Genomic DNA, 144,179 nt, shown 5'->3' with positions numbered 1-144,179 from the left:
CAAGACTATAGTGAATACAAAATATTGGGTAAATGTGTCTTGTTAAGCAATTGTTTAATGTTTTTTTTTTCCATTGGCTATACATTATTGATTGGCTTGTAAAAATGAAAAAGTTTGCCAAATTAAATCCATTAACCTTTGGTTTTCCTCACATTACTGGCAATTATACTGTCAAATCAATGATTCAGCATGCAGAAGGTTATGTTTTCATAAGCCGCACATTCTTACAAGTGGACACCCAATATGTCTAAAAGAAATGGGCTGCAAGGTGAAGGTTTTGTTCTTACAGTTTGAGCACCTGGAGATAGTATATGTACGCTATTGGCATTGCATTATGCTTTGAGACAAAATGGATCAGTTATATAAGGTTGTGAGAATCAGATATATTTTTTTAATTTGCTTCTTTAACCCATTCATGACCAGAGGTATTTTTGTTTCTGCATTTTTGTTTTTTGCTCCCCTTCTTCCCAGAGCCATTAGTTTTTATTTTTTGGTCAATATGGCCATGTGAGGGCTTGCTTTTTGTGGGACGAGTTGTAATTTTGAATGACTCCATTGATTTTACCATATAGTGTACTGGAAGACACTAAAAAAATTCAAAAATCGCCAACTTTCTGCAAAGTCGGGTTTCATGAAACCCGACCCGATAATAGTGTGGGACCGGCCATGAGGTCGACAATCTTTGCTCCAAAGTTGCGTTTCATATGACGCTTTCAGAGCCATTTTTCAGCCAATGAAGGAGGACGCAGAGTGTGGGCAGCGTGATGACATAGGTCTCGGTCCCCACCATCTTAGAGAAGGGCATGACAGTGATTGGCTTGCTTTCTGCGGCGTCACAGGGGATATAAAGGGGCGTGCACGCCGACCGCCATCTTACTTCTGCCGATCGTAGAATAGGGAGAGCTTGCTGCAGCTTCATCAGAAGAAGGGATGTAGTTAGGGAGGGAAGATTAAGCCCCGAAACCGCTTGTGTTGTAGCAATTTCCACTGTCCAACACCACCATTTGTTTGCAGGGACAGTGGAGGCTATATTTTTGTGCATCAGCTCTTTAGCTTATTAGGCTGCCTTATAAGGCTCCCTGATAGCTGCATTGCTGTTTGCATGCTGCTGTGCAAACCAACTGCTTTTTTAAAAGCAAAAATCCTGTTGCTCCTTTCTGCACAGTTATCTTGTTTATTTGTCCACACTTTTGTGTGCAGCAGTCCTTTTTATTGCTGCCATACTTTTCCTGAGATCATTGTAGGGAGATTGAAACTGTACTACAGTCCTTGTATTTTTTCATATATCTTCCAGCCTCTTTCTGCCACTGCATCGATTCAAATTAACAGGAGACAGCATTTGTCCAGTATAGTTACGAACTACTTTTCCTCCCTTATCGATGTTCTCCCTCACAGGTCATGACCCTTTGATTACTGGGCATCTAAAATAGACACCGGGCCTGAATTGGCAGAATATGCATTACAGGAGCTCGCTTGCCCTGCTTCTAGTGTGCTATCAGAAAGAGTCTTCAGTGCTGCTGGTTCAATACTGACCGAAAAAAGGACATGTCTAGCTTCCCAGAATGTTGATGATCTAACCTTCATTAAAATGAACCAATCATGGATTTCAAATTATTTTGCCCCACCTTCTCCTGCTGACACGTAGCTTGCCTGAAAAATGTCTTGCTTTTGGCCTCCTCTTACTGACTTCTCCAATTCCGCCATTTGCAGCTGCTGAATGTCCACCATATGCCATTTTTATACCTCCCTAAATGGGCTGACTCCCCCCAAGGGCCGTGGTCACCACCTGGCGCAAGCACCCGTGCAAGTGCCGTTTGCCTGGACAGGTGGGTGTGCTCACTCTTGGGCGACGGCACTGTCTCTGATGGTGGTGGTGCACAACCAACGTCAGACACATCGTCGTAATATGAGGGGCCCTGTGCCAGTACCGCCGCCCACGAGAGAGTGTTCCCCCCAGCTCGAACAGTGCTCTTCCACTTGCAATACTTACCTCTCCCTGCTTCACCACTGTGTAGTCTGTGCTGTTAAATCCTTCAGTGGCACTGCCAATACAAATTTGTTGAAATGATAGATGACAGTTAAAATATATAGGGGCTCTGGCCTCCATTTAGACCAGTTAATACTTTGCGCCTACTACCACTGCCTGCTACTCAGCAGAGGAGCCCACCCCAGTACCTAGCTATACCGCCTGTTTAGTCTTGTTTCCAATTTTGAACTGCTTTTAGCCTACTTTTGTACTTGGGCCTACTAACCGTGTCGGTGCCATTCATTACAGTTGTCCTCCACTGAACAAAGCTAGGCCGCCTGTTTAGTCCTGTTACAAATTTTGAACTGTATTTAGCCAACTTTTTTATTTTGGGCCTACTAACTGTGTCTGCGCCACTCATTACAGTTGTCCTCCACTGAACAAAGCTATGCCGCTTGTTTAGTCCTGTTACCAATTTTGCATTTAGCCTTCTTTCTTATTTGGGCCTATATCTGTGTTTCCTCCTCATCCTGCCCATTGCCCAGCCACTGCTAGATGAGTCTGCTGGTACATTGACCCAGAACACTACATTCCCCTTGCACTCTACACAGCCTGAATCTGACCCTGCTGCTGAAAGTCAGGTTCCCCTTCCCGCATACTATATCACCTTACACGGGGACAAAGAGGAAGGTGCAGATGAAAGTGCAGGTTCCTTCATCAGGTGGGGGGGCATACTCGTTGGCGACATCACTGGCACAGGGCCCCTCATAGTACGCAAAAGTGTCTCTGGCAGTGGGAGGCGCCACCTGCCGTCAAACACACCGCCGTACTATGAGGGGTCCTGTGCCAGAGCCAAGTGCCAACGAGTGGGCCCCCCCTGCTTGCTCAGGATCACAGCACTTGCAAAGTTGAAATACTTACCTCTCCCTGCTCCACCACATGACGTATTCTGCGTTTCCTGGGCCCACGAAAATCTTGAGCCAGCCCTACCCCCCACAACTTTAGCCAATTGATCCCCTGTTTTCAATGCCTAACTATTATTATAAAGTAAATTAAGATTGACAAGCTTAAGAAATAAGAATTGATGGTTTTGGCATTAAAATGGGCACTGTAGGTGTTTTCCTGTCCTCCACTCACTGCCGACTTTGATTCCCCATTGACTTGCATTGGGTTTCGTGTTTTGGTCGGCCCCCGACTTTTTGAAATAATCAGCCGATTTCACCCGACCCGACTTTTGACAAAGTCGGGTTTCGCGAAACCTGACTCGATCCTAAAAAAGTAAAAGTCGCTCAACTCTACTGTACGAGCACAGCTCTAGCTGGAGCCCTAAAATTCTTATTTTAGTTTGTATAATAATGTTTACAGTTTGTATTGGGAAATCTGCGGACAGATGCACTTTAACTTCCTTAGGCTGGTTTCACATTTGCATCTGTGCGCCCTTTCATCCGCATTGATCTGCATGCATCATGTTTACCGAGCTTTAACATGATGTATGCATGGACATGCATTTGCATGCGTTCACTTGCGGATGCGTACGCATGCTAGGTTTCGAGAGATGCAGTGGGGTTCGGTGAATGCAACATGCTGCATTTTTGGAGGCATCAAAAAAACTGTCAAATATGCGCAGGCATGCGCATGCGGATGAGTGTGTTAAAAAAATGCATTACTGTATATGGGAACTCATGCGTACGGATGTCTTTGCATACGTATGTGTTCAATGCGCTTGTGTACTTCGAATTGTGCATGTCCAGGAACTGATTGAGACATGCCCATTGAGACACGCTCTCCTGGAAATATCGAACGCATGTGCATAAAAAACGCAAACGCATGCACACGCAGCTTTTTTTGCCATCATGCGTAAGCTGATACATATAAAAAACGCTGCGTAAACATGCGTTTGCATGCTTTTTGGCATGCGTTTGCATATGCAGATGATACGCTGCGCACGTATAAGCAAATGTGAACTTAGCCTTAATGTATTCCATGCAGATCTGTGACCAGTGTACCTTTACAATCCTCAGTGGTTCAGCTTGTTACTTATGCTTAAAGAGGTTGTGTCTCGAGGTTACAGCGACAGTGTGCAGCCAGAAGACCACAGAGACTGATTGCTCGGTGCTGAGAAGAAGCACTTCTCCTTCATTTTAAATGTGTTTATTTCTTCTGGCGGCACAGGGGCAGAACAGGGGTTAATCAGCAATCTTGGAAATCCCTGTGTTCACAGCTGAGTTTAGTTAGCCACTCCCTTCCCCTTTTATAATAAGGGTACTTAGACCTCATCGCCGTTTTAAACCAGTGATTGGGAATACGACTGTAGCTTCAGAGTCAAAATATCTCCAGGGTTTTGGCTACCGGGGGTAGCTGAGACCCCAGAGAACATGATCAGTGCCTGATTTTTGGGTCCCCGAACACGTGCTCACCGTTTGTCACCCCATTAGAAATAAATTATAATATATATATATATACCGTATATACTCGAGTATAAGCCGACCCGAGTATAAGCCGACCCCCCTAATTTTGCCACAAAAAAATGGGAAAACTTATTGACTCGAGTATAAGCCTAGGGTGGAAATGCAGCATTTACCGGTGAATTTCAAAAATAAAAATAAATCATTATTTCCCCATAGCTGTGCCATATAGTGCTCTGTACCGTTCATATTTCCCCATAGCTGTGCCCCATATACAGTGCTCTGCACCGTTCATTGTGCCCCATATCTGTGCCCCATATAGTGCTCTGCACCGTTCATTGTGCCCCATAGCTGGGCCCCATATACAGTGCTCTGCACCGTTCATTGTGCCCCATAGCTGTGCCCCATATACAGTGCTCTGCACCGTTCATTGTGCCCCATAGCTGTGCCCCATATACAGTGCTCTGCACCGCTCATTGTGCCCCATAGCTGTGCCCCATATACAGTGCTCTGCACCGTTCATTTTGCCCCATAGCTGTGCCCCATATACAGTGCTCTGCACCATTCATTGTGCCCCATAGCTGTGCCCCATATACAGTGCTCTGCACTGTTCATTGTGCCCCATAGATGCTCCACATAAATTTGTGCCGCCGCTGCTGCTGCAATAAAAAAAAAACACATACTCACCTCTCTTGCTTGCAGCTCCCAGCGTCCGGTCCCGGCGCCTCCATCTTCCCGGCGTCTCTGCTCTGACTGATCAGGCAGAGGGCGCCGCGCACACTATATGCGTCATCGCGCCCTCTGACCTGAACAGTCAGAGCGCAGACGCCGGGACGATGGAGGCGACGGGAAGATGGAGCGACGCCCGGCGGCTGGCACCGCTGATTAGAGAAATGAATACACGGCTCCACCCCTATGGGAGGTGGAGCCGCCTATTCATTTTTCTAATGAGCGGTCCCACGTGACCGCTGAAGAGGGGAAGACGCTGCAGCACAGAAGACCGTGGGACGGCAGGGACAGCGCCAGGATCGCTGGGACTAGGTAAGTATACCTCAGCGCCCTCACCCCCTCACCCGCCGACCCCACCGCTACCGTGACTCGAGTATAAGCCGAGAGGGGCACTTTCAGCCCAAAAATTTGGGCTGAAAATCTCGGCTTATACTCGAGTATATACGGTATATATATATATCTTTTCCATTGTTGCAGTTGTGGTTATGGACTGCGTTAGGGTTGGGGTTATGTTTGGGGTTTTAGTTAGGGTTGAGTTAGGGCTGGGTTTAAGGTTGTGTTAGGGTTAGGATTGGGCTTAGGGCTGTGTTAGGGTTAAAGTAGGGGTTAGAATTGGGGTTAAAAAGAAAAGAAAAATTATGATATGACTGCTAGTGTTGAGAAGCAAGTTGTCGCTACTCGAATTTGCATCTGGTGCTCGGGTATGTACTGAGTGTTGTGGATCCCTGCTTTTTTTGGGATGTCTAACACCCGCAATCATGCAGCGCATGGAGTCGAGCATGTCACTCAAGCACCCGAGATATATGGTGCAAATCCGAGCACCCGATGCAAACTGGAGTAGCAAGCACTTGCACTCACCACTAATGACGACAAATTCTATATGACAACCTAATGTTATCAAATTCTGTGTTGTACCTGTGAGATCGAAGGCTCACTATACATCTGGATAAAATCCTTGAGGAGTGTGCTTTCCAAAATGGGGTCATGGCATCCGCCAATTATTTCAGCAAATGTTACAGACAAAAAGTCAAATGGTGCTCCTGCCGTGGACCCAAACAGTAGATTTTCCCCACAAATGGGATATCGGCATAATGTTGTGGTCCATTTTCTATTGTTACCGTTCTGAAAATAAAAAAGTTTGGGTCTAAAGTATTTTTTTATGAAAAAAATTAAATGTTCATTTTTTTCTTCCACATTGCTTCAGTTCCTGTGAAGCACCTGAAGGGTTAATAAACTTATTGAATGTGGTTTTGAGCACCTTGAGGGGTGCAGTTTTTAGAATCATGTCACTTTTGGGTACTTTATGTCATATAGGCCCCTCAAAGTCCCTTCAAATGTGATATGATCCCAAAAAATGGTTTTGTAAATTCTGTTGGAAAAATGATAAATCGATGGTCAACTTTTAACCCTTCTAACTTTCTAACAAAAAAAAGTATGCTTCAAAAATTGTGCTGATGCAAAGTAGACATGTTGGAAATGTTATTTATTAACTATTTTGGGTGACACATCTCTCTGATTTAAGGGCATAAGAATTTACATTTTGAAAGTTGCAGCATTTTCTAAATTTTTGCCAAATTTTTGTTTTTTCACAAATAAACACAAGTCATATTGAAGTACAATATGTCATGAGAAAACAATCTCAGAATCAGTGGGATACATTGAAGCATTCCAGTTATAACCTCATAAATTTAGAGTGGTCAGAATTGCTAAAATTGGCTTGGTCATTAAGGTCAAAATTGGCTCTGTCACTAAGGTGTTAAGCTAATCTGTGCTGTTTTGTGATATACAACACCTCTATACAATTTTTTGTTTCTGCTTTTTGTTACTCCTGAAATTTAACTCATTCCCTACACTCACTTTGTATACCTGTAGCTCTACCAAACTTGACAGCTCCCTGTGCTTTATTATCTACTTCATAGCCAGATCTGGCACAACCCAGCTTTAGGGTCCAGCACTGCCCTCTGCACACTCATTGGCTATCAGTAATTTGCCCCTGCACTGACCTCTGTCATCACTCCAGTATTGGAAATACAAGAGCAGGGACCTTGTGTTCTAATCTGTGGTAAGCAGCACAATCACTAAACTCCACATCACTTCCAGAGTGGTGACGGAGAGTCACATGTCCCCACGTCACCCCTGACATACAAGCACTTTGAGGTGAAGAGTCTATAGTGATGTGTGTGTATATCTACATGTATACCTCAGCTGCTGCAGAACCTCAGTCTGTAGTGATGTGTGTATGGATGTGTGAGTGGATGGATGGATGAATGAGGGAAGGATGGATGGATGATGAAGGGATGCATGGATGATGGAGTGATGGATGGATGAGCGAGGGATAGATGGATGAATGGATAGATGAGTGAAGGGATGGATGGATGAGGGAGGGATTGATGGATGGATTGATGGATGAATGGATGGGTGATTGATGAAGGATCGATGGATGGATGAGGGAGGGGTAGATGGATGAGGGATGGATGGAGGGATTAGGTAGGGATAGATGGATGAGGGATGATGAGGGATGAATGGAGGGATGAGGGAGTGATAGATTGATGGATGAAGGAGGGATGGATGGATGAGGGTTGGATGCATTGATGGATGGAGGGAAGGAAGGAGGGATGGTTGCACACAGCACATTATACTCACCTATGTAGAAGCCTTTTTCCTTCCTGATTTGTGCAATCAGCTGAGTCATTCCCATGCTGCCTCACACTGGGTGCTTCACAGGGTCTGGCAGAAAATGGGGGAGGTTATGACTAGTCTCTGCCAGACAGGAGAACTCTAGTTGGGGGGGCGGGGAAGCACCGCCTTCAGAAGACAGATTCTCACCAGACTGAGTGTCATATCTAGGACACCATGCAGAATGCTGACAGGGAATATATTACAAACTGTCAGCATCCTGCAGCCTAGATACACATAAAAATATAGATACAAATACAGATACACAGATTACAGAGGAACTTGGCGAGTATCATGAAAATATTGAAAATAGAGAAGTGCTGTGTAAAGCAGGCACCTCACTCTGAAGATGGCGCCAGTTGCAAGGTATCAGCATGGCGCTAACCTCCCAACAGTCTTTTTGCTTTACATAGAGAACTTTTCTCTTGCAATATTTTCACAATGCTCACTAAGTTCCTCTGGAATCCATCTATCTGATGAAGTTCAGAGTCTTGACCGAAATGTAATACCTTAATGTGGATTGTGTTTATTAATAAAAATTTGCATGTTAAAATGAATGCCAAGTTCTTACCATAATTCTGCATAAGCAGAAGGACCCTATTTGCACACCATACATTTAGGACTTGTCCTACTTAATGTTCCTCATGCTTCCCTTCATACTTTCTGAAAAGTAATTTTGAATGATGTGCATGTTATTTTATTTAAATCTAGTAATTAATTATTTATAAGCTTGCTATGAAAGCTCTTCATATAAATCTTCTTTATTTGGTCAGGCAGGTAGGTCTGTTTTTTGTCAAATTCAGTACTGTTGGGCTTCCGTATAGTGCAATCAAGTAAAAAGAGATCAGACAACACAATGAATATGTCGTTATGTGAAATAACCAGTATTACACTCAGCAATGCTTCATCACTTATAATCAACTTGCTTTACACTCAACAGTGCTTCATCAAGGGTAAGCAATGATTTTCACCTTCAATAGTGCTTCATCATGGATAATCAGCTGGTTTTATACTCATAAGTTATAATCAAATCATACCCAACAGTGCTTCGTTGAGGCTTTACTATTTGGCATCCAGCCATTTCCACAAAAACTGATAACATGATGGAGACTCATTGAAAGTTTTTAAAAGTGTTACTGATGAACACATATTGGTGGGCAAACCGCATATAGTGAACAAAAATTAATCATTTTTCCTTATGGGTGCTTTACTGGATGGTCAAGGGGGTAAACAGTAGTTGTGAAAGGACTGCAGAAGAACATATAGAGGCAATTACTTCCATACAATGTTAAGGTTTTTAATATTAGACAGCGTAGGACAATCCCAATCAGGGTCACCTTGTCAACGGTGGGATGTCGTTTATGCTATTTTTGATCAAAAACAGTATTAATAAGAACTCTGCGTTTTTTTATGCATTTTTGCTTTTTATTTATTTGGTTACAGCAGGGTTTTTGCTCATTTTGCTTCTTGTAGGTTTTGTGTGCTTTTTGGCCAATTTGAACATGCGTTTATATGCTGCATGTGTACCAACTTAAACCAAGCTCAATTTTTAAGTTTTTTCTTTGTATTTTTGTATTTTGTGCAAGCCGGGGTGTGGCCTCCCTCTCCTGAGCTGGAAATTACATTTAAAGGCTTCCCCAGACTGGTGTCCACAGGGACCCGGTCCTTTTGTCTGCCCTTATTCACAAACTTTGAGGGCAATTCTGACACATGGTAAGGTTTTTAATATTAGACAGCATAGAACCGTCCCGATCAGGGTCACCTTGTTGATGGTGGGATGGCTTTTATGTAAGTTTTAATCAAAAACAGTATTACTGAGAATTATGTGTTATCTAGATGCACTTTTGCTTTTTACTTATTTAGTTACAGCAGGGTTTTTGCTCATTTTGCTTCTTGTAGGTTTTGCATATTACACAATGCTGTACTTTTATTTTCTTACAAATTCTCACAGAATTAAAGCAGAAAACATATAAATTAGTACAAGGTATGGGAATGTAGAAATCCATAGATTTTCAATTTGAGATATAAGAGAAGGAAACAGTGATTTGCATGATATCTAAAAGTAGGGAAAAGTCAGTATTCTTACAATTTCCTCAAGCCATGTTTTCGGTTCTCATCAGTGACAACCTGTACTGTTCTTCCATCTTTTCTTGTGTATTATTTTGATTGCCTATGTGAGAGTTAACACAGATCCATTTCTTTAGACCACTATTTTAACCGGGAAGTTAATCATTGGAGGGCAACATTGATTAGCTGCATAGACAGTTTCAAGTTGAAGACTAAAGTTGCATTTTATAATTTTTTTATACTGCCAATTTTTTCATTATGGATTTGATGTAAAAAAAAATAGTTTTAGTAGCTAAGAAATGCATATTTAGTAATCCAGTTATTGTAAATGGAAAAGTGCTATCTCACAAATAATTTTATGCTAAAAGTCTAAAGCAATGTAATATGGAGTTGTTAGTTTATCTTTAATGAAGACTAGAGGTATATGGCATTCATAAACTATGGAAGAAAAAAACATACAAGCTCACCCATCAATGCATTAGCTGAGCTTCAGGAGCACGGACCCATTGTGTCCAAGCATGTATAATCCAAAGAAGAAGAATGTCCAGCTCCACCAAATCCGTGAGCATAAAGTTTCTTTATTCACAAAACTTGTAACATAGAGGATCCAAACTTCAGCACAAACCGAATAAGTGTGAATATCAACACGTTTCTGGAGACTAAACACCCTTAATCATATCATGATTAAGGGAGCTTAGTTTCCAGAAACGTGTTGATATTCACACTTATTCAATCATAAACTATACCACCCCACAATATATGGAGATGGGAGGCTAGAATAGAGCAATGGGGGCTGAAGTGAAGGTGTAGCTTTTTCAGTTATGAGTGTCGCTTTTCTCTTGTATACATTGATAGCCAAAGAATAGTCTGGAGATAATATGAGGAACATCATGAAAAGGTCATCACTAGAAAACACCAAACCACTGTTACTCCCAGGATTATGGTGTCGGGAGGCATAATAGATGGTAGCCAGACCCCGCTAGACTTCATTCCGGGTACACTAACAGCAGATTGCTAAATTGATTTGGTTAAAGAAAGAGTTATGCCACCATTTCTCCAAAGTGTCCCTGGAGCCATTTTTCAGCACAACAACAGCAGCCTAATTGTGTTACCATGGCATTTCTGAACTTGTCTCCCATTGAGCACATCTTGGACGTTATTGGTCTGCAATAGGCTGCCAGCTGGGAATCTTGAAGATTTGCGTGCCCAGTGTGGCAGAACATTACTAACCTCACTGATAGCATGCCAAAGTGTATAAGTGCATCCACTTCTGCATGTGGCACTCATATTCCAAACTGAATAAATCAAGATGTTTTGAAAACTTTATTTTAATTTTTTCATCTTGTGTAAATCATTATCTTCTCTATCCAGCCTGTGTTATCCACCATTGCACAACTTTTCCTTTATGGTGATGCAATTTTAGTGTTGAGGAGTGTATGTACTGTACTTGCATCAGGTCAAGAATTAACCTATTTTATTCCAAAAAATTATCTGAAGTACTTAAAAGTTTAAATCTTTATTAAAGTTTATCTTTAGGGTCTTTATTTTTACAATAATGCTTGTTTTTAAACATTTTAACAAGTAAATATAATAACAATTACATTTTTCAAGGTTTCAGTAAATTGGGCTAGTTGCTTGACTTTTATTCTTTTGTTCATTGTATTTTTTCTTTTTATTAATATGTATTTTTCTAATGGTTATAAATGAAAATGAATTTTGAAGCATTACAGTAATTACAGGTCTTTTCTGCATTGATCAAGGTAAAAAATACAAGGTAGTACCTTGTGTGGTCGGCTTCTTTCAGGATGTATTTGTCACATGGGGATTGCACGATAAATTGATAATAAATTAAAAAATATACTTTTAAATGATCCTGTAATGCCCTCAAATGCGATTAAACTGCAGATATGGGTTTAATCGGCTGGTTAACTGTGTACCAATGCTGTGCGGCTGCAGCACTGAGAGCACGTCTGCTGGGAGGAAATTAACTTTATTTCTCCTGTCAGCCGACAGCTTTCAGTCAAGGAAAATCTCCAGAGTAGATTCAGCCACGACTCCTTATATAAAGAGAGGTGGCTGTAAGCACGCCCTGGCACTTTAACTGACAGCCATCTCTGTAGGGTATTATAAGATTATCTCAGTACAGGAACATTTTTTAACACATCCAATTGTGGAGTCTATAATTATTTCAAGATCTATTAATTGAAATGCATGTTGTACGTGAGACAACTCTTTTAAATCCTAATGACTACGAAGCACCGAAAAGGTTAACAAACTTTGTAAACATGGTTTTCAACATATTTAGGGATGCAGATTTTAAAATGATGTCTTGATTGCTGGTTTTCTGACATATAGGTCCCTCAAAGTCATTTCAAAAGTTGTCCCTAAAAATATAGGTTTTGTAAATTACATTGCAAAATGTATAAAAATTGCTCCTAAACTTTTCACTAGAGATGACCGAATCTTTTGAAATTTACATTCGACGAATTTTCCAAATAAATTTGTGTGAATTTCAATACTGGAATAGGAAAAAGAGTAGAGAATGAGAGAAGAGAAAGGTAAGGGTATGTTCACACGTTCAGGATTTCCATCCTTTTTTTTTCAGGACAGTTTTTTTTAAAAAACTGCAGCTCTTGGCAGAAAACGCAGGTCCTTTTTTTGTCCGTTTTTGATGCGTTTTTGATGCGTTTTTTGATGCGTTTTTTGATGCTTTTTTTATCCTTTTTTTACTGTGTGTTTCCTAGGAAGCTTTTTAGGGCTAAAATGGCTGAAAATACCTAACCCTACCCCTAACCCTACCCCTAACCCTACCCCTAACCCTACCCCTACCCCTAACCCTACCCCTAACCCTAACCCTAACCCTACCCCTAACCCTAACCCTAACCCTAACCCTACCCCTAACCCTACCCCTAACCCTACCCCTAACCCTAACCCTAACCCTACCCCTAACCCTACCCCTAACCCTAACCCTACCCCTAACCCTACCTCTAACCCTACCCCTAACCCTACCCCTAACCCTACCCCTAACCCTAACCCTAACCCTACCCCTAACCCTACCCCTAACCCTACCCCTATTCTAACCTTAGTGAAAAAAAAAAAAAAATTCTTAATTTTTTTTATTGTCCCTACCAATGGGGGTGACAAAGTGGGGGGGGTGTCATTTACTATTTTTTTATTTTGATCACTGAGATAGGTTATATCTCAGTGATCAAAATGCACTTTGGAGCGAATCTGCCGGCCGGCAGATTCGGCGGGCGCACTGCGCATGCGCCCGCCATTTTGCAAGATGGCGGCGCCCAGGGAGAAGACGGCCGGACGGACACCGGGACGCCGGGTAAGTATAAGGGGGGGAGATTAGGGCACGGGGGGGGCATCGGAGCACTGGGGGGGGGCATCGGAGCACTGGGGGGTGGCATCGGAGCACGGGGGGCGGGATCGGAGCACGGGGGGGCAGCCACACTCCGCCCACGCACTTCCGCCCGCTCCCCCGCACTTCCTGCTGCAGCGGTTCTGCACATCAAATCGCAGTAAAACCCGCAGATATATTTTTGATCTGCGGGTTTTACTGCGATTTTGACCTCACAATGGAGGTCTATGGGTGCAGAACCGCTGCGGTTCAGGAAGAAGAATTGACATGCTCCTTCTTTTTTCCGGGAGCTATTCAGCGCGTCTTTTTTTTTACAATTTCCGGACCATGTGCACAGTGTGTCCTGTTTTCCATAGGGTACAGTGTACTGTACCCTGCATGGAAAACAGCTGCGGAACCGCAGCTGCAAAACCGCCGCGGTTCCGCGGTAAAAAACGCACTGTGTGAACATGGCCTAAGAGAGAAAGAGAGAATCCCGATAATATCAACTCTGCCATACTATGCTCTTCTAGGAACTACTAGGAACAAGCTGTGATTTGAGTCTCAAAATGTTTGATTTCATATGAAAGCATGAATTCCATGAAATTCTACTAAATTTCGGTCCTCCGCAGGTCATCTTGCTCATCTCTGTTTGCAATAAACAAACAAAAAAAGACTTTTCAAAAATGATGCTGATGTAAAGTAGACGTGTGGCAGGTGTAATTTATTAACTATTCATTGTAATATACTACCTGTTTTAAGGATATGAAAAGTCAAGGTTTTTATTCCCTGGGCAGCATGGTAGCTCAGTGGTTAGCATTGATGCAAATCCCCACCAGGACAACATCTGAAAGTAGTTTGTATTTTCTCCCTGTGTTTCTGTGGGTTTCCTTCCACACTCCAAAGACATACTGATAGAGAATCTAGATAGAGAGCCCCAATAGGGACAGCAATGATGATTTCTGTAAAGCACTGTGGAATTAATAACACTATATGGGCTTGGGCATGAGACCGATTATCTCTGATGAGTGTTATCAGTGGTTTTCATGGATAGCCCTTGTGCCTATGATATTCTGTGGGATTGTGCAGAGTCCAAAGAAAAAAATGGTGATTTATCCGATTTTGATCTGAGTGGTGGATCAAAATCAGCAATGCGAGTCTATGGATCTGTAAAATAAACATTTGACAGCACTCTGATTACATCAATTTTCATGGACTTACAAAATGGCAAAGGTGAATAAACTTTTTTTTCTCTTCACATCTGTTAAAAACTGATCCACTCTGATCAAAGTCTGATCAGAATAGTTGGACCAACTTTCTTGGCTAGAGAATAAATAATTGTGTGAACTTGCCCTATAATTAAGTAAAATAATAAAGTTAATCATTGCAAATTTTTCTAAGTTTTTGTAAATTTTTGTAAATTTTTAGATATTTTCCACCACCAGTACGGCCCAGTTTAAATGTCGCTGTCAGTAATTGTACATGGCATTTAAGAGGTTTTTCAACAGTAATTGCCATATAAATAATGACCCCAGAATAAAGGTATTAAGTAATAAGTTACTTTCTTAAAGGAAACAGGAACACATGGGCTACTTGCACAGTGAACAAGTCTGTATGATCATGTTCACACACCACCAAGAAACCTGAAGACACAAAAGAGAATAGTAAAACCAAAAACACTCAGTTTGAAAAAATGTTGCAGTAATCCGCAAGTGCTAGTAAAAGATGTAAAAAACAGGGTATTTGGTTAATACGTTTTTTGCAAAAAATGTATACTAAGCTGCTCTACCAATCTTCACGGTATACCCTTATCAGAGCAGTCCTAACTAATGTATGCAATCCCTATCTGATGTATTTAAAAACCTGATCATCTGTATATAACCTGTGTGAACAGGGTTCAGAGAGGAAAAATCCATGTGTGCATACAGGGTAGAACAGCTTTTGTGCAGATAGCCCAAGAGGAGTGGTGGAACTCCCCAGTCTTGTAGACACAAGAGAACAATTATGGAAACAGGAACACATGGGCTACTTGCACAGTGAACAAGTCTGTATGATCATGTTCACACACCACCAAGAAACCTGAAGACACAAAAGAGAATAGTAAAACCAAAAACACTCAGTTTGAAAAAATGTTGCAGTAATCCGCAAGTGCTAGTAAAAGATGTAAAAAACTGGGTATTTGGTTGATACGTTCACTGTGCAAGTAGCCCATACAGACTTGTTCACTGTGCAAGTAGCCCATGTGTTCCTGTTTCCATAATTGTTCTCTTGTGTCTACAAGACTGGGGAGTTCCACCACTCCTCTTGGGCTATCTGCACAAAAGCTGTTCTACCCTGTATGCACACATGGATTTTTCCTCTCTGAACCCTGTTCACACAGGTTATATACAGATGATCAGGTTTTTAAATACGTCAGATAGGGATTGCATACATTAGTTAGGACTGCTCTGATAAGGGTATACCGTGAAGATTGGTAGAGCAGCTTAGTATACATTTTTTGCAAAAAACGTATCAACCAAATACCCTGTTTTTTACATCTTTTACTAGCACTTGCGGATTACTGCAACATTTTTTCAAACTGAGTGTTTTTGGTTTTACTATTCTCTTTTGTGTCTTCAGGTTTCTTGGTGGTGTGTGAACATGATCATACAGACTTGTTCACTGTGCAAGTAGCCCATGTGTTCCTGTTTCCATAATTGTTCTCTTGTGTCTACAAGACTGGGGAGTTCCACCACTCCTCTTGGGCTATCTGCACAAAAGCTGTTCTACCCTGTATGCACACATGGATTTTTCCTCTCTGAACCCTGTTCACACAGGTTATATACAGATGATCAGGTTTTTAAATACATCAGATAGGGATTGCATACATTAGTTAGGACTGCTCTGATAAGGGTATACCGTGAAGATTGGTAGAGCAGCTTAGTATACATTTTTTGCAAAAAACGTATCAACCAAATACCCTGTTTTTTACATCTTTTACTAGCACTTGCGGATTACTGCAACATTTTTTCAAACTGAGTGTTTTTTGTTTTACTATTCTCTTTTGTGTCTTCAGGTTTCTTGGTGGTGTGTGAACATGATCATACAGACTTGTTCACTGTGCAAGTAGCCCATGTGTTCCTGTTTCCATAATTGTTCTCTTGTGTCTACAAGACTGGGGAGTTCCACCACTCCTCTTGGGCTATCTGCACAAAAGCTGTTCTACCCTGTATGCACACATGGATTTTTCCTCTCTGAACCCTGTTCACACAGGTTATATACAGATGATCAGGTTTTTAAATACATCAGATAGGGATTGCATACATTAGTTAGGACTGCTCTGATAAGGGTATACCGTGAAGATTGGTAGAGCAGCTTAGTATACATTTTTTTCAAAAAAAGTATCAACCAAATACCCTGTTTTTTACATCTTTTACTAGCACTTGCGGATTACTGCAACATTTTTTCAAACTGAGTGTTTTTGGTTTTACTATTCTCTTTTGTGTCTTCAGGTTTCTTGGTGGTGTGTGAACATGATCATACAGACTTGTTCACTGTGCAAGTAGCCCATGTGTTCCTGTTTCCATAATTGTTCTCTTGTGTCTACAAGACTGGGGAGTTCCACCACTCCTCTTGGGCTATCTGCACAAAAGCTGTTCTACCCTGTATGCACACATGGATTTTTCCTCTCTGAACCCTGTTCACACAGGTTATATACAGATGATCAGGTTTTTAAATACATCAGATAGGGATTGCATACATTAGTTAGGACTGCTCTGATAAGGGTATACCGTGAAGATTGGTAGAGCAGCTTAGTATACATTTTTTGCAAAAAACGTATCAACCAAATACCCAGTTTTTTACATCTTTTACTAGCACTTGCGGATTACTGCAACATTTTTTCAAACTGAGTGTTTTTGGTTTTACTATTCTCTTTTGTGTCTTCAGGTTTCTTGGTGGTGTGTGAACATGATCATACAGACTTGTTCACTGTGCAAGTAGCCCATGTGTTCCTGTTTCCATAATTGTTCTCTTGTGTCTACAAGACTGGGGAGTTCCACCACTCCTCTTGGGCTATCTGCACAAAAGCTGTTCTACCCTGTATGCACACATGGATTTTTCCTCTCTGAACCCTGTTCACACAGGTTATATACAGATGATCAGGTTTTTAAATACATCAGATAGGGATTGCATACATTAGTTAGGACTGCTCTGATAAGGGTATACCGTGAAGATTGGTAGAGCAGCTTAGTATACATTTTTTGCAAAAAACGTATCAACCAAATACCCTGTTTTTTACATCTTTTACTAGCACTTGCGGATTACTGCAACATTTTTTCAAACTGAGTGTTTTTGGTTTTACTATTCTCTTTTGTGTCTTCAGGTTTCTTGGTGGTGTGTGAACATGATCATAACGACTTGTTCACTGTGCAAGTAGCCCATGTGTTCCTGTTTCCATAATTGTTCTCTTGTGTCTACAAGACTGGGGAGTTCCACCACTCCTCTTGGGCTATCTGCACAAAAGCTGTTCTACCCTGTATGCACACATGGATTTTTCCTCTCTGAACCCTGTTCACACAGGTTATATACAGATGATCAGGTTTTTAAATACATCAGATAGGGATTGCATACATTAGTTAGGACTGCTCTGATAAGGGTATACCGTGAAGATTGGTAGAGCAGCTTAGTATACATTTTTTGCAAAAAACGTATCAACCAAATACCCAGTTTTTTACATCTTTTACTAGCACTTGCGGATTACTGCAACATTTTTTCAAACTGAGTGTTTTTGGTTTTACTATTCTCTTTTGTGTCTTCAGGTTTCTTGGTGGTGTGTGAACATGATCATACAGACTTGTTCACTGTGCAAGTAGCCCATGTGTTCCTGTTTCCATAATTGTTCTCTTGTGTCTACAAGACTGGGGAGTTCCACCACTCCTCTTGGGCTATCTGCACAAAAGCTGTTCTACCCTGTATGCACACATGGATTTTTCCTCTCTGAACCCTGTTCACACAGGTTATATACAGATGATCAGGTTTTTAAATACATCAGATAGGGATTGCATACATTAGTTAGGACTGCTCTGATAAGGGTATACCGTGAAGATTGGTAGAGCAGCTTAGTATACATTTTTTGCAAAAAACGTATCAACCAAATACCCTGTTTTTTACATCTTTTACTAGCACTTGCGGATTACTGCAACATTTTTTCAAACTGAGTGTTTTTGGTTTTACTATTCTCTTTTGTGTCTTCAGGTTTCTTGGTGGTGTGTGAACATGATCATACAGACTTGTTCACTGTGCAAGTAGCCCATGTGTTCCTGTTTCCATAATTGTTCTCTTGTGTCTACAAGACTGGGGAGTTCCACCACTCCTCTTGGGCTATCTGCACAAAAGCTGTTCTACCCTGTATGCACACATGGATTTTTCCTCTCTGAACCCTGTTCACACAGGTTATATACAGATGATCAGGTTTTTAAATACATCAGATAGGGATTGCATACATTAGTTAGGACTGCTCTGATAAGGGTATACCATGAAGATTGGTAGAGCAGCTTAGTATACATTTTTTGCAAAAAACGTATCAACCAAATACCCTGTTTTTTACATCTTTTACTAGCACTTGCGGATTACTGCAACATTTTTTCAAACTGAGTGTTTTTGGTTTTACTATTCTCTTTTGTGTCTTCAGGTTTCTTGGTGGTGTGTGAACATGATCATACAGACTTGTTCACTGTGCAAGTAGCCCATGTGTTCCTGTTTCCATAATTGTTCTCTTGTGTCTACAAGACTGGGGAGTTCCACCACTCCTCTTGGGCTATCTGCACAAAAGCTGTTCTACCCTGTATGCACACATGGATTTTTCCTCTCTGAACCCTGTTCACACAGGTTATATACAGATGATCAGGTTTTTAAATACATCAGATAGGGATTGCATACATTAGTTAGGACTGCTCTGATAAGGGTATACCGTGAAGATTGGTAGAGCAGCTTAGTATAAATTTTTTGCAAAAAACGTATCAACCAAATACCCTGTTTTTTACATCTTTTACTAGCACTTGCGGATTACTGCAACATTTTTTCAAACTGAGTGTTTTTGGTTTTACTATTCTCTTTTGTGTCTTCAGGTTTCTTGGTGGTGTGTGAACATGATCATACAGACTTGTTCACTGTGCAAGTAGCCCATGTGTTCCTGTTTCCATAATTGTTCTCTTGTGTCTACAAGACTGGGGAGTTCCACCACTCCTCTTGGGCTATCTGCACAAAAGCTGTTCTACCCTGTATGCACACATGGATTTTTCCGCTCTGAACCCTGTTCACACAGGTTATATACAGATGATCAGGTTTTTAAATACATCAGATAGGGATTGCATACATTAGTTAGGACTGCTCTGATAAGGGTATACCGTGAAGATTGGTAGAGCAGCTTAGTATACATTTTTTGCAAAAAACGTATCAACCAAATACCCTGTTTTTTACATCTTTTACTAGCACTTGCGAATTACTGCAACATTTTTTCAAACTGAGTGTTTTTGGTTTTACTATTCTCTTTTGTGTCTTCAGGTTTCTTGGTGGTGTGTGAACATGATCATACAGACTTGTTCACTGTGCAAGTAGCCCATGTGTTCCTGTTTCCATAATTGTTCTCTTGTGTCTACAAGACTGGGGAGTTCCACCACTCCTCTTGGGCTATCTGCACAAAAGCTGTTCTACCCTGTATGCACACATGGATTTTTCCTCTCTGAACCCTGTTCACACAGGTTATATACAGATGATCAGGTTTTTAAATACATCAGATAGGGATTGCATACATTAGTTAGGACTGCTCTGATAAGGGTATACCGTGAAGATTGGTAGAGCAGCTTAGTATACATTTTTTGCAAAAAACGTATCAACCAAATACCCTGTTTTTTACATCTTTTACTAGCACTTGCGGATTACTGCAACATTTTTTCAAACTGAGTGTTTTTGGTTTTACTATTCTCTTTTGTGTCTTCAGGTTTCTTGGTGGTGTGTGAACATGATCATACAGACTTGTTCACTGTGCAAGTAGCCCATGTGTTCCTGTTTCCATAATTGTTCTCTTGTGTCTACAAGAGTGGGGAGTTCCACCACTCCTCTTGGGCTATCTGCACAAAAGCTGTTCTACCCTGTATGCACACATGGATTTTTCCTCTCTGAACCCTGTTCACACAGGTTATATACAGATGATCAGGTTTTTAAATACATCAGATAGGGATTGCATACATTAGTTAGGACTGCTCTGATAAGGGTATACCGTGAAGATTGGTAGAGCAGCTTAGTATACATTTTTTGCAAAAAACGTATCAACCAAATACCCTGTTTTTTACATCTTTTACTTGCACTTGCGGATTACTGCAACATTTTTTCAAACTGAGTGTTTTTGGTTTTACTATTCTCTTTTGTGTCTTCAGGTTTCTTGGTGGTGTGTGAACATGATCATACAGACTTGTTCACTGTGCAAGTAGCCCATGTGTTCCTGTTTCCATAATTGTTCTCTTGTGTCTACAAGACTGGGGAGTTCCACCACTCCTCTTGGGCTATCTGCACAAAAGCTGTTCTACCCTGTATGCACACATGGATTTTTCCTCTCTGAACCCTGTTCACACAGGTTATATACAGATGATCAGGTTTTTAAATACATCAGATAGGGATTGCATACATTAGTTAGGACTGCTCTGATAAGGGTATACCGTGAAGATTGGTAGAGCAGCTTAGTATACATTTTTTGCAAAAAACGTATCAACCAAATACCCTGTTTTTTACATCTTTTACTAGCACTTGCGGATTACTGCAACATTTTTTCAAACTGAGTGTTTTTGGTTTTACCATTCTCTTTTGTGTCTTCAGGTTTCTTGGTGGTGTGTGAACATGATCATACAGACTTGTTCACTGTGCAAGTAGCCCATGTGTTCCTGTTTCCATAATTGTTCTCTTGTGTCTACAAGACTGGGGAGTTCCACCACTCCTCTTGGGCTATCTGCACAAAAGCTGTTCTACCCTGTATGCACACATGGATTTTTCCTCTCTGAACCCTGTTCACACAGGTTATATACAGATGATCAGGTTTTTAAATACATCAGATAGGGATTGCATACATTAGTTAGGACTGCTCTGATAAGGGTATACCGTGAAGGTTGGTAGAGCAGCTTAGTATACATTTTTTGCAAAAAACATATCAACCAAATACCCTGTTTTTTACATCTTTTACTAGCACTTGCGGATTACTGCAACATTTTTTCAAACTGAGTGTTTTTGGTTTTACTATTCTCTTTTGTGTCTTCAGGTTTCTTGGTGGTGTGTGAACATGATCATACAGACTTGTTCACTGTGCAAGTAGCCCATGTGTTCCTGTTTCCATAATTGTTCTCTTGTGTCTACAAGACTGGGGAGTTCCACCACTCCTCTTGGGCTATCTGCACAAAAGCTGTTCTACCCTGTATGCACACATGGATTTTTCCTCTCTGAACCCTGTTCACACAGGTTATATACAGATGATCAGGTTTTTAAATACATCAGATAGGGATTGCATACATTAGTTAGGACTGCTTTGATAAGGGTATACCGTGAAGATTGGTAGAGCAGCTTAGTATACATTTTTTGCAAAAAACGTATCAACCAAATACCCTGTTTTTTACATCTTTTACTAGCACTTGCGGATTACTGCAACATTTTTTCAAACTGAGTGTTTTTGGTTTTACTATTCTCTTTTGTGTCTTCAGGTTACTTGGTGGTGTGTGAACATGATCATACAGACTTGTTCACTGTGCAAGTAGCCCATGTGTTCCTGTTTCCATAATTGTTCTCTTGTGTCTACAAGACTGGGGAGTTCCACCACTCCTCTTGGGCTATCTGCACAAAAGCTGTTCTACCCTGTATGCACACATGGATTTTTCCTCTCTGAACCCTGTTCACACAGGTTATATACAGATGATCAGGTTTTTAAATACATCAGATAGGGATTGCATACATTAGTTAGGACTGCTTTGATAAGGGTATACCGTGAAGATTGGTAGAGCAGCTTAGTATACATTTTTTGCAAAAAACGTATCAACCAAATACCCTGTTTTTTACATCTTTTACTAGCACTTGCGGATTACTGCAACATTTTTTCAAACTGAGTGTTTTTGGTTTTACTATTCTCTTTTGTGTCTTCTACTTTCTTAAAGGATAGATACAGCTTTGAACAGAGTTGTTTCATAGTTTATTTACTAAATCCAAAGTAGAACAACTTTCTACTTTAAAAGTATTTTTCTGGCTGAATATTAATTTCTATTTTTTACAAAACACAAAAGTGTTTTTGTCTTCAAGTTAGAGGCCATGCGGAGCATTTGATTTGTTTAGACGGTAGCCATAGCTTGGCCATATAAAGGCAAATACCATATTTACAGACGCGGTGACTCATTAATTTATTACTGTATTTGATGTTCTGCCAGTCCTTATGTCATACTTACACAGTTTTAGAAAGTCAATCAAATTCTCACCCAAAGCAGCTTTGTGATCATCAATCCATTACAAAAGCTGACATGCACATTTGTCTTTGGTCCCTTTCTATTAAATGTTCAGTTATTTCAGTCTCTTAATATTTTACTAAATGAAAGAATACTAAACATTGCCACTTCAAGAGTGAGAGATAATGCCGAGACATTTCTAAAAATTTGCAGTTTGATCCTCCTGTAAACAGATATAATATTATGTAAATATTATTCACTTCTCTGTTTAAGTAGAACATTCTAACAGATTCTGAGCCCAAATACATGGATATAAAAGTTATTTATTCATAGAACTATCAAACTACTACTAATCAGTCACCTGGATCAGATGAAAGAAGATGCTTAAAGGTGTTGTCTGGACTAAAATGAAAAGCCTGCAGACACTCAGTGTGATGACGGTGATGTGGGCAATATGCATATTCCCGGGCAGAATCAATCTAGGGGGTGCAGCCCTGCTCCATACACTTGTATTGAGCGAGGCCGCACCCTGTCTAGAGACGCGGCCGTCTGGTGGGCGAGGCCTCACTTTATACAAATGTATAGAGCGTGGGCGTGCTCACTGGACAAGCTCTGGCCGGGAGTATGCATATCGCAAACGTTACCGCCGTTCCCGGCTCAGAAACCGGCGAATCCTTGCAGCACACAGTGCATGTTCTGGGCAATTCATAAGTCTCCAGTCACACAAAGTGACTTTAGACTTTTCATTTTAGACCTAACAACCCCTTTAACAAATATTACACTTCTTTGCATTTGATAAACAGCTACTATTTATATAAAAAGGAGATAAGCAATTTCCCTTCAGGGCTTGCTAGGGTCTGGTGTAATGCAAGCGAACAACTGATAAAACAGTGAGTTGTCAGAACGCTTTTCTGCCCCAGCTGTGGCAGCAGGATCACCAGATTTTCTTCATCACAAATGTTATCTTTCATGATATTTTATTAGTAGATATCAAAGGTGTTTCATTATCAAGAGGCTGTGTGAAGTGGTCAGAGAAGGATACACAATCTCTTTGTGGAAGGTGACACAATACATGAGAGCTTTATGTTTTTGAAGGATTGGTATTTTATTAATAAAATGACCTGTTGCTTAAATCTGATTTTTTACATTAAAATAATAATTTTTTCAACTTTGGCAATGCTGTTTTTCATATAACAATTGATATTAAAAAACAAAATACAATTTTTTGCAATTTTTACACTGGTCCATGGGGCTATTTCAGACTCCCATTCTATCAGGAAAGTTTTCAGAAATGTCATTATCATAATAGGCAGGATAAAAATAACAATTAAACCTCTATATACAGTTGGTAACACAGGATCCACAGTTCAAAATAGGCAGGAAAACCAGTAACAAGCTGTGTCCCAGAAACAGATGGAACTTTTTTACGGAAAGGGCTGGTCTCTGTTTTCCCTGCTCACCATATTCACTCCTTACAATGCACACTGACAGGGCGCTTTGTTGCCGGATGGTCACTTATTTATGTACTAGATGGTAGCCCGATTCTTATGCATCGGGTATTCTAGAATATGTATGTAGTTTATTTATGAAGATTTCAGAATAATGAAATGAATACACAGGATTTTCTAGGTAAAATATATTTATTATCATTACATTTTATTGCTCATAGAACTTAATAGAATTGAATGAAATTAAAATGAAATGAAATGGATGAAATGGATCATCAAAATACTTAACCCATTATATGAATATCTAACTGAATTTAAATAAATCATTGAACAAAAGAAGTGCATCGACACTAATATATTTGTTAACAATATCAACCCAAAATATTTTTGTACACCACATTTTTTGTGAATACCTTTTGACTACCTATAAGCAACTTTCCTTGTAACGGGGTAGGAAGAACTTGCACCTTGACGATGGATCTCATTTTAACTCTTGAAAATGCAATGTAGAGTTGTCCATGACCAAAAACAGGCTCCGATAGATATATGCCAACACGGTGTAGAGTTTGACCTTGTGACTTGTTTATTGTAATGGCAAAAGCTGGTTTAACTGGAAACTGTCGACGCCGAAGCCTAAATGGAAGACGGATGTCTGAAGGGCATAAATCAATGCGTGGAATGAACACTTCATCTCCTTTTCCTGATCCAGTGATCACTCTTGCTTGAATGACGTTAGAATGGAGACCAGTAACAATAAGGTGAGTTCTATTACATAGACCATTTGTTGTATTTAGATTCCGCAGCAACATTATGATTTTTCCAACTTTGAGTTGCAGTCTGTGGGATGGCATTCCTGATGGTGTAAGACTATTTAAAAATTCAACTGGATAATACTCTCGTTCATCTTCATTATCTACATCCACTGAATCATCACTTTTGTAGAACTTATACTCTCCAGGCATTCTATCCATCACACAGGAATTTAGCAGAGCCACGTCATCGTTCTTGGGACAGAGAATTGCATGAGAAGAGGCCCTCTCAACACTACTTTGGTCGTTCACAACAATTTCTATGCATTGTCCAAAAACATCACTTACGACGCAGTCAGTGCACAACATGTCTTCTGGTATTTCAATAATGTCGTCTTCAAGGTTGTATTCATTGCTAAGTTCACCGTTACCAAGTTTAAGTAGTCAGTTGCTATGCTCTGGGTCAAAAGATTGCATGTTGTTAATTAGTTGGAGTTTGTTAAACTGTTTCCAAAGGTCAGCCATTTTTAAGCTGGACTCGATAACATCTGCTCTTGTTCCTTTTGTATGACTGGAAGGCATTGCCTAAAATCTCCGCCAATGACAAAAACTTTACCCCCCAAACGGAATTTCATTTTTTTCAGCAACATTTGTAGTCATTACTTCACGCACAAGTCTGTCAATTAAGCTCAAAGCGTATTTGGGTGCCATGGTGCACTCGTCAAGTATGAAAGATTTGGGTTCTTTAACAGTCTCCCTGCAAATGTGTCTTGTTTTATTCTGGAAACAGAGATTTTGTTGACTGGAACTGGTATCCCAAAGAGTGAATGGATAGTGCGACCTCCTCGTAAAAGGTTTGCTGCAATACCTGTTGTAGCCGATGGCAGCACAACTTTTCCCAACGCTCTAATGTGATGCATTAAAACTTCATAGAGGTATGTTTTACCGCTCCCTCCTGGACCATCAATAAAGAAACATTTTGGCCTTGCATCTGCTTGGTTTTCTATAGCACTCACAATAGTTTCATATGCAATCCGTTGTTGTTCATTTAAGGAGTTTCTTTTCTCTGTTGCCAACAATAATTTGTAAGCTTCGTCATACTCTGGAACTTATGGAACTTGAATTGCAGGCTGTGGCAAATTAAAGTCTGAAAACGTTTTTCCATGCAGTAGTAAGACATTTTGGACATCTTGCATGGCATAAGATTTGCAATTTTGACAATTTCCACTTCTGTTGTGAATATGTAAGCAGTAATTCTTAGATCTTCTTTAAAATTTGCCCAAAGTTAAGCCGGATTTGTAGGTGGTCCAAATACACAGATGTAGGCAAACAACTCACAAAGTTGCTTAGGCATATGTAGGGTAACTGCATCTTCTAAAGTAAGTCTCCACACAGTACCATCCAAGAGAAGTCCTAAAGCCAAAGCTGCAGCTTTAAATGTATCCTGCAATATTCCATTAACTGTTTTCAAATCGTCATAACTTGTAGCTCCTTTGACATGCAGCAGTAACAGCCGAAGGCAATATCTTTCTTGATCCTTGACACTAACAGTATACATGCATCCAATTATTCTGCTAACTCCCTGTTGTCTTGGATTCCAAGTTTTATTCCAAACGCAATGCTCTGGAATCTCTTGGTACAAATACTGTCTTGCGTTTTCGTCACGCTGGTTCAGCAAAAACCATTCCATTAATGTTGACGTCGTGCTTAAGGTTTTTGAGACATCTTTGATTTCAGCATCTTCAAAGAAATAAAGCTGCTGTTGATTTGGTAAATTAATAGTTAAACGTATAATGGCATGGGACTGTGAATGCATTGGAAACGCAAATATCCTCCAAGCAGCTTCTGGAGCACTGACGTATCTTGAGTCAACAAAAGTTGATGATCCATCGTGATGGACTGTTTTCTGTTGTATTTCAGTGTTAGCTTTGTCATGCCCCTTGTAGATGTACTTGAAAAGATATTTTACACTTTTTATTGAAGCACAGATTTCTATGTTGATGTGACAGTTGTAGCGTTTTATTAAGTACGGGTTGTAGTGGACTATCCATGAGTTATTTATAATTTTTTTGTTGCAAACAATGTTATCAATATTTTGTCGCCGGTAGGATGGGTACACTTTCCGTTTTCCATACATGGACTTTTTGTATTTGCTACACCACATGGGCCATGAACCATATGAGAGACTACAATATTATACAGTTCAGGATACTTTTCTTGGTTAGGAATTTCAGCCCACACTATGTTGTCAATTTCTTCCTCCGTACAAAACTTGGAATCTGCGTCTAAGATAATTAAAATATGCGCATGTGGGAGACCTCGTTTCTGAAACTCTATGACGTGTACCATTGCTACGACTGTTCCAAAAAGCCCATTTTTGATGTCTTTCAAAAGGCTGCTGAGTTTCAGTCGAAATACACGTGCAACTAAGTCCGGTCTGTGTTCAACTTTTTGACAGGGTTCTAGATTTTTGGTAATTTCCGGCCATTTAGGATTGCAGGTCATTGTCACAAAAATGTCAGGTCTTCCATACTTTGTTACTATTGCCATTACATCTTCTGTTACATGTTGCGGGGGCTACCTTCAAACGACTAAGGGAGATTTACTGTTTTCCAATTGGAATTCCTTTTTCAATTGATTGTTTTAGCAAATGTTCTTGAAGAATGCAGTAGTCTTCAACTTTAAGTTGTTTTTGGTTCATTCTTATGAAATTTAGATGATTAGCTTCAATTTTTACATATGCGTCAACTAAGTACTTTTATGTCAGTTTCCCACCGTTTAAAATAGGATTGAAGTAATTTCGGACAGACAGAAGAAAACTGTAGTATTGCAGCTGTGTAATTCTTCTTGAAGTTCCTTGCTGGTTTAGGTTTTCATGCCACCCTTGATCACCTCTTGGAAAGAATAGCGGATACAGAAGAGCATCAAGGTTGCTGTGCAAAATGCTAATTCGTTGTGTCTTAGGAACCAAAGGACTGTTTTGGTCTGACTTAAGATGGACTAATATATCCCTTTGAAAAGGAGGCTCTCCATTGCGACCTCACTTACACATGGTTTGTTGTAAAGTCATGGATTCTGTTTACGTTCTTGTTTAATGGCCATGACAATAGAAGGCATTTCAGTACCATTTTGTATTGCCCTCTGTTCCTCCTCAGCTTCAACGTCTTTTAGCATGTGATATGTGGCAGCAAATAGGCTTATTTCTTGTAAATGTAGAGCAATTTGGTTCATCCTCTGTTCTATAGCCTCATTTGTATCAATGATGTATAATTGTGCAAATTTTGGTAGTTGTCCTATTTCTGGGTGAAGTGTTCCAGTGCGGTGGTAGATCTGGATGTGAATTTTAAACAATATGGTTCGAATCCAGGGGGCGGTGCAATGTTGGCACCAAATGAAGCAGATGCATGAGAACTGTTGATGCTTCTGATATTTTCCATAAAATTTCTACTGTGTTGATGCGTTCCTTTCATCACCTGCTCAAACAGATCTGAGTAGTGAGGTCTCGGTTACATAACTTTTCCTTTTTGGCAGCATTGAGTAAACTGATTGTCAGATGGTTTTCCGTCAATGAAATTCTGAGAGTCGCATTTAGAGCAAACTGCATTCATATTCCCACAGTAGTGTTCAATAATTGTACTTTCATTGTCTGTTATGTAATGTGCAAGATGTTGACCTGGGCTTGCCTTACTTGGTAGAGCATTCATCTTTTATGTTGTTCCTGTCGTACGACAGTTTGTTGTGGTGTCTCCTGTTGGCGACGTTGTCTGTGAGATTTCGCATCCTTGGCTTGTCTGGCAGCAGTTTGTTGTGATGTCTCCTGTTCCCGACGTTGTCTGTGAGATTCCTCATCCTGGGCTTGTCTGGTGGCAGTTTGTTGTGATGTCTCCTGTTCCCGATGTTGTCTGTGAGATTCCACATCCTGGGCTTGTCTGGCGGCAGTTTGTTGTGATGTCTCCTGTTCCTGATGTTGTCTGTGAGATTTCGCATCCTGGGCTTGTCTGGCAGCAGTTTGTTGTGATGTCTCCTGTTCCCGACGTTGTCTGTGAGATTCCTCATCCTGGGCTTGTCTGGTGGCAGTTTGTTGTGATGTCTCCTGTTCCCGATGTTGTCTGTGAGATTCCACATCCTGGGCTTGTCTGGCGGCAGTTTGTTGTGATGTCTCCTGTTCCTGATGTTGTCTGTGAGATTCCACATCCTGGGCTTGTCTGGCGGCAGTTTGTTGTGATGTCTCCTGTTCCTGACATTGTCTGTGAGATTCCGCATCTTGTCTAGTGGCAAATTGCTGAAGTGTCTGTTGCTCTCGACGTTGTCTTTGCCTTGCTGCTGCTGCTTTTCTGTCATCCTCATTGGCGTATTTTCGCTTATAACCCATTCTAAGACAGAAAGCGTAAATCGTGATAGTGTACAGTAAAGAAGTATCTGTTCAGCGCACTGTGACTGACAGAAAGTGTTCATTAAACGTGACTGAACTATGTGGCACTTTGACTGACAGAAAATCATAATTAAGCGTGACTGTACTACATGGCACTGTGCCTGACAAAAGATGTTCATGAAATGTGACTGAACTATGTCACATTGTGACTGACAGAAAGTGTTCATTAAATTTGACTGAAGTACATGGCACTGTGACTGATCTGACAGAACTTATTCAGTAAATGTGAGTGAACTACGTCTCGCTGTGAGTGGGGGTTAAATTGCGTGCCAATATCACTGATTTGTTGCGGCCGACAGGCTCGACCAATCAGTCAAGCGTGATTCAAATTCCGCGCCAATTCTCGGCTGGACTGGGCCTGTCCCACCTCTGGCGCGAATTGGTGCTTGATTTGAACCACGCTTCGCTGATTGGTCACCGCCGGCATGCAGCGATCAATCAGAGACAGGCGCAGTCCGGCCTGAAGCGTGGTTCAAATCCCGTGCCAATTCGCAGCCAGACTGTGCCTGTCGCTGAGTGGTCACGGCCAGTCGGGCACGACCAATCAGTGAAGTGGTGTTTAAATCCCGCGCCAATCAGCAACAGGCGCAGTCCGGCTGCGAATTGGCACAGAATTTAAACACCGCTTCACTGATTGGTCACATGCTGTGTGACTGAATTATGTGGCACTTTGAGTGACAGAAAATGTTCATTAAACGTGACTGAACTATTATTCACTGTGACTGACAGAAAGTGTTCATTAACTTTGAACTACGTGGCACTGTGACTGACCTGACAGAACTCATTCAGTAAGGTAACGTTCACACTAGCGTTGTGCGCCGCTGCGTCGGCGACACAACGCACAACGCACGCAAAAACGCAGCAAAATGCACGCAAAAACGCTGCGTTTTGCGACGCATGCGTCGTTTTTTGCTGAAATTTGGACGCAAGAAAAATGCAACTTGTTGCGTTTTCTTGGTCCGACGCTAGCGTCAAAAAAGACGCATGTGTCGCACAACGCAACAAAAAAAAAACGCATGCGTCCCCCATGTTAAATATAGGGGCGCATGATGCATGCATCGCCGCTGCTTCGCCCAACGCAAACTAGCATAACGCTAGTGTAAACGTAGCCTAAACGTGAGTGAACTTTGTCTCGCTGTGAGTTGGTGCGTGATTTGAACCACACTTCACTGATTAGTCACTGTTGCCATGCCACGACCAATCAGAGACTGGTGCAGTCCGGCTTGAAGCGTGGTTCAAATCTCGTGCCTATTCGTGGCCGGACTACGCCTGTCGCTGATTAGTCGCGGCTGGCCGCGACCAATCAGAGAAGCGATGTTTAAATCCCATGCCAATCAGTGACAGGCGCAGTCTGTCCACGAATTGTTGCCGGATTTGAATCACGATTCGCTGAATGATCGTGCCCGGCGTGCCGCGACCAATCAGGGACAGGCGCAGTCTGGCCTGAAGCGTGGTTCACATCCCGCGCCAATTCACAGCGGACTGTGCCTGTCGCTGATTGGTCGCAGCCAGCCGGGCACAACCAATCAGTGAAGCGGTGTTTAAATCCCACGCCAAACAGCAACAGGCACAGTCCAGCTGCGAATTGGCATGGAATTTAAACACCGCTTCACTGATTGGTCGCGCACTGTCGTTAAATCCCGCGCCAATGTTGGTGATCTACGTGGCATTGTTACTGACAGAAAATGTTCATTAAACGTGACAGAACTATGACTCACTGTGACTGACAGAAAGTGTTCATTAAACGTGACTGAACTACGTGGCACTATGACTGACAGAAAATATTCATTAAATGTGACTGAACTACGTGGCACTATTACTGAAACAAATTTGTTCATTAAACGTGACAAAACTATGTCACATTGTGACTGACATAAAGTGTTCATTAAACGTGACTGTGAGTGACAGAAAATGTTCATTAAACGTAACTGAACTATTTCTCAATGTGACTGACCGAAAGTGTTCATTAAATTTGACTGAACTATGTGGCACCGTGACTGACACGACAGAACTTATTAAGTAAACTTCAGTGAACTATGTTTCACTGTGAGTGGGGGTTAAATTGTGTGCCAATATCGCTGATTGGTCGTGGTCAGCGGGCGCGACCAATCAGAAAAGCTTGGTTCAAATCCCGCGCCAATTCACAGCAGGACTGGGCCTGTCCCACCCCAGGCCGAGAATTGGCACGTGATTTAAATCATGCTCTGCTGATTGGTTGCCACCGGCGTGCCAAGACCAATCAGAGACAGGCGCAGTCTGGCCTGAAGCATGGTTCAAATCCCGCACCTATTCGCGGCTGGACTACGCCTGTCACTAATCAGCGACAGGCGCAGTCCAGCCGCGAAATGGCACGGAATTTAAATCATATTTCGCTGATTGGTTGCGCCCAGCTGGCACGACCAATCAGCGAAGCGGGATTTAAATCCCACACGAATGTCGTTGATTGGTCACGCCGGCTGGGCACGAGCAATCAGCGAAGCAGGATTTAAATCCCGTGGCAGTGTCGCTGATTGGTCACGCTGGCTGGGAGCGACCAATCAGCAAAGCATGATTTAAATCCCATGGCAATGTCGCTGATTAATTGCGCCGGCTGGGCATGACCAATCAGCGAAGCGTGATTTAAATCCCGCACCATGCTGATTGGTCGCGCCAGCTAGGCGCGAGAAATCAGTGAAGCGTGATTTAAATCCCGCGGCAATGTCGCTGATTGGTCACACCGGATGAGCATGAGCAATCTGTGAAGCGTGATTTAAATCCCACGGCAATGTCGCTGATTGGTCGCACCGGCTGGGCGCGACCAATCAGCGAAGCATGATTTAAATCCCACGCCATGCTAATTGGTCACACCGGCTGGGAGTGAGCAATCAGCAAAGCGTGATTTAAATCTTGCGCCAATGTCACTGATTAGTCGCACTGGCTGGGCGCGACCAATCAGCGAAGCATGATATAAATCCCGCACCAATGTCGTTGATTGGTCGCAACGGCTGTGCACGAGCAATCAGCGAAGCATGATTTAAATCCCATGGCAATGTTGCTGATTGGTTGCTCCCAGCCAGCGCGACCAATCAGCGACATTGCAGTGGGATTTAAATCATGCTTCGCTGATTGCTCATGCACAGCCGTTGCAGACAATCAACGACATTGGTGCAGGATTTAAATCACGCTTCGCTGATTGGTCGTGCCCAGTGGGTGTGACCAATCAGCGAAGCGTGATTTAAATCCCATGCCAATGTCGCTGATTGGTCGCGCCGGATGGGCACGAGCAATCAGCGAAGCGTGATTTAAATCCCGCGACAATGTCGCTGATTGGTCGTGCCGGCTGGGTGCGAGCAATCAGCGAAGCGGGATTTGAATCCCATGCCATGCTGATTGGTTGCTCTGGCTGGGCACGAGCAATCAGCGAAGCATTATTTAAATCCCGCGCCAATGTCGCTGATTGGTCGTGCCGGCTGGCCGCGGCCAATCAGCGAAGCGGTGGGACCAGAGCATCAATAGTAAAAAGTTGGTCACACAGGGTTAATAGCAGCGTTAACGGAGTGCATTACACTACAGCATAACGTGGTCCGTTAACGCTGCCATTAACCCTGTGTGAGCACTGACTGGAGGGCAGTATGGAGTGGGCATTGACTGCGTGGAGTAAGGAGAGGCCATTTTGCGGTTGGACTGTGCCCATCGCTGATTGGTCGTGTGTTATGACCTGGTGGTCAGGACAATAATGGACCTGGTGGTTAAGAGCACACGGAATAACCTGATAGTTACTAATAATATAGGACGAGCTCTGAGACATGGGAACTCTGCTGACCGCAATCCCTAATCCTATCACACACACTAGAAATAGCCGTGGATTGCTCCTAACGCTCCCTATGCAACTCGTCACAGCCTAAGGAAATAGCTAGCCCTAAAGATAGAAAAATAAGCCTACCTTGCCTCAGAGAAATTCCCCAAAGGAAAAGGCAGCCCCCCACATATAATGACTGTGAGCAAAGATGAAAATCACAAACACAGAGATGAAACAGATTTAGCAAAGTGAGGCCCGACTTACTGAACAGACAGAGGATAGGAAAGGTAGCTTTGCGGTCAGCACAAAAAACTACAAAAAGACCACGCAGAGGGCGCAAAAAGACCCTCCGCACCGACTCACGGTGCGGAGGCGCTCCCTCTGCGTCCCAGAGCTTCCAGCAAGCAAGACAAAAATCAAAATAGCAAGCTGGACAGAAAAATAGCAAACCAGAGAAAAACAAGCAGGAACTTAGCTTCTGCTGGGAAGACAGGTCACAAGAACGATCCAGGAGTGAACTAGACCAATACAGGAACATTGACAGGTGGCATGGAGCAATGATCTAAGTGGAGTTAAATAGAGCAGCCAGCTAACGAATTAACCTCGTCACCTGTGGAAGGAAACTTAGAAGCCGCAGCCCCACTCACAACCACCAGAGGAAGCCCATGGACAGAACCCGCCGAAGTACCATTCATGACCACAGGAGGGAGCTTGACAACAGAATTCACAACAGTCGTGGCTGTTTTGCCAATCAGCGACTTGGGATTTCCATTGCAGACAGACAGGAAGACAGGCAGACAGACAGAAAGATGGAATTGACCCTTAGACAACTATATAGTAGATTTATTCATTAGCCATTGCTTATATAGAGCCATCATTTTCTACAGCACTTTACACACATTATCATCACTGTCACCAATGGGGCAAACATTCTTAATTCGATATGAGTATGTTTTTGGAGTATGGGAGAAAACCGGAGAACCTGGAGGAAGTCCACGCAAACATGAGGAGAACATACAAACTCCCAGTAAATGTTGTCCTTGGTGGGATTTAAACACCAGCAATGCAAAGCAACAGTGCTAATCACTGAGCCTCCAAGCTGCTCTGTCGCTTCTCATTAGAGCCAGTGAGGGATCGCACAATCACTGTGGATTTAAAAACATATTCCACAGTGACAAGGGAGCTTGTTTAGAGCTTAGGTTGGAAATCACAACTGACATATGCTCAATAAAGTAGGGACTAGCCCAGCCCTTGAAATGGATGTCACTGTGTACACTTTGTTTCAGTGACCACAGCCTCTGAACCTGATGAAGTCTTGTTTGACCATCCCGGAAAGCACTGAGTATTCTCAAACAAAATATCACCAAACTGAAGTAAGTAAAAAAAAAATAAACCAGTTAGTGAGAATAGAGAAGAAACAATAAGGCCTTTTTAATTAGATTATTATATTAAAGAGATGGACCTTTAATATCTTTCATGCAGAGGCTCAAAGTAAAAGTGACTGTGTGAAAAAGTGATGAGTTGTAATAACTAAATTGTAAATAAAGGGAGAACGTTTTATATCCTTATGCAGGATTTTATATTTCTTTATCCATTCCATTAGCATTATAACGGAGTTTGAGAATTTTATCCAATTAGAGAAAGAGGTGGTGCTATGCTTGGCACCTTTATTTCTTCCCTGATGTTGAAGGAGTAAAGCTTCAGAATAAGTTTGGTAAGAATGGATCACTTCATGTCAAGTAGATGTAGAGGATCATTCTTATTGTCTAAAGGAAATACAGTGATTTTTTTATGGATGTTAAGTGTGGAGGAGACCTTAGATCCAAGCATGTTTCTCAGGATTACAATCTCCCATAACCCTTAGGGTTTTTGGCATGAAAGAGCTTGAATGTCGCTGATTCTCCTCACTGATGTGACTGTGACCAAAAATAGAGTCTTCGAAAAGAGAAATTTCAGTCACATCCAGAGGTTTAAAAGCATGACACATTTACTACTTAAGAATGATTGTAAGGTCCCAGTAAGACACACGAGGAATAAATGATCAGGTAGAAGGCAGGAAGGTATCCAGCAAATGCAATGGAAAGGACTATAAACACATTATTTATTAAAAACTATCATAAGGCATAAAATAAATATAAACTCACAAGGCTTATGCGATTCGACCTTTTTAATATTTTAAGACTTAATAATGTTTTATAGTCCTTTCCATTGAGGTTGCTGGATGTCTTTCTGCAAAGAAAACTAAAAGGGATAAATATATATAGAAAATATGGATGGTCACAGTGAAATGCAACCAAACTAAAAGAACCAAACTAAAAGAACCCTGCTAAAATTAAAATTTTTTGTTAATCATTAACTTTTAACCCCTTCATGACCTTGGGATTTTTTGTTTTTCCGTGTTCGTTTTTCACTCCCCTCCTTCCCAGAGCCATAACTTTTTTATTTTTCCGTCAATTTGGCCATGTGAGGGCTTATTTTTTGCGGGACGAGTTGTACTTTTGAACGACATCATTGGTTTTAGCATGTTGTGTACTAGAAAACGGGAAAAAAATTCCAAGTGCGGTGAAATTGCAAAAAAAGTGCAATCCCACACTTGTTTTTTGTTTGGCTTTTTTGCTAGGTTCACTAAATGCTAAAACTGACCTGCCATTATTATTCTCCAGGTAAGTACGAGTTCATAGACACCTAACATGAATAGGTTATTTTTTATCTAAGTGGTGAAAAAAAATTCCAAACTTTGCTAAAAAAAAAAAAAAAAAAATTGTGCCATTTTCCGATACCCGTAGCGTCTCCATTTTTCGTGATCTGGGGTCGGTTGAGGGCTTATTTTTTGCGTGCCGAGATGGCGTTTTCAATGATAGCATTTCGGTGCAGATACGTTCTTTTGATCGCCCGTTATTGCATCTTAATGCAATGTCGCGGCGACCAAAAAAACGTAATTCTGGCGTTTTGAATTTTTTTCCCGCTACGCTGTTTAGCGATCAGGTTAATGCTTTTTTTTACTTGATATGATAGATCGGGCGATTCTGAGCACGGCGATACCAAATATGCGTAGATTTCATATTTTTTTTATTGATTTATTTTGATTGGGGCGAAAGGGGGGTGATTTAAACTTTTATATTTTTTTTATTTGTTTAACATTTTTTTCAACTTTTTTTTTTTACTTTTGCCATGCTTCAATAGCCTCCATGGGAGGCTAGAAGCAGGCACAACGCGATCGCCTCTGCTACATAGCAGCGATCTGCTGATCGCTGCTATGTAGCAGAAATGGAGGTGTGCTGTGAGCGCCGACCACAGGGTGGCGCTCACAGCCACCGGCGATCAGTAACCATAGAGGTCTCAAGGACCTCTATGGTTACAATGGAGACGCATCGCCAACCCCCGATCATGTGACCGGGGTCGGCGATGATGTCATTTCCGGCCGCCCGGCCGGAAGCCGTAGTTAAATGCCGCTGTCTGCGTTTGACAGCGGCATTTAACTAGTTAATAGGTGCGGGCAGATCGCGATTCTGCCCGCGCCTATTACGGGCACATGTCAGCTGTTCAAAACAGCTGACATGTCCCGACTTTGATGCGGGCTCACCGCGGAGCCCTGCATCAAAGCAGGGGATCTGACCTCGGACGTACTATCCCGTCCTAGGTCAGATAGGGGTTAAAGAACTACACCTCGTGTATGTGTATAGTCATCCTCGCTGCAAGGCCACTAATATTTAAAAAGTTTGTCAAGACATAGAAGAAGGAATAAACCCGTATTAGGTCTATTTGTATTTTCATGGGAGAATCAGGGCTTGCAGCTACCCTTAATTTATTCCCTGCCTGTTTGTGGAGGTTGGCACCAAAAAAAAATGACAATGGTTCCCCCTCTCCTCAAAGACTATACCCTTAGCTGTCTCTAAATATCAGCCTAATTTAATAATCTATTATCAAGGTGGGACAATCCTCAAGAATTAATGATTGATAATTTAGAACATATAGAAAATACACTAATTACCCAAAGGTGTTAACAATTTCCAGTACAGGTACATTCTGTCTGAAGTGCTAGTACAAAGAGATGAGTCAATTTTGCACTAGATAAAGCATGTAGAATGTATATGCAAATGGAAGTATGCTGCATTTTATATAAAAGTTTGACCCATAACATCTGGATAACATTTTAGAAGGAGTCCTATATTGCACTCCAGGTATTGAACTGTTTGTAAGGGGAGTGGTGGTGGAACCACTGTGCCATGGTCCAAAGAGAGCCTTGAGGGGTGTAACTGGATGAACACTCTTCACTAGAGCGTCTGATGGTGGGGTTAGATTTGGCTCCAAATAGACACCAGGTGCTACTCCAGGATGGACTTCGGACACACTGCAGCTTACCCTCAAAGGAGTAGGGATCTGTAACGACCTAGAAAGATAAATCTCCGCTTGTACAGGCAGGCAGAGCAGGAATGCAGGAATGGCAGGCACTGGCAGCTGCAGGCGGGTGCAATTGGCATACAGGCAGGCACTGGCAGGTGCAGGCAGGTATGGCTGGTTTACTTGTGGGCACTGCAGGTGCAGGCAGGTAGGGCTGGTACACAGGCATGCACTAGCATGTTCAGGCTGGTATACAGGTGGGCATGGTAGGTGCAGGAAGGTACAGCTAATATACAGGTGGGCATGGCAGGTGCAGGCAGGTGCAGTTGGTATTCAGACAGTCACGGCACATGCAGGCAGGTATAGCACCTACAGCTGGTACACAAGTGGACACGTTGGGAACTGTTAAATAAACTAGAAGAGGAGACCTGAGAACTAAGAAGCGTGCAAATAAACAGAGTATACATGTTGTTCAAGGCACCTCCCAACAGGTAGAGGTGCCATGAATAATAAGTGTCTCCCAATCATTGGCTGGGGACACTTTAGTATGGCGCACTGTCCCTTTAAGATACTGGAAGCGCTCATGCCCTAAGCACAGAGCCTGTGGATCTGCGAGCTGTGAGCAGACCACTAGAAGCAGCAGGTGCAGGAGGAAGTGCCGGACAGGGGCAACGGCAGTGAGCAAGTCGGCATCCCTCCTGGTGGAGAGGAGGATGGGAGGCGTGCAGGTGCAACAGTGCTACCCTGTTCGGCTATGTTTAACCATGTACTCATGTTATGGATCACTCTTTTATATATGTTGCAACATACTGCCATTGAGATAGATCATTAACACATTACTGGGTCTGCCATTGTGCATTGACTTGTTGTGCTGCTCCCTATTACATGCATATAGCATGATTGACATTATGGCATTATGGACTGTGCGCCACTTTCTGTGTGTATACTACTCCCCAATTGCTGTTCCTTTATTAAAGTAATTAATTTTGATCATTAACTGATTGTTTTCTCCTCTTTCTTGTAATATGAGGCTGAGGAGTAAAAAAAATAATCCCTCTTTCTAGGAAACAAAACCAGACTTATGTTAGAAGTCAATTTTTAATACTCTACTGTAGACTTTACAGCTTTAAGGAGTTTAGATTAGCCCTCTTTATGGAAAAGATAAAAAATCTTTAGAAAAACAAGAGCTGAACCCATATATACAGTATGAGTTTTTCCTTCTGAGACAACTATATCTGAATCCTTTGATGACTTGCAAACAGAAGATTTTGACTTGCGTCTTTTTGCCAGAGAAGGTATAAAAACTGGAAAACATCAGAAAGCTGATTTTTGAGCCTACTTAGGAATTGCATAGATCAAACAGGTATCCTGATCATAATTGTAATAATGTTGCAGAGGCTGTTCACATAAGTGGCACACTTTATTGTGCCATTTTTGCTTCCTTTTCCCTGGTTCTTTAGGGCTTGCCATCTGTCTCCAAGAAAAAACACATATATAAGCATGGAATGATAAAGCTGCTTAAATATATATACACCTATAAAGTATTATGAATGCTTGCACAAACCCACATTGCAGTGGAATGATACAAAACATTAGTCAAGCAACTTCATAACTCAATGAAATACCTTTCAGCTGTTTCAGGGCAACAGACCAGCAGGCGAGACACAACGCAAACAACTTGCCTCAGATTTCAACCCTGAAAATTTTGTGATACCTTGGGATTCCTGCAGGGGCGCAGAAAGGAAGCTGGCTGAGTCACACGAGACGTCCGGAAGCTGTGTGCATGCGCAAATCTGCCAACATAGTGACTACACAAAGTAGCACTGCTGCCTCGCGATTGCAGTTGCAACAGCGAGATAAAGTGGCAGCAAATTATTGAATCCTTTTCGAAAGATATGTCCAGGCCATAGTAGTTCAACTTGCATCAGACTGTAACTCTCTAATAACTCAGCTCCATAGCATGAGAATAAACCACAGTAACATTTTTGAAAAGGGGTACAGGAAACAAAGATTACTCACTGCCCCAGTTTTTCTTTGCATAAACGCCACAATAAATCTGCATTTATTGCGAAGTGGAAGCAAACAAGAGAAAAAAATACAATGCTTGCCCTAGAGACATAAGAAAAAAGGCATGATTGGTTTACTAGGTGCATAAGCCTTATAGGGAGCACACGGCTGATGATCCTTATTAATCATCTCTAATTAACCAATTCTCTCTGCTCTATAGGGCTTAAGTAAACTCAAGTCATTGCTGTGCTACAGAAGTGTGATCATGAACAGCATACATTTAAAACAAAAACCTAATTTAAAGAATATGTCATTTTTTTATGACACAATCCCTTTAAATAAAGAGTTGCCCTACAGAGATTTCACATCCACCTTGCAAGTATACTGTACATATATCTGTGAATGCAATATACATAGCTGCTTGCCTTTTTGGCACTTTGATATCTATGCCCCATAATATACATCACTAAAAAAATGTGTGCATCCGACGGTTTATTTCAGTGATCATTTTATTAGTAGTGTTGAGCATTCCGATACCGCGAGTATCGGGTATCGGCCGATATTTGTTCGAGTTCCAATACTTTCAGCATATCGGATTTTGGAATCGGAAGTTCCCATAATTCAAAGAGCCCGAATTCAGCCAATGAGGAATGATTACAAGTGTGGGCACATCCTATTCTGCATGGTAGGCATGTAACTACTGGCATGGCTGTGATTGGCTGCTGAAATGATGTCATGATGCACTATAAAAGTCGCTGCCACCTTTTTGGGTTCACTCTGCTGTGAATTCAGTTAGGGACAGGATGCTGTGTTCTGACTGAGGGCCAGTTTAGAGTTAGTGATTTGCTTCATCGTGCTTTACCCAGGCTAATTTAGCAACCGCTTTGTGAGAACCTTGTGTTTGCCTTGCAGCACTGTTCACAGGTGTCTGCAAGGTGTCTGTGTGAGAGCAGCTCACTCTGTATTCTGGTCTGCAGCCACCATTGCTTGTAGTCAGCTGAGGGTGCATCACTGCCTCATACCTTTCCATTGTCTGCTTTTCAATTAGTGCAGCCAGCTGCACATTTGTTCAAATTTATCCTATCAGTGGCTTCCCATCCGTATACAGCTATATTGTGGGAAAACAATATAGGATTGCATAGAGCTTTTTTTGGCCTTGCAGCGCCATTCACGGCGGTCTGCACGGTCTCTGTGTGAGTGCAGGTTACTCTGTAGTCTGTTCTTCCGCCACAGCCAGTTGTAGTCAGCTCAGGGTGCGTCACCGCCTCAAACCATTCTATTGTCCGTTTCTCAATTAGTGCAGCCTGCTGCACATTTGTTCAAATTTATCCTATTAGTGGCTTTCCATCTGTATCCTGCTAGATTGTGGAAAAACACTATATAGGAGTACATAGAGGAGCTATTTTTGGCCTTGCTGCGCCTTTCACAGCTGTCTGCACGGTCTGTGTGTGAGTGCAGCTCACTCTGTAGTCTGTTCTGCAAAAAAAAAAATACAGTTCACCAAACACACCACTTTACAGTTGTGTGGGCCACATTAGCTCATATAAAAGTCTAGTCCACACTTTTGAAAATTAGTGTTTCTTATACCTGTTAGGAGCTGTTCACAAATAAGCACACTAAGCCCTTAGTATTTTTTCTGCCTATCTTTATCAGTTTACCAAGATGAAGAAGGCAGGGAGCAAGGCACATGGGCGTGGGCGTGGAGCAGGGAGAGGACGTGGGGATTCTGTGCCTGCTGCGGGCACCGGTGACTCATCATCACCTAGTTTCAACAGGGAACAGTCCTTCATGCGCAGCTTTGTAGGAGATCGCAGTACCCCGCTGCTGCAGGAAGAACAAATTGAAGCCGTTGTCGGATGGATGGCAGCTAATGCATCGACTTCAATTAGTGCCACATCCTCTCAGGCACAGAGCACTGGAGAGCACCCATCTGTCTCTTCACCACCTGCCAAATTGCCCATGCAGTCAGAGCGCCTAGGACAGGAGCCATCTCTACTTCTGTTCTCTGAATCTCTTGGCTTGGGAAGAGGGGGCCAACCAAGCAGCATTGGAGAAATGGAAGAAGAGGCAGTATGCAGTGATGCCCAACAGCTTTGTCTCTCTAATTCTGAAGAGGTGGGGCGGGCTAGTGCCTCCTGTCAGCACACCTCAGTATGCATCTGATGATGAGACTCAGTGCCACTTTCTGGTGCGTACTGTGCTGCCGAGACTACCCAAGAGAAGCAATTGGTGGAAGAGGGTAGTGTAGATGATGAGGTCCTTGACCCATCATGGCGTGAGGTACAGGAAGGTGGTGAGAGCAGCTCTGAGGAAGAGATTCCCTGAAAGGCCCAAAGAGGGAGAGGGATGGGTAAGACTGTGGTGCCTGTAGCCTCCACTTCGGCACCCATTAGGAGCATGGCTCTTCCAAAAGCCAAAAGGGGTGCTCCCAAGACTTGCAGTGCCTGGACCTTTTTTGACACAGTTGCAGATGACATTTGCTTTGTCAAATGCAAGCTGTGTCATCAGAAAGTCAAATGAGGGAAAAGTGTCAGCAACCTCAATACCACAAATATGTGGAAACATGTGCGGACCAAGCACGTGGTGGAGTTACAAAAACAAACTGAAGACCTAGGCCAACCTACAACGGCACCTACCATCTCTTCAGCTTGTGTTCTAGCCTCTTCCCCTAGCTCACGCACAGGTGGTTCGGCTTCCTCACAAGATTGCCATGGAAGAACCTCTGGCACTGTTGTCCAGAGACCCAGTGTAATTCCGCCCACAGCACCACGTTCCCAGTCATCCTCACCCTCCAAGCCCACTCTACAGCCATCGGTAGCACAGGCATGGGAGAAAAGGCGGCCATTCTCGGCAAACCACCCCCCGAGCACGGATTCTGAATGCTGGCATTGCAAAACTACTGTCCCTTGAAATGCTGTTATTCAGGCTGGTGGAGACTGACACCTTGCATAACTTGATGGCATTGGCAGTCCCAAAATACAATGTGCCCAGCCACTTTTATTTCAGCAGGCAAGCCGTCCCTGCCCTGCAAAATCATGTGGAGGGAAACATTAAACATGTGCTACTAAACGCCGTCAGTAGCCAGGTCCACCTCACCACCGATGCGTGGACCAGTCACCATGGACAGGGACGATACATTTCCCTCACTGCCCATTGGGTCAATGTTCTGGAGCCGGGTACAGATCTTGCGAGTGGCGCTCTACGTGTTCTGCCAACTCCAAGGATTGCAGGAATCCAGTCTGTACACATTGCCTTCTCCTCATACTCCAGTTCCTCAGAATCATCACTGCAGGAGCCGTCACGGCCTATCTTCACCTTGACCCGTGAACGCTTAACTGTTTTGGCTGATATGAGCACAGCCATGGCCAAACGTCAACAGGCTGTACTGAAATTAATTTCTTTAGGGAATCGAAGCCACACAGTGCAGGAGCTCTGGAATGCCATCAAGCAGGAGAGCGACGTGTGGTTTGTGCCAGCGAATCTCCAGCCAGGCATGGTAGTGTGTGACAATGGCCAAAATCTGGTGGCAGCTCTGGCCCTAGGCAACCTCACTCACATCCCATGTCTGGCACATGTGCTCAACTTGGTCATGCAGAGTTTTTGAGGGACTATCCGGATCTTGCTGCATTGCTGCACAAGGTCCATCTAGAGTGTGCTCACTTGGGTCGTTCCAGCATGGCAAGATCGCGCATTGCAGCTCTGCAGCGCTGAGTGCAGATGATGCACTAGTCAGCATGACTACCCCCTTATCTGCCTGCTTGAAAAAACACTGCAAGTGCTAAGGGATGATGTTTTGGAAGAGGTGGAGGATGAGGAGTCACAAATGACATCTGCTTCTGGACAGTCTGCGCGACGTGGTTCCTCAAAAAGGCCTAGGCAGGGGACACTTTGTGATGAGGATGAGGAGCAGTCTTTTGAGGAGGAAGACATCTCTCCAGAGAAGGGAGTTACACAATTCTCCAGTAGTCAGTGTGTAGAGCGAGGGTGGGGTGATGCTGAGCAGGCAGAGGTCACGCCTCAAGCAGGGGACAGCCTTTCTTGGCCAGTTGGCAGTCTGCAGCACATGGTTGATTTCATGCTGCAGTGCCTGAGAAACGACTGCTGCATCACCCACATTCTCAACATGGCTGATTATTGGGTGTACAACCTCCTAGATCCTCGCTACTGGGACAACTTTCAAAGCCTCATAACACCGTTGAACCGGGAGCGTAAAATGCGGGAGTACCAAGACACACTGGTGCAGTTCATTATCTTCTCCAGTCCAAGTGAGAGCAGTGCTGCTAGTGCTTTACAAAGCAGCTCCGTGCATCGAGGCAGTGGAGGAAGCTCTGCACAAAGAGGGAGCAGAAGCAGTGCCTCAGCACAAGGCAAGACCAGCATGGCCCAACAGTGGCAAAGTTTTGTGTGCTGCCACAAATGTCTACACCATCACTGATGGCTCCAGTCAGCTGGAGGCAGCGTTTCCGTCAGATGGTGACCGACTACATGGCTTGCCCTCTCAGTGTACTCCCAGATGGCTTTTCCTCCTTCAGGTTTTAGGTCTCTAAGCTTGATACATGGCCAGAGCTTAGCCAGTATGCATTGGAGGTGCTGGCTTGCCCTTCTGCTAGTGTATTATCGGAAAGCATCTTTAGTGCCGCAGGTGGTGTACTAACAGACCGTCGAATGCGACTATCCTCTGATAACGTTGATCGGCTTACTTTTCTAAAAATGAACAAGGCCTGGATCTCGCAGGAATTTGCCACTCCTCTTCCAGATTAAATAATTGGTTGGCAACAGTATCCAGGTCTCCTGTTGTGTTCATGTTTCTACCACCTGAACTGTAATCCCTGGGCTCCAACACCGCCAGTTGCTGCTCAGAAGTGCTGTCTGCACAGTCAACACATGACCCAGTGTTATTGGGCTTCAGTAACGTCAGCTGTTACCCTGCTGTGTGTGCGGCAATAACTAAAATCTGCTCCTCCTGCTTTCCCTGGGTTTCAATACTGCCAGTTGTTGCCCGGAAGTGCTGTCTGCACAGTCAACAGTTGCTCCTTTGTTATTGGGGTTCAGTAACGTCAGCTGTTCCCCTGCTGTGTGTGTGGCAATAACTATAGTCTGCTCCTCCTTCTTTCCCTGGGCTTCAACACCGCCAGTTGTTGCCCAGAAGTGCTGTCTGCACAGTCAACAGTCGCTCCTCTCTTATTGGGGTTCAGTAACATCAGCTGTTCCCCTGCTGTGTGTGTGTGTGTGTGCGGCAATAACTAAAGTCTGCTACACCTGATTTCCCTGGGCTTCAACACACCAGTTGTTGCCCGGAAGTGCTGTCTGCACAGTCAACAATCGCTCCTCTGTTATTGGGGTTCAGTAACGTCAGCTGTTTCCCTGCTGTATGTGCAGCAATAACTAAAGTCTGCTCCTCCTGCTTTCCCTGGGCTTCAACACCGCCAGTTGATGCCCGGAAGTGCTGTCTGCACAGTCAACAGTCGCTCCTCTGTTATTGGGGTTCATTAACGTCAGCTGTTCCCCTGTTGTGTGTGCGGCAATAACTAAAGTCTGCTCCTCCTGCTTTCCCTGGGCTTCAACACCACCAGTTGTTACCCGGAAGTGCTGTCTGCACAGTCAACAGTCGCTCCTCTCTTATTGGGGTTCAGTAACATCAGCTGTTCCCCTGCTGTGTGGGCAGCAATAACTAAAGTCTGCTTCTCCTGCTTTCCCTGGGCTTCAACACCGCCAGTTGTTGCCCGGAAGTGCTGTCTGCGCAGTCAACAGTCGCTCCTCTGTTATTGGGGTTCAGTAACAACAGCTGTTCCCCTGCTGTGTGTGCGGCAATAACTAAAGTCTGCTCCTCCTGCTTTCCCTGGGCTTCAATACCGCCAGTTGTTGCCCAGAAGTGCTGTTTGCACAGTCTACCGTCGCTCCTATGCTATTGGGGTTCAGTAACGTCATCTGCTCACCTCCTGTGTATCCGGCAAAGTGTCCTGCGTCTGCCATGCTGGCACAACAACAGACATTAAACTGCCTCCCGTGCAGGCCTCAGCCTACACTCTGCTCCTCCTGGATTCCCTGGGCTCCAATAGTTGGTGCTCGGAAGTGCTGTCTGCGAAAAACACTCGCTCATGTGTTAGTGGAGTTCAGTAACGTCAGCTGTTCCCCTGCTGTGAATCCGGCAATGTATCCTGCGACCGCCACGCTGACACTACAACAGATAATAAACTGGCTCCAATTTGGCCTGCCTCAGCCTACACCCTGATTGACCCTGGGCTCCAACACCGCTAGTTGATGCTCGGAAGTGCTGTCTGCACAGAGAAAAACACTCGCTCATATGTTAGTGAGGTTCAGTAACGTCAGCTGTTACCCTGCTGTGCATTCGGCAATGTGTCCTGCGACCGCCATGCTGACACTACAACAGATAATAAACTGGCTCCAATTTGGCCTCGGCCTACACCCTGATTTACCTGTGCTCCAATACCGCTAGTTGGTGCTCGGAAGTGCTGTCTGTACAGAGAAAATCACTCGCTCATGTGTTAGTGGGGTTCAGTAACGTCAGCTGTTCCCCTGCTTTGTATCCAGCAATGTGTCCTGCGACCGCCATGCTGACACTACAACAGATAATAAAATGGCTCCAATTTGGCCTGCCTCAGCCTACACCCTGATTGACCCTGGGCTCCAACACCGCTAGTTGGTGCCCAGAAGTGCTTGCTGCACAGAGAAAAACACTCGCTCATGTGTTAATGGGGTTCAGTAACGTCAGCTGTTCCCCTGCTGTGTATCCGGCAAAGTGTCCTGCGACAGGCTGGCACAACAACAGACATTAAACTGCCTCTCATGCAGGCCTCGGCCTACACTCCGCTCCTCCTGGATTCCGTGGGCTCCAATACCGCCAGTTGTTGCCCAGAAGTGCTGTCTGCACAGTCAACAGTCGCTCCTCTCTTATTGGGGTTCAGTAACATCAGCTGTTCCCCTGCTGTGTGTGTGTGTGTGTGCGGCAATAACTAAAGTCTGCTACACCTGATTTTCCTGGGCTTCAACACACCAGTTGTTGCCCGGAAGTGCTGTCTGCACAGTCAACAATCACTCCTCTGTTATTGGGGTTCAGTAACGTCAGCTGTTTCCCTGCTGTATGTGCAGCAATAACTAAAGTCTGCTCCTCCTGCTTTCCCTGGGCTTCAACACCGCCAGTTGTTGCCCGGAAGTGCTGTCTGCACAGTCAACAGTCGCTCCTCTGTTATTGGGGTTCATTAACGTCAGCTGTTCCCCTGTTGTGTGTGCGGCAATAACTAAAGTCTGCTCCTCCTGCTTTCCCTGGGCTTCAACACCACCAGTTGTTACCCGGAAGTGCTGTCTGCACAGTCAACAGTCGCTCCTCTCTTATTGGGGTTCAGTAACATCAGCTGTTCCCCTGCTGTGTGTGCAGCAATAACTAAAGTCTGCTTCTCCTGCTTTCCCTGGGCTTCAATACCGCCAGTTGTTGCCCAGAAGTGCTGTTTGCACAGTCTACCGTCGCTCCTATGCTATTGGGGTTCAGTAACGTCATCTGCTCACCTCCTGTGTATCCGGCAAAGTGTCCTGCGTCTGCCATGCTGGCACAACAACAGACATTAAACTGCCTCCCGTGCAGGCCTCAGCCTACACTCTGCTCCTCCTGGATTCCCTGGGCTCCAATAGTTGGTGCTCGGAAGTGCTGTCTGCGAAAAACACTCGCTCATGTGTTAGTGGAGTTCAGTAACGTCAGCTGTTCCCCTGCTGTGAATCCGGCAATGTATCCTGCGACCGCCACGCTGACACTACAACAGATAATAAACTGGCTCCAATTTGGCCTGCCTCAGCCTACACCCTGATTGACCCTGGGCTCCAACACCGCTAGTTGATGCTCGGAAGTGCTGTCTGCACAGAGAAAAACACTCGCTCATATGTTAGTGAGGTTCAGTAACATCAGCTGTTACCCTGCTGTGCATTCGGCAATGTGTCCTGCGACCGCCATGCTGACACTACAACAGATAATAAACTGGCTCCAATTTGGCCTCGGCCTACACCCTGATTTACCTGTGCTCCAATACCGCTAGTTGGTGCTCGGAAGTGCTGTCTGTACAGAGAAAAACACTCGCTCATGTGTTAGTGGGGTTCAGTAACGTCAGCTGTTCCCCTGCTTTGTATCCGGCAATGTGTCCTGCGACCGCCATGCTGACACTACAACAGATAATAAAATGGCTCCAATTTGGCCTGCCTCAGCCTACACCCTGATTGACCCTGGGCTCCAACACCGCTAGTTGGTGCCCAGAAGTGCTTGCTGCACAGAGAAAAACACTCGCTCATGTGTTAATGGGGTTCAGTAACGTCAGCTGTTCCCCTGCTGTGTATCCGGCAAAGTGTCCTGCGACAGGCTGGCACAACAACAGACATTAAACTGCCTCTCATGCAGGCCTCGGCCTACACTCCGCTCCTCCTGGATTCCGTGGGCTCCAATACCGCCAGTTGGTGCTCGGAATTGCTGGCTGCACAGAGAAAAACACTTGCTCATGTGTCAGTGAGGATAAGTAATGCCAGCTGCTCCCCTGCTGTGTATCCGGCAATGTGTCCTTCGACCGCCATGCTGACACAACAACAGATATTAAACTGCCTCCAGTGCAGGCTTTGGCCTACACTCTGCTCCTCCTGCTGTCCCTGGGCTCCAACACCGCCAGTTGCTGCCCGGAAGTGCCATCTGCACAGTCAACACTTGCTGCCGTGTTCTTGGGTTTCAGTAACGTCAGCTGAACCCCAGCTGTTTATCCGGCAATGAGTCCTGCGACCGCCATGCTGACACAACAACAGATATTAAACTGCTTCCAGTGCAGGCTTCGGCCTACACTCCACTTCTCCTGCTGTCCCTGGGCTCCAACGCCGCCAGTTGCTGCCCGTAAGTGCCGTCTGCACAGTCAACACTTGCTGCCGTGTTCTTGGGTTTCAGTAACGTCAGCTGATCCCCAGCTGTGTATCCGGCAATGTGTCCTGCGACCGCCACGCTGACACAACAACAGATATTAAACTGCCTCCAGTGCAGGCTGCGGCCTACACTCTGCTCCTCCTGCTGTCCCTGGGCTCCAACACCGCCAGTTGCTGCCCGTAAGTGCCGTCTACACAGTCAACACTTGCTGCCGTATTCTTGGGTTTCAGTAACGTCAGCTGATCCCCAGCTGTGTATCCGGCAATGTGTCCTGCGACCGCCACGCGGACACAACAACAGATATTAAACTGCCTCCAGTGCAGGCTTAGGCCTACACTCCGCTCCGCCTGCTGTCCCTGGGCTCCAACACCGCCAGTTGCTGCCCGGAAGTGCTGTCTGCACAGTCAACACTTGCTGCCGTGTTCTTGGGTTTCAGTAACGTCAGCTGATCCCCAACTGTGTATCCAGCAATGTGTCCTGCGACCGCCATGCTGACATCACCGCCAGTTGCTGCCCGTAAGTGCCGTCTACACAGTCAACACTTGCTGCCGTATTCTTGGGTTTCAGTAACGTCAGCTGATCCCCAGCTGTGTATCCGGCAATGTGTCCTGCGACCGCCACGCGGACACAACAACAGATATTAAACTGCCTCCAGTGCAGGCTTCGGCCTACACTCGGCTTCTCCTGCATTCCCTGGGCTCCAACACCGCCAGTTGCTGCTCAGAAGTGTCTTTGGAACGGGTACTCCCTCCTGCCCAGCCAGGTTCCAGCACGCCAGCTGTTTCCGGGTAGTGTCAAGGTCACTTTGCATCTAATACGTTGTCCTGTCGTGTTGCGGTCTGGTTAGCCGACTCTATGGTGCCTGCAGTTTAGGTGCTTCCTTTGTGGGCTGCGGGAACTGGCAATGAAGGCTGTTTCCGTTGTGCCAATAGGACAAGCTCCCCCTGTTGAACTGTGGGTTGTCGGTAACTACGGCGGCTCATGGCCGAGCAATTTTTTTTTCCTGTGGACCTTCTGCTGCCTAAGTGAGTTCCAGCACCATTAGCTTGTTCTTAGGAACACAAGCTTGAATAGGTCCCCCTGGTTCCAGTACCGTCAGCTGGTTCCGGGCAGAGCCTTTGGCTTAGGTGCCTCCTCTGGGGATCCGAGTTCCACTAATGTCAGGTGGTCCTTGGTAGTGTTTTCTGGCACGGGTACCTCCTGCTTAGTAACCGGGTTCCAGTAACGTCAGCTGGTCCTCGGTAGTTCCATTGGCTCTTGTACCTTCGACTAGCCATGCGGGACCCAGTACCGTCAGCTGGTTCTCGTCAGGGTCTTTTGCTATTGTACCTTCTGCTCCCCATCCTTGTTCCACTACCGTCAGCTGGTTCCGGGCAGAGCCTTTGGCTTAGGTGCCTCCTTCTGGGTATCCGAGTTCCACCAACGTCAGGTGGTCCTTGGTAGTGCTTTCTGGCACGGGTACCTCCTGCTTAGTAACCGGGTTCCAGTAACGTCAGCTGGTCCTCGGTAGTTCCATTGGCTCTTGGACCTTCGGGTAGCCATCCGAGTTCCAGTTCCATCAGCTGGTTCTCGGCATTTTCTCAGCCTTCTTGTACCTTCTGCTACATTTCCAAGTTCAAGACCCTAAAGACGACGACCCGGAAGACCACCCCTGAGATGACGACGACAACAGAGATGACAACCACTGAGATGACGACGACCCTGGAGACGATGACCCTGAAGACCACCCTGATGACGACGACGACCCCTTAGACGACGACCCTGGAGACGACGACATAGAAGACTGAGAAGCAGAAGAACAAGAGGCTGCAGAACAAAGAGCAGAAGAACATTAAGCATAACACTAAATATCAGAGCAAAAGATATTATCTAAATTATAAGCAGAAGAAGACTAAGCAGTGTATGGGGGTGAGTCCGTTCCTCCTCGTGGTGCCCCTGGATAAAGCCTGATGCTGCAGGCCAAACAGAACGCGGACAAATGTAACTCTTTTGTGACAGGCAGAGCGGAATGTGTAATCTTCAAACTTTTATAGATAACAACTACAGGAATGCCTGTCACAAATAATAATATGATGAAGAAGTAGAATATGAAGAATAATAGTTGAATAAAAAGAATATGAAGAATGTAACAAAAAAAAAAAATAGGTAGAAGATGAAGAAGAAGATAAATAAGGTGAAGACGAAGTTGATGTCAAAGATGCTGAAGATGATAAAGAAGAAAGTGTGAGAGAAGTAAAAAAAAAGGTGAAGGGCGTGGAAGTAGTGAAACATCAATATCTGACAAAATAAAAAAAAATCTTAACATAGTCAATATCTTTGTAATTCCGAACGTCTTAAAAAAAATTAAATTCCTGCTATTCTATTTGATTGGGCTAAACCTCTATGCCTTTAATGTCTCCGCCACCTCCCCCAATACATCCTACATTATTCTTAGTTGTTTTCCTTCATGTAGAATGAACTTACAAGGAAAGAAATGGTTTATTTTAATTCCGATATTTTCATCCCATTGACTTGCATTGGTATCGGGTATCGGTATCGGCGATATCCGATATTATTTGAATATCGGCCGATCCAATCCGATACCGATACTTTCCGATATCGGAAAGGTATCGCTCAACACTAGTCTTAGGCACTTTATTAAAAATTCTTGATGGTGAGCTAAAGCTACAAACCATATTATTGTATTTGAAATATCTTCCAATGTTCCCAAAAGTAAAGTTACGATAATTATATATGGCTGAAACAATGAAAAATACTGGAACAAATAAATTGCTTGCTTTGTTATATTGAAAAGGAAAAATATAGAGTCATGGGGACAGGTAACTATTGATTCAGAGAGCAGTGGTACATGAAACTGCTAAATAGAAAACCCTTTTCTTCTGTTCATTCTGTCTTCGACTATTAACATAGCTTCGGGCTATTTTTTTTAACAAAACGGAGAATGGAGAACAATTTTACTCTAATTAGTTTGACTGCAGTGCGTAAGCTTCATTTTTGTTGCAATAATTGGTTATCTTAAAAATTGAGGGCAGGCAGAACAAAGTACCATTTTGCTTTATTAAATTTATTTGTGTGTTGAATTCATGAGTCACCTACTGGATATAGTATAAAAGCCAACCACTGCCTCATCTTTCTAGATAAAGCCAGGTGCATTCATTTCATAGGAAGGCCTTTGTGTGAAAAACACCAGGAAATAGATCCATTTCCCTCATTTATAGAAGTTCACTTTGCTGTTCCATTACTGATTTCAGAATCATTTTATTGAAAAGAAAAAGAAGAACCTAGTGCTGCAGACCACATTTTCCAGTAGCTCTTTCCTAAGCTGATATATAAAATTGCTCCTAAATGACATGGTGGGTTAGGTATGATTGGCGGTATTCTCTCTGAAGAAAAAGGTTCCTTTAGAAAGGTTGCTAATTTCTTTTCTCTGCATGACTTTCAGTTTTAATGTTTTTGTATAGTAAGAATATGGGAATTTCAATATCATAGCTATACCAATCACATATTAAACACATTGGCAGCATATTGTGTATAGATTAAGATTACGTGGAGTTGCATGGGATCTCTATGCCAGTACAATATTGCCTCCATGTCCTGCTGTACCGGCTGTTGGTGCAGGATCTATGAAAGCCCATAGACTTATTACACTATACACCATTTATTCCACTCATCTAAGAAAATTGAGCAGAAATGAAGGGATACTGCATGAAGCTGAGTTTCTGCCACTTTATTTTATAAGTAAATGTCGGACCTTTAAATGAGCCATGCCACATGACAAGAGATAACTCCCAAGCGTGTTTTGGGGTGTTTGCCCCTCATCAGTACAGAGCAAAGGATGAATGTCAGCGTGTGACTGTCACGATCCCACCAGGGGGTCGGTCAGCAGACGGCACAACACACACAATGGGATGGAGATGGGGAGAGAAAGGCCCTACTGATAGGGAAATGAGGGATGGACACCTTCTGCTCAAACCTGCACTCTAACGCCCTAAGTGGGTCCTTCCCCACACCGCCATCAGGAACCTCGTCCCTTGCTGTCACCTAGCACTGCCCTGGTTAATGCACTGGCCGGCAAGGGCGCTAGCCTCATCACTGCAGATGGAATAACACAGTGGACAGTGACAAACACGAGACAGACGAGGAAGAAACACCTTAGCTTAATAGCTTTCTCTGCTGCAAAGCACTGCACAGCAGAAAAAAGGCACCCAGACCGCAAACTCCACAAACCCAGCTGATTAACCATTGCAGCCAGCGAGCTCTTTACTCCAGGCTTGGTCAACATAGATTGCTCTATCACCGACAGTCAGCTGATGCATCAGTTGACTATTTAAAGGATGGTAGGAGTGGCCATCACCCACATCAGCTGACCAAGCAACTCTGCAATTGCAACAGATTGCCAGCAAGGGAAACTGACATTAACTCCCGCTTGGCCTGAAAGGAAAATAACTACATTTAAATCAAAGTGGATCCAGAGCTGCCATGCATCCAAAAATGGATTGTGACATTGACACTCTTAATGCAGTGTGAGGAAAGTATTGGGTCTCTTTAGAGAGACAAGTTGAGTATGGAGATCTCTAGGCAACACACCTTGGCAAAAAGTATGCAAATTTCCTCTTTAGGAGAACAAGAGAACCTATCTAGGAGATGTAGCTAGCTAGGTCTATTTTTTCTGTTATAGAGATAAGTTGCATATTCTTTCATTTATAACTTTGTCTCATAGACTGCATACTCATCTAGTCCTTAATGAGAACCAGTAGTTCATCCAAAAAGTAAAAATAAAACTCCTCCTTTCCTTGAGAAAACTTTGGGCTTCACAAACTTCAGTGACAGGCAATATTCAACGTTATCTAACTTTCTCTGGCAATAGTAGCTACGTAGGTTTAAGTTAGAAGTTAAAGAGTAACCATCATTTTAATTAATTAACGAATAAATAGTACACATGAAAATAAAAAAAACTTTGTAATGTATTTTATTAGATAAATCTGCTCCTTTCTCCTCCTGGACTGATAATTCACTTTAAAAATTCTCAATTCTTTGGTAAAATCTGTCTTCGGTGAGCACAGATTTTCCCACTAGCTTCTCCTTACGTTTCCCCAACCCCTCTACATAGAATCTTATCAAAAGCAACTGTTATCTTTTTTCTCAGTAATCGGAAAGTCTCTATTCATCGAAGACTGATTTTACCCATGAATTGAGAATTTTCAGAATAAATGATCAATCCAGGAGGAGAAAAAAAAGCAGATTTCTCTGATAAGATATATTTCAAAGTTGCTTACGTTCATTTGTACTACTGACTTCTTAATGAAAAATGAAAATGCTGGTTACACTTTAATGGAGATGAGTATTTTTTCAGTAAAAGGCACTGTGAACTAAATATTGCCCCCAAAATATGCATCCTCGAAGAAAAATGGCAAATTTGCTCTAGACAACAATCTCTATAGTTTCTAGTTTAGTCAAGGATAGTGAAGGAGTTAAATGAAGCATATGTGATTCTGAAGGGTAAAAAGAGAATAGATGGTACTTTACCTGGTGGCCTAGTGTAATGAAAGAGGTAAAGTGGGTCATTAGATCTCCTCTACTAACTTATCTTAGTATATTTACATATCAACAGTAGTTTTTTATTATCCTATAAAGTATTTTCCTGTAAAAATCCAAACAGGAATAATACTGAAAAGCTTATTAAATCCAACAGCAACACAGAAACTAGGCAAACTGCACGTCCTGCTGCTCTTACCAAATTTATTGTGCCAGCATTATTAGATCTACCTCCTAAACTAATACATTTTAATAATTTTATGGAAAAATGTATCTTAAAAAGCAATACAAATATTCTGTATTAATGATTATTTTATTATCATACGACTATAATAGTTGTAATAGCTATGAAATGGCATCACAAAAAAGCTAAACTCAATCACATTTCACATTTATGTGAAATGAATACTTAGAATACCTATTACTAGTGATGGGCGACCACGAACGCTAATGTTCAGGGTCCGTGCAAGGACTCAGAACATGGACTTCTCACGGAAGTCCGTGTTAGTGTTCAGGTTTAGCACCCTGAACAAAGCTTGTTGAAAGTCTGAAGCACAGCCAACCAACAAGCTTTTTCTAGTGTGAAAACTACTACCCCATCACATCCATGCCACGTATTTGCATGGCTGTGATTGTCTGACGCACCATGTGAAAAAAAAAAAAGAAAAATCTCCCCGATTTTTGATAACAGGCATCGGTAAAGCAGACAGCTGTGGCTGCAGCCCTCAGCTGTCTGCTTTATCTTGGCTGGTTTTCAAAAATAAAGACGCCCTCATGCCTTTATTTTTTCAATTATTTAAATAAACAATTAAAAAAATGGAGTGGGATTTCCCCATTTTTGATAACCAGTCAAGGTAAAGCAGACAAATGGGGGCTGATATTCTCAGGTTGGGAAAGTACATGGTTATTGTACCCTTCCCAGACTAAACATATCAGCCAGCAGCTGCCCATTAGATGCACCAATTCTTGCACTTTGGCTATTCCCACTTGCCCTGGTTTGGCAAATGGGCTAATATTTTGGGGTTGATGTCAGCTGTGAATTGCCCAAAAATCAGCAGTGCATCAAATATTTATTTTCCCCACTGTATATATATATATATATATATATATATATACACACACACACACACATATAAGTCTGAAAAAAGTGGTGCAAGGTGTCGCAACTCTTTCCTGCAATAAATAAAACAACCACCACAGAGATTATCACAGGGGAATAGTAAAAAAGAGAAAAGTATATTTGCGCTGGAAAAAGACAAATAGAATGGGAAGTTGAAGTAAATGCTCAGGCTCATACAATATAACCTCAATAGGCAATGAACTGAGTTATGTTAATGAACTTCAATGTTCATGCCTAGTAAGTAAAGTAGATATGCCCTGCAGGTGGTGCCTGCAAATAATCTAGTTTGATAGCTATAGAGTACATATACAGCCAAAGGTTTTGAGATCTTAAAAAGAGTAGGACATACTGGTCTGTTACTGTTTAGGACGGTACACAGTCCTGTCAGTAGTATATCTGGGGTGTCCTTTAAGGATGGCGAGGTGAAGTGGGCAAAAAAGTTCTGTAGAGCGATATCGGAGAGCTGCCCCGGCCAGTGGCGGCTAATCCGTGAGGTGTCTCCAGTAAGCAGCCAGATTCCGGGTCCTGGTATCCAGACGCTGCGTGGTAGGCGAACGGTATGTGCGGCTGGTCTGAAGAACCTGCATGACGAGGTGAATCATGTGGTGCCCGCTTGACTGGAATTAGATACGAATCGCGGTAAGGACCATAAACCGACGCGTTTCAGAAATAACTGTTTCCTTCGTCAGGGATGGTCTTTACTCTGGCGTATTGTCCTTATATATCTTCCTGCAATTAACTTGTCAATAGAATCCAAAAAACACCACTTCACTATTTAATCCTCTAGGGATCAGGGTGTCTAACATAAAAATCCATCTACTCTCTGCACGAGACATGGATTTAATGTAATTACCTTCTCTACAATGGGGATGTACAATTTTGAAGCCATTAACCTTCATATTATGTGCCAGTTCACCATGATGTCCTGCAAAATGGTTAGAGAGCGGGTGTCCTGCAAATGTTTTTCTTTATGTTTTGACAGCAAGCAGCCTGAATGGTAAACTTATCATTCATTCTCTGAACTGAAATACCCTGCATGTCTATTGCTCCAGTAGTCCCTGACAGCAAGCAGCTTGAATGGTATCTGAGTCATTCTATCTTTGGCATTGAATCCTGCATATATCTATATTTGTTAGCCATCTTAGTATGCAATTGTTTTTGTTTATAGATATTTAACTCACTTCTGCTTGTCCTCATGCAAAGAGATCACATAACTGTTTCAAAGCGGTTTATGATCCATGTAGACCTGGACTTTTGTTTATCTTTTCACTACATTTATTGTGTCCTGCTGTCTCAACTGAGTTAGGCTAGGGTCACATTGCGTTAGTGCAATCCGTTTAGCGCTAGCGCTAGCAGATTGCGCTAACGCAATGTTTTTACAGGGGCCGCGTTCCGGGGTCGCGGTAACGTCCCCGCTCTCGCAGATCCCCGATCTGTGAGAGCGGGGAACGGACCGCGGGCGTGCCTCGGACGCTGCAAGCAGCGTCCGTGGCGCGCCACAAAACACCGGCGCGTCGCTAGCGCGTGCCGACATGGCACGCGCTAGTGCTGCGCGTTCCCATTGCCGTGAATGGGCGCGCTAACGGACGCGTTGCACGGCGTTAATTTCGCCATGCAACGCTGTCCGTTAGCGCGTTCCCATTAACGCAATGGGAACCAAGCCTTAGATTGATTGCTAACGAGAGGGAAGCCCCCCCAAAAAAAAGTGAGATCTAAGAGCTAGCCTTCTATAAATGTAGACATACTTTGGGGAAGCATTCGTGCAGGGGTCCATTCATGCACTATTATTCGTGTACTTTTATTCAAAGTACTTTTTTTCTAAGTGCTGGCAGTTATACCATGGCAGTTAGACAGGGCAGGAGACAGGTAAGACAATCTAAATCTATTCCCTGATCATTTGGCACAGAACAAATACTCACCATATGTATTTGTATATTCTATATCCTGGCTGCCGCATTCACTCACATTCACCGCCCTTGCATTAACTCTTTTCACTCTATCCATATCGGCACCTCTGTCCTTCCCTCTCCTATGTATAGCACTCATGCTCTGTTCACAACAGCACAGATCCATTCAGTCCCACCATCCAACACAAGAGACGCTCTCACAAATCACTTCACCATCTGCTTACTCTTTCTATCCTCCTTCTAGTAGCTGGAGACATCTCTCCCAACCCCGGCCCCCCATGTTATAGCCAGTCAAACTTCCCAACTGCTACACTCAGAAACCCCCCTAACCTTATTAATATTCCATGTATACCTTCTGTCTTTTTCAATTGTGCCCTTTGGAATTCTCGCTCTGTGTGTAATAAACTATCCTTCATCTATGACTTCTTACTTTCTAATTCTCTTAATCTCCTGGCTCTTACTGAAACCTGGATCCAGCAAGCAGACACCACCGCTGCTGCTGCTCTTTCATATGGTGGACTATACTTTTCTCATGCCCCAAGATCGGACAACAGAGCAGGTGGAGGCGTTGGTCTGCTCCTTTCACCCAAATGTACCTTCCAAGTTATCCCCCAAGAGCCCTCACTTGTCTTCCCTTCCTTTGAGGTCCATGCTGTCAGACTCTACATCCCCTTCTCCATGCGAGTGGCGGTGGTGTATCGTCCTCCCGGCCCCTCTCATCAGTTCCTGGATCACTTTGCCACCTGGCTTCCACATTTTCTCTCCTGTGACATCCCCACCCTCATCATGGGTGATTTCAACATCCCCATTGCTTCTTCCCTCTCCCCATCTGCTTCTCACCTTTTATCTCTAACCTCCTCTTTGAGCCTGTCGCAGTATACTAACTCTCCAACACATGAAGATGGAAAATCCCTCGACTTAGTCTTCTCCCTGCTTTGCTCAGTGGATGATTTCACAAACTCCTCTCTCCCGCTTTCATTCTCTATCAAGAACTGCCATGCCGCTCAGGTCACCCCCACTTTCCACACTTATAAAAACATACAGGCCATTAACACCCAGAAACTTATGAAGAACTTGCAGTCCTCATTGGCCCCTATCTCCTCCATCGCATGTCCTGATTCTGCTCTGAAGCATTACAATAAAACCCTGCAAAGTGCTCTGGATGAAGCTGCACCTCCTATACATAAAACAACTCAGTACAGATAGTAACAACCGTGGCACATGCTGCAAACACGTTTCCTGCATCGGTGCTCCAGGTGCGCCGAACGTCTGTGGAGAAAATCTAATCTACCCGAAGATTTCATCCATTATAATTTCATGCTAAAAACATACAACTCTGCCCTTCACCTCTCCAAACAAACCTATTTCAACACACTCATCATCTCACTGTCCAATAACCCTAAACGTCTCTTTGACACTTTCCAGTCCCTACTCAACCCAAGAGTGCAGGCCCCAACCACGGATCTCCGCGCTGACGATCTGGCCAATTACTTCAAGGAAAAAATTGACCACATTCGACAGGAAATCATCTCCCAATCTCTTCATGCCATGCACTGTCCTCCCTCCCCTAATGCATCTAGTTCACTCTCTGATTTTGAACATGTTACAGAAGAAGAAGTAATCAGGCTCCTTGCATCTTCTCGTCCAACCACTTGCACCAGTGACCCCAATCCGTCACATCTCCTCCAGTCCCTTTCCCCGACTGTCACCTCTCACCTAACAAAAATATTCATCCTTTCTCTCACTTCCGGTATTTTTCCATCCTCATTTAAGCATGCCATCATACATCCATTACTTAAAAAACCATCCCTCGATCAAAACTGTGCCGCTAATTATAGACCTGTCTCTAATCTTCCCTTCATCTCTAAACTCCTCGAATGCCTGGTCCACTCCTGTCTGGGGAGAATTGGTGTGACGCATTTGGATTACTGTGTACAGTGAAGTAATATCCATTGTGCCCAGGATATAGTGGTTTTGCCATTGAAGTTTGTCTAGCAATTGTAGAATATGCTTACTATCCTTAAGATATGCTGGTAAGAAGGGCATTATTCTTTGTAAAGAACAATCCACATAATGGGATAGATTAGAAGTTAAATTACCAATCGCAGAGACAATGGGTCGACCAGGTGGATTTATAGGGTCCTTATGGATTTTAGGTAAATGATAAAATACAGCCATTCTGTAAATCTAGTAGACGGGTCACTCAGCAATTTCTTATATGTCCTTGTATCATTTAGGAGGAGTAATGATTCTTCTTCATACTTAGATTGATCCAAAATAACAATACCTCCCTCTTATCAGCAGGGCGGATAACAATATCCTCCCTTTGTTGTAATCCCTGAAAAGCGTTTCTCTCTCTCTTAGAGAGGTTATGTCTGACTTGAGCGCACTTTTTGTCAATAATTTTCTTGATTACAATCTTTACAAGAGGACTTGTTGGAACCCTGTGCAACAGTTAAGCTATACTCTTCACCTACATGAACTTCATTGTGAAGGACAAAAGTATGTTTTGCGAAACAACACACTTGGATTATTTGGTGACACTCTAGAGCAAAGGTCATTTCTTGTTTTATTGGTATCAATCTTTAAAACGTTTGAAAAGACCAGGAGAAATACACAAAACTGCATGTAGTAGAAGATTCAACAATTCTAGATAATACAGCTACCATCAGAATTTTGCAGAGTTGTAAGTTTAATAATGTGAGGATTATAAATTTGAAAAAACACTGGCACCCTATACAACTTAGACATGTTTTATGCATACATCAAACGAAAATGAGCTAACACAGCAAAAAAATGCCTTTTATATCTGAAAAGGGTAACATATATGTGCAAAAAATAAACTAATATTGAGTATTGTCTGCATGAGGAAAACCTTCTTGGTTTTGGTTCTGGGAGGTAGCAACCAGATGACTGGATGCCTGTGCGGCAGGGCTAGAGGGGGGAAATTGGAGCTTGGTTGAAGCGAGGTCCCAGGGTTGCTGCTGGAGAAGGCAAGAGTGGAGCATTGCTGCAGGCTACAGGCTGGGATGAGGGGGTGTTCAGATGTGTGCTGCTGCGGATGTTCGCTGGTGCGGGGGGTCCACTAACATTTTGTGAAAGCCCAGAGCCACTGCACTTACATGGTTTGCTATGCGGTGAACTCCAGGAAAATGGCTGCGGAGGGCGGCGTATATGCAAATGAAGATCTTGGCACTGAGATCTCATCTCCTGAGATCTTGGTGCCGAGATCTTCATCTGCGCACGCGCTGCCCCTGGCAGCCATTTTCCCAGAGTCCACCGCATAGTAAACCATGTAAGTGCGGGGGCTCCGGGCTTTCACAAAATGTCGGCGGAGCCCCTGCACCACCGAATGCCCGCTGCAGCGCACATCCAAATACCCCCTCATCCCAGCCTGTGGCATGCAGCAACACTCCACACTTGCCTCCTCCAGTAGCGACCCTGGGACTCTGCTCCACTGCGGCCAATAAGGGATATCCTTATTGTCCGACTATCAACCACAGTCGGATCCTTCAGACGGAACCTGAAAACTCATCTCTTCAGGAAAGCCTACAGCCTGCACTGACACCGCTGCTGCCTCACCAACACCGGAGCTACCGCCTCACCAACACCGGAGCTACTGCCTCACCAACACCAGAGCTACCGCCTCACCAACACCGGAGCTACCGCCTCACCAACACCGGAGCTCCTGCAACCCTCGACCTACTGTCTCCTTCCCCATAATCCTGTAGAATGTAAGCCCGCAAGGGCAGGGTCCTCACCCCTCTGTATCAGTCCGTCATTGTTAGTTTGTTTACTGTATGTGATATTTGTAACTTGTATGTAACCCCTTCTCATGTACAGCACCATGGAAGCAATGGTGCTATATAAATAAATAATAATAATAATAATAATAATAATAATAATATCCGTATTATAAGATGCACCCCCATTCCCCCCAAAAAAATGTTTTTTTATAATCCAAAAAATACGGTAATTATGATTTGAACCCTTGGTCAAAGTTATCTAAGCACACAAATCACCTGCCCAAATTTTTTTTATGTAATTTTAAAATGAAGAACATGACAATATAAATTTTATTTTCTAAAATACAAAAGAAATGTGTCAACTTTAGGGCTTTTAGAGATCATTCATTCTTCAACTTGCTTAACTGTTCACAATACCAGTAATTTTGACAAGGGGTGCCTAAACTTTTTCGTGCTGCATGCCAAACTTTAATTTATATTAAAAAAAGTCAGGTAGCACTCAAAAATAGGAAACTATCTGATGCTCATTACCTCACTTAATCAATTGTTATCAACCACTGCCAAGTATCCGGGGTGCCAGATGTTAGAAGCCATCCAATCTGATTCTTTGGATAGGGAAAACTTACTAATCTGTCTTGAATTGAGTGGCAGTGTGTATTGTTGACCTCGATTTCATTTATTGTCCTGGGATTGTTGGAAAAATGCAAGTTTATCACTCATGTGTATCCAGCAGTACCATAGACAATGAAAATATCCCAAATGGGAGACTTGACATCCAAAGTGCCCCTGAGATCCATGAATGGTGTTCCTAAATACAGTAAACTCAGCAAAGCTTTCTGACTCATACAGTGCCACAGTCATAGTATACCTATCAATAGGGTCATTTAGTTAGGTATTTCCATCTTTCAAAAACCATAGCATGGGGCATACTTGCTCCAGGAGCAAAAAGACTGCTTTCCCCAGCAGGCTGCGGCACTTCTTTAAAGCAAACCTGCATTGCCATATGCCAGTTCCACTGCACGTGATGTCCATAGTGTTACATAGGCTTGCTGGGAACATTTACAATAGCTGTACTCAGAGCGTTATGTATTCTGTGGCATTACATAGGATTGCAAATGAGATGTACTATATTATCTGTATTCAGAGCGATATCACTGTTATCTATGGTGTTACATGTGAATGCAAGTGACATCTATTACATTTTCTGTACTCTGTCCATTATCACTGTGCACTGTGCTGTGTGTAGTGCTACATAGGACTGCAGTTAGCATCTACTTCATTACCTATACTCAAAGAATTAATGCTGTGTTATATTTGGCATTAAAGGGTTTTTTATGATGAGGGTGTAAGGAGTTGGCGGAGAACGCCATTGCTTCCCCTCTCTCCTCTGTGCTGGTCCTGTGCACTTTACTGTATTAATGTTATGTACCTGTATGTTACTGTAGTCTATGTATTAGTGTGCTGTGTCTGCAATGTTCCTATGTGTGATAGAGGCAGGGCCAGCACAGGTTAACTTTGTGGTCTGGACTTGCAGCCTCAAGGGAGCAGGAAGGTCCTTCTTCCTGATTAGAGCCCCCACAGAATGGCCTGAGTCAATTTGCCTGTCCCTGTCCGGGACAGCAAGGACCCCCGGCTGGGGGAAATCTAAGCTGGCCAAACCCTTGAAGGAGAGAGTGTGCTGCCCCAGACCCACGGGCAGTGAAACAGGCACCAGGACTACGGAGATGCCATGCCGAAGGGACTTTAATCATCCAGATTCCGCCATATGGACTATCTCCTCTTTCAGTCTCCTTGGCTGAAGTGGGCACAGGACTGTGCAAGTGCCCTGTCAAAGGGACTGGAAGCATCCAGATTCCAGCGAGTAAAGTTTCACTACCTTTGCTTGTGAACTGTCACAGCTGCTGTGGCTGATGCTGAGATGGCAGTTAATAATAGTAGGGAAAGAGCATGAAGTCTCTATCTTATTTTCTCCATTCAACCCAGGAATTGCAAGATGGTGCTTACCGCTGCTAAAAAGATGGTGGCCGTTGGTGCGAAAAGGATGAGGCTGCTTGTCGTGGGCATGAAAGAAGCATCTTGGCACCAAAAAGATGAAAGCCACGTCTCTTTGCAAAGAATGCCCTCCATGAATAGGTGCGGGCAAAGAAGGAGCTGTTGCCCCCCAGCCTGACGAAAAGAAAAGGGTAGAGCAACAGGAAGTGACCCCACCCACGAATGGATGGAACCCGAAGAGACCAGACAGCACGCTTGCAAGAGAGACACCATTACCTATTGATATGGAGAGTGAGGAACCCGCAAGACTGAAGGAGCCAGAACCGGAAGGAGCCCTGAGAATATTAGAGGCTGCGCTGAGAGGAATTATTGCGGCCGCAATCCCTGGTTTCCGCGACCGTGCAGGAGGACTGTTACCAGACGCAGCGGTGGTGAGTAGGAAGTGTCTGTCCGAACGACGTACCACCCCGGATGCTGCTGTTTCCCCTCCTGTGGCTCCACGAACATCTCCAGTCACTACCCATGCCCCATCTCTACCGATGTTCCCAGTGTCAGCAGCGCCAGCAGCTTCCTGGCCTGCAACTGTCCTGGCCGGTGCCTGCGCTGCATATGTGGAGGAGCCCTGGATGCCCATCGCAGGTGACGCCCAGTGAATCTGGAGCGTGATCCGAGAGAAGAAGCGGCAAGAGCACCACATTGTTAAAGAATTACAGTGCCCGGGCAGGGGTACTGCAGCTGGCCGGATGACCAGTGGTGTGGTCCGGCACCTCTACATGTCCAGAGGCAAGCAGACCGCAGGAGGCTCATCATGTTGAACTCCTGGTTGCCACGGCTGCAATTTCTGTCATATCAGCCTACAACTTAAGGCGCAAGTGCCTTGGATAAAGCAGAATATCTTTTACACCATTCAGTGAACTTTGCCAACAGCGACTATATGAATAAGACCCTATGAGGGTCAAAACGTTATGTTCTTGTCTCCTCACCATTTTCTCTATCCCTGCACCAATTCCTTATTCATGAATTGTGTTATCGCTGCATCTATATAATAAAGTCTTTACAAGCATCTATCAAGAGTGTGCGATGATTGAACATTACTCTGTTTCTGCAAATGTGACAGCAGAGCCAGAAGCTCTGGGAGCTGTGGGAGCACTGCTAGAGGGGACATGGAGTAGAAGGAATAGTGGGGACTCATCCTCCAGCGGATCCTTGTCCCACACATATATAGTTGTGCAAAGTCTGCATGCAGCCCATTATACCAGCCAGAGGCTGTGCATAGATTGAAGTAGCCCCTTTAAAATTTTGTGCGGTGCCAGTTTGCTTGCATCCGTTGATGCACCCCTTGCTGGACCACGAGGCTGTAACCCTATGAGGGTTAATTGTGGTGGGCTCTGTGTGCGGCTGTAGAGCTGGACTGTGCTGCCCATGGACTGGCTCCATGTTGTGTGCGGCCCACCACTGTCAAGAGCTCGTGGCCACTTAAAGGAGGGAGGGGAGAGAATGCTATCAGGAGGATCCGAGGATCGAGCTGGGTTAAGAAAAGTGTAATAAGTTGGCCATCGGGCCTGGATACTAGTTTTAACAGTCCCAGGAGTAATGGTAACTTGTGAAGGGAGTTGTGTCCGTCCTGTCTATTTCATATACAAGGTGTTAGTCGTCGAGTTCCCGCTTCTGCACAGGGGGAATCTCGGGCCACCTCCGCTGCGGTCTCCCATTCTTGTCCAGCCGCAGTGGAGTCTGCTCAGCAAGGACGTCGGTCCCAGCGTCTTGCTCATTCTCACTCTGTTCTGAGAGTTACTGCTGCTTCTCCAGTCTCTGCTATTAAAGTCTGTGGTGGTCAGCAGCGAGCGGACTTCTCTGGGACTAAGTCCTTGTCTGCACGTACTGAGCATGCCCAGCGTAAGGTCTCCCGTTTGAGATCGAGGGTCATGTGCTCAGGCTCTGCAGCACATTCCATTGGTCCTCTTGGCAGGTCCTAGAAGGGCAAAAGTGCTGTGGCCACTTCCTGTGCTGCTGCTATATAAACTGCGCATGACCGCACGGCCATGCGCTAGTATTGTCAAACAATTGCTAATGTGTGTATGTTGTGAGTGCAAGTCGTCCTTGGATACCCCTACCCTATAGTATGACTGTTCGCGGAAGGTGTATGGCTGCTACCTAGCGCCCGACTTATCCTACAGCACTAGTCACACATTATAGCGTCCAGTTGCTTTGACCGCCAGTACGGCGCCGTGCACTTCCTCTGTGCTTTCCTTACCCAAGCCTGGGTGGTTAGTGGCGTTCGTCAGTGCGGCACTGCATGCTCTTCTGTTTCATTTCACACCCAGTTGCGGTGTTGCGCCAGCAAGGGTCTAATCGGACTTCAATCCCAGTTGGGGTTGAGTTCGCTGACTACTTGCTCGCGCTTTAGGTGCGGTACCGCGGTCCTGTGCCTTAACAGGATTGCTTCTTTCACGCTGGGTGAGGTTAACCCTCGCGTGTATACTCTAGTGTACCGCCATATAGTCTGCTAATTGCTAGCAGCAGGTTTTCACCTGCACGGTGGACCCCGGACTGCGAACGCATCTATACCATCTGTCTTGGTGCGTTCCGCCAGTCCTAACACAAGGTCCCGGGGTGTATACTGACTGTGGCTTAGTTGACTCGGCTAGGATTACTGCCACCTTGTTTCAAGAGTGCAAAATATGCTTTGGTGCTTACGTCGTGATTTTTCGGACCCTAGCAACGCTCCTGTATTTCATGATACACAAAATATTATACCTTGTAGTTATCGTATTGTATATTATTATTATTATACATTTTTATAGCGCCATTTATTCCATGGCGCTTTACATGTGAATACGGGGCAAATATAGACAAATACATTAAACATGAGCAGATAACAAGGCACACGAGTACATAAGGAGGGAGGACCCTGCCCGCGAGGGCTCACAGTCTGCAGGGGGTGGGTGAGGATACACTAGGAGAGGGAAGAGCTGGCTGTGCGGCTGTTCAGTAGGTTGAGGATCACTGCAGGCTGTAGGCTTGTCGGAAGAGATGAGTCTTCAGGTTCTTTTTGAAGGTTTCTATGGTAGGCGCAAGTCTGATGTGTTGGGGTAGAGAGTTCCAGAGTATGGGGGAAGCACGGGAGAAGTCTTGGATGCGGTTATGGGAAGAAGAGATGAGAGGGGAGTAGAGAAGGAGGTCTTGGGAGGATCGGAGGTCGCGTGTAGGTAGGTACCGGGAGACCATGTCACAGATGTATGGAGGAGACAGGTTGTGGATGGCTTTGTATGTCAGTGTGAGGGTTTTGAACTGGAGTCTCTGGGCGATAGGAAGCCAGTGAAGGGCTTGACACAGGGGAGAGGCTGGGGAATAGCAGGGGGACAGGTGGATTAGTCGGGCAGCAGAGTGTAGGATGGATTGGAGCGGTGCCAGAGTGCTAGAGGGGAGTCCAGAGAGTAGGAGGTTGCAGTAGTCGAGGCGGGAGATGATAAGGGCATGCACTAGCGTTTTTGCAGTGTTGCGGTCAAGGAAAGCTCGGATCCGGGAAATATTTTTGAGTTTGAGACGACAGGAGGAGGCAAGGGCTTGGATATGTGGCTTGAAAGAGAGGGCAGAGTCGAGGATCACCCCGAGGCACCGGGCATGTGGGACTGGGGATAGTGAGCAGCCATTGACATTGATGGATAGGTCTGGTGGAGGGGTAGAGTGAGATGGGGGAAAGATGATGAATTCTGTTTTGTCCATGTTCAGTTGTAGAAAGCGAGCAGAAAAGAAGGCTGAAATGGCAGACAGACAGTGCGGGATTTTGGTAAGCAAGGAGGAGAGGTCAGGTCCGGAGAGGTAGATCTGCGTGTCGTCAGCGTAGAGATGGTACTGCATACCGTGGGATTCTATGAGCTGTCCCAGGCCGAAAGTGTAGATGGAGAAGAGTAGGGGTCCTAGAACAGAGCCTTGAGGAACACCGACTGACAAGGGGCGAAGTGAGGAGGTGGTGTGGGGGAGGGAGACACTGAATGTTCGGTCTGTCAGATATGACGAGATCCAGGAAAGGGCCAAGTCTGTGATGCCAAGGGATGAGAGGATTTGTAGCAAAAGGGAGTGGTCTACAGTGTCAAAGGCAGAAGACAAGTCCAGGAGAAGGAGGACAGAGTAGTGTCGCTTGCTCCTGGCAGTTAGTAGGTCATTGGTGACTTTAGTTAGGGCAGTTTCAGTTGAGTGATGGGAACGGAAGCCTGATTGTAACCGATCAAAGAGGGAGCAGGAGGAGAAGTGGGAGGACAGTTCAAGATGGACGTGTTGCTCCAGCAATTTGGAGGCATAAGGGAGAAGAGATATTGGGCGATAGCTAGACACAGAGGATGGGTCGAGGGAGGGCTTTTTGAGGATGGGTGTGATCTTGGCATGCTTGAAGGATGAGGGAAAGACACCTGTTGTGAGTGAGAGGTTGAAGAGGTGTGTTAGGGTTGGGATGAAGACCGTGGAAAGGTTAGGGATGAGGTGGGATGGGAGCGGGTCAAGCGTGCAGGTGGTGAGGTGTGATCTTGACAGGAGGGTGGAGAGCTGATCTTCTGTCATGGTGGAGAAGCTGGTTTTGGAGGAGCAGGGTTGAGCAGCTAAGAGGGGCAGTGGGCGCTGTGGGCCAAAGCTTTCTCTGATCGTATCGATCTTCTGTTTAAAGAAAGAGGCGAAGTCATCAGCAGAAATGAGGGGGGAGGGAGGAGGTGTGGGGGGACGGAGTAGAGAATTGAAAGTGTTGAAAAGCTGTTTAGGGTTGTGGGACAGGGAGGATATGAGGGATGAGAAGTAAGTTTGTTTTGCGGCAGTGAGCGCAGACTTGAAGCTGACGAGGGACTGCTTGTATGCAGTGAAGTGGTCGGCAGAGTGGGATCGCTTCCATCTCCGCTCAGCAATCCTGGAAGCCCGTCTCAATTCTTTGGTCAGGCTGGTCAGCCAGGGCTGCCTGTTAATTGTACGAGTTTTACTATGCATGAGTGGGGTGGCCGAATCGAGTGTTGTTGTTATTGTGGTGTTATAAAAAGTGGCAGCAGCATCTGTGTCATGAAGGGAGGCTATGTCTGTGAGAGGGAGAAGGGACTCAGAGAGTGATTGTAAGTTGAGATGTTTGAGATTTCTGCGAGGGGGAGTGAGTTTGTGGAGTGGGGGTTGCACACTAGGAGAGGAGAGGGACGAGAATGTCAGTAGGTTGTGGTCAGACAGGGGGAGGGGTGTGTTAGTGAGGTTAGTAAGGGAGCAGAGGCGGGTGAAGATGAGGTCCAGCGTGTGGCCATCTTTGTGAGTGGCCTCAGAGGACCATTGAGTGAGGCCAAAGGAGGCAGTCAGTGATAAAAGTTTAGAGGTAGCTGAGGTGAAAGTGTCAATGGGGACATTGAAATCACCCATGATGATAGTGGGGATGTCAACAGAGAGGAAATGAAGTAGCCAGGTGGTGAAGTGGTCGAGAAAGGTGGAGATGGCTAGTTCTGGGGGGCGGTAGATGACAGCCAGCTGGAGGTTGGAGGGGGAATAGATGCGGACAGAGTGCACCTCAAACGAGGGAAGAGTAGCGGAGGGTGGTAGCGGGATTGGAGTAAAGGAGCAGGTGTCGGACAGGAGCAAGCCAACTCCTCCACCGCGTTTGTTGCTGGGGCGAGGGGTGTGAGAGAGGTGGAATCCGCCATAGGAGAGCGCAGCTGGAGAGGCCGAGTCAGAGGGGGTGAGCCAGGTTTCGGTGAGGCCGAGGAAGGAGAGTTTGTTGGTGATGAAGAGGTCATGGATAAATGTCAGTTTGTTGCAGATGGAGCGTGCGTTCCATAGTGCTCCAAGTAGGGGGAGCGGGGGAGTGGGGGCTGGATGAATGGGTATGAGGTTGTCGTGGTTGGGGTATATACACATGCTTGTGGTCACATGACGACTGCTCATGTGAGCATCTTGTACACGGTCAGGATTTGGCTATCTGCTGTGCGATATAAGCAATGAAGGAATTTAGGTTTAGTCTCCAAAATCCCTTTTGTGGATATAACATATGACAAAAAAAACACTTAAAATGATTATAGCGCTATGGAGTTTAAAGCATTATGGGGTTCAAAAACAGACCTTGTCATCACCTGGGGAGGCTGCGGAAGTCAGCTGACTTTCTGGGGGAATCATAGTGTGATATCCTACTATTTTAAATAAATGGAGAACCATGTAAACATTGATGACATTGGTTCTACAGAGGAAATATTCCTCTGAGCAACCCACTGCTATGGTTAATGGGCACCCATAAAGGTTGTCCATGTATAATATTTAGTGTAGATTAAATGCCATTTGTCACATGTTAGCATGGGCATGTATTTGAATAGTTGGTAGAGTTGTAATGATCAGAGGTGTTTCTGTGCATGTAAGCAATAAAACTGCATTTTTAATAAAGCCATAACTCTATATGACCAATATGTGTGTTTTTTAGGAGTTGCATATTTGTATAAGGAATTATGGCTGCTTCCTTCCTAAACCAGTCTATTAAAAGGAGGCTATAGTGCCTATAGGGATTTAAAACAAAATACTCGATACAGGCACAGGGAGAAATATGTTGATTATGCATTTTATGCATTTTAGTTGCTGAGTTGACAAAACAAACGTATTAAATTATATGTCATATCAGCCTATCAAAGATAAATCAAATATTCTATAGTGCTGACATTTCATTACTGCATGCAATCTCCTAATCAGTAAATGCTTGATTCACTGCTTCCTTTTTACATATCACTGACTCATCTCAATTAAACTGAACTTTAAAGGTTACTTTCGTTACAAAACATGATAAATGCCTGTATATATATTTATGGTAGGATTTTCCAATATAATTTACAGTAATCTCAGTTTACAACAAATTGGCACTAAACTTTAAATTATTAAACATCTTTGAAAAGGAAAACTTGGCATATTATCATTTTGTTACCATATCTAATTTGTTTCAGTGCAGAGGATGATAAGACTGAATAATACATCCAGTATCTCCTCTATCCTCATTTGTGCTCCTTCTTTAGTAGTGTGTAAAGCAAATATGGAGAGTGAAGTACTGGATGCCGGTGCTAAAGCCAGCACTGACGCTAAACCAAGGTCTATAATGAGGAATTATTCTGCATCGTAAGATGTAGTCCACAAAAGAAAAAAATTGCACTAAGCTCCAATGTATGCCAAATTAGGGTTCCAGAGATTCAACCCATTGCCTATAGAGGAAAATGTGTTATGCTAAAGGTGTTTTCCCATGAACACATTTTTATTTTAATCAATAGATATTGGAATAATAATAATTTCCACAATTGGATATGTTTAAATAAAATGTTCCTGTGCCGAGATAATCTTATAAATGTGCCCCTGCTGTGTACTGTATAATGGCCGTGTCTCACCATGCAGGGACATGGTCTGATCATATATTATCTCCTGGGCCAGGGTGAAGCAGAAGAGTATACAGACAGGACAGCACGGGATCACAGCTGATTCTTTCTTTGAAGTAAAACATTGTTTAAAATCAGGCAGGGAAATGTTTTACCTGGCAGAAAGAATCAACTGGGATCCCCTGCTGTCCTATCTGTATATTCATTTTTGTCCCTCCCCTGCCCAGGAGATGTGGTATGATCAGACCATGTTCCTGTACGGTCAGACACGACCATTACACTGTACACAGCAGGGGCACATTTATAAGATTATATCAGCACAGGAACGTTTTTTTTAACTCATCCAATTGTGGAAGTTATTATTATTCTAAGATGTATGGTTTAAAATAAACTTTAAAATTAACTTTGTTCATTGGAAAATCTATTTAAAACTAACATTGTAAATGCCTGTCTTAATAAATTAGGCATTTTGGAGTAGGATTAGCCAAATTCATTAAGAGGCACACGCACCTCGTAAAAAAAAACCTCAACCACTATTAATACATTTTAGGGCAAACATTGTCCCACCCCGTCCTGCCCAACTGCTCCTCAGCTCTGTCCATTCGGTGGAGCTGCCAGAAATTGGTGTGAAAATGCAAAAAACTTGCAAATGTTTTGCATAACTCTGCATCGTGGAAATAGTTTGCAACTTTTTAAAGTGTTTCATGACATTCTGGCATAAACACTTTGATAAATCATGACCATTCTGTTTGTTTGTGGGCAATCCATTGCTATTAGCATTCTACCTGTACTATATAAGCTGTAACTTCTTTCCCTTCAATCTTCCACATGCAATGCCCCAGGCATTGTCTAATTTCTGGCCTTCCTCAACCTGAAAGCCTGCCTCTCTGTTCTAACTGTATGCCATTTGACAGACAGGCAAGTAAGAACAGAGAGACAAGTACCGGCCTCAACTTCCTGCAATGCTTCTCATTGTCTTTGCTGCTAGAGATAATTACACTTGACTACAGGCAATGGACAGCAAGTTAAGCAGAAATGAGACCCCCTGTGGGCTGCACTTTTAAGTGATTATTTCAGGAGAGAGACAACATAATTTTAAAATTACCCAATTTGCATGTTGTATATATATATACAGTGGGGCAAAAAAGTATTTAGTCAGTCAGCAATAGTGCAAGTTCCACCACTTAAAAAGATGAGAGGCGTCTGTAATTTACATCATAGGTAGACCTCAACTATGGGAGACAAACTGAGAAAAAAAAATCCAGAAAATCACATTGTCTGTTTTATTAACATTTTATTTGCATATTATGGTGGAAAATAAGTATTTGGTCAGAAACAAAATTTCATCTCAATACTTTGTAATATATCCTTTGTTGGCAATGACAGAGGTCAAACGTTTTCTGTAAGTCTTCACAAGGTTGCCACACACTGTTGTTGGTATGTTGGCCCATTCCTCCATGCAGATCTCCTCTAGAGCAGTGATGTTTTTGGCTTTTCGCTTGGCAACACGGACTTTCAACTCCCTCCAAAGGTTTTCTATAGGGTTGAGATCTGGAGACTGGCTAGGCCACTCCAGGACCTTGAAATGCTTCTTACGAAGCCACTCCTTCGTTGCCCTGGCGGTGTGCTTTGGATCATTGTCATGTTGAAAGACCCAGCCACGTTTCATCTTCAATGCCCTTGCTGATGGAAGGAGGTTTGCACTCAAAATCTCACGATACATGGCCCCATTCATTCTTTCATGTACCCGGATCAGTCGTCCTGGCCCCTTTGCAGAGAAACAGCCACAAAGCATGATGTTTCCACCACCATGCTTTACAGTAGGTATGGTGTTTGATGGATGCAACTCAGCATTCTTTTTCCTCCAAACACGACAAGTTGTGTTTCTACCAAACAGTTCCAGTTTGGTTTCATCAGATCATAGGACATTCTCCCAAAACTCCTCTGGATCATCCAAATGCTCTCTAGCAAACTTCAGACGGGCCCGGACATGTACTGGCTTAAGCAGTGGGACACGTCTGGCACTGCAGGATCTGAGTCCATGGTGGCGTAGTGTGTTACTTATGGTAGGCCTTGTTACATTGGTCCCAGCTCTCTGCAGTTCATTCACTAGGTCCCCCCGCGTGGTTCTGGGATTTTTGTTCACCGTTCTTGTGATCATTCTGACCCCACGGGGTGGGATTTTGCGTGGAGCCCCAGATCGAGGGAGATTATCAGTGGTCTTGTATATCTTCCATTTTCTAATTATTGCTCCCACTGTTGATTTCTTCACTCCAAGCTGGTTGGCTATTGCAGATTCAGTCTTCCCAGCCTGGTGCAGGGCTACAATTTTGTTTCTGGTGTCCTTTGACAGCTCTTTGGTCTTCACCATAGTGGAGTTTGGAGTTAGACTGTTTGAGGGTGTGCACAGGTGTCTTTTTATACTGATAACAAGTTTAAACAGGTGCCATTACTACAGGTAATGAGTGGAGGAAAGAGGAGACTCTTAAAGAAGAAGTTACAGGTCTGTGAGAGCCAGAAATCTTGATTGTTTGTTTCTGACCAAATACTTATTTTCCACCATAATATGCAAATAAAATGTTAAAAAAAACAGACAATGTGATTTTCTGGATTTTTTTTTCTCAGTTTGTCTCCCATAGTTGAGGTCTACCTATGATGTAAATTACAGACGCCTCTCATCTTTTTAAGTGGTGGAACTTGCACTATTGCTGACTGACTAGATACTTTTTTGCCCCACTGTATATATATATGTTAGGAGTCGAGTTTCCTCTGCTGCACAGGGGGAATCTCGATCCGTCTCCGCTGCGGTCTCCCATTCTCCTTCAGCCACAGTGGAGTCTGCTCAGCAGGGACGTCGATCCCAGCGTCTCGCTCAGTCTGACTCTGTGCAAAGAGTTACTGCTGCTTCTCCAGTCTCTGCCATTAAAGTCAGTGCTGGTCAGCACTGAGAGTTACTGCTGCTTCTCCAGTCTCTGCTATTAAAGTCTGTGGTGGTCAGCAGCGAGCGGACTTCTCTGGGACTAAGTCCTTGTCTGCACGTACTGAGCATGCCCAGGGTAAGATCTCCCGTTGGAGATCGAGGGTCATGTGCTCAGGCTCTGCAGCACATTCCATTGGTCTTCTTGGCAGGCCCTGGAAGGGCAAAAGTGCTGTAGCCACTTCCTGTGCTGCAACTATATAAACTAGTATTGTCTCATAATGTTATATGTGTGTGTGTAGATGAATGTATGTCGATGGATGAAAGCTCCTAAATATCCCTCCCTAGAGTTGTTGTCTGCTCGCGGATGTTGGTAGCTATCTAGCACCCGACTAATCATCTGCACGATACACACATTACAGCGTCCTCTTGCTGTGTCCGCCTGTACGGCGCCGTGCGCTTGCCTTGCGCTTTCCATACCCAAGCCAGTGTGGTTGGTGGCGTCCGTCAGTGCGGCATTGCTCGCACTCCTGTGCATTTATATATTTATTCTTAGTTTCCTTACACACCCAGTTGTGGTGTAGTGCCAGCGAGGGTCTAATCGGACTTCAATCCCAGTTGGGGTTAAGTACGCTGACTACTCGCTCGCACTTTAGGTGCGGTACCACGATCCTGTGACGCAACAGGATTGCTCCCTTCACGCTGGGTGAGGTTGAACCCACGTGTATATACTTTAGTGTACCGCCATATAGTCTGTATTTACTAGCAGCAGGTTTTCACCTGCACGGTGGACCTCGGACTGCGAACGCATCTATATCACCTTTCTTGGTGCGTTCCGCCAGTCCTAACAGAATACTAGCGCCAGGGTCTGGCTAGTAAATGATGGACGATCAACGTTCACAGCGGTACATCCAGCAGCTGGAGGGAAGGTTGGCGGCTCTTGAGCGTTCAACTTCAGCTGTGGATGTCACTGCTGTCGCTGTTCAGGCTGCTAGTGTTGCTGCAGCCACCTTGTCCACTGCCGCTCCTGTCCCGACTCTAACTTGCCTCCCGCTTCCAGAGAAATTCTCTGGTGACAGTAAGTCTTGTAGGGGTTTCGTGAGTCAGTGCTCTATCCATCTCGAGCTTCTGGCCTCTCGTTTCCCTACAGAGTGGGCTAAGGTGGGATTTATAGTGTCTCTTCTGTCGGACAGAGCGTTGCAGTGGGCTACGCCGCTGTGGGAGCGTGGCGATCATGTGGTGCAGAGTGCTCCGTTGTTTCTGAGCACTCTGAAGCAGGTCTTTTTAGGACCTCGTGTCACCCATGATACGGCGCTCCAATTGTTGGCATTGACTCAGGGCTCGTCCTTGGTCAGTCATTTTGCAGTCCACTTCCGCACCTTAGCATCTGAGCTGGAGTGGTCGGATAAAGCCCTCATTCCAATATTTTGGAGGGGGCTGGCTGACCACATTAAGGACGCCCTGGCCACTAGGGAGATTCCCGCCACACTGGAGGAATTAATTTCTCTATCCACTCGTATTGATCTCCGTTTTCACGAGCGGAGGTTAGAGCGAGCCCAGTGTAGGCAGAGGTTTCGGCTGGCTCCCACCTTCGCCAAACCTTTGGAATCTCCAGACCAGGCTCCTGAGCCCCATGAGCCTGTGGTAGAGTCTCGAGCAGGATCTAAGTCCTGGACCGCTCGTGCACTCCAGATTTGTCATCTTTGCCAACAGTCTGGACATCTTGCCTCCAGATGTCTCCAGCGGTCGAGGAAACGTCAGCGTCTAGTGGTAGTTGGTGGAGGTGCACTAGACACGGCGACGTTTGCCTCCAAATTGTCCTTTAAGGGGACAATAACATTGGGCTCATCCTCTCACTCGGTGGAACTCTGCGTGGATTCTGGGGCGGAGGGCAATTTTATGTCTTCAGCCTTCGCCCAACGTCACGCAATTCCTCTGGTCATGCTATCTCAACCAGTAACGGTACGAGTGGTGAAGGGGTCGACACTGCCCACACAGATTACACATCAAACTATCCCTTTTACTCTGTCCATGTCACCATCTCATCAGGAGATTATATCTCTACTCGTCATTCCTGAGGGAATTGATGAGGTTCTCTTGGGGATACCTTGGTTACGGTACCACTCTCCTCACATCGAGTGGTCCTCAGGCAGAATTCTGGGATGGGGTGAATCTTGTGGGAACAGGTGTCATCGAGAGTGCGTTCAGGTTACTACTACAGAGGTACCCGCAGATCTCTCCTCTCTCCCCAAGCAATATTGGTCTTATGCATACGTATTCTCCAAAAAGGCAGCGGAGACCCTTCCGCCCCATCGCCCCTATGACTGTCCTATTGATCTCTTGCCTGGTGCTGAGCCTCCCCGGGGTCGAGTCTATCCATTATCTCTCCCGGAAACGGAGGCAATGTCTCAGTACATACAAGAGAATCTGGCAAGAGGGTTCATCAGGAAGTCAGTGTCACCTGCTGGGGCAGGGTTCTTTTTCGTGCAGAAGAAGAATAGAGAACTACGTCCATGCATAGACTACAGGGGTCTTAATGCTATCACAGTTAAGAACAAGTACCCTTTGCCGTTGATATCTGAGCTTTTCGATAGGCTTCGGGGAGCTAGAGTGTTTACTAAACTAGATCTGCGGGGTGCTTATAACCTGATTCGCATCCGTGAGGGGGACGAGTGGAAAACGGCATTTAACACCAGAGATGGGCACTATGAGTATCTGGTGATGCCCTTCGGGCACTGTAATGCACCTGCCGTTTTCCAAGACTTTGTCAACGACATCTTCCGGGATATGCTTTCCACCTCGGTTGTAGTCTATCTGGATGATATTCTCATCTTTTCTCCAGATATTGACTCCCACCGGAGAGATGTTGGCAGAGTCTTCGACCTCCTACGGGCAAACTCTCTTTACGCAAAGTTGGAGAAGTGTGTGTTTGAGCAGGAGTCCTTACCTTTCCTGGGCTATATCATCTCCGCCCAGGGATTGGCTATGGATCCTGCCAAACTACAGGCTGTGATGGACTGGCAAGAGCCCCATTCTCTTAAAGCGGTGCAGCGCTTTATGGGGTTCATAAACTATTACCGCCAGTTCATTCCCCACTTCTCAACTCTGGTAGCTCCCTTGGTAGCCCTCACCAAGAAGGGAGCGAATCCCAAATTGTGGTCGGAAGAGGTCTCCAAGGCCTTCACTTCTATTAAGTCCCACTTTGCTAGCGCTCCCATCTTACATCGTCCCGATGTGGATAAGCCATTCCTACTGGAGGTGGATGCCTCATCCGTTGGTGCTGGAGCAGTCCTCTACCAAAAGGATGCTCAAGGTCGGAAGCATCCATGCTTCTTCTTCTCCAAGACCTTCACGCCAGCGGAGAGGAAGTACTCCATCGGGGACAGGGAGTTGCTAGCAATGAAGTTGGCCTTTTCGGAGTGGAGACACCTTCTGGAAGGTGCGCGGTTTCCCTTCCAAGTTTACACGGACCACAAAAATTTGGTCTATTTGCAGACAGCTCAGCGGCTAAATTCTCGCCAGGCCAGATGGTCCCTGTTCTTCTCCCGGTTCCACTTTTCCCTTCATTATCTCGCCGGGGAGAAGAATATCCGTGCTGACGCTCTCTCTCGCTCCCTTATGTCAACTGAGGAGGAGGAAGAGGAGCCTCGGCTTATTGTCCCATCCGAGAGCCTGAGAACCGTGGCGCCGGTTTCGCTAGAGTCTGTGCCTCCGGGCAAGACTTTTGTGCCCATTAATTTGCGACCGGAGGTTCTCTCTTGGGCTCATTCGTCCAGAGTGGGTGGACACTTTGGGACAAAGAGGACATCTGAGCTACTGGCGAGGACGTACTGGTGGCAGCATACGGTCCGGGATGTAAGGGATTATGTTCTGGCGTGTGTCTCCTGCGCCAAAAATAAATCTCCGCGTCAAAGGCCAGCTATTTTGCTCTATCCCTTGCCGGTGGCAGATAGGCCCTGGGAGATGGTCGGGATGGACTTTGTTGTGGGTTTGCCCAAGTCTCGCGGCTGTACCATCATTTGGGTCATCACCGATCATTTCTCAAAAATGGTGCATTTGGTGCCGCTGCCATGGTTACCTTCTGCACGGGCCTTGGCAGCGTTGTTCATTAGACATATCTTCCGCCTGCATGGTATGCCAGACAAAATTGTCAGTGACAGGGGTCCCCAGTTTGCGTCTCGGTTCTGGAGAGAGCTCTGTCGTCTTCTCAGTATTGAGTTGAATCTCTCTTCCGCTTATCATCCCGAGATGAATGGGTTGGTAGAGAGGGCCAACCAGACCTTGGTCACATACCTGCGACATTTTGTTTCAGCCAGGCAGGATGACTGGGCATCCTTGCTATCATGGGCAGAGTTTGCACTGAACAACGCCGTAGCCGACTCCACTGGACAAACCCCATTCCTCCTCAACTATGGTCAGCATCCACGGGTACCTGTGCCTATGCCCGTGTCTTCCGCCGACTCCAGGGTGGCAGACTGGGCTGTGGAGGCACGGGATATTTGGGACCACACTCAGGATGCCATTCGGGCCTCTAAGGAGAGAATGAAGTCCTCCGCCGATGCTCATCGGCGCCCCGCTCCGACCTTTGCTCCTGGCGACTTGGTGTGGCTCTCCGCCCGTAACATCAGGCTGCGAATTGAGTCCACTAAATTTGCTCCTCGCTACTTGGGCCCATTCAAGGTCCTCGAGCAGGTTAATCCTGTGGTCTATCGTTTGGCCCTTCCGCCACGCCTGGGTATCACCGACACCTTTCATGTGTCCCTCTTGAAACCCGTGTATATGTCCCGGTTTTCCGAGTCATCTGCTGGGACATCGGGTTCGTCTATGGACGATTATGAGGTGAACGCTATTTTGGGGTGCAAGGTGGTGCGTGGTAAAAAATTTTATTTGGTGGACTGGAAGGGTTATGGCCCCGAGGACAGGTCCTGGGAGCCTGTTGAGCACATTCGGGCTCTGCAGCTCATTGCTGCCTTCGAACGTAGCGAGGCCCAAGGAGGGGGGGGGCCCTAGGAGGGGGGGTAATGTTAGGAGTCGAGTTTCCTCTGCTGCACAGGGGGAATCTCGATCCGTCTCCGCTGTGCTCTCCCATTCTCCTTCAGCCGCAGTGGAGTCTGCTCAGCAGGGACGTCGATCCCAGCATCTCGCTCAGTCTGACTCTGTGCGAAGAGTTGCTGCTGCTTCTCCAGTCTCTGCCATTAAAGTCAGTGCTGGTCAGCAGCGATCGGACTTCTCTGGGACTAAGTCCTTGTCTGCACGTACTGAGCATGCCATGGGTAAGATCTCCCGTTGGAGATCGAGGGTCATGTGCTCAGGCTCTGCAGCACATTCCATTGGTCCTCTTGGCAGGTCTTGGAAGGGCAAAAGTGCTGTAGCCACTTCCTGTGCTGCAACTATATAAACTGCGCATGACCGCACGGCCATGCGCTAGTATTGTCTCATAATGTTATATGTGTGTGTGTAGATGAATGTATGTCGATGGATGAAAGCTCCTAAATATCCCTCCCTAGAGTTGTTGTCTGCTCGCGGATGTTGGTAGCTATCTAGTGCCCGACTAATCATCTGCACGATACACACATTACAGCGTCCTCTTGCTGTGTCCGCCTGTACGGCGCCGTGCGCTTGCCTTGCGCTTTCTATACCCAAGCCAGTGTGGTTGGTGGCGTCCGTCAGTGCGGCATTGCTCGCACTCCTGTGCATTTATATATTTATTCTTAGTTTCCTTACACACCCAGTTGTGGTGTAGTGCCAGCGAGGGTCTAATCGGACTTCAATCCCAGTTGGGGTTAAGTACGCTGACTACTCGCTCGCGCTTTAGGTGTGGTACCGCGATCCTGTGACGCAACAGGATTGCTCCCTTCACGCTGGGTGAGGTTGAGCCCACGTGTATATACTTTAGTGTACCGCCATATAGTCTGTATTTACTAGCAGCAGGTTTTCACCTGCACGGTGGACCCCGGACTGCGAACGCATCTATATCACCTTTCTTGGTGGGTTCCGCCAGTCCTAACATATATATATATATATATATATATATATATATACACTGTCAGAGTCTGTCATTACACAGTATATAGAAGTATCACATTTGTAAGATTATCTCATAGAATCATAGAATGTTAGAGTTGGAAGGGACCTCCAGGGTCATCGAGTCCAACCCCCCGCTCATTACAGGATTCACTAAACCATCCCAGACAGATGTCTGTACAGCCTCAGTTTGAAGACTTCCATTAAAGAACTCACCACCTCTCGTGGCAGCCTGTTCCACTCATTGATCTCATTGTATCTTCTCCCTATAGAAGCACAGGAACATTTTATTTAAACACATCCAATAGTGGAACCTATTATTATTCCAATATCTATTAATTAAAATGAACTTTTGTTCATGGGAAAACCTCTTTAAATCAGACATCACAGGGAAATAAACACCCTGCACTGTTGCACAATAATTTCTTTAGGAACCAAAGTGAAAACTTGGCAAATGGTTGTGTTCATGAAATCTTATAGGGGTTGTGCTCAACTGGACGACCCCACCTTAATCAATTCAGAATCCCAATTGAAATAAAAACTATTTTAGTGGCAGCAGTGCCATTCTAACAATGTCTCCAATTCTGTTCCCAGAGGGATGCATGACTTTTTGTGCCACATGCAGGCTGCAGCAGCTGCTCGGCGGCTGCAGCAGCTGCTCGGCGGCTGCAGCCTTTACTACTCCATCAGAACGGACGTCCGTTTTGATGGAATATTGGTGAGCTGCAGCCAGTACGTAAGACAAGTCATGTTATTGTCCCAGAACATCAATGAAATGTTGTTACCGCAGGAGTTGAGAATACATTGTATTCTTTTAATCGGGGTTCTGAATTGATTAACCCAGGGTTGTTCAGTAGTTGACAACCCTTTCAAGCTGACTATGGACATAAGAAACATATCTACGTGAATCCTGTCAATTTTGATCAAATCTGTGTTTTTGGTATATCTATGAGACATAAAGACTATGGCACTCAGAAGAGTGATGGCGATGGCTTACGCTCACCCAATCTAACACTTGGCCACTGGGGCATAGTTCCTGATATGTATGGTAAGTCACATCTCATGCTCCTCATATTTTTCCGTCAATAATAAGTCTTCATAGATTGTTCAATAATACAGTCATGGCCAAAAGTATTGACACCCCTGCAATTCTGTCAGATAATACTCATTTTCTTCCTGAAAATGATTGCAAACACAAATTATTTGGTATTATTATCTTCATTTAATTTGTCTTAAATGAAAAAACACAAAAATAATTGTCCTAAAGCCAAATTGGATATAATTTCACACCAAACATAAAAAAGGGTATTGGCACTGTTCGAAAAATCATGTGATGCTTCCCTAATTTGTGTAATTAACAGCACCTGTAACTTACCTGTGGCACCTAACAGGTGTTGGCAATAACTAAATCACACTTGCAGCCAGTTGACATGGATTAAAGTTGACTCAACCTCAGTTCTGTGTCCTTGTGTGTACCACATTGAGCATGGAGAAAAGAAAGAAGACCAAAGAACTGTCTGAGGATTTGAGAAACCAAATTGTGAGGAAGCATGAGCAATCTCAAGGCTACAAGTCCATCTCCAAAGACCTGAATGTTCCTGTGTCTACCGTGCACAGTGTTATCAAGAAGTTTAAAGCCCATGGGGCTGTGGCTAACCTCCCTAGATGTGGACGAAAAAGAAAAATTGACAAGAGATTTTAACGCAAGATTGTGCGGATGTTGGATAAAGAACCTCGACTAATATCCAAACAAGTTCAAGCTGCCCTGCAGTCCGAGGGTACAACAGTGTCAACCCGTACTATCCGTCAGCATCTGAATGAAAAGGGACTGCATGGTAGGAGACCCAGGAAGACCCCACTTCTTCCCCCGAGACATAAAAAAGCCAGGCTGGAGTTTGCCAAAACTTACCTGAAGAAGCCTAAAACGTTTTGGAAGAATGTTCTCTGGTCAGATGAGACAAAAGTAGAGCTTTTTGGGCAAAGGCATCAGCATAGAGTTTACAAGAGAAAATTAAGAGGCATTCAAAGAAAAGAACACAGTCCCTACAGTCAAACATGGCAGAGGTTCCCTGATGTTTTGGGGTTGCTTTGCTGCCTCTGGCACTGGACTGCTTGACCGTGTGCATGGCATTATGAAGTCTGAAGACTACCAACAAATTTTGCAGCATAATGTAGGGCCTAGTGTGAGAAAGCTGGGTCTCCCTCAGAGGTCATGGGTCTTCCAGCAGGACAATGACCCAAAACACACTTCAAAAACTACTAGAAAATGGCTTGAGAGAAAGCACTGGAGACTTCTAAGGTGGCCAGCAATGAGTCCAGACCTGAATCCCATAGAACACCTGTGGAGACATCTAAAAATGGCAGTTTGGAGAAGGCACCCTTCAAATATCAGGGACCTGGAGCAGTTTGCCAAAGAAGAATGGTCTAAAATTCCAGCAGAGCATTGTAAGAAACTCATTGATGGTTACTGGAAGCGGTTGGTTGCAGTTATTTTGGCTAAAGGTTGTGCAACCAAGTTTCAGGCTGAGGGTGCCAATACTTTTGTCTGGCCCATTTTTGGAGTTTTGTGTGAAATGATCAATGTTTTGCTTTTTGCTTCATTCTCTTTTGTGTTTTTTCATTTAAGACAAATTACATGAAGATAATACTAAAGAATTTGTGTTTGCAATCATTTTCCGGAAGAAAATTATTATTATCTGACAGAATTGCAGGGGTGTCAATACTGTATATATATATATATATATATATATATATATATATATATATATATATATATATATACAGTGGGGCAAAAAAGTATTTAGTCAGTCAGCAATAGTGCAAGTTCCACCACTTAAAAATATGAGAGGCGTCTGTAATTTACATCATAGGTAGACCTCAACTATGGGAGACAAACTGAGAAAAAAAAATCCAGAAAATCACATTGTCTGTTTTTTTAACATTTTATTTGCATATTATGGTGGAAAATAAGTATTTGGTCAGAAACAAAATTTCATCTCAATACTTTGTAATATATCCTTTGTTGGCAATGACAGAGGTCAAACGTTTTCTGAAAGTCTTCACAAGGTTGCCACACACTGTTGTTGGTATGTTGGCCCATTCCTCCATGCAGATCTCCTCTAGAGCAGTGATGTTTTTGGCTTTTCGCTTGGCATCACGGACTTTCAACTCCCTCCAAAGGTTTTCTATAGGGTTGAGATCTGGAGACTGGTTAGGCCACTCCAGGACCTTGAAATGCTTCTTACGAAGCCTCTCCTTCGTTGCCCTGGCGGTGTGCTTTGGATCATTGTCATGTTGAAAGACCCAGCCACGTTTCATCTTCAATGCCCTTGCTGATGGAAGGAGGTTTGCACTCAAAATCTCACGATACATGGCCCCATTCATTCTTTCATGTACCCGGATCAGTCGTCCTGGCCCCTTTGCAGAGAAACAGCCCCAAAGCATGATGTTTCCACCACCATGCTTTACAGTAGGTATGGTGTTTGATGGATGCAACTCAGTATTCTTTTTCCTCCAAACACGACAAGTTGTGTTTCTACCAAACAGTTCCAGTTTGGTTTCATCAGACCATAGGACATTCTCCCAAAACTCCTCTGGATCATCCAAATGCTCTCTAGCAAACTTCAGACGGGTCCGGACATGTACTGGCTTAAGCAGTGGGACACGTCTGGCACTGCAGGATCTGAGTCCATGGTGGCGTAGTGTGTTACTTATGGTAGGCCTTGTTACATTGGTCCCAGCTCTCTGCAGTTCATTCACTAGGTCCCCCCGCGTGGTTCTGGGATTTTTGCTCACCGTTCTTGTGATCATTCTGACCCCACGGGGTGGGATTTTGCGTGGAGCCCCAGATCGAGGGAGATTATCAGTGGTCTTGTATGTCTTCCATTTTCTAATTATTGCTCCCACTGTTGATTTCTTCACTCCAAGCTGGTTGGCTATTGCAGATTCAGTCTTCCCAGCCTGGTGCAGGGCTACAATTTTGTTTCTGGTGTCCTTTGACAGCTCTTTGGTCTTCACCATAGTGGAGTTTGGAGTCAGACTGTTTGAGGGTGTGCACAGGTGTCTTTTTATACTGATAACAAGTTTAAACAGGTGCCATTACTACAGGTAATGAGTGGAGGAAAGAGGAGACTCTTAAAGAAGAAGTTACAGGTCTGTGAGAGCCAGAAATCTTGATTGTTTGTTTCTGACCAAATACTTATTTTCCACCATAATATGCAAAAAAAATGATAAAAAAACAGACAATGTGATTTTCTGGATTTTTTTTTCAGTTTGTCTCCCATAGTTGAGGTCTACCTATGATGTAAATTACAGACGCCTCTCATCTTTTTAAGTGGTGGAACTTGCACTATTGCTGACTGACTAAATACTTTTTTGCCCCACTGTATATATATATATATATAACATAAAATTGATGATAATTCCATTTTACAGTATATAGCCTTTTGAGGCATTGTCTGACTGGGATGAAAAGTGCTCTCTAGTAACATTGACTTTGGTGATCCACTGCTACATTAACCTTATTCACAAATGTACCTATGTTTCTATGTTATATTACTCTGGGTAGTTTGACAAATTAATTATATGATTTTATCTTTATTTGCACATAGTGAATCAAGGTATTGGCCAGGTAATGGCCATATGGGGGGGACTCCCAGGTGATTCGCCTATTACCCTGTAGGATGATCCGAGCCCAAGTAGGAGAGTTTGTAATAGTAAGCCAGGATAGATAGCTGCTAACAAAGCACTGATAAAACAAGAACATTCTGTTATTTATGAGAGACCATTCATTTAAATGACTGGCATGTAATATTACTCCTACATTCCCCTCATCCTTCCCCACAAACAATAGATTGTTCTCCATAGCTCTCCAGCGCAGTAGGAGCTGATTGCCAAGGTCTTCTAAAAGCAGATCAGTGGAGTTCATCACACTGTAGGCTTCACTTCATAAAAAGCCTGTCAAGGTTCAACAATCACTTTCTGTTAAGACGAGACCTCACGACTGGTGATATGATGTCTAAAATGTTATATTAGTATTTATTCTACCAAGTCTATTTAAGATCAAGTCTCAAACCTATTATGTCACAACATTATACACTCTAAAACATTGCAAATATATACTTAAAAAATATGCAGTTTCAAAACATGAAGGGAAATTTGATACAAGAAAAATCTAAACATGTTAAACTTTATTCCAAAAGTCTTTGTGGTATATGATTAAATAGATGGATCTTGAAAAAAATTCTGTCTTTGTATTCACCCAAATCCAATGTAATTTTTACAAGATGCTCAGAAATGATAAATGATTGTTATAAATAGTACGGCATGGAAAACTGGTTATGGCCGTTTAGCCCACAAATAATATATGGGTTAATGTGCTGTTTCTGTAAATTACAAGAATGTTAAAGTACCCATATAAAATCCTGTGGTCATACAAAAGCACAAGAATACCAGCAGTTCTGTAGAGTTATCATTTTTTGATCTCACAGCTATGACATTCTGCTGAATGTAAAGGGTTCATTTACATACAGAATACATTATTCCTGACCTTGAATGTTTTCAAATGTTAAAAAAGATTTATATTGCACAGCAGCATGTGGGAAATTGCAAAATCAATAGATTTAAATTAGAACTGCTTTTTAAGATATATTGTCACCGTGCAACTCTAAGAGAAAAACCAAGCAAAAAACCATAGCTAGACAAATTATACAGTGTTCATACTGAACGTACACTAAATAGATGTAGATTACAATAAATCGGTGTATCTCTGCCACAATTAACAAACCAATGATAAAGGTTGAAAGCTTGAACACCCCAATACGTAGAAATAATGTTACCTTTATTTATTAGTAGAGTTATTAAAAACCAAATATAGAAAGGAATATGCACATGATCAACAAGAACAAAAGTATCTGGAATCGATTGAACTGTATAAAGATATAGTCCTAAATTAGTTACTGGAAATTAGAAAAATCAAAGAACATGCTGAAGGTTACATATCCAATGTAAATCTCATGTGTAATTAGAATATCAGCTCTCTAATACAGGCTTATACTCTATAAATCAACTAGTTATTGCATAGTTCAATGGCAGCTTGATTTAACCAATCTACAGACTAAGTGTCCCACCAAAACCATCTACAGTACAGACCAAATGTTTGGACACACTTTCTCATTTAAAGATTTTTCTGTATTTTCATGACTATGAAAATTGTACATTCACACTGAAGGCATCAAAACTATGAATTAACACATGTGGAATTATATACGTAACAAAAACAAAGTAGCCACCTTTTGCTTTGATGACTGCTTTGCACACTCTTGGCATTCTCTTGATGAGCTTCAAGAGGTAGTCACCGGGAATGGTTTTCAATTCACAGGTGTGCCCTGTCAGGTTTAATAACTGGGATTTCTTGCCTTATACATGGGGTTGGGACCATCAGTTGTGTTGTGCAGAAGTCTGGTGGATACACAGCTGATAATCCTACTGAATAGACTGTTAGAATTTGTATTATGGCAAGAAAAAAGCAGCTAAGTAAAGAAAAACGAGTGGCCATCATTACTTTAAGAAATGAAGGTCAGTCAGTCCGAAAAATTGGACAAACTTTGAAAGTGTCACCAAGTGCAGTGGCAAAAACCATCAAGCGCTACAAAGAAAGTGGCCCACATGAGGACCGCCCCAGGAAAGGAAAACCAAGAGTCACCCCTGCTTCTGAGGATAAGTTTATCTGAGTCACCAGCCTCAGAAATCACAGGTTAACAGCAGCTCAGACTAGAGATCAGGTCAATGCCACACAGAGTTCTAGCAGCCGACACATCTCCACAACAACTGTTAAGAAGAGACTTTGTGCAGCAGACCTTCATGGTAAAATATCTGCTAGGAAACCACTGCTAAGGACAGGCAACAAGCAGAAGAGACTTGTTTGGGCTAAAGAACACAATGAATGGACATTGGACCAGTGGAAATCTGTGCTTTGGTCTGATGAGTCCAAATTTGAGATCTTTGGTTCCAACTACCGTGTCTTTGTGCGACGCAGAAGAGGTGAACGGATGGACTCTACATGCCTGGCTCCCACAAGCATGGAGGAGGAGGTGTGATGGTGTGGGGGTGCTTTGCTGGTGATACTGTTGAGGATTTATTCAAAATTGAAGGCATACTGAACCAGCATGGCAACCACAGCATCTTGCAGCGGCATGCTATGCCATCCGGTTTGTGTTTAGTTGGACCATCATTTATTTTTCAACAGGACAATGACCCCAAACACACGTCCAGGCTGTGTAAGGGCTATTTGACCAAGAAGGAGAGTGATGGGGTGCTACGCCAGATGACCTGGCCTCCACAGTCACCAGACCTGGACCCAATCGAGATTGTTTGGGGTGAGCTGGACCGCAGAGTGAAGGCAAGAGGGCCAACAAGTGCTAAGCATCTCTGGGAACTCATTCAAGATTGTTGGAAGACCATTCCCGGTGACTACCTCTTGAAGTTCATCAAGAGAATGCAAAGAGTGTGCAAAGCAGTCATCAAAGCAAAAGGTGGCTACTTTGAAAAACCTAGAATATAAGACATATTTTCAGTTGTTTCACACTTTTATGTTAAGTATATAATTCCACATGTGTTAATTCATAGTTTTGATGCCTTCAGTGTGAATGTACAATTTTCATAGTCATGAAAATACAGAAAAATCTTTAAATAAGAAGGTGTGTCCCAACTTTTGGTCTGTACTGTATATACATGCATAAAGACTGATTATTCTAGCAATACAGACCACCTGCCTGCTACCCTACTTGCATTTTGTATTTGGTTGCTTTGCGGAAACATCTCTCATGCCTGTAGTATCTTGCGCAAAATTATCACTACTCTTCTATACCAATTCGTCTCCTCTGAACCACACCAACCTATCGAATACTTGTTTGTCAAAGATAAGCAATCCAAGAAAAAGGTAACAGTCTATTTAATGCAGCACTTCCAACAAATAGGAACCCAAAGGAAAAAGGAAGCTAATCCAACTATGTATTAAAATTTTTATTTCATCATTATGAACATTTAAAAAATTTGTTTGTCAAAGAAATCGTCGCCACTTAGAACTGAAAATATTAGGATTTGCTGATAAGTTATGTTTATTAAACTGACAGGTGAGTACAGATATTTAGTTCCAGTGTTGCGACCTCTGTGGTCTTTGTCAAGGGTAGCTATATAAATCAGTCATCATTCGGCTACATATAACATCATTGTATTACATGGGTCAAAAAGTTGCAGCTAAATATCTGTACTCACCTGTCGGTTTGATAAACACCACTTTTCAGCAAATCCTAATTCTTGCATATTTTCATTCCGAAGATTTCTTTAATATTTTATGACTCACATCATTCTTCTGAGCATGAATCTACCACATTGCAGAAGAGCGAACCTGCTCCAGAATTCATGCTTGTCTGTGTTACAGCATTTTACAGTATATTCCAATCTCATGTTCCTCCACAGAAAGGGTATGGCATGGGCACTCAATAATCAGAATGGGACTTAAAAAAAACACCCTGCAGCTAATATTAGGAAACAGTAGGGAACATCACAAGCGCCGCGTGTGTATTCTGCTCAAGGTTTTTATCGGTTTCATGTTAGCTAACGGTCATGTGTAATAACATTGAGGCCAGCATATTATAGACTCAAAATGATGGAAGAGTAAGGTAAAATTACCATGAGTAAAAATATGCTATATGGAAAGTAAAGGGGCCAGCTGCCAAGAGAAATACACTAAGGAAAACAAAAAGGAACAGGCAGCCATATGGTCCCATAAAAAATAACACTTTATTAAGAAAACATTAAAATACACCAAACACAGAACAGGGGTACAGTAGGGGATGCAAATGCACCCAAATGGCAATGCAAAACAACAGACCACAACCGGATCCGAGGACCGTGCTGCTATATGATTATAAAGTAGCATGCCATCTCCCCACATGAAAGATAAAGCAATAACCAATATAATAGATGTGGGGCAAGTGCCCTCATATGGGGAGTACACATACAGGGTTACATATCAGTTTAACGTATCCATAACGGATAACATACCTCCAAATACGCAGCACAGGTACAGGGAACGGCAGGCCTGACCCCGACGCGCGTTTCGGAGCGCGCAGCTCCTTCATCAGGGGGTAGCCATACATGATATGGCACAGATATAAATATGCCACCGACAGGAAGCCGATCTGGCGTGTGGAACCGCCCCCATGTGCGCGGATAGGCGCCGGGCGGTGTGCGCCACCTCCAATATGGCCGCCGGCACCGGAAATACGTGGGGCCCCACGTGACCAGTGCCGGACGGCAGAGACAGGCGCGCACACCAGCCCGGACCCCAGCACACGCGCACATGAAGCGAGGGACCGCACCGCCATATTGGAATGGGGATAATAAAAGGGCGGAAGTACAGACTGCAATGATATGTTAAACCGCACAAATACCCCACACAGCGAGCGAGGGACCGCACCGCCATATTGGAATGGGGATAATAAAAGGGCGGAAGTACAGACTCCAATGATATGTTAAACCGCACAAATACCCCACACAGTATTACCATAGAGTGAAATCAGTGAGTAAACAACCAGTGTACTGGTAAGCAAATCATGGTAACATGAAAAGGCATGAATATACAAAGCATTAGTAATAACTGTAAGAGTATACATAACTACAAAACGAGCAAAAAAATATAGTAAACCAGCCCAAGTAGCAGTCCCTCATATTGGCACATAAAATACAGCAGTATGAACAATGTACAATAACAATTACACAACGTGCATATAGATATATACAAACATATATACTAAAAGGGGCGGGAGCCATGAATATCAACATCCAGCGTATATATAGGTACACACAGAAACACATAGTAGACGTAGTACATAAACACTGTAAATTAGCATCCTGGATGATAACAGGCTCCAAATTTGAACACGCAGACAAGCACTGTCAGCAGCATCACATCAATATAGTTGCAGACCATCACCACTATATGAAAAGGATAAAAACAAAAAATTAAAATCAGAAAAAATCTAAATGAACAAGCATTTGCCATGGATGGTAAAAATGAAAAACGTACAAGCACATGTGGATCACAGAAATGGGGCAAAAGAAATATTTTCGTTTAGCCCATCAGGGTAAACCGTACGCAGTGTCCAAATCCACCTTGATTCAAGTTGAGCAAGGCGTTTGGACAACTCACCGCCACGAATATTGATGTTGAGCAGATCTATGCCACGCACCCTCAACGACGCTGCGTCACAATTACCTAAATTACCATAAATTGTTGTTCAAAAGGTATTATTACAATGATGAATTTCATAAATTGTTTCCAACAGAGGAGGAACAAGAGGCGATAAGGACACTTGAAGAACTGGCTGATGAGCACAATAACGAAGGAGGTAAGATCCCTCCGTCCATCCGTCCGCGCTCCACTAGGTTCCCCCCGCTTTCTTCTTGCCCTAGTATTGACCTTTTCGTCCGGGTGGTATCTAATGAGTTCCAGAATATTCCTAGATTTGGTGGGAGGGATAATCTTACTAGGGAGGAAAGGGTACGGTTAAGGTACATACAGGAATTGCCCGACATAGTGCTGAAGCCGGCCGATAAAGGTGGCAACGTCGTCGTCTGGCCTAAACAAATGTATGAGAGGGAGGCGTTTAAACAATTGAACAACACTACTTGTTATAGGAAGTTAACGTATAATCCCCTCTCAGCATTTGTTTCAAAATTGGATTCTATCATTAAGAGGGCTTTGGACGGCGGTGTTGTCACCCGTGAGCTGGCTTCGGCACTTACTGTTAAGGAGCCTACTATCTCTACCCTGTATCTCCTACCGAAGATACATAAGGATGCATTGGTGCCACCTGGTCGGCCAATTGTGTCAGGTAGGGGGAATTTTCTGGAGCGCGTGAACGGATGGATTGATTTTTACCTTCAGCCATTTGTGTCCTCTTTGCCGTCTTTTCTCAAGGATACTGGTGACTTGCTGCGCAGGGTCGACGGATTGTGTTTAGAGAGTGATACTCTGTTGGCTTCAGTTGATGTTGAATCCCTCTATACCAATATTCGGCATCAGGATGGTATTCGTGCTGTCCGTTATTTTTTAAACACTTCTACTCTTGCTCCATCTTTGAGGGATCTCATCCTGGAGCTACTGGAGTTCACTCTCACACATAATTTTTTTGTTTTCAAGGGGTCCTTCTACCTACAGATCCAGGGGACAGCCATGGGAGCGGCCTTTGCGCCCTCCTATGCCTGTCTTTTCCTGGGTATGTGGGAGAGGGACCTCTTCCTGTCAGATGAACAGGGGTCGGTTGAGCGTGTCCTTTTATGGACACGTTACATCGACGATATCTTCTTCATCTGGCAGGGCACCTCCGTCGACCTTGCGCGGTTTGTCACTGAGTTGAACAACAATGACCTTAATATTCGTCTCACCCCGGTGTGGGATTATGAGAGGATCGATTTCTTGGATGTCACGATTAAAAGGGATGCGGAGGGTAGGCTACAAACGGATATGTTCCGTAAACCAACTGCCACTAATACCCTCTTGCATGCGTCATCGTGTCACCCTTCGCATATGATCAAAGCAATTCCTGTGGGTCAGTTTTTGCGTCTGAGGCGCATCTGCTCGAGTGAACAAGATTTCATTAATCGGGCGGGTGAGCTCAGGTCTCGTTTCCTGGCGAGGGGATACAGCAGGCGTGTTCTCAAAAAAGCCTACCATCGGGCTAAACACTCGGATCGTGACGGCCTCCTATATGGTGATAATTCTGGCAAACGGGGCGGTGGCAATCAGATTAGGTTTGTTACATCTTACCACTCTAGGCATGCTGATATGCGTTTGGCAATGCGTAGAGCTTGGCCGATTCTTCAGGCTGATCCTATAATCAAGAAATTTCTCCCGAAGTATCCTCTTTTGACGTTTCGGCGGGCTAGAAACTTGAGGGATCAGCTCACCCATAGCCATTATGTTGGCCAGTCTATGCCTACGTTCCTCGACGGCGCTGCCGCACGGAGTGGTTGTACTCCTTGTGGTAGGTGTGTTGCCTGCCCTAATATTGAGCGTTGTTCATCGTTCTCTAACTCTGACGGCAGTAAGATTTTTACCATCAAAAAACGGATAACTTGTACATCGAGATATGTTATATATTATGCCACCTGCCCCTGTGGTCTTATATATGTGGGTTTGACCACGAGGCAGCTAAAAGTCAGAGTTAGAGAACATGTGCTCGGTATTCAGGCGGCAGCCACATGCCTTGATGTTACCACTTTAAAAACTTTACCTAGACATTTCAGAGACTTCCACTCCTGTGACGCAGCGTCGTTGAGGGTGCGTGGCATAGATCTGCTCAACATCAATATTCGTGGCGGTGAGTTGTCCAAACGCCTTGCTCAACTTGAATCAAGGTGGATTTGGACACTGCGTACGGTTTACCCTGATGGGCTAAACGAAAATATTTCTTTTGCCCCATTTCTGTGATCCACATGTGCTTGTACGTTTTTCATTTTTACCATCCATGGCAAATGCTTGTTCATTTAGATTTTTTCTGATTTTAATTTTTTGTTTTTATCCTTTTCATATAGTGGTGATGGTCTGCAACTATATTGATGTGATGCTGCTGACAGTGCTTGTCTGCGTGTTCAAATTTGGAGCCTGTTATCATCCAGGATGCTAATTTACAGTGTTTATGTACTACGTCTACTATGTGTTTCTGTGTGTACCTATATATACGCTGGATGTTGATATTCATGGCTCCCGCCCCTTTTAGTATATATGTTTGTATATATCTATATGCACGTTGTGTAATTGTTATTGTACATTGTTCATACTGCTGTATTTTATGTGCCAATATGAGGGACTGCTACTTGGGCTGGTTTACTATATTTTTTTGCTCGTTTTGTAGTTATGTATACTCTTACAGTTATTACTAATGCTTTGTATATTCATGCCTTTTCATGTTACCATGATTTGCTTACCAGTACACTGGTTGTTTACTCACTGATTTCACTCTATGGTAATACTGTGTGGGGTATTTGTGCGGTTTAACATATCATTGGAGTCTGTACTTCCGCCCTTTTATTATCCCCATTCCAATATGGCGGTGCGGTCCCTCGCTCGCTGTGTGGGGTATTTGTGCGGTTTAACATATCATTGCAGTCTGTACTTCCGCCCTTTTATTATCCCCATTCCAATATGGCGGTGCGGTCCCTCGCTTCATGTGCGCGTGTGCTGGGGTCCGGGCTGGTGTGCGCGCCTGTCTCTGCCGTCCGGCACTGGTCACGTGGGGCCCCACGTATTTCCGGTGCCGGCGGCCATATTGGAGGTGGCGCACACCGCCCGGCGCCTATCCGCGCACATGGGGGCGGTTCCACACGCCAGATCGGCTTCCTGTCGGTGGCATATTTATATCTGTGCCATATCATGTATGGCTACCCCCTGATGAAGGAGCTGCGCGCTCCGAAACGCGCGTCGGGGTCAGGCCTGCCGTTCCCTGTACCTGTGCTGCGTATTTGGAGGTATGTTATCCGTTATGGATACGTTAAACTGATATGTAACCCTGTATGTGTACTCCCCATATGAGGGCACTTGCCCCACATCTATTATATTGGTTATTGCTTTATCTTTCATGTGGGGAGATGGCATGCTACTTTATAATCATATAGCAGCACGGTCCTCGGATCCGGTTGTGGTCTGTTGTTTTGCATTGCCATTTGGGTGCATTTGCATCCCCTACTGTACCCCTGTTCTGTGTTTGGTGTATTTTAATGTTTTCTTAATAAAGTGTTATTTTTTATGGGACCATATGGCTGCCTGTTCCTTTTTGTTTTCCTTAACGGTCATGTGTGTAAGGCCTTATACAGAACCTGGTAGTCTTTCAAATAAACTCTCAATTTTATTTTTAGTCTCATAAAAAATACATCCAAATGGTAGCCGCCCAATAGGGCCTATGTGTTTCAGAAATTATTATCTTACTGTAGCCATAAAAATATAAAAGAAGATATATTCAGACGACAATGATTTGCCTGATATTCTTTTTGTTACTATGTTTTGTGACTGCAAATTCTGGAGGTATCGATGCAAAGGTGGATCCCTGAAAATTTGCATGGAGCTGACACTACTATTTAACCAATGTGTTAACCAAGGAAAGCTCCTGATTTATTGGCTTGGTGTTTAGACTTTTTTGGAGGAATAAGGACCTACATTTGCAGTTCATGACATTTATTTTCAACTTTCTGTTTTTACTTTTGTGTTTGTAATTCTTTTTAATGTATTAATTGTGGGGTGTGATCTTGTATAATAGTACATATTAACATGAAGTTGATCACATGCTGTGCTGGTGATGGATAAAAGTAGACATATTTGTAATAGAGTTATGTAATTCTTGAGATTTACATGTGAAAAATGTAAGAGAATTATCTTATCAAGAAAACCTCGTTATGTTCTTCACAAAAAAAAAACGTCCTTTTTAGCCAGAGAGTAGAGCTGCAGAGAGCATTTTACTAGCCCCATATATTATATGGACAGCCAAGTTGCCTTGTTAAGAAAGCCCTTTTTATAACAATTTTGTCATTTTGTAAACATGCTGGAAAAATGACTATAAAAGTGTTTATTCGATTTTTCTTCATGGTTTGAACAAGTTTTAAGAATTATTCAAAACTGTTTAGTTATTCTCATAAATAGTTATCATCACTTTGCACCAGCTTACAAATGACTTCAGATTCATTTAAACAGTTATTATTATGCAGTGTTTCATCTTAATACATTCGTCATAAGAGAGAACTAGAATGTAAAATGTTTCTAATTTGTTACTTGGAAAAATATGTTTTGTGAGATTCCTGTAAATGTAAATACTGCAAAAGCATCCTAGTATGGAAGTTTAGGGCTTGACTGATATCAGTGAATGTAAAAGAAACTCATTGGTCTCCCAAAAGTAAATTCTGCTTTTGGAGTTGCATGAGTGAGATTGCTCATATGGGCGCTATAGCATGAGCAACCACTAAAATACATAAATGAGCAGAAAGTATGAGCACCATTTATTTAAGGACTAGACTTGTGAAGGAGACATGGAACTTATCGGATGCTTACCTCTCCAATCTTATTTGGGAAAAGAGGTATTTATTATTATTATTATTATTATTATTATTATTATTATTTATTGTTATAGCGCCATTTATTCCATGGTGCTTTACATGTGAGGAGGGGTATACATAATAAAAACAAGTACAATAATCTTAAACAATACAAGTCATAACTGGTACAGGAGGAGAGAGGACCCTGTCCGCGAAGGCTCACAATCTACAAGGGATGGGTGAGAATACAGTAGGTGAGGATAGAGCTGGTCATGCAGCGGTTTGGTCGATCGGTGGTCACTGCAGGCTGTAGGCTTGTCGGAAGAGGTGGGTCTTCAGGTTCTTTTTGAAGGTTTCAATGGTAGGCGAGAGTCTGATGTGTTGTGGTAGAGAGTTCCAGCGTAGGGGTGATGCGCGAGAGAAATCTTGTATACGATTGTGGGAAGAGGAGATAAAAGGGGAGTAGAGAAGAAGGAGAATCAGAGGTTGCGTGTAGGTAAGTACCGGGAGACGAGGTCACAGATGTATGGAGGAGACAGGTTGTGGATAACTTTGTACTTCATGGTTAGGGTTTTGTAGTGTAGTCTCTGGGCAATGGGGAGCCAGTGAAGGGATTGACAGAGGGGAGAGACCGGGGAATAGCGGGGGGACAGGTGGATTAGTCGGACAGCAGAGTTTAGAATAGATTGGAGGGGTGCGAGAGTGTTAGAGGGGAGGCCACAGATCAGGAGGTTGCAGTAGTCAAGGCGAGAGATCATGAGGGCATGGACTAGGGTTTGTTCAGATTCTTGGTTGAGGAATGAATGGTATTTGAGTTAGATATTATTAGTATAATGTTGTCTGCTGAAAATAGTGCTTTAGGAATAAATGTAATTAACTGAATTAATTTTATTTATTTTAATCTTTAGCTTTTCTGTACAAAAATAAGCAGATTACATTTTTTAAATTGAATCTGAGAAAAAATATAGAGAAGTGCCAATTAACCTGATAAAGACCAATCATTGTAAATTTACAATGCTTGGTCCTGGGTATTAATCCTGAATCATTGTAAAATTATGGAATAGGATTAATGCTCTTGCAATCTAGCAAGAGCAGGTTAGGTCCCCAGCTGTGTATAGACAAAAGACAGAAGCGGTTTATTATTGCTTGTCTTCTCTTGTGCCAGGCACATAGAGCTCTGAGAGCAATATGTAGAGAATAGAAGCATGGACACTTCTGCTTCTTCTCTAGGACCTGGCAATCACATGACCTCCAAATGACTGTTGGAAATAGCAAAGCTACTGGGTAGGGATGAGCGGCCCCGTGGAAGTGCCAGTTCATCTGGTTTGTCCGAGCTTTAGGTCAAATTTCAATTCTGGTACCAGAACTCTACCCGAACTTGAACCTGAACCCGAATACCATAAAAATCAATGAGGACCTGAACTTTGGAACCGGACAATCTCTCTCTCTCCTCCCCGAATGGCCTATCTGTAAAACGGACTTCCAGGAAAAGTTCATGTTCGGAGTTCAGCACCGGACACTAGATGTCCGATTTGAAGCAGTTTGCTCATCTCTACTACTGGTTCTCACCAGACCAAGACAAGCTCTGCCAGGGACTTGTGTGATTGTGTTAGGTTGGTTTTCTCCTATAAGTGGGGCTTCTATGGATGCCCCCTGCTATAGTGTAAACAATTATGAAAAAAAATATATATTTCCAAGAGATTTCCAAGAGATTTTTTAGATCTTGGGAAATGAGTTAATGCATGTAAATGTAGAGACAGCATTCCAATGAGTTGGGTCAAAAAAGAGTGGATTTGTGCACCAAAACTACAATGTTTCGTCTGTACCAATGCAGTCTTTTTCAAGCTGAATTGAGACATTTTGTGTGAATAAAGTGACAATTATTTTCACCTGATTCATTTAATTTCTGCCTCTACCTTATTTTTTTTATACATTTGAAAGAATGTTTGGATTTTTCCTTGTTAGGATTTTTCACACTCTACTGAGACTCTGCTGCTAAACACTTATACCTACATAGTGCATATAAAAGTCTACACACCCCTGTTAAGATGACAGGCTTTTCTCATGCAAAAAAGAAAATCACACCAAGACGCATCATTCTAGAACTTTTTCCACCTTTAATGTCAACCATAATCTATGCAAATCCATTCAGAAACAAACAGATTATTTTGAGGGGGACAATAACAAAACTAAAATAATATTGTTGCATAAATGTAAACACCCTTTTATATTGAGGATATGGTCATGTTCAGAATTAGCTAATCACATTTAAACTCATGTTAAATAGTAATAAGTACACAGCTGTCATTACTTAAGGTGATTATCATTAACCCCATAGATTTTAGCTTTAGATTTTTTTAGTTGCATTTTAAAGCAAAAACCATAGTCATTAAACAGTTGTACAACACAGCAAAGGGATCTCATTATTGAAAGTTATCAGTCACAAGAAGGGTACAAAAAATTTCCAAGACAATAGCTATAGCATGGAACACTGTGAAGATGGTCATCAAGAAGTGGCTCCTATTTGCAAAGTTTCTCCAAAGAGCCAGGTTTTAAGAGGCAATGACCCTATCAGAAAAAGTTGAAAAAGAGTTGCTAACCTCTTCAGCACCAAAGGAAGCTAAATAAAATTAATATGGGACCTAAACATACAGGCTAAATGGAAGATCTGTGATTCACAATTCACAGAGATCTACCCCAGATCTCCCAGGATGACGTCACACACCCATTGCAACTACACAAACAGAGAAGCATGGTGGCAGCAGCATTATACTTGTATAGGCTGCTTTTTGACAGCTGGATCAGGAACTTTAGTCAGGGTAGAGGGAATTATTAACAGTTCAAAAAATCTGTTAAGTTTGCAACAAATCTTTCAAGCCTCTGCTAAAAATCTGAAAATGGAAATGAAGAGGAATTCACAATTTAGGACAATTGTTAGGGCTCGAGTTCCTGCTTCTGCACAGGGGGAATCTCGAGCCATCTCCGCTGCGGTCTCCCATTCTCATCCAGCCGCAGTGGAGTCTGCTCAGCAAGGACGTCGGTCCCAGCGTCTTGCTCAGTCTCACTCTGTACAGAGAGTTTCTGCTGCTTCTTCAGCTTCTGCCATTAAAGCCAGTGCTGGTCAGCAGCGAGCGGACTTCTCTGGGACTAAGTCCTTGTCTGCACACACTGAGCATGCCCAGGGCAAGATCTCCCGTTGGAGATCGAGGGTCATGTGCTCAGGCTCTGCAGCACATTCCATTGGTCCTCTTGGCAGGTCTTGGAAGGGCAAAGTTTCTGTGGCCACTTCCTGTGCTGCAACTATATAAACTGCGCATGACCGCACGACCATGCGCTAGTGTACAATTGTTAATGTGTGTATGTTGTGAGAGCAAGTCGTCCTTGGATACCCCTACCCTATTGAATGTCTGTTCGCGGAAGGAGTATGGTTGCTATCTAGCGCCCGACTTAGCCTACAGCACTAATCACACATTACAGCGTCCAGTTGCTGTGACCGCCAGTACGGCGCCGTGCACTTCCTCTGTGCTTTCCTTACCCAAGCCTGGGTGGTTAGTGGCGTTCGTCAGTGCGGCACCGCATGCACTCTTGTGCCTTAAAATTGTTGTTTAGTTTCTTTACTAGTGTTGAGCGATACCTTCCGATATCGGAAAGTATCGGTATCGGTTTGGATCGGCCGATATTCAAAAAATATCGGATATCGCCGATACCGATACCCGATCCCAATGCAAGTCAATGGGACCAAAATATCGGAATTAAAATAAACCCTTTCTTTCCTTGTAGGTTCATTCTACCTGAAGGAAAACAACTAAGAATAATGTAGGATGTATGGGGGAGGTGGCGGAGACATTAAAGGCAATGAGGATTAGTCCAATCAAATAGAATAGCATGTTTTTTTTTTTTTTTTAAAGACGTTCGGATTGAAAAAGATATTGAGTATGTAAATTTTTTTTATTTTGTCAGATATTGATGTTTCACTATTCCACGCCCTTCCCCTTCTTTTTTTTCTTTTTTTTTTTTCTTTTCCCACACTTTCATCTTCATCATCATCAGCATCCTTGACATCAACTTCTTCACCTTATTCATCTTCTTCTTCATCTTCTACCTATTTTTTTTTTTTATTACATTCTTCATATTCATTTTCTTCAACTATTATTATTCTTCCTATTCTACATATTCTTTTTATTCCACTGTTATTATTCTTCCTATTCTACTTCTTCATCATATTCTCATTTGTGACAGGCATTCCCGTAGTTGTTATCTATAAAAGTTGGAAGATTACACCTTCCGTTCTGCCAGTCACAAAAGTTACATTTGTCCGCGTTCAGTTTGGCCTGCAGCATCAGGCTTTATCCAGGGGCACCACGAGGAGGAACGGACTCACCCCCATACACTGCTTAGTCTTCTTCTGCATATAATTTAGATAATATCTTTTGCTCTGATATTAAGTCTTATGCTTAATGTTCTTCTGCTCTTTGTTCTGCAGCCTCTTGTTCTTCTGCTTCTCGGTCTTCCATGTTGTCGTCTCCAGGGTCTTCGTCTCCAGTGTCGTCATCTCCGCCGTCGTCGTCTCAGCCGTCGTCGTCTCCGCCGTCGTCGTCGTCGTCGTCATCGGGGTGGTCTTCCGGGTCGTCGTCATCGGGGTGGTCTTCCGGGTTGTCGACGTTAGGGTCTTCAACTTGGAAATGTAGCAGAAGGTACAAGAAGGCTGAGAAAATGCCAAGAACCAGCTGATGGAACTGGAACTCGGATGGCTACCCGAAGGTTCAAGAGCCTATGGAACTACCGAGGACCAGCTGACGTTACTGGAACCCGGTTACTAAGCAGGAGGTACCCGTGCTAAAAAGCACTACCAAGGACCGCCTGACGTTGGCGGAACTCGGATACCCAGAAGGAGGCACCTAAGCCAAAGGCTCTGCCCGGAACCAGATGACGTTACTGGAACCAGGATGGGGAGCAGAAGGTACAAGAGCAAAAGACACTGCCGAGAACCAGCTGACGGTACTGGAACCCGGATGGGTAGCCGAATGTCCAAGAGCCAATGGAACTACCAAGGACCAGCTGACGTTACTGGAACCCGGTTACTAAGCAGGAGGTACCCGTGCCTGAAAGCACTACCAAGGACCACCTGACATTGGTGGAACTTGGATACCCAGAAGGAGGCACCTAAGCCAAAGGCTCTGCCCGGAACCAGCTGACGGTACTGGAACCAGGATGGGGAGCAGAAGGTACAAGAGCAAAAGACACTGCCGAGAACCAGCTGACGGTGCTGGAACCAGGTGGTGGACCCCAAGGCCCACAGGAGAGGAGAGAACAGCTAGGCCGCGAGGCAGCCGCAGTTACCGAACCCCAACAGTCCTACAGGGGGAGCTGGGCCTACTGGCACTACAGAACCAGCCTTGACTACCAGTTCACGCAGCCCACATAGGAAGCTCCTAAACTGGAGGCACCCTGGAGTTGGCTAACTCGACCGCCCCACGACGGGGCAAGCATAGGCGTCTCAGTGAAGTTGACACAACCCGGAAACAGCTGACGGTGCTGAAACCAGGCTTGGCACGAGGGAGTACCTGTGACAAGAACACTGCCGAGAACCAGCTGGCGGTGCTGGAACCCGGATGCGTTGCCCCAGTGTGCAAGAGCCAATGGCACGACCGAGGACCAGCTGACGGTGCTGGAACCCGGTTGCTAAGCTGTAGGTGCCCGCGCTTAAAAGCACTACCAAGGACCGCCTGGCGTTGGCGGAACTCGGATACCCAGGAGGAGGCACCTAAGCCAAAGGCTCGGCCCGGAACCAGCTGACGGTGCTGGAACCAGGTGGTGGACCCCAAGGCCCACAGGAGAGGAGAGAACAGCTAGGCCGCGAGGCAGCCGCAGTTACCGAACCCCAACAGTCCTACAGGGGGAGCTGGGCCTACTGGCACTACAGAACCAGCCTTGACTACCAGTTCACGCAGCCCACATAGGAAGCTCCTAAACTGGAGGCACCCTGGAGTTGGCTAACTCGACCGCCCCACGACGGGGCAAGCATAGGCGTCTCAGTGAAGTTGACACAACCCGGAAACAGCTGACGGTGCTGAAACCAGGCTTGGCACGAGGGAGTACCTGTGACAAGAACACTGCCGAGAACCAGCTGGCGGTGCTGGAACCCGGATGCGTTGCCCCAGTGTGCAAGAGCCAATGGCACGACCGAGGACCAGCTGACGGTGCTGGAACCCGGTTGCTAAGCTGTAGGTGCCCGCGCTTAAAAGCACTACCAAGGACCGCCTGGCGTTGGCGGAACTCGGATACCCAGGAGGAGGCACCTAAGCCAAAGGCTCGGCCCGGAACCAGCTGACGGTGCTGGAACCAGGTGGTGGACCCCAAGGCCCACAGGAGAGGAGAGAACAGCTAGGCCGCGAGGCAGCCGCAGTTACCGAACCCCAACAGTCCTACAGGGGGAGCTGGGCCTACTGGCACTACAGAACCAGCCTTGACTACCAGTTCACGCAGCCCACATAGGAAGCTCCTAAACTGGAGGCACCCTGGAGTTGGCTAACTCGACCGCCCCACGACGGGGCAAGCATAGGCGTCTCAGTGAAGTTGACACAACCCGGAAACAGCTGACGGTGCTGAAACCAGGCTTGGCACGAGGGAGTACCTGTGACAAGAACACTGCCGAGAACCAGCTGGCGGTGCTGGAACCCGGATGCGTTGCCCCAGTGTGCAAGAGCCAATGGCACGACCGAGGACCAGCTGACGGTGCTGGAACCCGGTTGCTAAGCTGTAGGTGCCCGCGCTTAAAAGCACTACCAAGGACCGCCTGGCGTTGGCGGAACTCGGATACCCAGGAGGAGGCACCTAAGCCAAAGGCTCGGCCCGGAACCAGCTGACGGTGCTGGAACCAGGTGGTGGACCCCAAGGCCCACAGGAGAGGAGAGAACAGCTAGGCCGCGAGGCAGCCGCAGTTACCGAACCCCAACAGTCCTACAGGGGGAGCTGGGCCTACTGGCACTACAGAACCAGCCTTGACTACCAGTTCACGCAGCCCACATAGGAAGCTCCTAAACTGGAGGCACCCTGGAGTTGGCTAACTCGACCGCCCCACGACGGGGCAAGCATAGGCGTCTCAGTGAAGTTGACACAACCCGGAAACAGCTGACGGTGCTGAAACCAGGCTTGGCACGAGGGAGTACCTGTGACAAGAACACTGCCGAGAACCAGCTGGCGGTGTTGGAACCCGGATGCGTTGCCCCAGTGTGCAAGAGCCAATGGCACGACCGAGGACCAGCTGACGGTGCTGGAACCCGGTTGCTAAGCTGTAGGTGCCCGCGCTTAAAAGCACTACCAAGGACCGCCTGGCGTTGGCGGAACTCGGATACCCAGGAGGAGGCACCTAAGCCAAAGGCTCGGCCCGGAACCAGCTGACGGTGCTGGAACCAGGTGGTGGACCCCAAGGCCCACAGGAGAGGAGAGAACAGCTAGGCCGCGAGGCAGCCGCAGTTACCGAACCCCAACAGTCCTACAGGGGGAGCTGGGCCTACTGGCACTACAGAACCAGCCTTGACTACCAGTTCACGCAGCCCACATAGGAAGCTCCTAAACTGGAGGCACCCTGGAGTTGGCTAACTCGACCGCCCCACGACGGGGCAAGCATAGGCGTCTCAGTGAAGTTGACACAACCCGGAAACAGCTGACGGTGCTGAAACCAGGCTTGGCACGAGGGAGTACCTGTGACAAGAACACTGCCGAGAACCAGCTGGCGGTGCTGGAACCCGGATGCGTTGCCCCAGTGTGCAAGAGCCAATGGCACGACCGAGGACCAGCTGACGGTGCTGGAACCCGGTTGCTAAGCTGTAGGTGCCCGCGCTTAAAAGCACTACCAAGGACCGCCTGGCGTTGGCGGAACACGGATACCCAGGAGGAGGCACCTAAGCCAAAGGCTCGGCCCGGAACCAGCTGACGGTGCTGGAACCAGGTGGTGGACCCCAAGGCCCACAGGAGAGGAGAGAACAGCTAGGCCGCGAGGCAGCCGCAGTTACCGAACCCCAACAGTCCTACAGGGGGAGCTGGGCCTACTGGCACTACAGAACCAGCCTTGACTACCAGTTCACGCAGCCCACATAGGAAGCTCCTAAACTGGAGGCACCCTGGAGTTGGCTAACTCGACCGCCCCACGACGGGGCAAGCATAGGCGTCTCAGTGAAGTTGACACAACCCGGAAACAGCTGACGGTGCTGAAACCAGGCTTGGCACGAGGGAGTACCTGTGACAAGAACACTGCCGAGAACCAGCTGGCGGTGCTGGAACCCGGATGCGTTGCCCCAGTGTGCAAGAGCCAATGGCACGACCGAGGACCAGCTGACGGTGCTGGAACCCGGTTGCTAAGCTGTAGGTGCCCGCGCTTAAAAGCACTACCAAGGACCGCCTGGCGTTGGCGGAACTCGGATACCCAGGAGGAGGCACCTAAGCCAAAGGCTCGGCCCGGAACCAGCTGACGGTGCTGGAACCAGGTGGTGGACCCCAAGGCCCACAGGAGAGGAGAGAACAGCTAGGCCGCGAGGCAGCCGCAGTTACCGAACCCCAACAGTCCTACAGGGGGAGCTGGGCCTACTGGCACTACAGAACCAGCCTTGACTACCAGTTCACGCAGCCCACATAGGAAGCTCCTAAACTGGAGGCACCCTGGAGTTGGCTAACTCGACCGCCCCACGACGGGGCAAGCATAGGCGTCTCAGTGAAGTTGACACAACCCGGAAACAGCTGACGGTGCTGAAACCAGGCTTGGCACGAGGGAGTACCTGTGACAAGAACACTGCCGAGAACCAGCTGGCGGTGCTGGAACCCGGATGCGTTGCCCCAGTGTGCAAGAGCCAATGGCACGACCGAGGACCAGCTGACGGTGCTGGAACCCGGTTGCTAAGCTGTAGGTGCCCGCGCTTAAAAGCACTACCAAGGACCGCCTGGCGTTGGCGGAACTCGGATACCCAGGAGGAGGCACCTAAGCCAAAGGCTCGGCCCGGAACCAGCTGACGGTGCTGGAACCAGGTGGTGGACCCCAAGGCCCACAGGAGAGGAGAGAACAGCTAGGCCGCGAGGCAGCCGCAGTTACCGAACCCCAACAGTCCTACAGGGGGAGCTGGGCCTACTGGCACTACAGAACCAGCCTTGACTACCAGTTCACGCAGCCCACATAGGAAGCTCCTAAACTGGAGGCACCCTGGAGTTGGCTAACTCGACCGCCCCACGACGGGGCAAGCATAGGCGTCTCAGTGAAGTTGACACAACCCGGAAACAGCTGACGGTGCTGAAACCAGGCTTGGCACGAGGGAGTACCTGTGACAAGAACACTGCCGAGAACCAGCTGGCGGTGCTGGAACCCGGATGCGTTGCCCCAGTGTGCAAGAGCCAATGGCACGACCGAGGACCAGCTGACGGTGCTGGAACCCGGTTGCTAAGCTGTAGGTGCCCGCGCTTAAAAGCACTACCAAGGACCGCCTGGCGTTGGCGGAACTCGGATACCCAGGAGGAGGCACCTAAGCCAAAGGCTCGGCCAGGAACCAGCTGACGGTGCTGGAACCAGGTGGTGGACCCCAAGGCCCACAGGAGAGGAGAGAACAGCTAGGCCGCGAGGCAGCCGCAGTTACCGAACCCCAACAGTCCTACAGGGGGAGCTGGGCCTACTGGCACTACAGAACCAGCCTTGACTACCAGTTCACGCAGCCCACATAGGAAGCTCCTAAACTGGAGGCACCCTGGAGTTGGCTAACTCGACCGCCCCACGACGGGGCAAGCATAGGCGTCTCAGTGAAGTTGACACAACCCGGAAACAGCTGACGGTGCTGAAACCAGGCTTGGCACGAGGGAGTACCTGTGACAAGAACACTGCCGAGAACCAGCTGGCGGTGCTGGAACCCGGATGCGTTGCCCCAGTGTGCAAGAGCCAATGGCACGACCGAGGACCAGCTGACGGTGCTGGAACCCGGTTGCTAAGCTGTAGGTGCCCGCGCTTAAAAGCACTACCAAGGACCGCCTGGCGTTGGCGGAACTCGGATACCCAGGAGGAGGCACCTAAGCCAAAGGCTCGGCCCGGAACCAGCTGACGGTGCTGGAACCAGGTGGTGGACCCCAAGGCCCACAGGAGAGGAGAGAACAGCTAGGCCGCGAGGCAGCCGCAGTTACCGAACCCCAACAGTCCTACAGGGGGAGCTGGGCCTACTGGCACTACAGAACCAGCCTTGACTACCAGTTCACGCAGCCCACATAGGAAGCTCCTAAACTGGAGGCACCCTGGAGTTGGCTAACTCGACCGCCCCACGACGGGGCAAGCATAGGCGTCTCAGTGAAGTTGACACAACCCGGAAACAGCTGACGGTGCTGAAACCAGGCTTGGCACGAGGGAGTACCTGTGACAAGAACACTGCCGAGAACCAGCTGGCGGTGCTGGAACCTGGATGCGTTGCCCCAGTGTGCAAGAGCCAATGGCACGACCGAGGACCAGCTGACGGTGCTGGAACCCGGTTACTAAGCTGTAGGTGCCCGCGCTTAAAAGCACTACCAAGGACCGCCTGGCGTTGGCGGAACTCGGATACCCAGGAGGAGGCACCTAAGCCAAAGGCTCGGCCCGGAACCAGCTGACGGTGCTGGAACCAGGTGGTGGACCCCAAGGCCCACAGGAGAGGAGAGAACAGCTAGGCCGCGAGGCAGCCGCAGTTACCGAACCCCAACAGTCCTACAGGGGGAGCTGGGCCTACTGGCACTACAGAACCAGCCTTGACTACCAGTTCACGCAGCCCACATAGGAAGCTCCTAAACTGGAGGCACCCTGGAGTTGGCTAACTCGACCGCCCCACGACGGGGCAAGCATAGGCGTCTCAGTGAAGTTGACACAACCCGGAAACAGCTGACGGTGCTGAAACCAGGCTTGGCACGAGGGAGTACCTGTGACAAGAACACTGCCGAGAACCAGCTGGCGGTGCTGGAACCCGGATGCGTTGCCTTGCCTATTAAAGATTGTCTTCCTAGAGCCCCAACTAGCGGTGTTGGAGCAAAGGGTAAGCAGGGGGAGATGAGTGTAGGCCGAAGCCTGCACTGGAGGCAGCTTTGTGTCTGCGTTGCGTTTGCAGGACACTTTGCCGGCTACACACTGGGGGAACAGCTGGCGTTGCTGAACCCCACTAACACAATGGCGTGTGTTTTTATCTGTGCAGCTAGCACTTGCGGGCAAAAACTAGCGATGTTAGAGCCCGTGTTGAAGCAGGAGGAGGAGGAGAGGAGCAGAGTGTAGGCCGAAGCCTAGTTGAACCAATTTCAAAGGAAACCTTTAACCCCCCCCTCAGGTGTTACAAAGTACAAGAGACACACCTTGTGCAGTATTAATGCTGCACAAGTGAAAGGTTGCTCTATTAATTTGTCTACTTGCACACGCTGAATGAAAGACATACACAATTTACCCCATTCTACAGTCAAACTGTAGTGGATGCGTGACTTGGTTTTTTGATGAGACGCAGCACAGGTGTCCAAAATAACGCCTTGGTGCTTGGCGCAGCTTCCTGAGCGTTGTTATTTGCTGTACAGGAGTCTGCGCTCTTGTGTTATCCCTTGGCAATGCCCTGTTAGCGCTGCCCATCTTATGACCTCATTTCATGTTGGCCGGTGCGGTTAACGATGGCCATAAATCCCAGACCCACAGTGTCTTTTCATAAAGCCACACTGCGGTGCTGGGATTCGTGGCCTTGAGCAGTAAATATTTTGGCCGCTCACACACGTCCTTACACCTGCTTCAGACTGGGCGGCCTCTGCTGATCCCTTCTCGCATGCCGCGGCCATGAGGCTGCACAGTCTGAAGAAGGCGGAAGGAGATGAGTTAAGACAGGCGAAGATATGCATTGCTCGTGCCCATCAATCACACCCTCGCAGTCAAAATAATTAAGACAACGAGGAGCATTTTATTCAGGCAGGGCGGACGAACAGGCGCAAGTAGCCAACCAATGATGTCAGAAGACGGGAAGCGCTACCAAGGGGGGTGCTGCGTATCATTAGAAAGGAAAGTCACACCTCAGGGACAGTGGAATGGTCTCAAAGAGACACATTTTGTACGTGTTGAGTTCCACGTGGGCAAGGAGAAAACATCAGCCACCTTGTACAAATGCAGCAGTACTGCTGTACAAGGTGGCTGTTATACATAGAAACACCTGGGGGTGGGGGCCAGGCTCCCTTCAATTTCAGTTCATGTGCCTGCGTGGCGTTTGCAGGTCACGTTGCAAGCTGCACAGCAGGGGAACAGCAGGCGGTGCTGAACCCCACTAACACATTGGCTGGTGTTTTTCTCTGTGCAGCTAGCATGTCCGGGCAGAAACTGGCGTTGTTTGAGCCCAGGGTCAGCAGGAGGAGGAGAGGAGCAAAGTGTAGGCCGAAGCCTGCACTGGTGGCAGCTTTTGTTCTGTTGTGCCAGCGTGGCTTGTGCTGGACACGTTGCCGACTACACAGCAGGGGAACAGCTGGCGGTGCTGAACCCCACTAACACATTGGCTGGTGTTTTTCTCTGTGCAGCTAGCATTTCCGGGCAAAAACTAGCGGTGTTTGAGCCCAGGGTCAGCAGGAGGAGTAGAGGAGCAGAGTGTAGGCCGAAGCCTAGTTGAACCAATTTCAAAGGTTACCTTTAACCCCCCCCTCAGGTGTTGCAAGGTACAAGAGCCACACCTTGAACAGCATTAATGATGCACAAGTCAAAGGTTGCTCTATTTAATTTTGCTCCTTGCACACGCTGAATTAAACACGTACACTATTTAGCCCATTATACTGTCAAACAGTAGTGGAGGCGTGACTACTAGTCTTTTTAAGGAGACGCAGCACAGGTGTACAAATTTACACCTAGGTGCTGTGCGCAGATTCCTTACCGTTGTTATTTGCAGTACAGGAAACTGCGCTCTTGTGTTATCCCTTGGCAATACCCTGTTAGTGCAGGCCGTCTCATGACCTCATTTCATGTTGGCCGGTGCGGTTAACGATGGCCATAAATCCCAGACCCACAGTGGCTTTTCCTAAAGTCACACTGCGGTGCTGGGATTCGTGGCCTTGTGCAGTAAATATGTTCGCCGCTCACACATGTCCTTACACCTGCTTCAGACTGGGCGGCCTCAGCTGATCCCTTATCGCATGCCGCGGCCATGAGGCCGCACAGTCAGAAGAAGGCGGAAGGAGGGGAGTGAAAACAGGGGAACATATGCACTGCTCGTGCCCATCAATCACACCCTCGCAGTCAAAATATATGAGACAACGGGGGGCGTTGTGTCGGGCAGGGGGGACGCACAGGCACAGCCAGCCAACCAATGATGTCAGGAGACGGGCAGCGCTAACAATGGGGGTGCTGCGTGTCATTAAAAAGGAAAGTCACACCTCAGGGACATTGTAATGGTCTGTAATGAGACACATTTTGTACTTGTTGAGTTCCACGTGTGCAAGGAGAAAAAGTCAGCCACCTTGTACAAATGCAGCAGTACTGCTGTACAAGGTGGCTGTTATACATAGAAACACCTGGGGGGGTGGGGGGCAGGCTCCCTTCAATTTCAGTTCATGTGCCTGCGTGGCGTTTGCAGGTCACGTTGCAAGCTACACAGCAGGGGAACAGCTGGCGTTGCTGAACCCCACTGACACATTGACTGGTGTTTTTCTCTGTGCAGATTGCATGTCCGGGCAAAAACTAGCGGTGTTAGAGCCCAGGGTCAGCAGGAGGAGGAGGAGAGGAGCAAAGTGTAGGCCGAAGCCTGCACTGGTGGCAGCTTTTGGTCGGTTGTGCCAGCGTGGCTTGTGCTGGACACGATGCCGGCTACACAGCGGGGGAACAGCAGGCGGTGCTGAACCCCACTAACACATTGGCTGGTGTTTTTCTCTGTGCAGCTAGCATGTCCGGGCAGAAACTGGCGTTGTTTGAGCCCAGGGTCAGCAGGAGGAGGAGAGGAGCAAAGTGTAGGCCGAAGCCTGCACTGGTGGCAGCTTTTGTTCTGTTGTGCCAGCGTGGCTTGTGCTGGACACGTTGCCGACTACACAGCAGGGGAACAGCTGGCGGTGCTGAACCCCACTAACACATTGGCTGGTGTTTTTCTCTGTGCAGCTAGCATTTCCGGGCAAAAACTAGCGGTGTTTGAGCCCAGGGTCAGCAGGAGGAGTAGAGGAGCAGAGTGTAGGCCGAAGCCTAGTTGAACCAATTTCAAAGGTTACCTTTAACCCCCCCCTCAGGTGTTGCAAGGTACAAGAGCCACACCTTGAACAGCATTAATGATGCACAAGTCAAAGGTTGCTCTATTTAATTTTGCTCCTTGCACACGCTGAATTAAACACGTACACTATTTAGCCCATTATACTGTCAAACAGTAGTGGAGGCGTGACTACTAGTCTTTTTAAGGAGACGCAGCACAGGTGTACAAATTTACACCTAGGTGCTGTGCGCAGATTCCTTACCGTTGTTATTTGCAGTACAGGAAACTGCGCTCTTGTGTTATCCCTTGGCAATACCCTGTTAGTGCAGGCCGTCTCATGACCTCATTTCATGTTGGCCGGTGCGGTTAACGATGGCCATAAATCCCAGACCCACAGTGGCTTTTCCTAAAGTCACACTGCGGTGCTGGGATTCGTGGCCTTGTGCAGTAAATATGTTCGCCGCTCACACATGTCCTTACACCTGCTTCAGACTGGGCGGCCTCAGCTGATCCCTTATCGCATGCCGCGGCCATGAGGCCGCACAGTCAGAAGAAGGCGGAAGGAGGGGAGTGAAAACAGGGGAACATATGCACTGCTCGTGCCCATCAATCACACCCTCGCAGTCAAAATATATGAGACAACGGGGGGCGTTGTGTCGGGCAGGGGGGACGCACAGGCACAGCCAGCCAACCAATGATGTCAGGAGACGGGCAGCGCTAACAATGGGGGTGCTGCGTGTCATTAAAAAGGAAAGTCACACCTCAGGGATATTGTAATGGTCTGTAATGAGACACATTTTGTACTTGTTGAGTTCCACGTGTGCAAGGAGAAAAAGTCAGCCACCTTGTACAAATGCAGCAGTACTGCTGTACAAGGTGGCTGTTATACATAGAAACACCTGGGGGGGTGGGGGGCAGGCTCCCTTCAATTTCAGTTCATGTGCCTGCGTGGCGTTTGCAGGTCACGTTGCAAGCTACACAGCAGGGGAACAGCTGGCGTTGCTGAACCCCACTGACACATTGACTGGTGTTTTTCTCTGTGCAGATTGCATGTCCGGGCAAAAACTAGCGGTGTTAGAGCCCAGGGTCAGCAGGAGGAGGAGGAGAGGAGCAAAGTGTAGGCCGAAGCCTGCACTGGTGGCAGCTTTTGGTCGGTTGTGCCAGCGTGGCTTGTGCTGGACACGATGCCGGCTACACAGCGGGGGAACAGCAGGCGGTGCTGAACCCCACTAACACATTGGCTGGTGTTTTTCTCTGTGCAGCTAGCATGTCCGGGCAGAAACTGGCGTTGTTTGAGCCCAGGGTCAGCAGGAGGAGGAGAGGAGCAAAGTGTAGGCCGAAGCCTGCACTGGTGGCAGCTTTTGTTCTGTTGTGCCAGCGTGGCTTGTGCTGGACACGTTGCCGACTACACAGCAGGGGAACAGCTGGCGGTGCTGAACCCCACTAACACATTGGCTGGTGTTTTTCTCTGTGCAGCTAGCATTTCCGGGCAAAAACTAGCGGTGTTTGAGCCCAGGGTCAGCAGGAGGAGTAGAGGAGCAGAGTGTAGGCCGAAGCCTAGTTGAACCAATTTCAAAGGTTACCTTTAACCCCCCCCTCAGGTGTTGCAAGGTACAAGAGCCACACCTTGAACAGCATTAATGATGCACAAGTCAAAGGTTGCTCTATTTAATTTTGCTCCTTGCACACGCTGAATTAAACACGTACACTATTTAGCCCATTATACTGTCAAACAGTAGTGGAGGCGTGACTACTAGTCTTTTTAAGGAGACGCAGCACAGGTGTACAAATTTACACCTAGGTGCTGTGCGCAGATTCCTTACCGTTGTTATTTGCAGTACAGGAAACTGCGCTCTTGTGTTATCCCTTGGCAATACCCTGTTAGTGCAGGCCGTCTCATGACCTCATTTCATGTTGGCCGGTGCGGTTAACGATGGCCATAAATCCCAGACCCACAGTGGCTTTTCCTAAAGTCACACTGCGGTGCTGGGATTCGTGGCCTTGTGCAGTAAATATGTTCGCCGCTCACACATGTCCTTACACCTGCTTCAGACTGGGCGGCCTCAGCTGATCCCTTATCGCATGCCGCGGCCATGAGGCCGCACAGTCAGAAGAAGGCGGAAGGAGGGGAGTGAAAACAGGGGAACATATGCACTGCTCGTGCCCATCAATCACACCCTCGCAGTCAAAATATATGAGACAACGGGGGGCGTTGTGTCGGGCAGGGGGGACGCACAGGCACAGCCAGCCAACCAATGATGTCAGGAGACGGGCAGCGCTAACAATGGGGGTGCTGCGTGTCATTAAAAAGGAAAGTCACACCTCAGGGACATTGTAATGGTCTGTAATGAGACACATTTTGTACTTGTTGAGTTCCACGTGTGCAAGGAGAAAAAGTCAGCCACCTTGTACAAATGCAGCAGTACTGCTGTACAAGGTGGCTGTTATACATAGAAACACCTGGGGGGGTGGGGGGCAGGCTCCCTTCAATTTCAGTTCATGTGCCTGCGTGGCGTTTGCAGGTCACGTTGCAAGCTACACAGCAGGGGAACAGCTGGCGTTGCTGAACCCCACTGACACATTGACTGGTGTTTTTCTCTGTGCAGATTGCATGTCCGGGCAAAAACTAGCGGTGTTAGAGCCCAGGGTCAGCAGGAGGAGGAGGAGAGGAGCAAAGTGTAGGCCGAAGCCTGCACTGGTGGCAGCTTTTGGTCGGTTGTGCCAGCGTGGCTTGTGCTGGACACGATGCCGGCTACACAGCGGGGGAACAGCAGGCGGTGCTGAACCCCACTAACACATTGGCTGGTGTTTTTCTCTGTGCAGCTAGCATGTCCGGGCAGAAACTGGCGTTGTTTGAGCCCAGGGTCAGCAGGAGGAGGAGAGGAGCAAAGTGTAGGCCGAAGCCTGCACTGGTGGCAGCTTTTGTTCTGTTGTGCCAGCGTGGCTTGTGCTGGACACGTTGCCGACTACACAGCAGGGGAACAGCTGGCGGTGCTGAACCCCACTAACACATTGGCTGGTGTTTTTCTCTGTGCAGCTAGCATTTCCGGGCAAAAACTAGCGGTGTTTGAGCCCAGGGTCAGCAGGAGGAGTAGAGGAGCAGAGTGTAGGCCGAAGCCTAGTTGAACCAATTTCAAAGGTTACCTTTAACCCCCCCCTCAGGTGTTGCAAGGTACAAGAGCCACACCTTGAACAGCATTAATGATGCACAAGTCAAAGGTTGCTCTATTTAATTTTGCTCCTTGCACACGCTGAATTAAACACGTACACTATTTAGCCCATTATACTGTCAAACAGTAGTAGAGGCGTGACTACTAGTCTTTTTAAGGAGACGCAGCACAGGTGTACAAATTTACACCTAGGTGCTGTGCGCAGATTCCTTACCGTTGTTATTTGCAGTACAGGAAACTGCGCTCTTGTGTTATCCCTTGGCAATACCCTGTTAGTGCAGGCCGTCTCATGACCTCATTTCATGTTGGCCGGTGCGGTTAACGATGGCCATAAATCCCAGACCCACAGTGGCTTTTCCTAAAGTCACACTGCGGTGCTGGGATTCGTGGCCTTGTGCAGTAAATATGTTCGCCGCTCACACATGTCCTTACACCTGCTTCAGACTGGGCGGCCTCAGCTGATCCCTTATCGCATGCCGCGGCCATGAGGCCGCACAGTCAGAAGAAGGCGGAAGGAGGGGAGTGAAAACAGGGGAACATATGCACTGCTCGTGCCCATCAATCACACCCTCGCAGTCAAAATATATGAGACAACGGGGGGCGTTGTGTCGGGCAGGGGGGACGCACAGGCACAGCCAGCCAACCAATGATGTCAGGAGACGGGCAGCGCTAACAATGGGGGTGCTGCGTGTCATTAAAAAGGAAAGTCACACCTCAGGGACATTGTAATGGTCTGTAATGAGACACATTTTGTACTTGTTGAGTTCCACGTGTGCAAGGAGAAAAAGTCAGCCACCTTGTACAAATGCAGCAGTACTGCTGTACAAGGTGGCTGTTATACATAGAAACACCTGGGGGGGTGGGGGGCAGGCTCCCTTCAATTTCAGTTCATGTGCCTGCGTGGCGTTTGCAGGTCACGTTGCAAGCTACACAGCAGGGGAACAGCTGGCGTTGCTGAACCCCACTGACACATTGACTGGTGTTTTTCTCTGTGCAGATTGCATGTCCGGGCAAAAACTAGCGGTGTTAGAGCCCAGGGTCAGCAGGAGGAGGAGGAGAGGAGCAAAGTGTAGGCCGAAGCCTGCACTGGTGGCAGCTTTTGGTCGGTTGTGCCAGCGTGGCTTGTGCTGGACACGATGCCGGCTACACAGCGGGGGAACAGCAGGCGGTGCTGAACCCCACTAACACATTGGCTGGTGTTTTTCTCTGTGCAGCTAGCATGTCCGGGCAGAAACTGGCGTTGTTTGAGCCCAGGGTCAGCAGGAGGAGGAGAGGAGCAAAGTGTAGGCCGAAGCCTGCACTGGTGGCAGCTTTTGTTCTGTTGTGCCAGCGTGGCTTGTGCTGGACACGTTGCCGACTACACAGCAGGGGAACAGCTGGCGGTGCTGAACCCCACTAACACATTGGCTGGTGTTTTTCTCTGTGCAGCTAGCATTTCCGGGCAAAAACTAGCGGTGTTTGAGCCCAGGGTCAGCAGGAGGAGTAGAGGAGCAGAGTGTAGGCCGAAGCCTAGTTGAACCAATTTCAAAGGTTACCTTTAACCCCCCCCTCAGGTGTTGCAAGGTACAAGAGCCACACCTTGTGCAGCATTAATGCTGCACAAGTAAAAGGTTGCTCTATTTGTTTTGCTCCTTGCACACGCTGACTAAAACACGTACACTATTTACCCCATTATACTGTCAAACAGTTGTGGAGGCGTGACTTGTCTTTTTAACGAGACGCAGCACAGGTGTCAAAATTTGCACCTAGGTACTGGGCGCAGATTCCTGAGCGTTGTTATTTGCTGTACAGGAGTCTGCGCTATTGTGATCCCTTGGCCATGCGCTGTGAGCGCTTCCTGTCTTCTGACCTCATTTCATGTCGGCCGTTGCGGTTAGCGATGGACATGAATCCCAGACCCACAGTGTGTTTTTAAAAAATCACACTGCGGTGCTGGGATTCGTGCCCTGGTGCACTAAATATGTTTGCCGCTCACACATGTCCTTACACCTGCTTCAGACTGGGCGGCCTCATCTGATCCCTTATCGCCTGCCGCGGCCATGAGGACACCCAGTCTGAAGAAGGCGGAAGGAGATGAGTGAACACAGGCAAACATATGCACTGCACATGCCCATCAATCACACCCTCGCTGTCCAAAAAAATAAGACACCGAGGGCCGTTGTTTCGAGCAGGGGAGATGCACAGGCGCAGCCAGCTAACCAATGATGTCAAAAGACGGGCAGCGCTAACAAGGGTGGTGCTGCGTGTCATTACAAAGGAAAGTCACACCTCAGGGACATTGTAATGGTCTCTAATGAGACACATTTTGTACGTGTTGAGTTCCACGTGGGCAAGGAGAAAAAGTCAGCCACCTTGTACAAATGCAGCAGTACTGCTGTACAAGGTGGCTGATATACATAGAAACACCTGGGGGGGTGGGGGGCAGGCTCCCTTCAATTTCAGTTCATGTGCCTGCGTGGCGTTTGCAGGTCACGTTGCAAGCTACACAGCAGGGGAACAGCTGGCGTTGCTGAACCCCACTGACACATTGACTGGTGTTTTTCTCTGTGCAGATTGCATGTCCGGGCAAAAACTAGCGGTGTTAGAGCCCAGGGTCAGCAGGAGGAGGAGGAGAGGAGCAAAGTGTAGGCCGAAGCCTGCACTGGTGGCAGCTTTTGGTCGGTTGTGCCAGCGTGGCTTGTGCTGGACACGATGCCGGCTACACAGCGGGGGAACAGCAGGCGGTGCTGAACCCCACTAACACATTGGCTGGTGTTTTTCTCTGTGCAGCTAGCATTTCCGGGCAAAAACTAGCGGTGTTTGAGCCCAGGGTCAGCAGGAGGAGTAGAGGAGCAGAGTGTAGGCCGAAGCCTAGTTGAACCAATTTCAAAGGTTACCTTTAACCCCCCCCTCAGGTGTTGCAAGGTACAAGAGCCACACCTTGTGCAGCATTAATGCTGCACAAGTAAAAGGTTGCTCTATTTGTTTTGCTCCTTGCACACGCTGACTAAAACACGTACACTATTTACCCCATTATACTGTCAAACAGTTGTGGAGGCGTGACTTGTCTTTTTAACGAGACGCAGCACAGGTGTCAAAATTTGCACCTAGGTACTGGGCGCAGATTCCTGAGCGTTGTTATTTGCTGTACAGGAGTCTGCGCTATTGTGATCCCTTGGCCATGCGCTGTGAGCGCTTCCTGTCTTCTGACCTCATTTCATGTCGGCCGTTGCGGTTAGCGATGGACATGAATCCCAGACCCACAGTGTGTTTTCAAAAAATCACACTGCGTGGCTGGGATTCGTGGCCTTGTGCAGTAAATAGGTTTGCCGCTTACACATGTCCTTACACCTGCTCCAGACTGGGCGGCCTCAGCTGATCCCTTATCGCCTACCACGGCCAGGAGGCCGCACAGTCTGAAGAAGGCGGAAGGAGATGAGTTAAGACAGGCGAACATATGCACTGCTCGTGCCCATAAACCACACCCTCGCTGACAAAATAAATATGACAACGAGGGGCGTTGTTTCTAGCAGGGCGGATGCACAGGCGCAGCCAGCTAACCATGATGACAAAAGACGGGAAACGCTACCAAGGGGGGTGCTGCGTATCATTACAAAGGAAAGTCACACCTCAGGGACAGTGGAATGGTCTCAATGAGACACATTTTGTACGTGTTGAGTTCCACGTGGGCAAGGAGAAAAAGTCAGCCACCTTGTACAAATGCAGCAGTACTGCTGTACTAGGTGGCTGTTATACATAGAAACACCTGGGGGGGTGGGGCCAGGTTCCCTTTTAATTTCAGTTCCTGTGCCTGCATGGCGTTTGCAGGTCACGTTGCCGGCTACACAGCAGGGGAACAGCTGGCGTTGCTGAACCCCACTAACACATTGGCTGGTGTTTTTCTCTGTGCAGCTAGCACTTCCGGGCAAAAACTAGCGGTGTTTGAGCCCAGGGTCAGCAGGAGGAGGAGAGGAGCAGAGTGTAGGCCGAAGCCTGCACTGGTGGCAGCTTTTGTTCTGTTGTGCCAGCGTGGCTTGTGCTGGACACGTTGCCGACTACACAGCAGGGGAACAGCTGGCGGTGCTGAACCCCACTGACACATCACCTAGTGTTTTTTTCTGTGTAGACAACACTTCCAGGTGGCAACTGACAGTGTTGAAACCCAGGGAATCAAAGAGGAGCAGAGTGTAGGCCGAAGCCTGCAGTGGAGCAAGTTGAAAGGGAACCTTTAACCCCCCCCCCCAGGCATTTGTTGCTGAAAGAGCCATCTTGTACAGCAGTAATACTGCACATGGAAAATGGTGGCTCCGAAAATTATGCTCCTTGCAAACGCTGAAGTACACACTCATATAATGTGTCCCCTCACACCGTCAAACCATCCCGGAAGTGGGACTTTCCTTTGTAATGTGACACAGCACAGCCGTCATTCCAACCCCCTTGGTGCCGGGCACCACCTCCTCAACGTTGTTTGGTTCTGTCACGGAGCCCGCACTGTAATGTTATCCCTTGGCCATGCACAGTTAGCGGTGCCCGTCTTCTGACATCATGTAGGTGTCAGGCTGGCAGTGCCTGTGCGTCCAAGCTGCCCGAGATCCAACCTTGCAGTGTCATCTAATGTAGTCCCACTGCGGGCCAGGGATCCATGGGCATGCGCAGTGCATATCATCGCCTCTCACTCACCTCCTTCCTGCTTCTTCAGACTGTGCGGCGTCACGGCCGTGGCATGCTATTAGGGATCAGCTGACGCCGCCTAGTCTGAAGAAGCGTGAAGAAGGGGAGTGAGAGGCTAGTATATGCACTGCGCATGGCCATGGATACCAGGCCCACTGTGGGATCACATTAGACGACACTGCGAGGTGTGATTTCGGGCAGCGTGGACGCACAGGCGCAGCCAGGACGACAACAAATGATGTCAGAGGACGGGCAGCGCAAACTGTGCATGGCCAAGGGATAACATAACAGCGCAGGGTCCATGACGGAATCAAACAACGCTAAGGAGGCAGCGCACGGTGCCAAGGGGGTAGCAATGACGGCTGTGCTGCGTCACATTACAAAGGAAAGTCCCACCTCCGGGACGGTTGGACGGTGTGAGGGGACACATTACATGAGTGTGTAGTTCAGCGTTTGCAAGGAGCATAATTTCAAGAGCGACCTTTCCCTTGTGCAGTATTAGTGCTGCACATGGTGGCTCTTTCAGTAACAAACGCCTAGGGGGGGGGGGGACAGGTCCCCTTACATTTTAGTTGTGCCAGCGTGGCGGTCGCATGACACGTTGCCGGATACACAGCTGGGGATCAGCTGACGTTACTGAACCCCAATAACAGAGGAGCGACTGTTGACTGTGCACACAGCACTTCCAGGCACCAACTGGCGGTGTTAGAGCCCAGGGACAGCAGGAGGAGCAGATTGGAGGTATTGCCGCACACACAGCTGGGGATCAGCTGACGTTACTGAACCCCAATAACAGAGGAGCGACTGTTGACTGTGCACACAGCACTTCCAGGCACCAACTGGCGGTGTTAGAGCCCAGGGACAGCAGGAGGAGCAGATTGGAGGTATTGCCGCACACACAGCTGGGGATCAGCTGACGTTACTGAACCGCAATAACAGAGGAGCGACTGTTGACTGTGCACACAGCACTTCCAGGCACCAACTGGCGGTGTTAGAGCCCAGGGACAGCAGGAGGAGCAGAGGAACAGAGTGTAGGCCGAAGCCTGATTGGAGCAAGTTGAAAGGAAACCTTTAACCCCCCCCCCCCAAGACGTTTGTAGCTGAAAGAGCCATGTTGTGCAGCACTAAGGATGCAAAAGGAAAAGGTTGCTCTTTTAATTATGCTCCTTGCAAACACCGAAGTAAACACTAAAAATGTGTCCCTTTATACCGTTAAACCGTTCCGGAGGTGCGAATTTCCTTCGTAATGGGACACAGCACAGCTGTCATTCCTATCCCCTTGATGCCGTGCGCTGCCTCCTCAGCGTTGTTTTAAGCTGCCACGGAGCCTGCGCTGTTCTGTTAGCCCTTGGCCATGCCCAATTAGCGCTGCCTGTCTTCTGACATAATTTGGTGTCAGGCTGTCAGTGCCTGTGCGTCCACGCTGCTCCAGATCCCACCTCGCAGTCTCATCTAACGTAATCCCACTGCGGGCCTTGGAACCATGGGCATGCACAGTGCATAACCTCGACTCTCACTCCCCTCCTTCCCTCTTCTTCAGACTGTGCGGTGTCACGGCCGTGGCATGCTAGGGATCAGCTGACGGCGCACAGTCTAAAGAAGGCGGAGGGAAATGAGCGAGAGCCCGAGGGGAAGATATGCACTGCGCATGCCCATGGATCCCAGGCCCGCAGTGTGACTCAATCAGAAGACACTGCGAGGCGGGATCTCGGGCACCGCGGCCGCACAGGCGCAGCCAGCCTGAGACCAAATTATGTCAGAAGACAGGCAGCGCAAATAGGGCATGCCCAAGGGATAACAGAACAGCGCAGGCTCCGTGACAGCTTAAAACAACGCTGAGGAGGCAGCGCATGGCACCAAGGGGGTAGGAATGACGGCTGTGCTGCGTCACATTACGAAGGAAAGTCCCAGCTCCGGGACGGTATAACGGTATCAGTGAACACATTTTATAAGTGTTAAGTTCTGCGTGTGCAAAGAGCTAAAAAAAAAGAGCTACCTTTTCCTTGTGCAGCATTACTGCTGCACAAGATGGCTCTTTCAGTAACAAACGACGGGGGGGGGGGGGACAGGTTCCCTTACATTTAGGTTGTTGTGCCAGCGTGGCGGTCGCAGGACACATTGCCGGCTACACAGCTGGGGATCAGCTGACGTTACTGAAACCCAATAACACTGGGTCGTATGTTTTTACTGTGCAGCCTGCACTTCTGAGCCGCAACTGGCGGTGTTGGAGCCCAGGAATAGCAGTTCAGGTGGTAGAAAGATGAACACAGCAGGAGACCTGGATGACACCCAATTACTTAATCAGGCAGAGGAGTGGCAAATTCCTGCGAGATCCAGGCCTGGTTCATTTTCAGGAAAGTAAGCCGGTCAACGTTATCGGAGGATAGTCGCATGCGACGGTCTGTTAGTACACCACCTGCGGCACTAAAGACACGTTCCGATAAGACACTAGCCGCAGGGCAAGCCAGCACCTCCAATGCATACTGGCTTAGCTCTGGCCATGTATCCAGCTTAGAGACCCAAAACTTGAACGGGGAAGAGCCGTCTGGGAGTACAGTAAGAGGGCAAGCCATGTAGTCTGTCACCATCTGACGGAACCGTTGCCTCCTGCTGACTGGAGCCGCCGGTGATGGTGTAGACATTTGGGGCGGGCACACAAAAGTGTGCCAGAGTTGTGCCATACTGGGCTTGCCTTGGGCAGAGGCACTGCTTCTGCTCCCTCTTTGGGCAGAGCCTCCCCCACTGCCTCGACGCACTGAGCTGCTTTGTAAAGCACTAGCAGCACTCCTCTCAGTTGGACAGGAGAAGATGATGGAATTCACCAGTGTGTCGTGGTACTCCCGCAATTTACGCTCCCGGGTCAACGCAGGGATGAGGTTTTGGACGTTGTCCCGGTAGCGAGGATCGAGGAGGGTGAACACCCAATAATCAGGCATGTTGAGAATGTGGTCGATGCGGCGGTCGTTTCTCAGGCACTGCAGCATGAAATCCACCATGTGCTGCAGAGTGCCAACCGGCCCAGAAACGCTGTCCCCTGCTTGAGACATGATCTCTGCCCGCTCGTCATCACCCCACCCTCGCTGTACACACTGACCACTGGACAATTGTGTCGCTCCCTCCTCTGGACGGAGCTCTTCCTCCTCCATTGACTCCTCCTCATCCTCCTCACAAATTGGCCCCTGCGTACCCCTTTGTGAGGAACCACGTGGCGCTGACTCTCCAGAAGCTGATGGAAAAGGTGACTCCTCATCCTCCACCTCTTCCACCACATCATCCCTTAACCCTTGCAAAGTTTGCTGAAGCAGGCAGATAAGGGGGACAGTCATGCTGACTAGTGCATCATCTGCACTTGCCATCCGCGTGGAATAATCAAAAGGACGCAAAACCTGGCAGACGTCCTTCATAGTGGCCCACTCTGTGGTTGTGAAGTCTGATCGGCGCTGACTGCGACTTCTTTGCGCCTGATGCAGCTGGTACTCCATAACTGCTTGCTGCTGCTCACACAACCGCTCCAACATATGTAACGTGGAATTCCACCGGGTAGGTAGGTCACATATGATGCGGTGTTCCGGAAGGCGGAATCGGCGCTGCAGAGCAGCAATGCGGGATCTGGCCAAGCTGGAACGCCGCAAGTGAGCACACTCTAGGCGGACCTTGTGCAGCAGGGCATCAAGATCCGGATAGTCCCTCAGAAAACTCTGCACAACCAAATTGAGCACATGTGCCAGACATGGGATGTGAGTGAGGTTGCCAAGGGCCAAAGCTGCCACCAGATTTCGGCCATTGTCACACACTACCATGCCTGGCTGGAGATTCGCTGGCAGTAACCACACATCGCTCTCCTGCTTTATGGCATTCCAGAGCTCCTGCGCTGTGTGGCTTCGATGCCCCAATGAAACTAGTTTCAAGACGGCCTGCTGACGTTTGGCCACGGCTGTGCTCATGTCGGTCATAGGTAAACGTTTACGGGTCCATGTGGGGGTGGACTGTGACGGATCCTGCAGAGAGGAATCAGAGGAACTGGTGTAAGAGGAGGAGTCGATGCGTACAGACTGGATTCCTGCAATCCTTGGAGTGGGCAGGACACGTCCTGCGCCACTCGCACGATCTGTACCTGGCTCAACAACATTAACCCAATGGGCAGTGAGGGAAACATATCGCCCCTGTCCATGCTGACTGGTCCACGCATCGGTGGTGAGGTGGACCTTGCTACTGACGGCGTTCAGTAGCGCATGTTTTATGTTTGCCTCAACATGCCTGTGCAGGGCAGGGACAGCCTGCCTGCTGAAGTAAAAGCGGCTGGGCACCTTGTACTGTGGGACTGCCAATGCCATCAAGTCACGGAAGCTGTCAGTCTCCACCAGCCTGAACGAGAGCATTTCCAGGGACAACAGTTTGGCAATGCCTGCATTCAGAGCCTGTGCTCGGGGGTGGTTGGCCGAGAATGCCCGCCTTTTCTCCCATGCCTGTACTACCGATGGCTGTAGAGTAGACTGGGAGTGTGAGGATGACTGGGAAGGTGGTGCTGTGGGTGGAATTACACAAGGTCTCTGGGAGGAAGCCAAACCAGCTGTGCGTGAGCTGGAGGAAGAGGCAACACGAGCTGAAGAGGTGGTAGCTGCCGCTGTTGGTTGGCCTACATCTTCAGTGTGTTTCTGTAACTCCACCGCGTGCCTGGTCCGCACATGTTTCCACATATTTGTGGTATTGAGGTTGCTGACATTTTTCCCTCTTTTTACTTTATGATGACACAGCTTGCATTTGACAAAACAAATGTCATCTGCAACTGTGTCAAAAAAGGACCAGGCACTGCAAGTCTTGGGAGCGCCCTTTTTGGCTTTGGAAAGAGACAGGCTCCTAACGGGTGCCAAAGTGGAGGCTACAGGCTCCGCAGTCTTCCCCCTCCCTCTCCCTCTTTGGCCCGTAAGAGGAAGCTCTTCCTCTGAGCTGCTCCCACCACCTTCCTGTTCCTCACGCCACGATGGGTCAAGGACCTCATCATCTCCACTACCCTCTGCCACCAACTGCTCCTCCTGGGTAGTCTCAGCAGCACAGTACGCACGAGAAAGCGGCACCTGAGTTTCATCATCAGATGCGTACTGCGCTGTGGTCACCGGAGGCACTGGCCCACCTGCCTCTTCAGAGTCAGAGAGAAAAAGGTGTTGGGCATCACTGCACACTGCCTCTTCTTCCATTTCTCCAATGCTGCTTGGCTGGCCCCCTGTTTCCAAGCCAAGAGATTCAGAGAACAGAAGTAGAGACGGCTCCTGTCCTGGGCTCTCTGACTGCCTGGCCAATTTGGCAGGTGGTGAAGAGACAGATGGCTGCTCTCCAGTGCTCTGTGCCTGAGAGGATGTGGCACTAACTGAAGTCGATGCCGAGGCGTTAGCTGCCATCCACCCGACAACGGCTTCAATTTGGTCTTCACGCAGCAGCGGTGCACGGCGCTCTCCGACAAAGCTGCGCATGAAGGACTGTTCCCTGCTGAAACTGAGTGACGACGAGACACCGGCGCCCGCAGCAGGCACAGAATCACCACGTCCTCTCCCTGCTCCTCTCCCTGCTCCGCGCCCACGCCCACGTGCCTTACTCCCTGCCCTCTTCATCTTGGTTGACAGATAAAGATAAGCAGAAAAGTACTAAGGCCTTAGTGTGCTTATTCCTGTAATGCTCCTCCTAACAGGTGTAAGAAACACTAATGTTGTAAATTGTGGACTAAACTTTATTATTTTTCAAATGTGGCCTACACAAGTGTAAGTTGTGTTTGGTGAACTTAACCTTTTTTTTGGTGCAAATCGGGCTACAGAGCTAGTTTAAATCACACGGAGACCGTGCAGACAGGAATTTTTTTTTTTTCAAATTTTAAACAGGCTGCACTATTTGAAAAAAAGGAAAATTTTTCTCAAGGTATGAGCCAGTAACGAACCCTGAGCTGAATCCAACCGGCTATGGCTGCACACAGACTACAGGGCGAGCTGGGCTCACACGGAGACCGTGCAGACAGCCGTAAACGGCGCTGCAAGGCCCAAAAACCCCCCTCTAGGTTATCCTATGTAGTGTTTTTCCACAATAGAGCTGGAGACTGGTGGAAAAACACTAATAGGAAATTTGAGAAAAAATGTGCAGCAGGCTGCACTAAGAGCAAAAAAGAACAACTGTGTGAGGCAGTGTGAACCCCCCCTGAGCTGAATACAACCGGGTATATGGCTGCACACAGACTACAGAGTGAGCTGCACACACACACACACACACACAGAGACCTTGCAGAACGCTGTTAAAACAGCGCTGCAAGGCAAGAGCAAGGTGAACAGTGAAGAACACACAGCGTTTTGCTAAATTAGCCTTTGGAAAGGAAAATAAAGCAATTAGCTAGCTCAACTGGCCCTCAGTTAGAACACAGCGTCCTGTCCCTAACTGAAATCACAGCAGAGTGAGCGCAAAATGGCGGCAGCGCTTTTTTATAGTGCAGAGTGACATCATTTCAGCAGCCAATCCAAGCCTTGCCAGTACTTACATGCCCACCATGCTAAACAGGATGTGCCCACACTTTCATTCATTCCTCATTGGCTGCTGCGTTCAATTTGAATTCTGGGAACTTCCGATTCCGGTATCCGATACGCGGGAAGTATCGGAATTCAGTATCGGAATTCCGATACCGCAAATATCGGCCGATACCCGATACTTGCGGTATCGGAATGCTCAACACTATTCTTTACACACCCAGTTGCGGTGTTGTGCCAGCAAGGGTCTAATCGGACTTCAATCCTAGTTGGGGTTGAGTTCGCTGACTACTTGCTCGCGCTCTATGTGCGGTACCGCGGTCCTGTGACGCAACAGGATCGCTTCCTTCACGCTGGGTGAAGTTTAACCCACGTGTGTATACTTATGAGTACCGCCATATAGTCCGTCATTACTTGGCAGCAGGTTCCATCTCTGCACGGTGGACCCCGGGCTGCGAACGCACCATACTCTATCTGTCTTATTATTTGGTGTGTTCCGCTAGCCCTAACATTACACTAGCGCCAGGGTCTGGCTAGTAATGACGGACAAACAGCAATCCTTGCGGTATATCCAGCAGCTGGAGGGTAGGTTGGCGGCTCTTGAGAGCGCAACCTCAGCTGTGGATGTTACCGCAGTTGCTGTACAGGCTGCTAGCGTGGCTGCAGCAACCCTGTCCATTGCCACCCCTGCTCCGACATTTTCTCGCCTCCCGCTGCCAGAAAAATTTTCTGGTGATAGCAAATTTTGTAGGGGATTTGTGAGTCAGTGCTCTATTCACCTCGAGCTCCTGGCTGCACGTTTTCCCACAGAGCGGGCTAAGGTGGGATTTATAGTGTCTCTCTTGTCGGACAGGGCGTTGGAATGGGCTACGCCGCTGTGGGAGCGTGGCGATCATGTGGTGCAGAGTGCTCCGCTGTTTCTGAGCACTCTGAAACAGGTCTTTTTAGGACCTCAAGTCACCCATGATACTGCGCTCCAACTGCTGGCATTAACTCAGGGTGAGTCCTTGGTCAGTCATTTTGCCGTCCAATTCCGCACTTTAGCTTCTGAGCTGGATTGGTCGGATAAAGCTCTTATCCCCATATTTTGGAGGGTCCTGGCTGACCACGTTAAGGACGCTCTGGCCACTAGGGAGATTCCTGCCACACTGGAGGAGTTAATAACTGTCTCCACTCGAATTGACCTCCGTTTTAACGAGCGGAGGTTAGAGCGAGCCCAGTGTAGGCAGAGGTTTCGGCTGGCTCCTACTTTGGCAAACCTCTGGAATCTCCGGTTCTGGTTCCTGAGTCACATGAGGCCAGGGAAGTGTCACAAGCGGGATCTAAGTCCCGGACCGCAGGTGCACTCAAGATCTGTCATGTATGCCAGCAGTCGGGACATCTAGCCACCAGATGTTCTCAGCGGTCGAGGAAACGTCAGCGTCTAGTGGTAGTAGGTGGAGGTGCACTAGACACGGCGACGTTTGCCTCTAAATTGTCCTTTAAGGAGACAATTACTATAGGCTCATTCTCCCACTCGGTAGAGCTCTGCGTGGATTCTGGGGCGGAGGGCAATTTTATGTCTTCTGCCTTCGCCCAACGTCACGCAATACCCCTGGTTATGCTAGCTCAACCAGTAACGGTACAAGTGGTGAATGGGTCGACACTGCCCTCACAGATAACACACCAGACCATCCCTTTTACTCTGTCCATGTCGCCATCTCATCAGGAGATTATATCTCTGCTCGTCATTCCTGAGGGAATTGATGAGGTCCTTTTGGGAATACCTTGGCTACGGTACCACTCTCCTCATATCGAGTGGTCCTCTGGCAGAATCCTGGGATGGGGTGAATCTTGTGGGGGTAGGTGTCAGAGGGAGTGCGTTTAGGTTGCTACTACTGAGGTACCCGCAGATCTTTCCTCTCTCCCCAAGCAGTATTGGTCTTATGCAGACGTGTTCTCCAAAAAGGCGGCGGAGATCCTTCCGCCCCATCGCCCCTATGACTGTCCTATTGATCTCTTGCCTGGTGCTGAGCCTCCCCGGGGTCGAGTCTATCCGCTATCTCTCCCGGAGACGGAGGCAATGTCACAGTACATCCAGGAAAATCTGGCAAGAGGATTCATTAGGAAGTCAGTGTCACCTGCTGGGGCAGGGTTCTTCTTCGTGCAGAAGAAGAATGGGGAACTACGTCCATGCATAGACTACAGGGGTCTTAACGCCATCACCGTTAAAAATAAGTATCCTTTGCCCTTGATATCTGAGCTCTTCGATAGGCTTCGGGGAGCAAGGGTATTTACTAAACTAGATCTGCGGGGTGCTCACACCCTGATTCGCCTCCGTGAGGGGGACGAATGGAAGACGGCTTTTAACACCAGGGATGGGCACTATGAATATCTGGTGATGCCCTTCGGGCTTTGTAATGCCCCGGCCGTTTTCCAAGACTTTGTGAACGATATCTTCCGGGATATGCTTTCCACCTCGGTCGTAGTCTATCTGGATGATATTCTCATCTACTCTCCAGATATTGACTCCCACCGGAGAGATGTTTGCAAAGTCTTCGACCTCCTACGGGCAAACTCCCTCTATGCCAAGTTGGAGAAGTGTATGTTTGAGCAGGAGTCCTTACCTTTCCTAGGCTACATCATCTCTGCCCAGGGATTGGCTATGGATCCTGCTAAACTACAGGCTGTGATGGACTGGCAGGAACCCCATTCTCTTAAAGCGGTGCAGTGCTTTATGGGGTTCATTAATTATTATCGCCAGTTCATTCCGCACTTCTCAACTTTGGTAGCTCCCTTGGTTGCCCTCACCAAGAAGGGGGCGAATCCCAAATTGTGGTCTGAGGAGGTCTCCAAGGCCTTTAACTCTATTAAGTCACACTTCGCTAGCGCTCCCATCCTACATCGCCCCGATGTTGATAAGCCATTTATCATGGAGGTGGATGCCTCTTCTGTTGGTGCTGGAGCAGTCCTCTTCCAAAAGGATGCTCAAGGTCGGAAGCATCCTTGCTTCTTTTTCTCCAAGACCTTCTCACCAGCAGAGAGGAATTATTCCATCGGGGACAGGGAGTTGCTAGACATGAAGTTGGCTTTCTCGGAGTGGAGACATCTCTTGGAGGGAGCACGTTTTCCCTTCCAAGTCTTCACAGACCATAAAAATTTGGTGTACCTGCAGACAGCCCAGCGGTTGAATTCTCGCCAGGCCAGATGGTCCTTATTCTTCTCCCGGTTTCATTTCACCCTCCATTTTCTTTCTGGGGAGAAGAACATTCGGGCCGATGCTCTCTCTCGCTCCGTTGTGTCATCTGCGGAGGAGGAGGAGGAGCCTCGGCTTATTGTCCCCACCGAGAGCTTGAGAACTGTAGCCCCGGTTTCGCTAGAGTCTGTGCCCCCGGGCAAGACTTTTGTTCCATCCAGTTTGCGACCGGAGGTTCTCTCTTGGACACACTCGTCCAGGGTGGGTGGACATTTTGGTACCAAAAGGACATCTGAGTTACTAGCGAGGACATACTGGTGGCCGCATATGGCTCGTGATGTCGCAGAGTATGTTCGGGCGTGTCTCTCTTGCGCCAAGAACAAGACTCCTCGGCAACGGGCAGCTGGTTTGCTTTATCCTCTGCCGGTGGCGGACAGGCCCTGGGAGATGGTCGGGATGGACTTTGTGGTGGGCTTACCCAAGTCTCGTAACTGCACCATTATCTGGGTGATCACCGACCATTTTTCCAAAATGGTGCACTTGGTGCCTCTTCCACGGCTACCTTCTGCACGGGCGTTGGCTGTTTTGTTCGTCAAGCATATCTTTCGCCTACACGGTATGCCAGACAAAATTGTTAGTGACCGGGGTCCCCAGTTTGCGTCTCGATTCTGGAGAGAGCTTTGTCGTCTACTCAGTATTGAGTTAAATCTCTCTTCGGCATATCATCCCGAGACAAATGGGTTGGTAGAGAGGGCCAACCAGACCTTGGTCACATATTTACGACATTTTGTTTCTGCCAGGCAGGATGACTGGGCATCCTTGCTACCGTGGGCAGAGTTTGCACTTAACAATGCCGTAGCCGACTCCACCGGTCAGACTCCATTCCTCCTAAATTACGGCCAGCATCCGCGTGTTCCTGTGCCTTCTGCTGACTCCAGGGTGGCAGACTGGGCTGTGGAGGCACGGGACATTTGGGACCGCACGCAGGATGCTCATCGGTGCCCTGCTCCGACCTTTGCTCCTGGCGACTTGGTGTGGCTCTCCGCCCGTAACATCAGGCTGCGAGTTGAGTCCACAAAGTTTGCTCCTCGCTACTTGGGTCCCTTCAAGGTTCTCGAACGGGTTAATCCTGTGGTCTACCGTTTGGCTTTTCCTCCACGCTTGGGTATCACTGACACCTTTCATGTGTCCCTCTTGAAACCCGTATACATGTCCTGGTTTTCCGAGTCATCTGCCGGGACATCGGGTTCGTCTACGGACGATTACGAGGTGAACGCTATTTTGGGGTGCAAGGTGGTACGCGGCAAAAAGTTCTATCTGGTGGATTGGAAGGGTTATGGCCCGGAGGACAGGTCATGGGAGCCTGCTGAAAACATTCGGGCCCCACAGCTCATTGCTGCCTTCGAGCGTAGCGAGGCCCAAGGAGGGGGGGCCCTAGGAGGGAGGGTAATGTTAGGTCTCGAGTTCCCGCTTCTGCACAGGGGGAATCTCGAGCCATCTCCGCTGCGGTCTCCCATTCTCATCCAGCCGCAGTGGAGTCTGCTCAGCAAGGACGTCGGTCCCAGTGTCTTGCTCAGTCTCACTCTGTACAGAGAGTTACTGCTGCTTCTTCAGCTTCTGCCATTAAAGCCAGTGCTGGTCAGCAGCGAGCGGACTTCTCTGGGACTAAGTCCTTGTCTGCACACACTGAGCATGCCCAGGGCAAGATCTCCCGTTGGAGATCGAGGGTCATGTGCTCAGGCTCTGCAGCACATTCCATTGGTCCTCTTGGCAGGTCTTGGAAGGGCAAAGTTTCTGTGGCCACTTCCTGTGCTGCAACTATATAAACTGCGCATGACCGCACGGCCATGCGCTAGTGTACAATTGTTAATGTGTGTATGTTGTGAGTGCAAGTCATCCTTGGATACCCCTACCCTATTGAATGTCTGTTCGCGGAAGGAGTATGGTTGCTATCTAGCGCCCGACTTAGCCTACAGCACTAATCACACATTACAGCGTCCAGTTGCTGTGACCGCCAGTACGGCGCCGTGCACTTCCTCTGTGCTTTCCTTACCCAAGCCTGGGTGGTTAGTGGCGTTCGTCAGTGCGGCACTGCATGCACTCTTGTGCCTTAAAATTGTTGTTTAGTTTCTTTACACACCCAGTTGCGGTGTTGTGCCAGCAAGGGTCTAATCGGACTTCAATCCTAGTTGGGGTTGAGTTCGCTGACTACTTGCTCGCGCTCTATGTGCGGTACCGCGGTCCTGTGACGCAACAGGATTGCTTCCTTCACGCTGGGTGAAGTTTAACCCACGTGTGTATACTTATGAGTACCGCCATATAGTCCGTCATTACTTGGCAGCAGGTTCCATCTCTGCACGGTGGACCCCGGGCTGCGAACGCACCATACTCTATCTGTCTTATTATTTGGTGCGTTCCGCTAGCCCTAACAACAATGACCCTAAGAATACCTCCAAATAATCAAAATAATGGCTTCACCAGAAGAAGATCAAAATTTTGGAATATCGCAGCCAGAGCCTAGAACTGAATACAATTGATATTATGTGGGTGGCCTGAGGAGGGTTCTATACACAGGAGATGCCTGCGCAATCTGAAAGGTTTATAGCGCTACTGCAAGTACGAATGGGCAAAGATTGACAATTCTAGATGTACCATGCTGATTGACTGATACCCAAATAGACTGAATATTGTCTTAAATTTTACGGGTACTACAACAAAGTATTAGTTTAAGGGTATGGCTATGCACATTTACAGTGTCGGACTGGAGTGCCAAGGACCCACCGGTAACATTGACTTTGGGGGGCCCACTTTTCACCTGCATACAAATATTACACTACCCTCATTCACAAATTTACCTATATCTCTAAATAATAACAAACTGGGTAGATTGGTTAATGAATGATGAGATGCTGTTTTTTTCTGTACAGAGTAAAACAAGTGAATTATGACAAGTACTGCCCATACAGGTGTGTTGGGTGCGAAGATCTGTACAGGGCCCTCCGGGTGATACCTCTGTTCCCCTATCAGCTAGTCCGAGCCTGCACATTTATATGACTACATTATTTTAGTTCTTTATTTTTCATTTTCCAACCGAAAAAATTTCAGTTTGTTTTTTAATTGAACTGTATAGTTTATGGGTGACATTAAGGGTGGAAAAAAATGAAATTATTCTTCCTGGTATGTTGTTTTTACATGACAATAACCTGACTTAACAGGGTGAGTAGACTTTTTATTTTCACTATATATATGTGTGTCTCTCTGTGTGAAACAGTTTTGAAAAAAAGAAATAAATGATAAACAAATCCCATTACCAGAAATATAAAAAAATATGAAAAATGGGTGGGGCAAAAATGGAAAAAATTGACAAGTAAATAAAAGGGTTTTCTCGTGCTTTTTCTTCAGGAGTGCACCAATCCTCTTCCTCCCAGCTTCCAGTTAGACAAGAAGCAATGCACTAAAGCAGTGTTCCTCAAATGTAGTCCTTAAGGCCCACCAAAAGATCATATTTTTAGGATTTCTTTGGGGATTTCTTTCCTTTTAGTATTACACAGGTGATAATTCCATCACCTGTGCAATACTAAAGAAATCATAAGAACATGATCTGTTGGTGGGTCTTGAGGACTGGAGTTGAGGAACATTGTGCTAAAGGAAGATTGACAGTTTGAGCCAAGCTGCTGCCCGGAACTGAGAATGCTTCTTTGTTATTAGCATAGGCAGCTTTGCCACTATAGCATCAAAGAAGTGCAGGCGCTTTGCAAGTGCAAGCTAACCAGCTCCAGTGATCCAGTCATCTTCAGAGCAGCACTTACTGTAGCTGTATAGTAAAAGGCTTGGGACATGTACTCCTTGCCTAGGAAATCAGTCATTGCACTAGCCAATGAACTGTAAGCTTCCCTTCATTCATGAGAACAAAGATGATTTGTAATAAATAAATAGCTTAGTTGCTTGTTTTTACAAGCTCTTTGCAATTTTAACCATTTACGAACAAAGGACAACAACTTTAAGGCTTTTTTATACTTGGTCATTAAAGAGTTAAATGTTAAATAAATGATGCTGTCCTTAAAGGGATACTGCCGACACATTTGACTTATTTAAACTATTAATATGGGCATGCAGATTATAGAATGCTGAAAGAAGTTCTACCTGTTTGTCTCATAGCAAATACCTTGTTGCTGAGAAGTCATACTGTTTAGGTCTTCATTTAGATGTCCATGCTTCAAATAAGTGTGATATTAGTGTGATAATCCTTGCCCACCCCAGCATACTCCTACCTACTGCACATTCAGAAATATACATGCCATTAACCCTCATACACTTTCAGACTCTCTACACTCATCATTGTCCCCAATCTCTTCTTTTTCCTGTCCTGATCTGGCTGTACATCACTTCAATAGCACTCTTAGAAGCACCCTTGACCAAGTAGCACCCCTCATCCTCAGAACCTCCAAACACAGAGTGAAACAGCCCTGGCTCACATCGCAAACCCGATTTCTCCAGTGATGCTCTAGGTGTGCTGAACGCTTATTGAGGAAAACACGTACACCAGAAGACTTCATACACTTCAAATTTATGTTAAGGACCTATAAATATGCCCTTCACCACGCCAAACAGACCTACTTTCCCACCCTGATCTCCTCACTAGCCAACAACCCCAAGAAACTTTTTGACATCTTTCACTCCCTCCTCAGGCCAAAAGCACAAGCCCCTATCACAGACATTTGTGCTGATGACTTGGCCTACCACTTTATAGAGAAAATAGACAATATCCATCATGAAATCCACTCCCAATCACCAAGTTCAGTGACTCCCATCCCTCCCTGCATTTCCCCTGGCTCACTCTCCACATTCGATCCCATCACAGAAGAAGAAGTCTCCAGGCTTCTCTCCTCTTCTCGTCCGACTACATGCACCACCGACCCCATTCCCTCACATCTCCTACAGTCTCTCTCTCCAGTCGTCACAACTCACCTAACTACAATCTTTAATCTCTCCCTCTCCTCTGGCATTTTCCCCTCCTCCTTCAAACACTCTGTCATTACTCCATTACTAAAGAAATCCGCTCTTGACCCATCCTGCCCAAATAAATACAGACCGGTCTCCAATCTCCCCTTCATCTCTAAACTCTTGGAGCGCCTGATATACTCCTGCCTTACCCGTTACTTCTCCACTCACTCCCTCCTAGACCCTTCACAGTCCAGTTTCCACCCCCTACATTCAACTGAAACTGCACTCATCAAAGTGACCAATGAGCTTCTGACAGCAAAACATAACAGTGACCACTCTCTGCTCATTCTTCTCGACCTTCCTGCAGCTTTCGACACTGTTGGCCATCCTCTCCTACTCTTTAAGCCCCAGTCACTAGGCATTAAGGACACTGCTCTCTCCTGGCTCTCTTCCTACCTTTCTGACCGCTCCTTCAGTGTTCTGTTCTCTGGCTCCACTTCATCTCCCCTTCCTCTCACTGTCGGGGTACCTCAGGGCTCAGTCCTTGGCCCCCTTCTCTTCTCCCTCTACACAGCCCCAATTGGACAGACCATCAGCAGCTTTGGCTTTCAGTATCATCTTTATGCTGATGACACACACCTATACATGACATGCGCTGACCTTACCCCCACTGTACTACAGAATGTCACTGACTGCCTGTCCGCAATCTCCAACATCATGTCCGCTCTATATCTGAAACTCAACCTTTCCAAAACTGAACTTCTTCTGCTCCCGCCATCTACTAACCTCCGTAAATCTGACATTTCCCTCTCCGTGGGTTGCACCATAATAACACCCCGGCAGCAGGCACGGTGTCTGGGTGTTATGTTTAACTCCGATCTCTCCTTCACCTCCCATATACAATCTCTTGCCCGTTCGTGCCGCTTACACCTAAAGAACATCTCTAGAATCCGCCCTTTTCTCACCATGGAAACAACAAAAACCCTCACTGTCGCCCTGATCCACTGCCGCCTGGACTACTGTAACGCTCTATTAATTGGCCTCCCCCTCACGCGACTTTCCCCTCTCCAGTCCATCCTTAATGCAGCAGCCAGGGTCGTCCATCTGGCTAATCGTTACTCGGACGCGTCCGCTCTTCGCCAGTCGTTACACTGGCTGCCCATTCATTACAGGATACAATTCAAAGTACTTGTTCTCACCCACAAAGCTCTCCACAGTGCGGCACCCCCTTTCATCTCCTCCCTTATTTCTGTCTATCGGCCTAACCGACCGCTGCACTCTGCAAATGACTTTGGACTAACCTCTGCACTAATCCGTACCTCCCACTCCCGACTCCAAGACTTCTCCAGTGCTGCACCAATCCTCTGGAATGCTCTGCCCCAAGATATTAGGACCATCCACAATTTGCATAGTTTTAGGCGCTCACTCAAAACACATTTGTTCAGAGCAGCCTACCACGTTCACTAATCAAACTCATTTTATGTTTGTGTGTGTGTGTAGCCCATTCACTATCTCCATCTATCCCCCACCCCCTGAAGATGGCTGGACCATCATTGTAAATACATCATTGTAAATACACACCTGTGCTTTGTATCTCCCCACCTCATTGTAGATTCTAAGCTCTCATGAGCAGGGTCGTCTTATTTCGCTTTAATTATTGTATTGTTAACGTTGTTACCGTATTTTTCCGACCATAAGACACACTTTTTTTCCTCCAAATTTGGGAGGAAAGTGTGGGTGCGTCTTATGGTACGGATGTAGCATGTGGGGAGGGGGGCAGCAGTGAGTGGGATCGCACTGTTATCCCACTTCAGGATGTCCCTGCTGCCCAGAATCAGCGCTGGAGAAACCATGTGCTCCCGATGATTAAGTGCAGTGAATATTCATTAACGGCTCCCCGCCCACCTATCAGCTGAGCGGTGAGCCGGGAGCAGCAAATGCTTAAGCAGGGACACACATGGCTTCTGCAGCGCTGATTCCTGCAGCAGCCTGGGAGGTCTGTGTGTCCGGGGGAGAGGAGGCAGCAGCAGGGGCCAGAGGAGAGAGGAGATCGCTGCATACCTGCCTGCCATGCCTGGGCTGGACGCTGAGTTCTCTGCAGGAGGACCTGTGATGATGTCAGGACTGGGCGGGCTGGAGCATCACATGGCAGCTCAGAGCCCTCCCTCTTCCTGACATCATCACAGGTCCTTCAGGCTCTCCAGTCTCCACTAGAATCTGCAGCTTCCTCATAACCTGTTCTGTGGAAAGGAAAGCAGTCATGGGATGCTCCAGCTTTAACCTCACCACAGTGTGGCTGGCTGCCACATTTAAGAGGTTAGTCTTTACAAAACACACTAATGCACTCTGCCACTCCTTTGGTGAACTATAACTCCCAGCATGTCATAGGATCTGCAGGACATGCTGGGAGTTATAGTTCTCCCATGGGATTTTAAAGCAGCACTCCAGTGTTATTTTGCAGTGCTGGAGTGGTGCTTTAAATATAAGCCCTGTGCCCCCATTCTTATACTCACCCTCCAGCATCTTCATATAGTGCATTACAGACACCGCACTGGTCCCACAGCTTCCAACATAATAACATACTATTATATATAATAACACCACATATAATAGTATGTCATTTATGTTATTAAATATTTTACCACATTTTTTAGCTTCAAATATTTTTTTTCCCTATTTTCCACCTCTAAAACCTGGGTGCGTCTTATAGTCCGAAAAATACGGTACTTATGATTGTTGTGTTTGAAACTGTTAAACTGTAAAGCGCTGCGGAATATGTTGGCACTATATAAATAAAGATTATTATTATTATTATTATTATTATATTACTGTTATTTCACTTATAGAACATGTACCCATTAAATTCTATGGGTCTGTATGGTGTCGGCAAAAAAATCATAGAGATATGCTTTTCATTGATGGTTTTTATGGGTTGCTGTTAATTCCTGGGTCCCACAAGTATAGGAGTGCTTGAAAATCACAGACAGCACACATAGCCATCTGTGTGCAACGTGTGTGCTGTCCATTTTTTAACATTGTAATGAATAGGAGAAGCTTTACCATTTATTTTTATTGCATTTGAGAAAATCACTGATTAAACACTGATGGTAAATACTGATGGTAAATAAAGTCACCAGTAACCTATTAACCTCCAAGATCAAGGGACACTACTCTGTCCTCCTCCTCCTGGACCTGTCCTCTGCCTTTGACACAGTGGACCATTCCCTATTACTACAGACCCTCTCATCACTTGGCATCACAGACTTGGCCCTATCCTGCATCTCGTCATACCTAACAGACCGGAGATTCAGCGTCTCCCACTCACACACCACCTCCTCACCTCGCCCTCTATCTGTCGGAGTCCCGCAAGGTTCAGTTCTAGGGCCCCTGCTCTTCTCCATTTACACCTTTGGCCTGGGACAGCTCATAGAATCTCACGGTTTTCATTATCATCTCTATGCTGACGACACGCAGATCTACATCTCTGGACCAGATATCACCACCCTACTAACCAGAGTCCCTCAATGTCTGTCCGCTATTTCATCCTTCTTCTCCGCTAGATTTCTAAAACTTAACATGGACAAAACAGAATTCATCGTCTTTCCCCCATCTCACGCGACCCCCCCAACAAACCTATCCATTACAGTAAATGGCTGCCCACTCCTCCCAGTCCCACAAGCTCGCTGTCTCGGGGTAATGCTTGACACTGATCTCTCCTTCAAACCACATATCCAAGCCCTTTCCACTTCCTGCCGCCTTCAACTCAAAAATATTTCACGGATCCGTACATTCCTAAACCAAGAATCTGCAAAAACCCTAGTCCATGCCCTCATCATCTCCCGCCTCGACTACTGTAAGCTCCTGCTCTGTGGCCTCCCCTCTAACACTCTCGCACCCCTCCAATCTATTCTAAACTCTGCTGCCCGACTAATCCACCTGTCCCCCCGCTATTCCCCGGTCTCTCCCCTCTGTCAATCCCTTCACTGGCTCCCCATTACCCAGAGACTCCAGTACAATACCCGAACAATGACATATAAAGCAATCCACAACCTGTCTCCTCCATACATCTGTGACCTCGTCTCCTGGTACTTTCCTGCACGCAACCTCCGACCCTCACAAGATCTCCTTCTCTACTCCCCTCTTATCTCCTTTGCTCACAATCGCATACAAGATTTCTCTCGCGCATCACCCCTACTCTGGAACTCTCTACCACAACAAATCAGACTTTCACCTACCATTGAAACCTTCAAAAATAACCTGAAGACCCACCTCTCCCGACAAGCCTACAACCTGCAGTAAGCACCGATCCACCAAACCGCTGCACGACCAGCTCTACCCTCGCCTACTGTATCCTCACCCATCCCTTGTAAATTGTGAGCCCTCGTGGGCAGGGTCATCTCTCCTCCTGTACCAGTTGTGACCTGTATTGTTTAAGATTATTGTACTTGTTTTAATTATGTATACCCCTGCTCACATGTAAAGCACCATGGAATAAATGGCGCTATAATAATAAATAATAATAATCCCCATGTTATTGTATGGGGCTGTGTACTTGTCCGATATTTTCCTCAGACCGACATGATTTGCCTCTGGCACTTTCCCATTCATGTCTATTGGTTGTTGGGAAACATCGGACAGGATATAAAAGAACTGACATTATAGAGGAAGTGAAGAATTTTTTTCTCTCTACCTCCGAGAAAATTGGATAAAACTCTGATCACGCTCTGATCAGAGTCTAATGAGAGTGTGATTAGCATAATCAAACTGATTTTCTAAGATTTTGAGAAAATGGTCTTCTAACCCTAGTCTTAAAAAAGTGAGTTGCAGCTTCCAGCTAACTTTTCTATGTGTAGGTTTACTTTTACCTAAATTCATTATCTTTGTGACATTAACTTTAAACAAAATCAACATCTACTCATCATACAAGTGCTAAAATATATGGGTTCAATATCTGTACCTTAACATTCTAAATTACTTACATACATATTATACTTTCTCTTCTGGATTATCTACAGATCCTCAGCGGAGATTAATTGGATATGTGGCATTTATTCCGAGCACTACTTGCTGATACGACAAAGACTTTACTAACGTGAAATAGACTGGAGTGGTTGAACATGATGAATACTGAATTACTTATAGAAGAGCCTCTTTAATGTGAACCTGTCTAGGAAAAACAATTTCCAATAAGCCAACAAACAATTGTTGAAGCCGTTAAATAAAAAATCTGCAAACAGATGAAAAATGTAGTCAATCAAAATATTGGCGGTTTTAAGGAAATCATTTTTTCTTGAGTGGATTTGAGATCTCTGGCCAGGAGCCAATAGTAGATATCACTGCCAATATGATGACAGCTACTCGTTATCTCACAAGATGAAAGTGTTCTTCATATAAAAGATTACAAATAACATTAAACAACAATCTCCATGGTGCCTGCTTCACAAAATCTGAGCTAAGTGTCTGGTACTACAAAGATTTTTTTTTAGAGCCGACACGGAGATAAAAAATTATTTACATCTGATTCTCCTATTCTAATGGTTTAATGTGAAAGAGGTAACAATCATTAAAAAAAAAAATTATGTATATATGTATACATGTATGTATACATATATGCTGTGTATTTATATACCATATATATATATATATATCTATATGGATATATATATATATATATATATATAGATAGATATATATATATATATATATATAGATATAGACACATACATATGAAATATATCACGCTATGCGCTTCTGATCAGTAGGGAGCTGAGCTATAAGATCCCTGATGATTGGTGAATACAACTCTGTGAGGTGCACAGGTCCTGTATAAGCTGTGCATGCCGTAGATGTAACTTTATGGGTCCATCCAATGCCTGTTGATGAGAGAGGTGTAGAAACCCATAGACTTACTATTGAACCCTCAAACTGTTTTATGCACATAGCTTATGGGAAAGCTATGGATTTCACAGCAGTGTTTCAACCAATTGGTGGGGTCTCAGGACCCACGGTGAAGGAGTACAGGCGTTCAGAGTGATGAGCCCTGGTTCATGCAGTCTTTCTAAAGACAGCCAGGCCAGTGAATGAGAGCACTCACATGTCTTCACAGGCTCCATTATTTTAACTACTTTCACTGCTATCCCTAGGAGATTATCCCACTTTTAGAGTGACATTTGTTCCTCCACCTTTGCCACTATGGTTTACTAGCATTCTTCCTTTTTCCTTCTTCCTCCTACTCGTCTACCTGTGCTATCCTGCTGGCATTTGCACCAGTAATATACCCTGAGGTTCTAATACTTCCCTTGTCCTAACCCTTCCCAGAAATTACCATACACTTGCCTAGCATCTCAAAGGACTGTTGTCCTATATGCCGCTCAAGCTAAGCTTGTATGAACTGTCCCTGCATATATCATGATCCATGTCCTTATGGATTATATTGTATATATTGTGCATATATTGTACATGGGGTATATGGGGTATCTAGATAGAGGTAGCACCTCTGGTGGAGTGCTTGCCGTGTCCTCTTTGGACTGCTCTTCCATCTTTGGTCCTCATCTGATGCTCAACTCTCACCTGTACCTCCAAGTAGCTGCTAGCATGCGACAGCGGGTACACCCCGGAACACCGCCTCGGCAGGCGGGCCAAACCAGATGAGGGTAGCTTTGGGTTTCTTTGAGACCTACAGTGATTTTCAAGGGTTTGCCTACCCTTGCATGTGAAGACTGGATATGGCAGACTGTGCGGAAGAAACCAAGGTTCAACGGACAGACAAGCGATTTCCAGCACAGTGTTGTGGAGCGCTGAGTGGGCGCAGCAAGGCACATATAGGACACTGCTGGCCATCCACTGCACCCTGACCTATCTCCAGTTGTCTCGCTTAGCTCTTGCCACTGGGGCTCGATAGGTACGGGCGAGAGAGTGAGGTTGACGACTGCGCAACTCCTCCTCACTTTAATCCAAGTCAAGCGCAAGTCATGACTTCAACCACTGCATAACAAAAAGTCCTGTGGCGATGGGAGAGTGGCAAAGCAGCAGGTGTGGAGTCACTGGAAGCTGTAGTCACGAACCTGCACACAGGCGGCCCAGGCCATATGGTCGCTCTCTACTGGACCGAAGCAGCAGTGGAGTTCAGCAGCCTCCTGGGTGTCTGAGCAGTCCTGTTCAGGATCACTCTGCTCACCTCAATCGAGGAAGGGGCTAGAAAAGGTGCCTCAAACATAGTCTGCTTCATTTCACCTGGCCAGCCTACCGCAGCTGGCGGGTTTCCCATACAGCGGTCGACACACAATAAAGAAAAAGAAAATGATGATACTCAACCTTGGCACATGGAATGTGAGAACTCTGCTGGATAATACCAAGGCAGACAGACCAGAGAGAAGAACGGCATTGGTTGCTCGGGAGCTAGCTCGTTACAAGGTTGATATAGCAGCTCTCAGCGAAACACGCCTGGCAGACAAGGGTCAATTGACAGAGCATAGTGGTGGATATACATTCTTCTGGAGTGGTCGAGGCAGCACTGAAAAACGAGAAGCAGGCGTGGGATTTGCTATCAAAACTCATCTTGCTCGTAAACCTACCTGGCTTCTGGAGGGCATCAACGACCGTCTGATGACATTTCAGCTCCCACTTACAAACAAGAAACGCGCGACTCTGATCAGTGCCTATGCTCCCACGTTGACTAATCCGGATGACATTAAAGATAAGTTCTATGATGAACTTGACACACTTATTTCAGCAATCCCACAGGCAGACTGTTAGGAGTCGAGTTTCCTCTGCTGCACAGGGGGAATCTCGATCCGTATCTGCTGCGGTCTCCCATTCGGTATCGGCCGCAGTGGGCTCTGCTCAGCGGAGACGTCGCTCCCAGCGTCTCGCTGGGGCTGATTCGGTGCATAGGGTCACTACTGCCTTTTCTGGCTTTCCTATGGTACCCTGCACTGATCTGCGGCGAGCGAGCCTCTCTGGGACTAAGTCCTTGTTTACTCACACTGAGCATGCCCAGGGCAGGGTCTCCCATTGGAGGTCGAGGGCCACATGTTTAGTCACATGCTCAGGTGCTGCAGTACATTCCATTGGTCCTTCTGGAAGGTCCTGAAAGGGCAAAACATGCTCAGGTACTGCAGCACTTTCCATTGGTCCTTCTGGAAGGTCCTGAAAGGGCAAAAACTTCAGTAGCAGCTTCCTGTGCTGCAACTATATAAACTGCGCATGACCGCACGGCCATGCGCTAGTATCGTCTTTTGCTATATGCTTTGCGCCAATGTGGTCATGTGTTTGTATGTGTTCAGGGACCCGGCTGAAATAAGCCCCTAGAATGCTGGCACCTCCGGCGAGGAGATTGTGTATAAATGTGTTCAGGGACCCGGCTGAAATAAGCCCCTAGAATGCTGGCTCCTCCGGCGAGGAGATTGAGTATGCATGCATGACCACTCACTGCTCACATCTGGGTAGTTGGCCTGTGCCTCTGTGAAAGTCTAACAGGGCACAGAGCTCACCTCTCGCGGTTACTCTGTGAAGCTAACAGAGTTAGTATATACCGCCATATAGAGCCGCCATTATTTAGCAGCAGGTACTTTCCTGCACGGTGGATCCCGGGTTGCGAACGCACCAATTCCTTTTAATAAACAATATCTTTGGTGCGTTCCGCCAACCCTAACAGTATACTAGCGCCAGGATCTGGCTAAGTAATGGCGGATGAACAGCGATTGCAGGGGTACATCCAGCTGCTGGAGGGCCGGTTGGCGTCTCTTGAGCATGCAACCTCGGCGGTGGATGTTACCGCAATAGCTGTTCAGGCTGCTAGCGTGGCTGCAGCAGCTTTACCCACTGCCACCTCTGTTCCGACCCTATCTCACCTTCCTTTGCCTGAGAGATACTCTGGGGACAGTAAGTCCTGTAGGGGTTTCGTGAGCCAATGTGGTATACACCTCGAGCTTCTGGCTGCACGTTTCCCTACTGAGCGGGCAAAGGTGGGATTCATAATCTCTCTCCTGTCGGACAGAGCGTTGGAGTGGGCTACGCCGCTGTGGGAGCGCAACGATCATGTGGTGCGGAGTGTTCCTAGGTTTCTGGACACTCTGAAACAGGTCTTTTTAGGACCTCAAGTCACCCATGATACAGCGCTCCAACTGCTGGCTTTGACTCAGGGTTCAACCATGGTCAGCCATTTTGCTGTTCACTTCCGGACATTAGCGTCTGAGTTGGAAACCCTCATTCCCGTATTTTGGAGGGGGCTGGCTGACCATGTGAAGGACGCTTTGGCCACTAGGGAGATTCCCGCCACACTGGAGGAGCTCATAGCCGTATCTACTCGTATTGACCTCCGTTTTAACGAGCGGAGGTTGGAGCGAGCCCAGTGTAGGCAGAGGTTTCGGCGGGCTCCCACCTTCGCCAAACCTTTGGAATCTCCAGTCCAGGCATCCGAGTCACACGAGCGGGATCCAAGTCTCAGTCTGCCCGTGCACATAAGGTCCGTCATGTTTGCCAGCAGTCAGGACACCTTGCCTCCAAGGGTCCTCAGCGGTCGGGGAAACGTCAGCGTCTAGTGGCAGTTGGAGGAGGTACACGGCGACGTTTGCCTCAAAGTTGTCCTTCAAGGGGACAATTACCATAGGCCCATCCACTCTTATGGTCGAGCTATGCGTGGATTCTGTGGCAGAGGGTAACTTTATGTCTTCCGCTTTTGCCCAGCGTCACGCAATACCCTTGGTGATGCTCGCCCAGCCGGTAACCGTCCGAGTGGTAAATGGGTCAACACTACCTTCACAGATTACCCACCAAACCATTCCTTTCACGCTATCTGTGTCTCCATCACATCAGGAGATAATCTCCCTATTAGTCATTCCTGAGGGAATTGATGAGGTCCTGTTGGGGATACCATGGCTTCGCTACCATTCTCCTCATATTGAGTGGTCCTCTGGGAGAATTTTGGGTTGGAGTAAATCTTGCGAGGGTAGATGTCTGAGGGAGTGCGTTCAGGTTGCTACTACACAGGTACCCGCAGATCTTTCCTCTCTCCCCAAGCACTATTGGCCCTATGCAGACGTGTTCTCCAAAAGAGCTGCGGAGACCCTTCCGCCTCACCGCCCCTATGACTGTCCTATTGACCTCTTGCCTGGTGCTGAGCCTCCCCGGGGTCGAGTCTATCCGTTATCTCTCCCGGAGACGGAGGCAATGTCCCAGTACATCCAGGGGAATCTGGCAAGAGGATTCATTAGGAAGTCAGTGTCACCGGCAGGGGCAGGGTTCTTCTTCGTACAGAAGAAGACTGGAGACTTACGTCCATGCATAGACTACAGGGGTCTTAACGCCATCACCGTTAAGAACAAGTACCCACTACCCCTGATATCTGAGCTGTTTGATAGGCTACGGGGAGCGAGGGTATTTACAAAGTTAGATCTGCGGGGTGCTTACAACCTGATTCGCATCCGTGAGGGGGATGAATGGAAGACGGCTTTTAACACCAGGGATGGGCACTATGAATATCTGGTGATGCCCTTCGGGCTCTGTAATGCCCCAGCCGTTTTCCAAGACTTTGTGAACGACATCTTCCGGGATATGCTCACCACCTCGGTCGTAGTCTATCTGGATGATATTCTCATCTTCTCTCCAGATATTGACTCCCATCGGAGAGATGTTCGCAAAGTCTTCGACCTCTTACGGGCAAACTCCCTCTACGCCAAGTTGGAGAAGTGTGTGTTTGAGCAGGAGTCCTTGCCTTTCCTTGGTTATATCATCTCTGCCCAGGGTTTGGCTATGGATCCTGCCAAGCTACAGGCTGTAATGGACTGGCAAGAACCCCATTCTCTTAAAGCGGTGCAGCGCTTTATGGGGTTCATTAATTACTATCGCCAGTTCATTCCACACTTCTCAACTTTGGTAGCTCCCTTGGTTGCCCTCACCAAGAAGGGAGCAAATCCCAAGTTGTGGTCAGAGGAGGTCTCCAAAGCCTTTCTCTCGATCAAGTCACACTTCGCTAGCACTCCCATCCTACATCACCCCGATGTTGATAAGCCATTTATCTTGGAGGTGGATGCCTCATCCGTTGGTGCTGGAGCAGTCCTTTTCCAAAAGGATGCTCAAGGTCGGAAGCATCCTTGCTTCTTCTTCTCCAAGACCTTCACACCAGCGGAGAGGAATTATTCCATCGGGGACAGGGAGTTGCTGGCCATGAAGTTGGCTTTTTTGGAGTGGAGACATCTCTTGGAGGGAGCTCGCTTTCCCTTCCAAGTCTTCACTGACCACAAGAACTTGGTGTATCTGCAAACGGCCCAGCGGCTGAATTCTCGCCAGGCTAGATGGTCCCTGTTCTTCTCCCGGTTCCATTTTACTCTCCATTTCCTCTCCGGGGAGAAGAACGTTCGTGCTGATGCTCTATCCCGCTCCGTGGTGTCATCGGAGGAGGAGGAGGAGGAGCCTCGGCTTATTGTCCCTTCTGAGAGCCTGAGAACTGTAGCTCCGGTTTCGCTAGAGTCTGTGCCCACGGGCAAGACTTTCGTACCAGCTAACTTGCGAACGGAGGTTCTCTCTTGGGCTCACTCCTCAAGAGTGGGTGGGCATTTTGGGACCAAGAGGACATCTGAGCTTCTAGCGAGAACATACTGGTGGCCGCATATGGCCCGAGATGTCAAGGACTATATTCAGGCGTGCGTTTCTTGCGCCCAGAATCGGTCTCCTCGGCAACGGCCTGCTGGGTTGCTTTACCCTCTACCGGTGGCAGACAGGCCCTGGGAGATGGTCGGGATGGACTTTGTGGTGGGTCTACCCAAGTCGCGTGGCTGCTCCATTATTTGGGTTGTCACCGACCACTTCTCCAAGATGGTGCATTTGGTGCCGCTTCCTCGGTTACCCTTAGCACGGGCCTTGGCGGTGTTGTTCATTAAACACGTTTTTCGTTTGCATGGTATGCCTGATAAGATTGTCAGCGATCGGGGTCCCCAGTTCGCATCTCGGTTTTGGAGAGAGCTCTGCCGTTTACTCAGCATAGAGTTAAACCTCTCCTCTGCATACCATCCCGAGACGAATGGGTTGGTGGAGAGAACCAACCAGACTCTGGTGACATATTTGTGACATTTTGTCTCTGCTAGGCAGGATGACTGGGCATCTTTGCTACCTTGGGCGGAATTTGCCCTGAACAACGCCGTAGCCGATTCCACTGGTCAAACTCCTTTTCTCCTTAATTACGGCCAGCATCCGCGTGTCCCTGTGCCCATGCCCGTGTCATCCACCGATTCTAGGGTGGCAGACTGGGCGGTGGAGGCACGTGACATCTGGGACCGCACACAGGATGCCATCCGGGCCTCCAAGGAGAGAATGAGGGTTTCGGCTGATACACACCGGCGCCCCGCTCCGGTCTTTGCTCCTGGCGACTTAGTGTGGCTCTCCGCCCGTAACATCAGGCTGCGAGTTGAGTCCACTAAGTTTGCTCCTCGCTACATTGGCCCGTTTAAGGTTCTGGAACAGGTCAACCCTGTGGTCTACCGTTTGGCTATTCCTCCACGACTTGGTATCACCGATACTTTCCACGTTTCCCTCTTAAAGCCTGTTCATTTGTCCCAGTTTTCCGAGTCATCTGCTGGGACATCGGGTTCATCCACGGATGAGTTTGAGGTGAATGCTATTGTGGGGTGCAAGGTGGTACGTGGCAAGAAATTTTATCTGGTGGACTGGAAGGGTCACGGCCCAGAGGATAGAACCTGGGAGCCTGTGGAGCACATTCGGGCTCCGCTGCTTATCGCAGCTTTTGAGCGTAGTGAGGCTCAAGGAGGGGGGGCCCTAGGAGGGGGGGTAATGTTAGGAGTCGAGTTTCCTCTGCTGCACAGGGGGAATCTCGATCCGTGTCTGCTGCGGTCTCCCATTCGGTATCGGCCGCAGTGGGCTCTGCTCAGCGGAGACGTCGCTCCCAGCATCTCGCTGGGGCTGATTCGGTGCATAGGGTCACTACTGCCTTTTCTGGCTTTCCTATGGTACTCTGCACTGATCTGCGGCGAGCGAGCCTCTCTGGGACTAAGTCCTTGTTTACTCACACTGAGCATGCCCAGGGCAGGGTCTCCCATTGGCGGTCGAGGGCCACATGTTTAGTCACATGCTCAGGTGCTGCAGTACATTCCATTGGTCCTTCTGGAAGGTCCTGAAAGGGCAAAACATGCTCAGGTACCGCAGCACTTTCCATTGGTCCTTCTGGAAGGTCCTGAAAGGGCAAAAACTTCAGTAGCAGCTTCCTGTGCTGCAACTATATAAACTGCGCATGACCGCACGGCCATGCGCTAGTATCGTCTTTTGCTATATGCTTTGCGCCAATGTGGTCATGTGTTTGTATGTGTTCAGGGACCCGGCTGAAATAAGCCCCTAGAATGCTGGCACCTCCGGCGAGGAGATTGTGTATAAATGTGTTCAGGAACCCGGCTGAAATAAGCCCCTAGAATGCTGGCTCCTCCGGCGAGGAGATTGAGTATGCATGCATGACCACTCACTGCTCACATCTGGGTAGTTGGCCTGTGCCTCTGTGAAAGTCTAACAGGGCACAGTGCTCACCTCTCGCGGTTACTCTGTGAAGCTAACAGAGTTAGTATATACCGCCATATAG

This window comes from Ranitomeya imitator, chromosome 6, assembly GCF_032444005.1.
Source record: "Ranitomeya imitator isolate aRanImi1 chromosome 6, aRanImi1.pri, whole genome shotgun sequence".
Classification (NCBI taxonomy): domain Eukaryota; kingdom Metazoa; phylum Chordata; class Amphibia; order Anura; family Dendrobatidae; genus Ranitomeya; species Ranitomeya imitator.
Note: the sequence above shows the minus strand (reverse complement) of the source record.